The sequence below is a fragment of the Grampus griseus genome, assembly GCF_964374135.1.
Source record: "Grampus griseus genome assembly, chromosome: X".
NCBI classification, from domain to species: domain Eukaryota; kingdom Metazoa; phylum Chordata; class Mammalia; order Artiodactyla; family Delphinidae; genus Grampus; species Grampus griseus.
In genome coordinates this window covers 26,183,839-26,328,017 of record NC_138999.1, presented here as the reverse complement: position 1 = coordinate 26,328,017, position 144,179 = coordinate 26,183,839, and the positions used below count along the sequence as shown (strand labels likewise).

Here is a 144,179-nt window from a genome sequence, read left to right as displayed (position 1 = left end):
TCCAACATTGTACTAAGCACTCAAGAAATAAGTGAGCACTTGTTTGAGTCACTGCCAAGTTCAACTGTCACTCTTTTTTTATTCTCCATTTCAGTGAAGTATAGTTGATTTTTATTGAAGTATAGTTGATTTACAATATTAGTTTCAGCTGTACAATATAGTGATTCAGTATTTTTATAGATTATACTCCATTTAAAGTTATTACAAATGTCATTCTTAATATCATCATCTATGTCAATGGTGGCCTTAGAGTTGTATAGTACACGAATACACAGCCATGCATCATGGACCTGTTGGGTAGTACGGACAGAGCAATGAACAAATACAGACATGATCCCTGTTCTTATAGAATTTACTATTATTGTCTAGTTTGGATAAATTAAACAAAAGTTACAGACAGTGATGAGTCATAAATCTAACAAAACAGAATATACATTATAGAGCAGCATGGATCAGGGGATGTGGCATTACAGATAGTAGGATCAGGAAAGATCACTCTAAGGAAAGTGTTTTTGAACACTTAATACGTAGGATCCAGCCATATGAAGATCTATATGAAGAACAAACCAGACAGGAGAAATAGCAACTGTAAAGGTACTGAGGTGAGAATGAGGTTGGTTGGAATATTCAAGTTCTAAGAATTGACAGAAAATTAATGGGGCTAGGATGGAGTAAATAACAGGAAAGTAGTACAAACTGAGAATAGAATTAGACTGAATGAGTGTATCCCCCCAAAATTCATATGTTGATATCCAATATGATGGTATTAGGAGGTGGGGCCTTTGGGAGGTGATTAGGTCATGACCATGGAGTCTTCATGAATGGGAACAGTACACTTATAAAAGAGACCTCAAAGAGCTCTCTCTCCCCTTCCACCATGTGAGCGATAAGATGGCTGTCTATGAACAAGAATGTGGGCTCTCCACTCTCACCACTATTATTCAACATAGGTTTGGAAGTTTTTGCCACAGCAATCAGAGAAGAAAAAGAAATAAAAGGAATCCAAATCGGAAAAGAAGAAGTAAAGCTGTCACTGTTTGCAGATGACATGATACTATATATAGAGAATCGTAAAGACTCTACCAGAAAACTATTGGAGCTAATCAATGAATTCGGTAAAGCAGTAGGATAAAAAATTGAAGCACAGAAATCTCTTGCATTCCTATACACTAATGATGAAAAATCTGAAAGAGAAATTAAGGAAACACTCCCATTTACCACTGCAACAAAAAGAATAAAATACCTAGGAATAAACCTACCAGAGGAGACAAAAGACCTGTAAGCAGAAAACTATAGGAAGTTGATGAAAGAAATTAATGATACAAACAGATGGAGAGATATATCATGTTCTTGAATTGGAAGAATCAACATTGTGTAAATGACTATACTGCCCAAAGCAATCTACAGATTCAGTGCAATCCCTATCAAACTACCAATGGCATTTTTCACAGAACTAGAACCAAAAAATTCACAATTTGTATGGAAACGCAAAAGATTCCGAATAGCCAAAGAAATCTTGAAAAAGAAAAACAGACCTGGAGGAATCAGGCTCCCTGACTTCAGACTATATTACAAAGCTACAATAATCAAGAGTATGGTACTGGCAAAAAACCAGAAAGATAGATCAATGGAACAGGATAGAAAGCCCAGAGATGAGCCCATGCACATATGGTCACCTTATCTTTGATAAAGGATGCAAGAATGTACAATGGAGAAAAGACAGCCTCTTCAATAAGTGGTGCTGGGAAAACTGAACAGCTACATGTAAAACAATGAAATTAGAACACTGCCTAACACCATACACAAAAATAAAGTCAAAATGGATTAAAGATCTAAATGTAAGGCCAGACACTGTCAAACTCTTAGAGGAAAACATAGGCAGAACACTCTATGACATAAATCACTGCAAGATCCTTTTTGACCCACCTCCTACAGAAATGGAAATAAAAACAAAAATAAACAAATGGGACTTAATGAAACTTCAAAGCTTTTGCACAGCAAAGGAAACCACAAACAAGGCGAAAAGACAACCCTCAGAATAGGAGAATATATTTGCAAATGAAGCAACTGACAAAGGATTAATCTCCAAAATTTACATGCAGCACATGCCGCTCAAACTCAAAAAAACAAACAACCCAATCCAAAAATGGGCAGAAGATCTAAATAGACATTTCTCCAAAGAAGATATACAGATTGCCAACAAACACATGAAAGGATGCTCAACATCACTAATCATTAGAGAAATGCAAATCAAAACTACAATGAGGTATCACCTCACACCAGTCAGAATGGCCATCATCAAAAAATCTACAAACAATAAATGCTGGAGAGGGTGTGGAGAAAAGGGAACCCTCTTGCACTGTTGGTGGGTATGTAAATTGATACAGCCACTATGGAGAACAGTATACAGATTCCTTAAAACACTACAAATAGAACTACCATATGACCCAGCAATCCCACTACTGGGCATATACCCTGAGAAAACCATAATTCAAAAAGTCATGTACCACAATGTTCATTGCAGCTCTGTTTACAATAGCCGGGACATGGAAGCAACCTAAGTGTCCATCAACAGATGAATGGATAAAGAAGATGTGGCACATATATACAATGGAATATTACTTAGCCATAAAAAGAAATGAAACTGAGTTATTTCTAGTGAGGTGGATGGACCTAGAGTCTGTCCTACAGAGTGAAGTAACTCAAAAAGAGAAAAACAAATACCATATGCTAACACACATATATGGAATCTAAAAAACAACAACAAAAATCATAGTTATGAAGAACCTAGGGGCAGGACAGGAATTACGCTTAGTGAAATAAGTCAGACAGAGAAAGACAAATACTGTATGTTATCATTTATATGTGGAATCTAAAAAATAAAATGAATGAATATAAGAAAACTGAAATAGACTCACAGTTATAGAGAACAGACTAGTGGTTACCAGTGGGGAAAGAGAAGGAGGAAGGGTCAAGATAGGGGTAGGGGATAAAGAGGTATAAAATGTGTAAAATAAATTAGCTACAAAGATATATTTACAGTTCAGGAAATATGGCCAATATTTTATAATAACTTTAAATGGAGTATAATCTATAAAAATATTGAATCACTATGTTCTACATCTGAAAGTAATATAATATTGTAAATCAACTACACTTCAATTTAAAAAATGAAATAAACTCTTAAAAGCAATACTAAAAAGGCAAATAACCCAATAGAAAAATAGGCAAAAAATTCAATAGACCCTTCAAAAAACAGCAAATCCCAAAAGCCAATAACTATATTTAAAATTGTAAAATATTTATATTTTCACTAGTAATCATGAAAACTAAAATTCACACCATAATGAGGTACCACTACACACAGATTAGACAGGAAATATTAAAATAAATAACAACTAATGTCAAGGAATTTAAACATGAATCACCACCACTATTGGAAGTGTAAGTTGATTTGACCACTTGTCATTATCTTGTGGTTTAAGGACGTATTTTCTCTGTGACTCAGCATCTCATTCCTGAAACTTCCCTGTAACCCAGTATTTCACTCCCTAGAGAAATGTGTTCTCCTGTGTACTAGGATACATATATAAAAATGTATGTTGTTCAGCATTGTTCATGACAGCCATAAATAGAAAACAACACAAATATCTGTCAACAGTATTATAGGAATGTGCACATAAGTAATAAATCTACAAAGAAAAACAATGAATGGATTAACATAAAAGTTAGGTAAGTGGTTATTGTTTGTGCTATAGGAGGGTTTTGTGATGATGCAAGGCATGGAGGGGATTCTTGGTTGTTGCCAATGTTCCATTTCTTGACCTGTGTGATTGTAACAATTGTTATTGCTTCATAATTTTCATTAAATGTACATAGAGTCTATACATTTTCCATCTAAACTCACAAAGAAAAACAGCTATTGTCCTTACTACCTAGGGAGTTAAGTACACAGGAATGATGCTACAGATGAATACTTATGTCTCCACAGCGATGCTTGCTGGCCACAAAAGCTAAGCACCAGGATAACTGCCTTTCCTTATTTTCAAATTCCAAGTCTCACAGAAATGCACTGAGTTTGTGGAATTTCTTTTACATAAAGATCCCAAGCTGAAACAGGGTCTGGGATTTTTTTTCTTAACTTCTAACCTCTGCCTTAGGAAGGTATACTAGAAAATGCAGTAGACCCCTTATCCTCGGGGTATACATTCCAAGACCCCAGTGGTTGCATGAAACAGCAGATAGCACCGAATCTTATACATACTGTGTTTTTTTCCTATACTTACATACCTATGATAAAGTTTATAAGATAGGCACAGTAAGAGGTTAACAACAACTAATAATAAAATGTAAAAATTATAGCACTATACTATAATAAAAGTTATGTGAATGTGGTCCCTTCCTCTCTCAAAATATCTTATTGTGCTAATTTAATGCCTTTTCCATCTTAACTAAGCACTTATCATGCACTGTGGCCATAACTTTTGCAATTTGAGGTGTGACTGGAAAACTAGCATGAATTTATTTTTCCTTCTTCACAATTTCACATACAGAAGATTCATTCTTACCATAGATCTTAGCAACCTCAGCATATGACTTTTTCTTTCCTTATTAAACCAAGAACTTTCACCTTTTCACCTAAAGAAAGTACTTTACAGCTTCTCTTTGGCATATCCAAATTGCCAGCATCACTTCTCTTTTGCTTTGGGGCCATTATTAAGTAAAATAAGGGTGACTTGGACACAAGCACTGTGATACCGAGACAGTCAGTTCTATAACCAAGATGGCTACTAAGTGACTAAGGGGTGAGATACGCCAGACAAAGGGATGGTCCATACCCTGGTGGGTGGATGGATGATACAAGATTTCATCACACTACTCAGAAATTTATGAATTGTTTATTTCTGGAAGTTTCTACTTAATATTTTTGGACTTCGGTTGACTGTGGGTAACTCAAACAGCAGAAAATGAAACCTCGAATAAAGGGAAATGACTATAGATCAAATAGATGCTGAATGCCAATCCACTTATTTCACTCTAGGAGTAATCTTGGATGAATCAATTATAATACCATCTGAACTCTCCAAATATCTTTAGTTCTTTAAGATTGGTAAGAAGTGGTCTTGTTAATGAGGTAATTCTTTTTTCCCTTGTCAATAAACAGCATGGTGCACATATTCACTGAAGTGTGTCAAAACTCACACCTGTTAAATGACATTTTCAAATTAACTTCCTTAAGGTGATCTTGCCCTTAGAGAAGTAACTTTTCTTGCTTTTTCAGAGTACTTAACTCCAAGAATCAAGTTTATTATTTAACTATACCTACACTTCCAAATACTCTAACCAATAGCCACTGTCCCCAAAGAGTTTAGACTCTAGTGTTGCCCTGAAGCATTTTTTCAAAGGAAAAAAAAAACTCACTAGAAAAAAGTATTTATATTCTCTTTAGGTTTAGTCTTCCTATGGGTATCAAATAATATTCACTCCTTCCTTAAATCTAACACAGACAAAAAAATTCCTGAATCTATACCATGCCAACTTCTGAATTCTGAATTTGGGATATAGTAAATTAATGATTAATAGTTTCTTCTTCAACGTCCTTTAGTACAAACACACACACATCCTAATTTTCTTAGTCTTTTAAAATACCATCACAATTGAATAAGATTACTAACTTCGATACTAAGATATCATAATATAGGATTTCCTACTATGGTACCATAAAACATTGATCTCTGATGGCTCAATCACACTGAAAAGCTCTACAAACTCTAGGGTTCTACAGCTGTAGTTCTCCTTTTGCACTGCTTATTGAGAGGAAAAATTTGTATTCATACCTTATAACTTCTCTTTAAACTTGCCTTCCATTCTTAGGTTACTTAAGATTTTGTATATTCAAATCTGTCCATAAATTGGAGTCAAATCTTACTCTGACATTTTATTTGGTGCTAAAATCAGTGGAAAATATTTTTTAAGGGGTTAAAGTCAAAATTACCCTTGAAAATCTCTTAAATCAATCATAATATACACTGTCCACTAAATAATTTATATCAGTTTCTCTAAAGCTTATTTAATCAATTTCCCTTACCCATCCTCTCAATTAATTATTCAATGAATTATTTGAGAATGGCAGAGAATCATGAATTCCTAAATAATGCATTCTTCTTCTCACGTACCTACTGGCTGTCTTTTCACTAGTTTCAAGCCCTGTTTCAAATGTAGCTGGAGCCAAATACTGTATCAACTGCACTGCCCCCATCAATATTGCCATATCATTCAGGGACTTTTCCTCCGTCTTCATAAACAATCTAATTTCCCTTCTATCATCTATTTTGGATGATGCAGATACACAAACGACCTTCCCCAGACTTCTTCCCTCTCTTCATAGCCTGATAACAGCTTGTGAAATTTTCCTATGGAAAACTAATAAACTCACAAGAAAGCATTAACCTAGGCATTCATATTAAACCATGCATTCTCAAACTTGACACTCGGCCAATGCTTCCAGGCCAAGATTACTACTTTTCTCAAGTTACTCCCCGGCTGAAAGAGTATTCATTACATCAATTTACAAAAGCTGTGAGCACTCCCCTTCCTCAGCAACAATCTGGTAGTTTAGATAAACGGTGGAGTATTTCTTGGCTAATTTCTATGGTAGTCTTAGATGGAGGCACAGCCGTATGTTACGTCACAGTACAATAATCTCAGACAAGACCACAAGTATATAAATCCTTATTTATGTAGACTTGAATATCTGGAAGAGCATGAAAGTGTGTCTGTTACTAGAAGAAAAGCCTACTTTACGATACAAAACACATAGAGAACAGTGGATAGCACGGATAGTGTTTTCCTCTTTTCCATTTAAAGTCTATACAGGTTTCAGCTTAAAGCTGCATCTCTGTAGGTTCTACCTAACTTTTCTCCTCTTCACCATGACGTTGGGTTTTTTAGCTTTCTTCTTACTCTCCAAGGCTTGATTAGCAGTCAATAGGCTCCTTTCATCTTCTCAGCAAGATAGGCTGTGGGAGAGGTCAGGTACCTTGAAGGTCCTAGAGAAATGTTTTAATCTTTCAGTTAAACATCTACAATCAAAATTTCTCTTGCAAATGTTGATAGCCTTTATTTGATGTTGTGATAATAGAAACTTTCTTTTCTCATCTAAGCTAAGGCTCTCTTCTGGGGGGGGGAATGACCAAAAAAAGGGAGGGGGGGACTTGGAGAAAACAAATCTTGTCTTACTGCATAACACTGAAGAGACAGAACAGAATTATATGGCACTTTTTCTTGAGGAGATGATGACATTGCACTGTGGTATTCTTTTTTTTCTTTAATTAATTTATTTATTTATTTATTTTTGGCTGCATTGGGTCTTCATTGCCGCGCGTGGGCTTTCTCTAGTTGCGGCGAGTGGGGGTTACTCTTCATTGCGGTGTGTGGGTTTCTCATTGCGGTGTCTTCTCTTGTTGCAGAGCATGGGCTCTAGGCACGTGGGCTTCAGTAGTTGTGCCATGCAGGCTCAGTAGTTACAGCACACGGGCTTAGTTGCTCTGGGCATGTGGGATCTTCCTGGACCAGGGCTCGAACCCATGTCCCCTGCCTTGGCAGGCGGATTCTTAACCACTGCGCCACCAGGGAAGTTCTGCACTGTGGTATTCTAATGAGAGAAGTGGAATTTTTTTAATTGTTTTGCATAGAGGGAATTTACCACCATAGTGGTGATATCTGATTTCTCTTGTGTCTTAACTTCTGAGACCTAAAGCCATTCAGCAGTGTTTTCTTGGTAGCTCTTGAAATACCAGACTGTAGTAGAAGAAATTACAGACCTTTCTCCAATGTCTAAAGCCAGTTTATTAACCAGAAGCACAATTTAAGGACTCTGTACTTCAAATAAATCAAATCCTGATAGTCTCTAATTTATACATAATCTTTCAGTTCCATTATTTTTCATTTCCAAAGATAATTTTTTTTAAATCCACTAGGCTATATTTTCTACCTAAACTATATGTTCCATTAAAATAAAAGTATGGGGGTTGCTAAATGGGCCAAGATCCTCGCATGTTCTATCATGTATGTCATTAAAAATAATTTAGAAAACAATGCCATGTTTATTATCAGATTATGTGTCTGTTATAAAAGATACATTGGAAAACCAGGTTAATCATATGTGGCTTGATTGAGAAATTCAATCTTGATGAAGTAAAAAAATTAAAATGTTTAATTTTTTTTTCAGTAACTGCTACAAGGGAAATTTAATGCTTTTGCAGTCTAGACCAAAAATTACATCTAATTTTAAAGAATTCATTTAAGTAAATATATGGACATTTCATGTACTGCTATTATTATGTTATTATTTTTATTGGGGGGATATTTGTTCAAAGCAACAACTCCAAATAGCCAAAAAGCTTCCCACATGCTCTTCTCTACATTTGTTTTGTTTAATTATAACGCTGAGTTTAGAATTAAAAAGAAAAAGGGGAAAAGAGGGAGACCCTCCTCTGACTACAAGCACAATTAGCTGCCCATTAGCAGTTATGATCCTGGTCTTCTGCCTCTGATATCAGTGGCCTCTAATAACATGGGATGGGTTCACTCTGTGGCTTCAGCATGGGAAGAGTTTATGGTTCATCCTCATTCTTGCCTCTTTTACAACGGAAGACACCCCCAAAGTGGAAGCCATGTCTTACTTTTGTCACTTCCAGCAATAACCCCCTCCAACTTATTCTCTGAGCTACTACTGTTCGACCACACTGAGTTCTCTTTTAAGCTCTCTGAGAGTGACAGTGAACTAACTGGAGGATTGGTATTTTTATCATCTCTTACCCAGAAACACTGTTTCTTCTACCAGGTCTAACTGGTAGAACAAATTTTCAAACAACAAATTTTCAAACACACAAAACCTATCAAATGATTTGTTTGTTGCTTTGTTTTAATCTCAATAACTGTAGCTTTCATCTCTAGAAGTTAAATTTGGTTCTTTTACATATCTTCTATATTTCTATATAACTTTTTAAAACATGTGTGGTACAATTATAAAAGCTATTTTGACTTCCTTATCTTCTAATTCTAACATCTGTGCCAGTTTTGGGTCACTTTCAAGTGATTATTCTTATTATAGTTCATCTTTTCCTGTCCCTTTGTATGCCTGGTAATCTTTGGTTGGATGCCATAACTTATTAATTTTGCCTTGTAGTAGTGATGAATATTTTTGTATTTCTATAAATATTATTGAGTTTTGCTCTGGAACATAGTCAAGTTACTTGGAAAGGTTTTCACCTTTTTGTGTCTTCCCTTTAAGATTTGTTCTGCTCTCTAAAACTTCATAAGTTAAATGTTTTATATCTATTGTCTAGATGATGAAAATGAAATTCCTAGAGAAAATGTAAAATCCATGTACCTAGCTGTGGTAGGATCTCAAAAATTATCATTGAATAATTTGAATTCATATCCCTCTGATTCTAAAAACACCATGGTGCCACTCTTCACAACGTTCCGGTTTTTAATTAACTTACTTATTAGCTAGATGAAAAGTCCCTCAAAAGTTTCTTAAATATAAAATTTAAATACTGTGCTAAACAAAACAATATAATAATTTTCTTACCACTGGCTGTAACAATTTACTCATCTAATTCAGGCTTTTCACTTAACAGTAATTATATATGGTTATAATATGTGAAAATATGCAACTAGAACTTACGTTGGAAAAATATCTGTTGTTACATTTTATATTATAAAAATGTTTTCACTGTACAGGAAAAGCCAGACATATTCTAAAATATTTATTTGCATTAATGTCTTGGATATATATTTTCCTTTAATAATGAATAAAACTAATTACTGACAATAGCATTGATTGAGAAGGAGTATAATTTTGAGGTTTCTGCCTCAGAGATGATGTTAATCTTCATGTTCACATTTCATGTAGTTTAGTTCAGAAAAAAGTTTTCATTTTCCTCTTTGTAACTAAAAGAATCCCCATTCTGCATTCAGAACAGTAACAGTAAAAAACAAAGGCCTACTTTATATAAAGTCAGAATTTATAAACACACACCCATATATACATATATACATATATGTATGTGTGTGTGTGTGTGTATATACATATATATATATAAAACTTACTTATTCTTGTTTCCAAAATATTATTGTAAAGAAAATTATGATTTATGTGGTATTTATTCATGAATAAACTCTAATGGAGAGTTCTACTCCTTGTTTTTGTCCAGTGTATGAACCCATATATAAGTTATGGAAATCCCCATCTTATGAGGAAGAATCTGTCTCTCATTACAGAGATTGAAAATGCCAGCTACTTAATCTCTGAGTATCCTTTAAAGCCACAGGCTAGCATATGACCTTAGCTCCGACAATCAGTTATATCCATTCTGGAGACTGGACTAGAAGCTACTGACAAGAAGAAAAGACTGCTTAGAATATATTCTGGAAGTGGGAAGCACAAACTGTTTTCAGTATCCAGAACAAATGTATCAGTGATTCATATTACTGTATTTAGCATCCCCTATCATTGATATTTGTAGTTCCAGCTGAAGTGTCTCTGTCCAATGACTCTTGCACTAGGTTGTTCCCTGGACCAATTCTACAGCATGATTCCTAGGCATAAGTTTAAACTTCCAAACACCAATCCTGGTTCTTGAATCTTTTATTTAGAGATTCCATAAACTGTCCAATATCTTTTTAATAGTTTATTTTCTACTTAATTAACCCAGAGTAAGTCACCGATTGCTCTAACATAAAAATTGATACCAAGAGAGATCAGAGACAACAGATCATTGAGGATATAGGGGAAATTGCCATCACTTATCTAGCCTGGTTGGCACTAAAGGCAGTAAATCTCTAGTTGGCAATAAGAAACAAATTGAGAAAAAATTATCCTTAGAGTCTCCTGGAACTTAAAGCCTACTAGTGACCTAACTAGGGAAAATCAAGTAGTAACTCATATGTAAAAATATGAAGGTCCTGGGACTTCCCTGGTGGCACAGTGGTTAGGAATCCACCTGACAGTGCAAGGGACACGGGTTCAAGCCCTGGTCCGGGAAGCAACTAAGCCCACGAACCACAACTACTGAGCCCGTGTGCCACAACTACTGAAGCCTATGAGCCTAGAGCCTGTGCTCCGCAACAAGAGAAGCCACCGCAATGAGAAGCCCGTACACTGCAATGAAGAGTAGCCCTCACTCGCCACAACTAGAGAAAGCCCATGCTCAGCAACAAAGACCCAATGCAGCCAAAAATAAATAAATTAATTTGTCTTTTAAAAAAGTATGAAGGCCCTGAGTGTTCCAAATCTATAGGGTGTCATGGTTACTTCTAAGGGCACTGGGAGAGCATCCTTTCCCAATTGTGTATTCTCAGCTCCCTTGTCAAAGATCAGTTGACTGTATATGCATATGTTTATTTCTAGTCTTGTATTCTGTTCCATTAGTCTGTCTTTTTGTCAGTACCATGCTGTTTTGAGTACTGTTGATTTGTAATATATTTTTTGAAATCAGAAACTGTTATGCCTCCAGCTTTGTTCTTTCTCAGAACTGACAAATGGTATTGGTGAAATTGGATATCCACATGCAAAAGAATGAAATTGGACTCTTGTATAATACACAAAAATCAACTCTAAATGGATTAAAGACTTAAACATAAGATCTGAAACTGTAAAACTCCTAGAAGAAAACATAGGGGAAAAGATCCTTGACACTAATTTTGGCAATGATGTCCTATCTATATGACACCAAAAGCACAGGCAACAAAGCAAAAACGGGCAAGTAGAACTACATCAAACTAAAAACCTTCTGAACAGCAAAGGAAACAATCAACAAAATGAAAAGGCAGCCTATGGACTAGAAGAAAATATTTGCAAACCCTGTATCAGATAAGGGGTTAATATCCAAAATTTATAAGAAACTCCTATGACTTAATAGCAAAAAAAAAAAAAAAACAAATAACCCAATTTAAAAATGGGCAATGGGCTTGAACAGACATTTTTCCAAAGAAGATATATAAATGGTCAACAGATATATGAAAAGGTGCTCGACATCACTAATCATCAGGAAAATGTAAATCAAAACCACAATGAGGGAATTCCCTGGTGGTCCAGTGGTTAAGACTATGTGCTTTCACTGCTGAGGGTGCAGGTTCAATCCCTGGTCAGGGAACTAAGATCCCACATGCCACACAGCGCAGACCAAAAAAACCCCCCCAAAAACAACAACAAAAAAAACACACAATGAGATATCATCCCGAACCTGTTAGGATGGCTATTATAAAAATAAATAAAATAAAGTATTGGTAAGGATGTGGAGAAATTGGAAGTACTGTGTACTGTTGGTAAGAATGTAAACTGGTACAGTTGCTATGGAAAATAGTATGGAGGGTCTTCAAAAACTTAAAAATAGAATTATCCCATGACCCAGCAATGCCACTTCTGTGTATATAGTCTAAAGATTTGAAATCAAGATCTAGAAGAGATTTCTGCACTACCATGTTCACTGCAGCATTATTCATGATAGCCAAGATATGGACAAAACCTAAATTTCCATTGATGGATGAATACATTTTTAAAATGTGATATATACATACAATAGAATATTTTCCAGCCTTAAAAAAGAAGGAAATAGGGACTTCCGTGGTGGTGCAGTGGTTGAGAGTCTGCCTGCCGATGCAGGGGACACGGGTTCGTGCCCCAGTCCGGGAAGATCCCAGATGCCGCGGAGCGGCTGGGCCCGTGAGCCATGGCCGCTGAGCCTGCGCATCCGGAGCCTGTGCTCCACAACGGGAGAGGCCACAACAGTGAGAGGCCCGCGTACCGCAAAAAAAAAAAAAAAAAAAAAAGAAGGAAAATCTGCCATGTGCAGTAACATAGATATACCTGAAGATGCTATGCTAAGTGAAATATGCCAGTCATAGAAGAACAAATTCTGCATGATTCCACTTATATGAGATATCTAAAACAGTCAAACTCGTAGAAACAAAGAATAGAATGATAGTTGCCAGGGGCTGTATTATACACTTAAAAATTTGAGAGTAGATCGCACATTGTTTTCTTACCACAATAAAATTTCTTTTCATAAATTAATGAAATGAATTAAAAATAAAGACAACAGGATACACCAATGTAATAAGAATGTAATATTCCAGTCTTAAATTCCCAGCTCAAGGTAATGCCAAAATATCATTAACTTTCTGTGAATGTGGTAAAAGTCTTACTTCTTGCATCCACAGGTTGAGATAGAATAACACTAAACATTTAATTCTGATGACTGCTTTATTATGAGAGTTTAAATTGGCATCTTGGAATGGGGCATTGACTGAAAAAGAACTGGACTTCTTTGTAGTGGGATGAGGATATAATGGTACATTCCAATAAAGAAAGGACTCTCCAACCCTCACTTGCCATCTTTCTAAGGAGAAGTCAATTTTACAATATATATTAACATTTTTTTCACCATGATTGGAGACATGTAATGACTTAGCCAAAAAGAGTTACCTAGAAAATGGAAGTCAATTTTTCCCATCCCAACCTCTTTAGCCTTCACTGTATTGACTCTTGGTACCTTCAATACCACTATTCTCCACTAGTCAGGGTGGAGACATGAAGATGAAATGATAAATGGCAGTTTGACTTAAGTCTGCCTCCCAGTAGGACTAGTAGGATGCCCAAAAATTCCATAAATATTTCATTAGTTTCTTAGTATGTCATTAAAGTAGTACACTCAGCCACAAGCAGAATCACCATCTTGGCTGCATGTCTCAGGGAATAATATTTTTATTAGGAAGAGCCCACTAAAAGTCCCAAGAGCTTCCTCTATTTACTATAATAATATGTCAAAAGCATGATTAAATCCCTAAGAGAATCACAGTGATTAGTTTCACTACTAAAGATTTTACAAATTCAGGGTTGGTGATTTCTATCATATTCCCTTTTAAAATTTCAATTTGTCTAGTGTAGAAGTCAGAGTATTCAAGAGTAAAACAGAAGATTGTTATAAATTTGATCAGCTAGAGACAGCAAATTGAGGCCGTTGTTCTATATGTGGTCTCTTCACTAGAACAAGTCAATAAGGTTCTAAGGAACCTGCTTTGCTTTCTAAGTAATCGATAGCTATTGATTAGGCACATGCTTTTATTTCTTTACTCTAAAAAGCTGAGAACATCAGAACAATTTGCTTGCAAATCACAAGGCAGCAGTATTAATTTCACTGTATTGTCTCAGCTTTTTCATTCTATATCACAGCTTAGCTCATAGGGACCTTGACCTTCTGACATCATACTTATCCTCTATTTTGATGACATCATGCTCAGAGAACCTACAGATCAGTAAATAGACTATCCAAAGTGTCTTGGCAAGACCCATGTCTGCCTGAAAGTCATAGATAAATTGCATGAACCTTGTCCATTCCCTATGTCTTAGGAATCTCCCACTTTATGAGGAAAATCCACCTTTCACCATAGAAGCTAAAGATCTCAAGTACTTGTTTTCTCAGCCTCCTTTGAAACTAGGGCATTAGCACAAAAACGGAATTCTATCAGTTGGATGCATATGCCCCAGATTTGCAATTAAAAGCTGCCAGTGAGTGAGTGAAAAACAGAAATTGTAGAATCTATTCTGGTCACACAAAAGAACAGTAGTGGAAGCAATATCCTCTTTCCAGCAGCATCTAACGTTCTGTGTTTGTGAGCTCAGCATTACAATCTGCAGAGTAATCAAGTAATCCAGCAGTAGTGGCAATCTCATCTTCACCAGATCAGACCATGAAATAAGTTTAGCCATTTCTCCTGGCTGATAGTTTAGACCCACGGTTCTCTGACTCTCCAAACCATTCTGTGAGCTACTCTATATCACTGTAATAAATTCATTTTCTTAAAGTTATCTAAGTCATATCATGTTGCTTAAAACCAAGAGTTCTGCCGATACACCCAATTAGCATTTAGTAAGCATCTTCAGTTGGCCTTATCAGACCCTAAAGGAAACTAGATAAATAGGATAAAAACTCTGTTAGTGCATATGCTTGTGGGGGAAACTGTGATGGTGTTAGAGTACACATATATATAATAAACCATGGGAGTATAGCTAAAATTTTGCTTTTCTTATGCTAATTGTGATTTCTTCTTTGTGGATTATTTAAGTAAAATGCTTAATTCCTGAACATTTGGATATATTTTAAAATAATTTTGGTTACTGATTTCTAATTCAACATCTCAATGGTCAGAAAGCATATTTTATTGTGTTTCAGTCTTTGAAATATGTTGAGACTTGCTTTATGTACAACCATATAATTAATTTTGTAATGTAGTCTATATATAATTGTTAAAAGTGTGATTTCCATCATTGTTGAGTAGAGTGTTTTATATATTTCAAATTGATCAAGTTTGATATTTGTGTTAAAAATCTTCCATGGACTTTTGGCTGGTTGTTCTACCTACTACTGAGAGAGTTGTGTTAAAATATTCCACTATGATTGTGGATTTACATATTTATTCTTCGTTTCCTGTCAATTTTTGCTGTATGAATTTTTAAAAACATTATTGTTTGTATGAAATCTTAGATTTATTACACTGTTTTAGAGAATTGCTCTTTTAATCATTATGGTATTTGAAACAAATTCTACAGGTAAGCCATTTGAATAAGATAATTTAACAAGGTTGCTGAATCCAAGGTCAGTATTTTTAAAAATCAATTGTATTTGTACAGACCAACAGCAAATAGGATATTCAGAAAACGATGCTCTTGATGGTAATATCTAAAAAGTGAAACACATAAAAATAAATCTAATGAGAGGTATGAAGATTTCTATATGCAAAATTATGAAACACTACTGAGAAAAATTAAAGAATACCTAAATAAAGGGATATACCATGTTCATGGACTGAGGGACTCAACTTATTAGAGAAATCAATACTCCACATATTAATCTCAGTTTCAACATAGTCAGATCCCATTAATTTGGGTTTTTTTATTTTTGTTTTTGTGTTTGGCTGTTATATTTGTTGCATATTTGTTTGTTTGTTTGGTTTTTGTTTCTTTGTGGGGACTAACAATGGTTTTAAAATCACTGGGAAGTCTGTCCTCCTACAATTTAAAACTGCTACTCTCTTCCTCATTGATGCTTAAAATTTCATATTTAGATATACATTCTATAACTTTACCTTTCTTTGCCCCTCTTAAATCTCATTCCTCACACTTCCCTGGGAGAGGCAGCACCTTAAGGCTTATAAGCCATTTACATTTGAGTACAAGTTTGATATAAGTTTCCTAGAAGAAGTTTTGGTAGGAGAAGGAGAGAACAGAGATAAGAGGCACCTAAAAGGGCAAAGAAAAAAGAAAATGAGTTCAATAGAGACAACACAGATTGGAGAAAGACCAACCTTTTTCTATTTATCAATCCTTCTTAGAACAGTTCTGTTTATTGAGATTCAGAAAAACAGATGACTGCAGTATTTCTGCTTATTGATTTACTTTATATTCCAGTATAAGCCACTACCAATCAAGCAGTCATCATTTGCTTAATCCAAAGTTTTACTTTAAAATTGTTTTTTATGTTGCTTTTTAAGTTGATATGTCATCTGGATTCTAAAACAAGACATTCTGTTCTCTTTTGGATACAGGAAAAAATATTTTGATGTTTGAGACTGTATGATTAATTTTCCAAATGGTGGAAAGAGTACTGGATTGAGAACAGATATTTTAATACTTCTTAATATTTAATATGCAATCATTTATCTTTGGTAAATTGCTTAGCTAAGCAGGCTCATATTTTTCTCATTTGTAAAATGAAGGGACTAAAATATCTCATGAACGTGTTCTCAACCCCTTTAAGAGTACATGACTCTTAGTCAGATGTTCATTGGATCACTCAGGAAATTCTTTCTAAGAATAAGACAGTATAATTTTAGATGACACCTTTCTTTTAATAACATCAATTAATTTTTTCTCAAAAATTTCCAGTTAAGCAGTAGAGATAAATATCTTTTAGATATGGGGATATCAGTAAAGTCTGAAGTTTTACTAAGCTTACAGAGTTGAAGGTAAAAGGATAAGTATTGTTAATATCAATATTATCATTTAGAAAATGCTTTTTACATCTTATAGGTTTAGTTCAGAAATGAATAATGTTTTAAGTCAACTACATATGCTTAAAGGGCAAATAATCTATTCTATATATGACAATTATAATAACACAATACTTTGATTCCTTAAATATGATTTCTACTTCAAACTTACCCCTCATTTATTATAAAAAAAGTTTATTCCTTTGATCTAAATTAATTTACTAAAATAGATATAAATTGTCTGTGCTAGATAATATTTTTCAAATGTAACTTCCTTGTCTTACAATACCCTCATTTGAGACAGGCAATATAATAGATGCATTATTAAAATGCCTGCTCTTTGTACAATCTAATGGTTTTCAACATGACTTAGTCAATCAGTAAATACTTATATCAAAAGTTACTGAGACCAGGGACTTCCTTGGTGGCCCAGTGGGTAAGACTCTGTGCTCCCAATGCAAGGGGCCCGGGTTTGATCCCTGGCAGGGAACTAGATCCTGCATGCATGCTGCAACTAAGAGTCCACATGCTGCAGCTAAGATTCCGCATGCCACAACTAAGAAGTCCGCATGCCGCAACTAAGGCCCAGTGCAGCCAGATAAATAAATATTAAAAAAAAAAAAAAAAAAGTTACTGAGACCAGTGGGGTTTTTTTGTTTTGGGTTTTTTTTTTTGCGATACGCGGGCCTCTCACTGTTGTGGCCTCTCCCGTTGCGGAGCACAGGCTCCGCATGCGCAGGCTCAGCGGCCATGGCTCATGGGCCCAGCCGCTCCACAGCATGTGGGATCTTCCCGGACCGGGGCACGAACCCGTGTCCCCTGCATCAGCAGGCGGACTCTCAACCACTGCACCACCAGGGAAGCCCACGAGACCAGTGGTTTTTAAATTGTACTTCTCAGAGTTTGGGGATTTTGTCAAGGACACTTACGAGTTTATGAAAGAGCGGAGGGTACAAATAATCAAAGCCACACTTATTTTGTATTTTATAAATTTATTGGGATTACATGTAAAATTTTGTTTGAAAGGTGAGATATGTTGTATTAAACATTTGGATGTCACTGACTGTACAGACGCTTTTCAAATGTAGAGGTTAATAATAATAATGCATATTGAGCATTCATTAAATACCAGGCACTGAATGAGTGCTTAAGAGGCACTAACTTATTTCATCCTAACATCAATCCAATGATCATTATCTCAATTTTACAGATGTAGAAATCAAGGCACAGAAAAATTAAATATCTGTCCCAGTTAGTAAATGAAAGAACAATAATCAAACTCAGGCTGTTTAACTCCAGTATGTTCACTCTTACCCACAACATTAATTCACTTTCTTAGGACCTCCTTAGAATAGAAAAATGGGCAATCTTAAAATTCAGAAAAAAAGAGACAAAATAGACTAAATGAAGTTTCTGATCAGAAAAGCAGCAATACAAAAGTGGTATTAAAAAATATTCATCTGGTAATTAATGTAAAATAAATAATAGGAGAACCTAACTTTGGGTATTTGGGCTCATTCATTTATTAATGAATATTAATTGAGCTAGTTATCATCCTTTGTGATTAGGCTATATTAATGAACAAAGCATAAAGAAAATTCTGCCCCCTTGGACTTTCTAATGGATCCAGAGACTAGTTACCTTGGCCTAAAGACCTGGCCTAGGAGGATAGCAAGGAGCCTACAGAGTGTTAGTTGAAAAAACATTCAAGTTTTTTTGTATCTAAAGGCTATGGCAGAGATAGAAGAATGAGAAAATCAGAAAGGGGAACTAGGTTTGGAGAGAAAAATGATTTTGAATAGCTATCTTTCAAGGAATAGCAAGATATCCATTTATGAATATTTACAAGGCAATTAGCAATATAAAGTTGGGGCTTTAGTGAGAGTACATTACATGGATACCATAGCCATTTCCCACTGAGGTAACAGCCAATCCAATGGCAGGTTTTAGCTGGAAATATAAAATTGAATAAATAATCTGATAGAGGAGAACCAGCACACAAAATACAGAAGTATGGTGAATTCCCAAAATAATGGAATGGGAAAAATCAAAAAGAAGCACTCAAAGTAACAAACTGACCTGCTAAATATGTAAAAAGAGTAACAGGTAGTACATAGTAAACACAATTACAGCAAAAAGACAAGAGTCATCTGTGAGGAGCAAAAAATCAAAAGCAATTGAGATTTTAAAGTAAATGAAACAGAAGAAAAACCTTTGAATTTGGAAATTATAAAGCCATTACTGATGTTGAAAATAAAATCTTGGTGCAATGTGGAATGAAAGCAGGGTGAAAAGAGAACATAAAGAGTTCAGATATGTCATTTGTTTTGCACATATAGTACAAGGAAGGGGAGGAGTAGACCATTAGGGAGAAGGGCATGCTTCATTTTGGTGGTAACTGCATCAAGAACACTACAGGATTTTGAAACCACAAATTAGCTGATGATTAGAGAAAACTTTACTTAGCTTTGAAAAACCTGTGCTTCAAATAGCTTACTGATAGCCCAACTAATTCCTTAGTCTTTCCACTACTATATGCTACTTCCAATAGAGTAATACAAACCTGTCACTTGTTTTTAATAATGCTTGCTCATTTCCCCAGCAGTTTTCTCGTAATCTACTATCTTTGACTTTCTTGCCTTAGCTTACAATAACATTTTAATACAGGGACTATAACAATAATGTTGCACTCATTTATAATTCCATCTCTTCAAACACATTTTCCCACATGAAATGTTGTTAGGATTAATTAAAAAGAAAGTGAAGTGACAAATAAGAAAATCCTCTTTTAAAAAGATTTTTTAAAAAACCTTTGCTCTGAAACGCAGATATGAATCACTGACAGCACACATTTGGGTATTAGCTAGGTGTATTTTGTTTAATAAAGTTCTCACACTCTTTCACTAAAGCTTTGTTTCAGTCTAACTGTGCCCTCTACAGTCTTATCAAGTGAATGAAGGTGACTTTAGCTTGAAAGAAATCTGATAAGTCTCTGATACTCAGTCCACACTTTATAGACAGGAAAGCAATATTTGATTCTTTATAAAAATTTCTGACCTATTTAATTTGGGGGAACTCTCTAAGATAAAAGGTAATTAAATTTAACAAGTGGATACATTTGCTTGGCTGTGTAATGAGCACTGGAAAAGAACATAAAGTTTTATATAATCTAATTGTGTCCTTCAATACTGAAAACTATTATTAGTGACAATGTTGAATTTTACCTGAGCCCTCTAATCCTGGAAAACAGCAAAAGTTATCTCTCTGCCCTTAGTGTTGTGGAAAACAGCTTATTCCTAAGAACCACCCTTCCACAGATGCCTCCTCTTGTTTATCTATGGCAATGTCAGACAAAGATATTCCAAATTGCCATTTTTTTGTCTCATAAATTATCATCTGAAGTGTTTATTCCTACTAATCAATTGGAACAAACTGCTTATTAATCAAACTGTAAAGTTTCACTCCTTCCTCCAGGCTCCAGAACTCTGACTCACTGTCAGACTGAGTCAACATATAATCTCTCCTAAGAACAGGTTGACCTCAGGGTAAAATATTCTCTGATCTACCATCCACTCAAGCTACTCTTTTATCCCATTTTCCCACACCCTACCCTTAATACCCTTGTTACTTCCTCTTAAGAGAAGAAAAACCCCTTTTGATTAACCACTGAGAGGCTTGCAGATCTTAGGGTCACAGCATTCTCCCTAATGCAATAGTTCTCCTCCCCCAATTGCAATAGACCCCTCCTCACACTTAACCTTTTGAGTAAAGTTTCTCCTTACTATGCTGGTATTGTTTGGTTTTTTTTTTAGTTGACATTGGCAACTGATAGAAGAAGTAAATATTGCTGCATCTGGATAAATGTGATAATGGGGGATTGAAAATGCTAAATTTTTTAATTAATTTTTATTGGAGTATAGTTCTTTTACAATGTTGTGTTAGTTTCTTGCTGTACAGCAAAGTGAATCAGTCATACATATACATATATCGGCTCTTTTTTAGATTTCCTTCCCATTTAGGTCACCACAGAGCATTGAGTAGAGTTCCCTGTGATATACAGTAGGTTCTCATTAGTTACCTATTTTATACATAGTAGTTATATATGTCAGCCCCAATCTCCCAATTCATCCCACCCACCCCTTCCCCCCTTGGTAACCATAAGGTTGTTCTCTACATCTGTGACTCTATTTCTGCTTTGCAAATAAGTTCATCTCTACCATTTTTCTAGATTCCACACATAAATGATACTATACAATATTTGTTTTTCTCTGTCTGACTTACTTCACTCTGTATGACAATCTCTAGCTACAACCACATCTCTGCAAATGGCACTATTTCATTCCTTTTTATGGCTGAGTAATATTCCATTGTATATATGTACCACATCTTCTTTATCCATTCTTCTGTTGATGGACATTTAGGTTCCTTCCACGTGCTGGCTATTATAAATAGTGCTGCAGTGAATATTGGGGTGCATTCATCCTTTCGAATTATGGTTTTCTCTGGATATATGCCTAGGAGTGGGATTGCTGGGTCATATGGTAGCTCTATCTTTAGTTTTTTAAGGAACCTCCATACTGTTCTCCATAGTGGTTGTACCAATTTACAGTTCCACCAACAGTGTAGGAGGGTTCCCTTTTTTCCACACCCTCTCCAGCATTTATTGTTTGTAGATTTTTTGATGATGGCCATTCTGACTGGTATGAGGTGATACCTCATGGTGATTTTGATTTGCATTTCTCTAATGATTAGTGATGTTGAGCATCTTTTCATGTGTTTGTTGGCCACCTGTATGTCTTCTCTGGAGAAATGTCTATTTAGGTCTTCCACCCATTTTTTGATTGGGTTGTTTGTCTTTTTGATATTGAGCTGCATGAGCTGTTTGTATATTTTGGAGATTAATCCCTTGTCAGTTGCTTTGTTTGCAAATATTTTCTCCCATTCTGAGGGTTGTCTTTTCATTTTGTTTAAGGTTTCCTTTGCTGTGCAAAAGCTTTTAAGTTTCATTAGGTCCCATTTATTTATTTTTGTTTTTATTTTCATTACTCTAGGTGGTGGGTTGAAAAAGATCTTGCTGTGGAAAACTGTAAATATTAAATGATTTGGTTCATTCAGTGAATTATGAGAGTTAATGAATACATTAAACAGTCCACAAAGAGAGAGTCCTTTAAGCATCTGCTGTGTGCTAGGCTTTCCTCTACTAGGCCACAATTAGAAAAATCTGTTTGCTCAAAAAGCACATAGGTCAGTACAGAAGACTAACATAAAACCATCATGAGATGCATTGATAGAAATGTATACAAAGTGCTATGTTTACATTTGATAAAGTCATTTACTATGAGTGCCTAGGGCCTATGGCAGGAAAATGATGTGACAAGAAAAGTTTTATAGTAAAGGTGATATCTGAGAAGAGCATCAAAGAATAAACACGACTTTGCCAGATGAACAAACTGTGAAGAATCTGTATTTGGCATTGGGAACAAAGTGATCACAAAAAGCCCAAGTAATACCGTGGTTCCTCTGGAGAGCAAAAGTAGTTGGAACTGACCAACTGTAGTTCACATATGTAAGACAACTGAAGGGGAGCTGGAAAGACGAGCAGATACAAAGCAGCACAGCCTTTTACAACTATGAAAGTTGGGCACTGCACAACTCCAGTGGGTACCATTCATAATAATGTCAATGTGAATGACACATGCTGGAGTTGTGTACAACCCTGATCAAGACCTCTGAGCAGGTACCAAATTAGTAGAGTATTTTTATGCCAAGTGTATAAATTAGGATGCTTTTGGTAGCAAAAAATGGAAACCAAATCTGTCTGTCCTCAACTTTAAGAGGATTTTGGAAAGAACATCAGGGCTCATGTAACAGAGGAGGACCCTATGGGGCCTTCCTAGGATAGACCCCTCCCCCATATCCTCTACTTTAGCTCTTCTCTGAAGTACATAGATAACAGTATTTGATGCACAATTCCTGCTTTACAGATGCTAAAACCCCCACCAAATGGAAGGTTAACTACTTCATGACAATGAGCACATAGCCCCCAGGCCTACTGGAGCCAAAGAATTGATGACATTAACCTCTGTGACACCATCCTGTAACCTCACCATCAACCAAACAGAGAACTGTGCACAAGCTGATCACATACCCTGGGACTCCTCTCCCTCACCTTGCCTTTAAAAGCACTTTGCTGAAACCCATCAGGAAAATGAGGCTTTTTGAGTACTAGCTGTCTCGAACTCTTTGTATGGCGCCTTACAATAAAACACTGCACTTTCTTTCACCACAATCCAGTGTCAGTAGATTGGGTTTATTGCACGTGGATAAGTGGACCCAAGTTTGCTTCAGTGACACTCACAGTACTGCTATGGGGCTTTTGCACAGCAACGGAAACCATAAACAAGACGAAAAGACAACCCTCAGAATGGGAGAAAATATTTGCATATGAGGCAACTGACAAAGGATTAATCTCCAAAATTTACAAGCAGCTCACGCAGCTCAATATCAAAAAAACAAACAACCTAATCAAAAAATGGGCAGAAGACCTAAATAGACATTTCTCCAAAGAAGACATACAGATTGCCAACAAACACATGAAAGGATGCTCAGCATCACTAATCATTAGAGAAATGCAAATCAAAACTACAATGAGGTATCACCTCACACCAGTCAGAATGGCCATCATCAAAAAATCTACAGACAATAAATGCTGGAAAGGGTGTGGAGAAAAGGGAACCCTCCTACACTGTTGGTGGGACTGTAAATTGGTACAGCCACTATGGAGAACACTATGGAGGTTCCTTAGAAAACTAAAAAATAGAACTACCATACTACCCAACAATCCCACTACTGGGCATATACCCTGAGAAAACCATAATTCAAAAAGAGACATGGACCACAATGTTCATTGCAGCACTATTTAAAATAGCCAGGACATGGAAGCAACTTAAGTGTCCATCAACAGATGAATGGATAAAGAAGATGTGGCACATATATACAATGGAATATTACTCAGCCATAAAAAGAAATGAAATTTAGTTTTTGTAGTGAGGTGGATGGATCTAGAGTGTGTCATACAGAGTGAAGTAAGTCAGAAAGAGAAAAACAAATACTGTATGCTAACACATATATATGGAATCTAAAAAAAAAAAAAAAAAAGGTTCTGATGAACCTAGGAGCAGGACAGGAATAAACACACAGACGTAGAGAATGGACTTGAGGACCCAAGGAAGGGGGAAGGTTAGGCTGGGACGATGTGAGAGAGTAGCATGGACATATGTACACTACCAAATATAAAATAATAGATAGCTAGTGGGAAGCAGCCGCATAGCACAGGGAGATCAGCTCCATGCTTTGAGACCACCTAGAGGAGTGGAATAGGGAGGGTGGGAGGGAGACGCAAGAGGGAGGGGATATGGGGATATATGTATACATATAGCTGATTCACTTTGTTATACAGCAGAAACTAACACACCATTGTAAAGCAATTATACTCCAATAAAGATGTTTAAAAAAAAGAAAAAGAAAATAATGGAGAGTTTGTAAAGAAAAGGGAAAAGCCAAAAAGTGCTGGATATAATTCAGGATTTCTGCATTAGAAATTCTGCAGCACTGTGAAGTACAAGAAAATTGAGTAGGGGGATGAAGATTTAAGAATGTTCAACTTTTTATGAATTTAATTCCTTACAACTTTTTTTTTATGAGTAATGGTTAAAATTTGAATTCCTTTATAAATTACTTTTGGGTGATTAACTGTGCTTTTTAAAATGCATCTCCATGCAAAGACTCTGTCTCAAATTTATTATGGTGGTCTAAATAAATTAATACATCTTGAAGGTCTTAGTGGTAAATCACCATGTTTAATTCCAAGAGAATTTAAAAGGTAAAGAAAAATTAGTTTCAAAAATATTTTCAACAAGTTGACATTTATGAAAAATTTTGAAAGATGAGCAGCTATGGGCATACCACCTTATTTTAGCTGGTGAACTAATGAATATAGACTTCACACATTTTCAAAGTATTGAACTGCCTTTTCTTCTATAGCAATCCTCAACATATACCAGGTTAAAAAAAACTAATAAACTTAAATCATGATTTCTTCCCTAAAATCCCCTTTCTACTCATTTATAAATCCTCCTTAACATTCATTTTTTCCTATCGTATTTCTTAGCCTTGATTATTTCAGGTATTTGATGTACAAATGTATTGAACACTTACAGTATGTACAAGATACTTTTTTTAAAAAGCTACACGTTAGTTGACTCTTGTGCTGGAAGATACACTGTTGGAAGATTCAGCCCCTGCACTCAATTTTCTCACAGGTTAAAGAAGATTCAGACAAGTAAATCCACAATTCAACACTTTGCTATAAAAGGTATGAGAAAGGGTTGCCCAGGGGGTTTTGATTGTAAAGAGCAGGAGAAACTATCTTTTCCTGGGTATGGGAGGATTCCTAGAGGAGATGTTACCTGAGAAAAGGAAGATGAAAAGAAATTGCCAGGTGAATAAGGGATATTTTTTAGCTTTTATTTCTATTCAATTCTCACAAAAAAAGAAAAACTCAAAAAAATAAATGAAGGTATATGACTCTCAGAGCTCCTTAGGCTCTTTGGTATCTATATTTGTAGCTGGAGATACATGTGCCACAATTATGTTCTAAGTTAAGGGAGTCTGCGTGTGTCATGCATCAAGCATGTAGCGCAAGCTCATGTTAATAAAAATAGCCATTCAGGCATAATCAAGGTAGAAAAGCAACAACTCACCACATATTCACCGATACCTTTCCTCTAGTCTCTCCTGTGTTCCTTTCACCCACCCAAATGTTTTGGTGTGTAAGCTTTCCTTTCAAGACAATGGAGTCCCCAGCATGGCCATCACAAGTTTGAGTGTTAAACAATAGGTGAGATTCCCTAGTGAATAAGTATGCCCAGTTGGAGAAGACTAAACAGTGCTTGGAGCCAGGTGAGAGAAATAGCATTTGGCTTATCTGCTCTGAATCTGAAAGATTCAATCCATAAAGTTTCCATATGGTTGAAAGCAAGTTGAAGAGTGAACCCTGGGTCTTAACTGTGTGTGTGTGTGTGTGTGTGTGTGTGTGTGTGTGTGTGTGTGTGTGTTTTGATTCATCGAATGTTAGGGAGAAACATTTTATGATAGAAAGAGCATTGGCCCCAGAGGCATGGGTTTAAAGTTCTATATCTGTCACTTGCCAGGAGGCTTTTTTAAAAGCTCATTTAATGACTCAGTTAATGTTTTTTACATTTGAAAAAGAATGAGGCTTTTTCCAACTTTAAAGTTTGATGATTTTATGGTCACTTTTAGTTTCAGCTTTTTAAGACTCCCCATCTAAATAAATTTTTAGGCTCCATGAAGTGTGCCCAACCTAGACATGCCGAAGGGGCTTTGAAATCCTGCCCTGCTTTCAGTCAACTTAATGCATTTATATCAGCTGATTTGTTACTTGATAAAAATGTTCAGGATAATGCAGTCACTTTTTTAAATGCTGTAGAAAGGACCACTTCAGAAACAGATTAGAACAGCCATGATAATGGACCAGAGTCCTGAGGTATTGAGCTGAGAATACCATCTCCCCCTGCATGAGAGAGGCAGGTCGTTACCCTCTACAGCATCTGAAGTTGGGGATTTGCTCCCTACCCCCCTAACTCTGGCTAACAGCTTCCCATCAGCCTACCATCTGTGAATGAATCTGAACCTGCAGATTTATAGTCTCAGTTGGTACCGTGTCTTAGGATGTGGAGGACAGCTTGCTTTATTTTTCCCTAATGCTGCTTCTTCTCAATCTTAAGAGCTAACTCAAGATTTAGTGAATAATCTATACACATGTTACATGAGCTACTCAGATTCCCTCCCACATCGTGTCTTCTAGACTGAGGAGTTCTTCCAACCGCCTATTCTCAAACGGAAGTTCCTCCTCCCCCTCGATGGTTTTTGCTTCCCTCTTGTATTTTAAGGTGTACCTATCAAAACTTCATAAGAACTTCTAGGTTCAAACAAATTTCTGTTTTGTCCAAGGGTAAGACAATACCTTTCACTTTGTTTCCAATATCCTTTGTGATAATGTCCAACAAATTTTGTCAGTGTTGGTTTCCTGGTCGTGATCTTAGACTGAACCTTCAGGCAACGGAGTCCTTAGGCTTTCTTCCGCAGTGATAATCAGTTCTCAGACTCTTCCGTCTCATAGAAGAGTTTGAATTATTTTACCTGAACTGTTTCTCCCTGCTCTCATTAGAGCTCCTCTGCTCATTTCAGCTCCTGTTCATCCTACCTTGATGATATTTTTATTACCTGGAAGAACTTAGTTCTGTGCACAAATTTGGAAATTCTCCCATGGTACTTCTTATCTTGATCCCTTGAAAAAAATGTTAAATAAGGCCAGTTCAACATGCCTTCTCAGGGGTTCCTATTATAAACCCTTTTCCTTCCAGAGAAAATGATCATTTATCCCAACTCTTCATTTACTTTCTAAGATAATTCTCTCTCCATCTCAAAACATTGTCTCTAATCCTAAGAAAACTCAATTATTTAGCTTTAGTGAGGTATAATTGATATATAATAAACTGTACACATTTAAAGTAAAATAAATAAATAAACTCTCAACTATTTCTAAACTTCCAAGTATATATAGATAGCTGATTACTTGTGACCTCTCACCGATCGGCCTATTCCACTCAAATAAAGCCAACTATGCCGCAGAAATGCACTCAGTCTGTGTGGAATACCGATCTAAATGTCTACCCACTCATGGTGTAATAATATATACTTAATAAAATGCTCTGTAATATTGATGACTGTGGTCTTTAGTGTCCCATGAACCTAAACATGTTGATTAAAGGAGTAAAATGTAGATTCCACTACGTGTTATTTACATGAGCTTTATTTTTATTACGGTCATTGCTAGAGAAATATGTTTCTGCTAATAGTATTTATACTTATACATCAAAAGTTAAAGTTATTATTTTGGCAAGATCAGACTCCTGATACTCACTTATTTAGTACTGCTCAGTAAATTTTCAATATTAGAATTCTTTATGGATGAAGAATAAAGAATTCATGATACTTTTATTATTCACCTTTTACATTTGTATCCACTAAGAAGCATTTTCACAATACAGGCATATGAATATTTGTGGATTATTTTAATGTATCTTTCACAATGTTAAAATCTCTTTCAAGACCCATTTGCTGTTAAGAGGTCTTATCTCTTTAATAATAGATGATAGATGATTTATTGTCATATTTGCAAATGAAAAGAAAAACCATGGCCAGAATTTGTTGTCACTCTATGTAGACACATATGCATGGAAATAACCTTTAGGTGTTATACACACACATATATAGTCATATATATATAAGTATATATTTTTATATGTATGTATTGTGCATACATATGTATGTATATGTATATGTGTGTGTATGTACTCACTTATCTTTCCACCCACCCATACATGCATCCATTGATCTATCTAGCTATCTTCCAACACACAGTACCCCTACAATGATAAAATAGGATCAGAGTTTCACAGAAATATAGAGCCCAAAAGATCCTTAGAGATAGTTTAAAAACAAAGAATGTTATTCTTAGAGGTATAACTCTCCAAGACAGAACCAGTAGAAAGAACTCAGCTGGAATCTAATCCCCATGTTCCAATTACAAGTTCAGTTTTCATTCCACCATACCACACTATCTTTCGCATAGATATTTGTTATACAGATGGATAGATACTGATCCTTAGAAGACAGTGTCAGTGCTGAAACTATTTTCTGTACTGAACACCCTGCTGTCAACTAAATTCTCGTTTGAGTTTTGAAGTTTACTGATGGTTTCTGTCAGTCCCAAGCCCTCCTAGGCATTTTTACACATAATCAACACAAGGAGAACTTCCTGTCTGGCATCAATCAGTTCTTTAAACCACAATTATCTATTAAAATATTGTTCTTAAGTCAGGAAAAATGGATGTTAGTGTCAAACACAGCTTTGCTCACTCACACACACACTCACACAAATTACAAATAGTATTCGACTGCTCTATATTTGAGGCTATTCAATAACTAGATAAATGAAATATACTTTCTGTCTACATAATTTTTTTTACTATACCAAGGCATACACGCTAGTTGTTCCCTGCAGTACCTGCCGAATGCAACTAAATTTGCAACAATCACTGGCACAGCTGGATATTTTAAGAGATTTCTCCTCTAGTAGGAAATTCATCTTTTTTCCAAGCAAAGGGCATTTACCTACTCCTTCATCTCCAACTGAAGTAGTTCCGTGATTTACTTCCTTTCTCTGATTTCTACTCTCCAATTCCCAAAGACAAGCTCATCTCTGATGACCTTTCAGTCTATGAGTATTTGGGGTAGGAGTGGGGGTAGTCCACAGTTAAAGTAAAGTTTGTATACAATCACTTTCTATGTTGTTATGAAATTATTCTAAGCTTCCCTAATAATAAACTTACAAAGAAACCATGCAAATGGTTCAGATGTGCATATGGAGATAACTATTATCTAGAAAGCATCCAGATTTCTTAAAAAACCAAAAATAGAGACTGACTCACTCAGGATATATGGAAATATAAGTGAGGTAGGTGGGCTACAGTGTATGTCATTATCAATAAAGCCCTAGGAGAAAACCATAACTTGAAAAGATACATGCACCCCAATGTTCACTGTAGCACTATTTACAATAGCCAAGACATGGAAGCAACCTAAATGCCCACCAACAGATGAATGGATAAAGAAGATGTGTTTTATATATATATATATATATATATATATATACACACACACACACACACACACACACACACACACATATACATACAATGGAATATTACTCAGCCATAAAAAAGAATGAAATAATGCCATTTGCAGCAGCATGTATGGACCTATCATACTAAGTGAAGTAAGCCAGACACAGAAAGACAAATATAATATGATATTGCTTATATGTGGAATCTAAAAAAAATTATACAAATGAACTTATATATGAAACAGAAATAGACCCACAGACATAGAAAACAAACTTATGGTTAGCAAAGGGGAAGGGGGTGAAGGATAAATTAGGAGTTTGGGATTAACATATACACACGACTACATATAAAAGCGATAACCAACAAGGACTTCCTGTATAGCATAGGGAACTATACTCAATATTTTGTAATAACCTATAAGGGAAAAGAATCTGAAAAAGAATATATATATATATATATATATATATATATATATATAAAAGTGAATCACTTTGCTGTATACCAGAAACTAATACAATACTGTAAATCAACTATACTTCAAGAAAAAAATTAAGTTAAATTAAAACTAAAAAATAAAATAACCCCCTAGATATATTTTTGCATAATTGAATTAAATTCTTAAAAAATAAAGCCCCAAAAATGAATGTTTTAACTGAATTTGAGAAATGAAGACTAAATTAAATCTTGGGTTTAGAATTAATTTGATTCATAATGGAACGAAGTTAGAAAATAACATTTATTAAGAACAACACTGTTTAGCAATCCTATATGAAGATATAACACAAAATATCTCCTGTTACTTCCCTGTTAGAAGAGCTCTTTGCTTTAATACTTACACTACAGAGAATTTAATTAGTTCTCAATCAAATGCTCTTCAGCCAGTGATTATACAGCAATAAAACATATTTGCATCTGCAAACTCAAGGTAACTTTTATAATAAAACAGTGGTTGGAGAAAATCTTGAGTTACATTCCAAATAAATTGGGTAAAACTTCAGACTCCTATGTAGACATTTTGAAAAGCCTGCAAAGTGTCACAGAAGAGGATGTGCAACTCTGATGTTACTGGGGTTAAGAGAGGCCATGTTACTGCAAAGCAATGTTTGTTAACACCATATTAATTATTAGGTGATTAGGATATGATGATTTTAAATATCTATATTAAAACAATATTTTGTTTCTTTTGTTTCATTGTATTTCAGGAAATTTGTTGGGGTTGTTGGGCTAACATATAAAACATATTAAAGGTTTCCATTAAAATAATAGGAAATCGTTTCCTGGTTACATTTTAACAAAAACTGCTTGATTTTTACAAATGGATTCCTGACCTTAAGCAGGAGACACCTTTACATATAGTATCACATTTACTTTATTTTACATAGAATGTCATCTAAAGTTTACCACAACCCATTTAGTTATCATTGCCTTTTACAAATAATGAAACTAAAACTGAGAGATTAAATAAGTTACCCAATGTCAGACAGCTCATGAGCGGGGGAGATCAGAATCCAATTCAATAGCCTTTGAATTTTTCACTATATAGTAGGACCATAGTTCAACTAATCAGGTATTTATTGGGTTTCTAACTGTGCATAACATTTGGTGTTAGGCATTAAAGGGGCACATAATGATGCCTAGTTCTTGCATCACTACAGTTTACAATCTAGTAGAAGGCAAGTGCACACATTGTTCTATTTAAGAGTCTAAGAGGAAATAGGAAGGTGAAAAATGGCAAATATTTATGCAAACAGGAGTTTTACAGGCCACCTTGAAGGGCAGTGTATTTAATACAGGACTAGAAGGGTACAGATATTGCAGAGAGGTTTGATATGAACTAGGGCATAAAGGGTAGGGCATCGCAAGCACAGATTACAATGTGAACAAAGGCATGGAAAAAGTGACAGCATATGCAGAGAGATGTAGGTGAGGAAAGCTTTGGAAGGTATTGAAGAAAACAAGTATACATGATACTTTTAAAGATAGTAAGGATAAGTCAGGGAGACTACTACAAAGGGGCTGTGTAGTAGGAGAGGGAGATTGGGCTCAACTCCTAACATAATAAGAACAAGTAGAGATTTAAAGGCAAGGAGCAGGGTGGGGGTCAGTGGATAGAAAATTACTAAGAGGAAACATCAGGGGTAAGGAGAATTCTGGCTAAACCAATTTGACAGAACTTTTTCTGTAGTCAGGCTAGGGTGATAAGACATGAAGGGTGAGGGATAAAGAGTTTGATCATATATCAAGGGTAGAGGATTTTTGCTAAACTGACCCACCAGAATTCATGCTAATACTAGTCTAAATGGGCCAAGGACAGAGCCTAAGGTCAGGGACTAGTTAGAAAGAGGACTCAGAGAAGCCTGACTCATGTTTGGTCAAAGAAGAGTGCTATGGTCTGAATATTTATGTTCCCTCAAAATTTGTATGTTGAAATCCTAACCCCCCAAATTGATGGTAATAGGAGGTGGAGCCTTTGGAAGGCGATTAGGTCATGAGGGTGGCACCCTCATGAATGGGATTAATGCCTTTTTTTTCAGATTTTTTGTGACTATTATTATTATTTTAATTAAAATATAGTTGGTATACAATATAAGCTACAGCTGTACAATATAGTGATTTGCGATTTTTAAAGGTTATACTCCATTTATAGTTATCATAAAATATTAGCTATAGTCCCTGTGCTGTACAGTATATCCTTGTAGCTTATTTTATACATAATGGTTTGTACCTCTTAATCCCCTACCCTCTCCCCTTCCCTCTCCCCACTGGTAACCACCAGTTTGTTCACCACATCTGTAAGTCTGTTTCTTTCTCGTTATATTCACTTCTTGGTTGTATTTTTTAGATTCCACAAATTCCTTCATGAATGGGATGAATGCCTTTTAAAAGAGGCTCCAGAGAGCTCACTAGCCCTCTTCCACCATGTGAGGACACAGCAAGAAGGTTCTGGCTATGAATCAGGAAAAGGGCTTTCACCAGAATGAGACCATGCTGCTATCTTGATCTTGGACTTCTGGCCTCCAGAACATTACAACATAAATTTCTGTTGTTTATAAGCTACCCAGTCTGTGGTATTTTGTTACAGCAGCCAGAATGAAAAAAGACAGAGAGAGAATCTTTGCCAGAGGTCCTTCCTTCCTCCCTTCCTCCCTCTGGCCTTTCTTCCTTCACTTATTTCACTCTCCAACACATATCCATTTAGTACCTACTTTAAGGAACTGAATAGATGGAAAACAAAGGTTGAGCTATAAAGATCACTATTCTTATAGTATACAGTTTATTAGAAGAAGAGATAAGGGTCTGTGACAGAGCATGACATGCACAATTCTATTTTAGATAAACTGGTCAGGAAGACCTTTCCATGGAAGTGACATTTAAACTGAAGTTTGAAAGATGAAAATGTAGTAATGTTGGGAAATCTAGAGTGATTTTTGTAAGGACTTACTACACATTTTACTTTATTCTATATGCAATAAGTTGTCAAATGTGTTTGAAGATAGAGGTGGCATTCTAATAGTGTGGATAAGAGCTTGCATTTAGCCTGAATATTAAAGAGGCCCCAGGAAATCTGCCCATAAGGAAACCCAAACTCTGCTCCCAATACAAATGCTACTTTTTAAAAAAACTTTCACCCTTTGGTCAACCTACTGTCCACTAAATTTGTTGAGGATTGTGGATATTAAGACTTAAGCAAGAGATGCAACTTGATTATAGTACAGTAGTTTGAATTTAAACAAAATGGTATGCCTGAAATGTAGGGGCCTTTTTGTAATGTAATTTGAAAATGTGGTGAGTTTCTTTGAATAGACTACCCAGACTGACCATTCAGTGACTCTCCATAAGAGCGACTACAACACCCAATTAGCGCCATAAAAGGGAGAGTCCACATGACAGAGATGTGAGGTGACCATTTTTACCCACACCACATGCTGCCATTGTGGTTACACCTACTGGTGTAAATACTTGGTGAAAGGCAGTGCACCTCCCTGTGACTGCAGGCTACTGAACAAAATCACCAACCTCCCTTCAATATGAGCATATAAAATTCTAGGCCTGGAGAAGAACAAGTAATAAAGTAACTATTTACTCTCCCCTGAGTTCATTATCCTCTTCTGTTCTCCCTACTGGCTCGAAGGAAGGCAGAAGATAGCATTAAAGCTCATTTTCAGGGTCTGCATGTTCAGTTGTACAGGTGGTGCACTGCATATTTATAGGAGTGTCATTCACTTTCTTCTTTACATGAATGGTGCCCCCCGGGAATTTTATAGTGCACAACCTGTGAATCTGTATATGGCAGCCTGCTTAATTTGGTTTTGCTCATATATTGTGAACTTCTGTGTTGCTTATTCATTTTGTGTTCTCTGTGTTCATTTGTTTTGAGAAACAAACCTTATATCAGTTTCATCCTTGGAACCGTAACATTCATCTTTAAATATATCTATATAGGCAACAAACAATATTATTTATGTATATGTAATTTTATTTATTACAATAATCTAGGAGGTAAGACTTTACAAATAAACAAATGTGCAGAAATATGAACTAACTTGCTTGTGAATAACAGATCTGGACCATGTCTCAGAGAAAGTGTGTAAAATGGCTCAAAACTAGAGAAAGCATAGAAGCAAATTATCCACTGACACAGCACTAATAGAAAAGCTATCAAAGTCTAAATCTGAGCAGAACCGGGAAGAAAGGAAATCATAAGAGGGATGAGACCTTGCTAAATAAATACATTTTTATTTCCATAATTAGATGTAAGCATAAGGAAGAGATGAAAATAATTCCTAGTGTCAAGCCTATGTAAGTGGAAAGGTTGTGATTTTGATTAACAAGAATTTCGTGTTTAGATTCAAAACAAGTATTTGTGTCAAAGAACCAATTCCAGTAGATTCCATGAGACATGCATATTTATATTCATTTTTCTGCATCAATGCTTTCAAGCTTTTAACCCATCCTTCTGGTGGGAAAGAAAAAAACATAAAAATATGAAATATCTTATCAAGCTTTAATTATGTTTACTTCTTGATTTTAAATTACTCTTTATTAAGTTAAAACGAAGATATTCTAGACTAACTGCAAAGCAGAATTGAAATGGCACACGAAAATGATCAAACATGATTCAAGCATCTCATTTAACTGAGATTTTACTACGTTTGTGTAATGATGTCTAAAATTGTGTTTTCATTAAACATAGCAGAGTATAGCGAAACAGTGAGAGTTATCCTATAGACCTTGTTTGAATCTAAACATATTATCTATTACTGTAACTTTGAGAAAATCACTTAATTTGCCTCAGCCTCAATGCCTTTATCTCTGAGAATAGTAATACCTATCTTGCATGGGGCTTGAGGTCAAATAAGTTAAAACACAAGCAGAGTGTCTAGCAATTACAGTTGCTCAGTAAATAGCTCTTAATATTACCAATGGTCTCTGATGTGGGAAAACTATTACATAATAAAAAGATCCTTAATCGGGTATCTTGAAAATCAGGCTGAATGCAAAGAACTTCAGATTTTATGTCCTCCCTTTTTTATTTTTACCCAGAGAATAATGCAATTCAGAAAACAGAGGGAGAGATTAATTTCCACTTAAACTGAAAAGTCATCATTATAAGATTTTTTTCATCATGTGCTATGGTACATTAAATATAACCATAAAATCTTTGTTACCTCTCTCATTGAAAGGTAGAATGTGGTGTCCCTCTTCTTGAATATGGGCTGATCCAGTGGCTTATTCAATCAACAGAATGCAAGAGAAAAGGTGTTCTTGCACTTGTGAGGTTAAGTCATAGGAAGCCTTACAGATTCCAGCCAAGTCTCTTGAAATGTTTACTTTGGGTGAAGCCACTTACTATGTAAGAATTCAACTACTTTGAGATATCCAGGTTGCTAAGACTCCAAAACTACACGGAGAAATTTCATGGAGAAAGACAGAGACAGAGAGAAAACCAGCCCCAGATTTTTCAGCCTGTGCAGCCCAACTCAAGCCCCAGATTTGTGAATGAAGATGCCATCTTGGTTGGACATTTCAGCACCGAAAGATGTGACTCAAAGAAAACTTAGCCAGAACCAAGGCCCCAGACATATGACACCAGTCAGGTTGTCTAATCTATCTCCAATCATTCAAGCCACCACAGCTATAGATGCAGCTATAGAGGTATCTACTCTGATGCAGCTATAGAGGTATCTACTCTTCCAGAAGTACCAAAACTACTGCCCCTTTCTCCTTGGAATACACTGTGCCAAAAAGACCTAAGTAAACCACTTAAAACTGCTCAAATTGGTCTCATTAGGATCTACGCACACTCCTGGAATTTGACTGCATCTGAGCTAGCCTTTCATATGTGAAAATTAGAAGAGCCATCTGAATCTCAATGTTCCATTCCTGTTTTCTTACCTGTTTTCATCACATCTTTAAGCTTTACTGCCTTATGAGAAAAATCCTTACACATAGGAACCAGGATATAATTTAATATGATTTCTCCATCCCAGCAATCTCCATTCTGATCCCAAGAAATCATAAGTGCTTTGGAATTAGTACAATGTACATGTTAACCCATATCTGCTCCTATCGTTATAATAATAAGTTCTGTGTCTACACAAATAAACAATAATATTGTTCAAATGTCTGCATACGATTTTATGATTAATAAAATAACTGTATCTGATGTGTTTCACTTTGCCCATAGCAGGGGGAAAAAAAGCACATAATCATTTAAATTCTCACTTAACAGCTCACATCCCATATCATTGCAAGAACATCTTTCTTTTTCCCCTAAACACCACAATAAAGCCAAAAACTTTCCACAGAGCTTCGATTCTTATCAAATGGTAAATATTGGTGGCTGTCTCCCATTACGGGAGGAGAAACTCATATGTGACAGGAACATTCTGTGACTACCACTGGCAGTTGGTAGCCCAGAGTGAAGACGTATTCCAGTGAACATCCAGGAGAGCCAAAGAGGCCCTTTGCCTTATGGTTGTTTTCCCTATCACCACAGACTGGGCCTTCCAAGGTTTTTCAAGTCTAGCCTCACTGAGAGTGTACTCACCCATGGGGTATTCCACACCAAAAGTGACCTAGTGATCCAAAAAGTCAGCTCTTTAAATGAATTCACACAACCCTTTTACCAAAGTGCAATCCTCCCTCCTAGGAGATCTAGGATGGAATACTTTCATCACTTCACTAAACTGTAATTCCCATTCTTCCCATATTACCACCAAAATCACACCAAATAAAACCTTTATCCTCTGGTAGACACCAGCCAGCTGTTTACCAAGTCCAACTGCTTTCTTCTTGTGTGCACAGTGAGATTACATTTCCCTGTTTCCTGTCAATGTAGGTTTGGTCATATAACTTACTTTTGGTCAATGAGTATCAGAAGACAGGATGTATGCTACTTGTTCTATGTGGTCCTACACCTTCTCTTTCCCTTTCTGCTATCTAGATATTGATTCCCAAGGTTAACCAGGCATTCACATTTTAAAGATAAGGAAGCTGTGTGATTGAAGGGAGCTAAATCCTGAATCACCAGTTATAGGAAACTATCTGATCAGAACTAGCCACACCTCTTATTATGTGAATGAAGAACAGATTTCATTGTTTCAAACTGCTGAGATTTTAGTATTTATCTGTTACACATCTATTACTATTTTAATTAATATGCAAACTTGAAGAGATTTTACTTTAAGGATCTTGGGTAAGAATAGTCACGCTCACTATAACAAGTTTTCTTAACTTTGAATCCTGTGGAAAAGAAGAATTTGGGATCTCAAATCTTTCTCTCCAAGAAGTTTCTTAATCATCTTAAAGGAATTTATCATACCCTCTCCAGAATCCTTCAAGTTCTTCCAACCAATAGTTTGTCTTGGGGAAAAAAATAGTAAATTCCTATCAGTTACCCTAATACATGCAAATTTATTGAACATTTTTACTGAAATGATTGTATTGTTTCAATGAATGAATGAATGCTAAAAATTTAATCTCTTGTAGAGGAAGCCATTTTAAAATTTAAGGCCTTGAAAAAGGGTCCTTGTACTCAAAATGTGAGAATCACTGAAACCCATAGATTTTTAGAATATACTTTATGCCAATATAATCACATTATTTTATTTTAAAACTTTAATTTTGTATAGTCATATTCTTACAGCACCTTTTTTTTCTCCTCTGGTCAATGGAGCCCCTGAAAGAGCTCTAAGGGGCCATTTGGCTCACCTGAGTATAGTTTTAAATGATAACAATGATAGTAGTTAACGCAACCATTATTAGGCACTAGACACAAGCCCGAGTACCTAACATATCTTAACATAATTAATCTCTTCCAAAACTTCATGAGGAAAGTACTATTACTATCTTCATTTTATAGATGTGAAAACAGAAGGTCAAGGACACACCCAGCAAATGTCAGGGATGAGATTCAAATCTAGACCCTCTGTTGGGAGATTGGGATTGACATATATACACTAATATGTATAAAATGGATAACTAATAAGAACCTGCTGTATAAAAAAATAAAATTAAATTTAAAAAAAAATCTAGGCCCCCTGACTCCGGGGTCTGTGTCATTGCCCATTTAGAGGATGTTACTTCTTCAGTTTCAAAGTCACTTATCTAATGGAAACACATTATATCTAAAAGAAAAACAAGGACAAGAGAGGTTTAATGACTTTTCCAAAGTCACAGTGCAATATGGTAGCAGAATTAGACCTAAAATCCAATTTGGGAACTCAAAGTACAATATTGGGTTATATGAGCCACTCTGCAATTGAAATGTGGGCACTGGCAGTTTTTACTTTCTTTATCTTTATTATTTCTTGTTTTATTAAGTGAAAGGCATTTATTTTCTCATCTTCAACTTATTTTTGAGAGTTTTTTCTTTCACATGTTTTGACTTACTACCCCATCCTTCTCATTTACCCTTCCAAATAAATATCACTTTCCAAATTACCCTTTAAAAATGTGCACACATCTCAATTTATCTAATAATGTACATTTATGTCAAATCATTTATTGAAGGAGGAAGGGCATAAATAAATCAAAGAATAGAACTGAAAATTAAAAATAAATATGTAATGAATGAACAAATGGCATAACTGCTCAATATAATGTCATTGTTTAAGTGCCAGAAAATGATTCCAATCCTAAGAGAAAAGCTACTCTGCCACTTAGGGAAAAAATGAAGTATATTTTGGTGCCTAGAGTGTGCTCATAAATGTTATCTATTGGACACTTTAAAGACAAGTGTCATGATAGTATGGCCCCTCCCATGTACACAAATAGCCATTAATAGCTCTTTTGCTGGCTTTCCTATGTGCATGTGCATATGTGTACATGTTTTCCCACAATAGTCATGACGGCACCAAGACACATACACACTACTTTGTATAGTATTCAATTTGTATATAACAGAAGTAAAAGAAATACACATATGTGCAATACATATATCTTGAATGTTTGATTACACACTTGAAATAAAAACATAAACATCGTTTTTGTAGGGGAGCAAAATTTGCAACCCCAAAGTGTGTCTCCTTGGCAAGCTACTCTAAGTGGGATTTTGCAGAGTATAGCAAAGCATAAGTGGCAGTCTTAACTGAAAGTACAATACAACACTTGAAGTCTTGCATGTATGCAAAACAAACAACTGAGGCCTAGGAATGAATCAGCTTGTTTAAGAGACCAAAAAAACAAATATAAGTAGATACAGATGTGGGCTCAACTAATAGGTTGACCAAATTTGAGGCTCAAAAACCACACATGTGTTTGACATTAAATAGTTTATCTAGAGTTGTCATCCAGAAGACAACACTGAAAACTGGCCATGATTTCTAAATAATCTCACCCTATTTTTATTTCAATTAATAAATCTTCTGAGGACAAAATAGATTATACAAAATAGCTGTGTGTGGCAAATGATTGAAGAAAGTTTTTTCACCCACATTTCAACAGAAGAGGGCAATTGTACTCTCTGATAGACTACCAAGGGGGTGCAAAAGGCCTAGACACTTGAAAAAGAGGAAACTGCTATCAGGGTGGCAGCTGTGGCTATATGCTGTGTAACAGAACAGAGAACAGTCCTAAGAGAAGCACAAGCGGTGTCTTCTGCCCCTTGTGATGACAGCGATAAGGTCACTTAACCAGAAAATCAAGGACGGGTGTAGCCTCCAGGTATGAGGAAAGGGGAATTGACAACCATGTTAATTCTTGTTATTTGCAAAAGTACAAACTTCCTGACATGAACAATTTGGAGCAGAGCCTCTTCCTTCATAAAGTTATTAAATGACTTGCATTTGAAATATTAATTAAAAGGTCTAATGTTGACAAAGTCCTTAGGAACCTACTGAACTATATAACTGGCAAGAAAGTCAAAGACTTGAGCCATCCTCAAACTTTGGTACACATTAGAATCACCCAAAGAGCTTTAAAAATCCAGATTATCAGGCCATACTTCAATTAAATTGAAATTTCTTACAGTGAGTGAGACTCAGGCATTAGTATGTTTTAGGGTTTCTCAGGTGATTCCAATGTACAGCTGAGTCTGAGAACTAGTGCTTTAGTACAGTAACTAGGGATTCTTTTAGTGACGGTTTGGTACAGGTTAAAGAACAAGATTGAGTTTTAGAAACGAACAAAATGAGTTAGGCATCGTAAGCATTTTTCCCAAGTCCTACAAATTTCTTTCTTTATCTTTTAAGCAAGGATGGTGATACATACTCCATAGGTATTTGTGAGGCTTAAATTACACTTAAGGTATTTGAAACAGAAATAAGAGATGTGGTTATTTTTCTCCTCTCCATATATTTATACTGCCACTCATGACACTGGATCCCTTAAACTTGTACGTAATTTGTTTTCTTTTCTTTTCTTTTTCCCTTGTTCTGCCTCTACCTCACTTAAGCCCCCCTCCCACTTAAGTTTTACTTATTTTTTTTAACCTTCTTCCTCATTTTACCTTTTTTTCATCTCTCTTTCATAAAGTTCTGCCTCACTGACGCAACTTAAGAATGTAGAATTTGAGAGCTTGTTTTCACACCATTGTAAAGCAATTATACTCCAATAAAGATGTTAAAAAAAAAAAGAAAAGAAAACAATGATCCAGATTAGTTCATAACCACCTAAATTTAGGAAACAGTGGCCCAGTCTATTCCCCTCTTTGCATAAGTGAGATGACTGCACTTCTCTGCCTGAAGGTAAGTACCATGTCCAGAGATCATATGGGTAGCTAGACGCAGGGTCAAAACCATAGCTAAGGTAATGTGCTCTTTCCATGGCATACCTATCCTATCCAGGATTATGAGCCTTAGAGAGAGAAACTGGGTTTTTTTCTTCCCATCCCCACCCATGATATTTGGCATAATAACTTGCGCATAACCACTTGAGAAATGCATGGTGAGTTAATTTTAGGGCTGCAGACTTCAGATTCTATGTCGATAACTTCCAAAGAGGTTACTAAAAATCATATTACTTGAGGTAAGTATTTTATAACTGAAAACACCAGATTTAAAAAGAAACAGAAAGAAATGAATAAATTTACATTTTATTTTAAATAAATACCAGCATTTTACTCCAGAGAATTCCTTCTCAGTGCTCTCCTGCCACTTTCCAGGGACTATAAAATATTTTAATTTCAACTTGATTACTGGGAAATTCATGCAGTGAAGTTCCCTCTGCTGCAAAATCTACGGACCTGATGAGGAGATATAGCACAGGCTGATGAGAAAAGGCTAGTTCCTCTATAAACACAGGAGGGAGCTATGAGATTTGAAAAGATTTGACAAGCAAACAAAAAAATAAAGGAAAAAAAAAAGTATTCCGGCTGTCAAGGTATGTTGTTTTAGGAAATAATGAACACTCTTCTAATCTCACATCCTGTGACATAGGATTATTTCATTCACAATTAAGCCTCTAGGTTTTTGTACTGCTGTTCTTTTTTAAAAAAAAAAAAAAAAAGCCCAAATTGTACCTTCTTGGCATCAGCATTTTTTTCACCTTTTCTATGTCCCGGTACTTGTTTTGATCTGACAAGCTTAATGTCATTTGATAGGATGAAAGCAAACCATTTTCTGAGAGCTGAATGCTTGAAGGACACTCATCCATTTTGTGAGGAATTTCTATCCTTTCTAGCACTTCTATCATCTTTGCTGTAGATAACAGAATAAAAATGAATACATTATAAAGTCTGAAATTCTGTCAGAAGGAAAAAAAAATAACTCTTCATACTATCTAGCATCCTAAGATGTATACAGAAAGCTATACTAAACATAAGAAGACCTTTTACTTAAAAATAAAAGCAACTACCATTTAAAAAGAACTAACCATGTACTTGTCACAATAAGAACATACATCTACGCTTCAAGTATTTCATTTAGTGCTAACAATATTAATAGGATTTTTTGACTGTATTTGCTTTTTATTTTTTAACACCTTTATTGGACTATAATTGCTTTACAATGGTGTGTTAGTTTCTGCTTTATAACAAAGTGAATCAGCTATACATATACATATATCCCCATATCGCCTCCCTCTTGCGTCTCCCTCCCACCCTCCCTATTCCACCCCTCTAGGTGGTCACAAACCACCGAGCTGACCTCCCTGTGCTATGCGGCTGCTTCCCACTACCTATCTATTTTACATTTGGTAGTGTATATATGTCCATGCCACTCGCTCACTTCGTCCCAACTTACCCTTCCCCCTCCCTGTGTCCTCAAGTCCATTCTCTATGCCTTCGTCTTTATTCCTGTCCTGCTCCTAGGTTCTTCAGAACCTTTTTTTTTTATTAGATTCCATATATATGTGTTAGCATATGGTATTTGTTTTTCTCTTTCTGACTTACTTCACTCTGTGTGACAGACTCTAGGTCCATCCACCTTATGACAAATAACTCAATTTCATTTCTTTTTATGGCTGAGTAATATTCCATTGTATAATACTTGTATTTGTCTTAAAATTTAGTTAGAATATGAAACTTCTGGGAATATATGACTAGTGTGCCTCCATTAATTCTCATCATAAACTATTCAGAGAGTTCTTATTCACATTACCCTCTATGACTTATTATCTACAGAAACTGATAAAGAGGAGTTCTTGCCTTCCAGGAACTTAGAGTTGCAGTTGACTATCTGCCTTAGAGTACAAAACAAATTCTTCAATTAAAAAAAAAAAAGAATGGGTAAATTAAGATTGCCTCATTCTTCTTTTCTCCCCTTCCCCATTCCTCACCAATCCCTCTCCCTCCTATGTCTTACTCCCTTTGAATACTGAAATTGTTCTACTGCTTCCTTGGGAAAGTAGACTCCAAGATCCTCCAATATTGCTTAATCTCTCATTCATTCCACCGGGGAGTGATTGAGAAAAGGAAAGCCCATGGAGTTTCAGAACCTCATATAATAAGAAAGGGCTACCCGTCCTAGCCCTTTCACTATAACTAATATGCTACTCTCCATCCCCATGGGGGAGCTTGGTTCTAATAATAAACTCTCCAAGAATATGATGAAATAAATTGAAATTTTTTGAAAGAATGAATAGATTCTAGGGAGACAAGCCCCAAAGCCCTTAGGAAGTTTCTTAATGGAAATGAGGAGCTGAAGAAAGCAAAAGTAAATTTAAAATCACCTTCCACACTAAATTCTCTGAGGGTATATTATGGTCAGTTTCAAATGCCCATGTCTGGCTGTGATTTATGTTTGTTTTTGAGGCACAAAAAATTCGTAATGACCAGATAAGATACTTTCAATGAGAGATGTTTACTGAAAGAAATATTATTTTTTCAAAAATTTTAATGCAGTCTTAAATAGTTTCAAGTAATCAGGAAAATGGAAAAAACAGGAAAATGGAAACGATATAATGAGCTAGGGATTTTTTTTCTTTCATATCAAGTTATTTTAAAACGAAAGAATCCAACTGCTTTCTTTAGGGTCCCTCATCTATTGTTCTCCATTCTCTTCCCTTTCTTGTTGCCATTTTTTGCTGACTGCACTACTTCATCTGCTTTCAAGATATTTTGATGCCAAGTGGCACAAAGAGTTTCCTTTCATAATTTTTGAACTCTTGGTAGGTAGTTACACCATCATTTACAATAAGGGTATCAGTCAAACTTAAGATGTTGTGAACATCACGGTCACTGCAATGAAGTGTTCGTGCTTAGTTGAAGGGTAATAAATTGGTTCTACTGACCTAGGAGCACAAACAAGTTTTAAGAAACTACTTTTCAGTCCAGGAAAAGGAAACAACACAAGTTCAATGTTTTCTATTGCTCAGTATGTTTTATTTATTTATTTATTTTTTCAAATTAGGTAGGAGAAGAGTGTTTGAACAGAATGAGTCCACAAACTTTTATATGGAAATAAAAATTATAATGCAATGCCACTTTCTTTTTTCATTGTTCAAATTATAGGGTACTGACTGGAAGAAAAAGCCTTCAGTAACTTTCAATTCACTTCCTGATTAAGAATATTAGGAGCTGAATGCAATATAAAATATAAAGCACTTCAGTTCTCATATTTTATTGATATGGCATCTGAGATATAGAGAAGTAAAATACGTCTTCCATAATCACACTGACTGTTGAATCAGGCCTATGAATGCAGATGTCAGCTCCACGCTAATTTGATCACACTATGAACTGAATTATGACTGAAGTTTTTGCTTTATATCTAGTTTCTCACAAAAAGAGGATTAGAATAACATAAGGAACATCAAATCCAACCCATGCAACCCATTTTTCTGCCTTAGTATATTTCTTTCCAGTAAAGCTCTCGATGGATGATGACAGAGTAAGTCATAAATTACAGTTCAAAATTAAGGTACATAAGACCAAAATCAAATATGGTCATGGAGCTGACCCTGATAAATTAACAAATTCATCTTATTGACCTATAGGAGTCAGTAAAGCAAAGCCTAAGCTTCATTTCAACATGAGGATTAACTTAGAAAGTACAAACATGAACAGAATCAGAAGGATTCAGAAAGGACTGAGAAGGACCCTCAAGATAGCATTAATATAATGCCACTTATCAGATTTAATCTGAAAATTTTCTTCAGTCAATAACTCTTTAAAATAAAACCACCAACACAGTTGACTTAGAAGGTAGACAGCCAATTCAATAAAAACTTGGGACTTCAAGGAGGGAAAATAAAGTAAAAAACAAGAACAAAAGTATCCTGAAAAGTCCCTTTTGCAAAATGAAGCACTTAATTTATCAAGCAGGGATCACAAAGAGTTACTTATGGCCTCTTATAGTGGATACTTTAATGTAAAATAGATAAGTGCCGGAATCAAGGTATTCATGATCCTAGGAAGGCAAGACAAACACACAGCATATGCTAGTCATTCTCTGTTTGTTCACATATTCTGCTTCATTTTCTGCTCTCCTCTAATTGTTCTGTGCCTTGGAAGTTTGTACCATTCAAACTCCATATCCCAGGCTGTCTTAGCTTCATTTTGAGTTCAGCCAGAGGAACATTAACTGGATGTAAGTTAGGAGAAAAAGGGTTGGCGGATATCTCCTCCATTCCTTCCATGCTCCAGAGCCATGTCTCGGGCAATTTCTGAATCCCTGGATAACTAGCTCTCCCACTGGGCAGGCCCACTTCCAAAGTGCTAGTTCTCACAAATTTTGGTAATACCTTTTCCAACTCTTGCCCCTCAGCTCTAGAGGTGGTAAAAGCTTCATGCTGTTGCTCCTTTCTGAATACCAACCATTCTTTGTTGCTGTTTTCAAAACAGCTTTATTGAGGTATAATTATACGTATTTAATGTACATAATTTATATTTAATATATATTTATATATAGTTGCACATATTTAATGTATACATTTAAATCACATATACCTAATTATGCAATATAATACATATTTAATATATTTAGTTTATATATATTTAATGCATACAAATTTGATGAGTTTGGACATATGAATAAACCTGTGAAACCATCACCACAATCAAGGTGATAGACATGTCCATCACCTCCCAAAGTTTCCTTGCATCTCTCTGGGTATTTTCTGTTTCGTTTCATTTTGTTTTGTGATAAGGAAACTTAAAATGGGATCTACCGACTTAATGTACTTCTAAGTGCACAATACAGTACTGTTAACTATAGGTGCTATGTTGTACAGCAGATCTCTAGAACTTATTCATCTTGCATAACTGAAAATTCATACCTGTTGAACACCCTTTTTCTCCCTTCCCGCAGTCCCTAGCAACCACCATTCTATTCTCTGTTTCTATGAGTTTGACTATTTTACATAGGTCATATAAGTGGAATGTAGTATTTTTACCTCTGAGACTGCCTTACTTCAGTTAATATAATATCCTCCAGGTTCATCCATGTTTTCACAAATGGTGTCTCTTTTTAAAGGATGAAAATATTCCATTGTAAGGCATACATTTTTTTCAGGACTGAAGGGCCTAGACTTAAGCAAATCACAGCCCTACCTTAAGATAATTAATATCTTCCACCCAGTTTATACCAAGTGTTGCAGTTTGAGGATAGCAACAAGACAATAAAATAAGGAAGCTCTGACTGGGAAGGCTGTCCAGTCTTTCACACAGAACTAGGAAGTGAAAAGACCCTGACTGGGTTACCATATTCCAGAATTATATATTGGGTTTTAGGCTATGTTCCTTATAAGTTAATAAACTCAGAAGCTATTAGTTTTATAATTCTAGTTAACAACTCTAAAATCATAAGAAATTTGGAAAATTTGGGAATGAAACTGAAAAATGAATTTATTAAGTTATATTTGTAAATACTGCTTTAAAATCGATTTTAATTACTTGTACATATTGATCAGCACACTCTCCCAGGAGGCAACTCTACTTGGGATGCCACCCACAATATATGGTTCATCATTCTTCTAGTGGCTCAGGTTTCCTATCCTTTCTATCAAGTAAAGAGGTTTGGAACAACCGGAGAATATATTTAACCAATTCACTTTAATTCTTTCATGTAGTAGATAAATAAAACGAGAAATGTATAGCATCTAGAACAGGTACGTACACATAGTAGTAAGTTTACAAATATTTGTGGATGATAAAGAAATAGGAATATTGAGCAAGGAGAATAAACTCCATGAAGAGAAGTTTCCATTAGACTTCTAATTATTTCAGTTGCAAGGACAAAGTTGATGCCAAACTGAGAAATTCTCAAATCACCTCATGAAACACATGACCCTGTTTATTACAACAGGTGTTAAAATGTGTTAAGAATTATTGCCCCAAATCAGACAATGTAAGGCAGACAGTAAAACAGGTACATGTGTTTCCTGGCTTTCAAATCAGGTATAAGTCTCTTAGATAACAAAACTCTGAAGTTTCTGAAATTATTCTTTACTTGATCCAAAACATATAGTGATTATCATTTTAAATGAGTAAAGCATTGCCAGAGAATTGAATCCAACACAGTCTCTAAACTAACATTTGGAAAAGGACTTTTAGCATTTTAATTGTAATATTAGTTTCAATAAATTTGTTTAAATTTTTGTCAAAGTTATGAAAATGAACATTTCAACAATTTTACGTAAGTGATATTTTACAGCTTGGATAGAACACAAAGATCAACTGGTTTAACTCCCTCATTTAAGAAAGGTTAAAACCTGAGCCCAGGAGTTGACTGTCTCAAGTACTGTGGCTTATTTATAGCGGAGCCAGGACAGGAATCTAAGTCCCCAAAAGCTGGTTCAGCACTTTCTCCTCTCCAACATAAATCAAACCCAATTCTCATGAAGAATATACGTCTTGTTCTGATAAAACTAATTTATGTAAAGACATACAGTCCTTTAAATGGATAGAAGTCCATACAATTTTTAACACTTCTGACATGTACACTGTTATTTTTGTTAACTGGGACAAAATACCCATCAATTCACCTTTACCTGGGAATGGTTTCTCTTAAGGTAACTGATGTAATTAAGAACTAAAATCCTTTTCATTGAGAAAGTAATAAAGGAGCTTGAACAACCAAAACAATGCATATTATGTGTCCCTTAGTAGGCCATGATATAATTCTGTTAAAATTTGAAAGAACTGAAAGAAAGTCAATGAGTACATGGAGAACTAGACCCTAAGTTATCTACTGCAAAACAAAAAATTAGCAAAACCATCACCTGGAGGGTTTTGGAAAATAGCAAGTATACCTAACAAACTCATAAATCTGACTAAGGAGATGTCTAGAAAGAGTAAAAAAAAAAACAATTAACCTCTTTAAATGCCTCTAATAATATACGAGAAGAAAGAGATAAACTAAGAAAGCAATTATTCAGTTTTAGAAAAGAATGTAGACAAAACATAGAGTGCCCAGGATAGCCTTTCCAGCTAAGAAGAGTCAAAGTTAAACAATGACCTCAGAGCAAAAAACAGAACTTGGACAGTAAAATGCAGTCTCAGGGTAAAGAAGTAAAAGCTATAGCTACAGATCCTTGTTTAAGAGCTCAGAAAGATTTTAGGTGGCCCAAGGTAGATAAGGACTTGTCTTAGAAGGAAATGTGGGTGTAGATTTTGTTTAATGGATTGAACACCCAAAAAGAATCATAAGCAACCCAACAGGTGGTGGGGGCGGGGAGAGGGAGAGAGGCAAAGAGAGAGAGCAAGATGGAGAATTTGTGCTATTAGAAGCACCATGAGCTTAGACTAAAAGGGACAGACACAGTTCAGAATGAGAAGAATTCTTGGTACCCTCAAAGTTTTGCATACAGGAAGAACACTAAGAAAGCTACTCAGCTACAAACACGGACCATTTAATGAAGATAGGATGACTCAGAAGGCTGAACTAAGATATTACAGGACCAATTGGTGACCCAGGAAATGGGCCTGGGCCCTAAACCAAGAAACTGGAATCATGAAGTCAGTAGAATTTTGGAATTACTGTGAACTATTCCTTCTCTTGAACAGAACTGTCAACTAATGCTATCCTATGCCTATCTCAATATTGTATATATAGATGTGAGGAGGGCAGATAACGTGTCTTTTTATTTCCCAGGTATTCTCTTTAAGGAGTAAAACTCGAGGAGATGCACCTGAAGAGTCTCTTCGATTTCTAGACCTAATTAAGATGACAAAGTCCTGGACGTTCATACATTATCATAAGGAAATAAGAGTTTAGTGGCCTTGAAAGGGGGTGAATGTACTTTTTCATGTGAGAAAAATGTAAATATTATCTGCCCAGGGGATTGACTGTGGTAGATTAAAGATGGCTGCAAATCCTTCACACTTCTTTCACTGAGAGATTCTTTTTTCCTTTCTTTTGAACCTGTTCTGGGCTATGGTTGCTTTAACCAATGGAATATCATAGAAGTGATGCAGAGCTGATACTGTATACTGGCCTGGGCCTAGCCTTTAAGAGGACTGATGCTTCTACTATGGTCTCTTATAAACCTGACCATTTTGTAAGAAATCTAAATACAGTAGAAATCTGCCAGACTAGGGATTTATCCCAGGGATGCAAGGATTCTTAAATATATGCAAATCAATCAAGGTGATACACCATATTAACAAATTGAAGAAGAAAAACCATATGATCATCTCAACAGATGTAGAAAAAGCTTTTGACAAAATTCAACACCCATTTATGATAAAAACTCTCCAGAAACGGGGCATAGAGGGAACCTACCTCAACATAATGAAGGCCATAAACGACAAACCCACAGCAAACATAACTCTCAATGGTGAAAAACTGAAAGCATTTCCTCTAAGATCAGGAACAAGACAAGGATGTCCACTCTCACCACTATTATTCAGCACAGTTTTGGAAGTCCTAGCCATGGCAATCAGAGAAGAAAAAGAAATAAAAGGAATACAAATTGGAAAAGAAGAAGTAAAACTGTCACTGTTTGCAGATGACATGATACTATACATAGAGAAGCCTAAAGATGTCACCAGAAAACTACTGGAGCTAATCAATGAATTTGGTAAAGTTGCAGGATACAAAATTAATGCATAGAAATCTCTTGCATTTCTATACACTAACAACAAAAGTTCAGAAGAGAAATTAAGGAAACAATCCCATTCACCATTGCAACAAAAAAAATAAAATACCTAGGAATAAACCTACCTAAGGAGGTAAAAGACCTGTAATCAGAAAACTATAAGACACTGATGAAAGAAATCAAAGGTGACAGAGATGGAGAGATATACCATGTTATTGGATTGGAAGAATCAATACTGTGAAAATGACTATATGACCAAAAGCAATCTACAGATTCAGTGCAATCCCTATCAAATTACCAATGGCATTTTTTACAGAACTAGAACAAAAAAATCTTAAAATTTGTATGGAGACACAAAAGACCCTGAATAGCCAAAGCAATCTTGAGAAAGAAAAACGGAGCTGGAGGAATCAGGCTCCCCGACTTCAGACTATACTACAAAGCTACAGTAATCAACACAATATGGTACTGGCACAAAAACAGAAATATAGATCAATGGAACAGCATAGAAAGCCCAGAGATAAACCCACACACCTATGGTCAACTAATCTATGACAAAGGAGACAAGGATATACAATGGAGAAAAGACAGTCTCCTCAATAAGTGGTGCTGGGAAAACTGGACAGCTACATGTAAAAGAATGAAATTAGAACACTCCCTAACACCATACACAAAAGTAAACTCAAAATGGATTAGAAATCTAAATGTAAGACTGGACACTATAAAACACTTAGAGGAAAACATAGGAAGAACACTCTTTGACATAAATCACAGCAAGATCTTTTCTGATCCACCTCCTAGAGTAATGGAAATAAAAACAAACAAAGGGGACCTAATGAAACTTAAAATCTTTTGCAAAGCAAAGGAAACTACAAACAAGAAGAAAAGACAACCCTCAGAATGGGAGAAAATATTTGCAAATGAATCAACGGACAAAGGATTAATCTCCAAAATATATAAACAGCTCATGCAGATCAATATTAAGAAAACAAACAACCCAATCCAAAAATGGGCAGAAGACCTAAATAGACATTTCTCCAAAGAAGATATACAGATGGCCAAGAAGCACATGAAAAGCTGCTCAACATCACTAATTATTAGAGAAATGCAAATCAAAACTACAATGAGGTATCACCTCACACCAGTTAGAATGGGCATCATCAGAAAATCTACAAACAACGAATGCCGGAGAGGGTGTGGAGAAAAGGGAAGCCTCTTGCACTGTTGGTGGGAATGTAAATTGATATAGCCACTATGGAGAACAGTATGGAGGTTCCTTAAAAAACTAAAAATAGAATTACCATATGATCCAGCAATCCCACTACTGGGCATATACCCAGAGAAAACCATAATTCAAAAAGACACATGCACCCCAATGTTCATTGCAGCACTATTTACAATAGCCAGGTCATGGAAGCAACCTAAATGCCCATCAACAGATGAATGGATAAACAAGATGTGGTACATATATACAACGGAATATTACTCTGCCATAAAAAGGAATGAAATTGGGTCATTTGTAGATACGTGGATGGATCTAGAGACTGTCATACAGAGTGAAGTAAGTCAAAAAGAGAAAAACAAATATCATATATTAACGCATATATATGGAACCTAGAAAAATGGTACAGATGAACCAGTTTGCAGGGCAGAAATAGAGACAAAGATGTAGAGAACAAATGTATGGACACCAAGGGGGGAAAGTGGTGGCGGGGGGTGTTGGGGGGATGAATTGGGAGATTGGGATTGACATGTATACACTGATGTGTATAAAATGGATGACTAATAAGAACCTGCTGTATAAAAAATAAATAAAATTCTAAAATAATATTTTTTTTTCTAGTTCTCTGACCAGAGATTGAACCCCATCTGCCTGAATTGGGAGTGCAGAGTCTTATCCACTGCTCCACCAGGGAAGTCTCTGGAAAGACATTTTCAAAGGTGTGGATCAATTGCAAGCGAGGGCTGAAAAAAAAAAAAATCTACCAGACTGCATGGACTGGCTCTGGAAAGCGGGGTGGGGGGGTGGGAGATAGGAACCAGCCAACACCCAGTAGTTCCAAAAGAGCCGTCCCAGACTCCTTAGCTAATTCAGCTAATAAAATGAAGAAAGAAGCCCTAAGAAATTAAGAATCTTAAGAAAGAAGCTTAAGAAATTAAGCCCTGTCATCTTAATCCAAGCCCTGCCTGGATTCCAGTGTCTTAGAATTATGAGATAAAATAATGATAAATTTGTTTCAGCCACTAAATTTTGATGTAGGTTGTTATGCAGTAGTGGATAACCAGAGCACATACATAGGAATTAATAACGTGCAGAAGATGCTGTGCCATCATCAAAAAATCTAGAAACAATTAATGCCGGAGAGGGTGTGGAGAAAAGGCAACACTCTTGCACTGCTGGTGGGAATGTGAATTGATACAGCCACTGTGGAGAACAGTATGGAGGTTCCTTAAGAAACTAAAAATAGAACTACCACATGACCCAGCAATCCCACTACTGGGCATATACCCTGAGAAAACCATAATTCAAAAAGAGTCATGTACCAAAATGTTCATTGCAGCTCTATTTACAATAGCCCGGAGATGGAAACAACCTAAGTGTCCATCATCAGCTGAATGGATAAAGAAGATGTGGCACATATATACAATGGAATATTACTCAGCCATAAAAAGAAACGAAATTGAGCTCTTTGTAATGAGGTGGATAGACCTAGAGTCTGTCATACAGAGTGAAGTAAGTCAGCAAGAGAGAGACAAATACCGTATGCTAATACATATATATGGAATTTAAGGAAAAAAATGTCATGAAAAACCTAGGGGTAAAACAGGAATAAAGACACAGACCTACTAGAGAATATGGGGAGGGGGAAGGGTAAGCTGTGACAAAGCGAGAGAGAGGCATGGACATATATATACTACCAAACGTAAGGTAGATAGCTAGTGGGAAGCAGCCGCATAGCACAGGGAGATCAGCTGGGTGCTTTGTGACCGCCTGGAGGGGTGGGATAGGGAGGGTGGGAGGGAGGGAGATGCAAGCGGGAAGAGATATGGGAACATATGTATATATATAACTGATTCATTTTGTTGTGAAGCTGAAACTAACATACCATTGTAAAGCAATTATACTCTAATAAAGATGTTAAAATGAAAAAAAAAAAAAAAAAGATGCTGTGGCTTTTGTGGGGGCCCAACAATGCCAATCAATGGCATATTGATTATTTTAAATTAAAGTTACTTAAGAAACAGCCAGTACAAAAGGGACACAAGATAATTCTTCTCTGTCCCTCTGAAAGCAGGAGATAAATCTCTCATGTGAAAGGTGCTCTCCCTGCATCTGGAGGTAGAAGGACAACCTTATCACCAGAGACAGGGAATTCAGGCAGAGAAGCCTGTATAAACAAACCTTATTACTTCTTTAACTGACTACCCCTACTACCTGTTTAGATTTTTCACTAATTCAGCACCAAAAGCCTAAGTTTCTTTGTCCTGTCAACTCCTCACAAATTTATAGTTTATCTAAAAAGTATGAAAGCTTCCTGCTTTGGCTACTCCTTAGGTCCCATTTCTATGAGACTTCTGTGCACAAGAATTAAAACGTGTTTCTTTTTCTCCTGTTGATCTGCCTTGTGCCAATTTTCTTATTAGTCCAGCCACAAGAACTCAAGAGGGGTAGAGAGGGAAATTTCCCCCTCCCTGCCACTTGTAAAGAGCACACAATGTTCATTGCAGGTGAGAAATACTTAATGGAATACTATTTTCTACCCCTATCATTGTCAAGCTCATTTCTTAGAGTCCCATGGACATGATACATAAGAAAAGATGCCTTGTCAACAATTTGCTGAAATATTAATTCTAAAAATTTTTTAAATGAAAGTCACATCAAATGAACTTACTCCATCAGAAAGTATATCTGGTTAATTAATGAGAAAATTTAATTTTAGTAATCTGAGTTATATTCAATTATATAATTTGGAATCACAGATCATGACAACTTTGACTCTTTTATTTTTTTCACGCAGAATAAGGGACCCATATTGAGTTTCTGATTACAGTTCTCGGCGTCGATCTCCCTTCAGCCATGCGAAGTCTCCATCCTGCTCTGATGATAGATCTCCATCAACCTCTAGATCCAGATTTACTCGAAGTTCCAAGTCCAAGTCCTCCTCTGGGTCCAGATCTTCCTCAGCAACCATGTCCAGGTCTAGATCAATAAGCCTTACACCAGAAAAAAGCCCAAGTCCTGATCACAATTGAAAAATCCCTCCAAGTTTCCTAAAGAGGAAGGAGTGGCGCCCCATTAGGATAATGAGTCATTAGCAAACAACCTGAGGACTTGTGGGGAGGGGAGGGGAGCAACATTCTCAGGTGATCAAAGAGTCCTTGAAATAAGCCACTAGCTGTTGAAAAGGTTATTCTTTAGCATGTTGTATAAGTTTTTACTTGTTTTAAGTTTTGCCTCAAGTGGTAAACCTCATTTTGTATGGTATTTTTTTGCTGTTATTCAACTATCTTCTAAGTTAGTGAGGTGAACAACTTCAAGTTATTATTGGTTTGAATATTTGAGGTAAAACTTCATTTCTCTTTACTGCATTTTGTTTGAAAGTAAACAGATTGTTATCTAATTTGTGGCCCTCCTGATTTAAGAAAATGTGTGCAGCCTTTTCTTTCTGAGTAGTCAAAAACTGTCTAGTGATTGACTCATCATTGCCATCATTCTTTTAAAAATAAAGACCTCCTTGAAGTTATTATACATTTATTTACATGTGCTATTTACCTTTGGGTTTAACTGGTAATCTGGACCTGCACTGGTATAGAGACATTTAAGGTGAAAAGAATTTTGTTAAAGGATTATTTATCAAACATAGTTCTAATTGCCTATGTATTTTTGTGCACTAGACACAGCTGTACAGCAGTTGAGTAATGCTGGTTAGCTGTTAAAGGTGGTATTCTGTAGTGCAGAATGCTTGCCTATTTTACCTTTTCTCCTGATTGCTCCTATGTAAAGGTAATGTGCTGCGCAGAAACAAATGGTTATCCAGTTTATGAAAAAGCCTGACAATTGCACTTCCAGTCACCCTGGCCTTGCATATATAACAGAGCATACAATGAGCACATCTAGCAGGTGAATTTAAAAGTAAATATGCCTTTATTTTTTCCTTTCACTCCCAAAGTGGTCAATCTGACCATCTTCAGTTACGAACTTAAATACGAAAAATGTTAAGAAGTAAATTGTAACTTTCTAAGTACTAAACAACATGCTGTATCTTTTTGTTTATGCATAGAACAAATATTAAAAACAAGACTTTAAAGTAGACAATAACTATAGTGTTATAGGAATTCAAAGTTCTAGATAAAGTATGTTCACACTGTAGAGGAACTTTCAAAACTTCAGTGAAATAGACCTATTACTAGTATCCAGAAACCACACTTAAGCCAATGGTTATTAACCTAACCAAACATCTGTTAAAACTTCTTAAATACACCACACATATACATGCAAGAACACACATAAGTACACACTTACACTAAGACTTTGCTAAATTTAGGCATCCTAAAAATCCCACCAGGGAGCTAACTGGTCACATAACATTATCTCACTCATTAGTAAGGTATCGGTGAAAGACATTTTAGTTCCCACCAGGACCATTCTGTTTCTTAATATAAGCCAAATGTTCAGTGGTACTTTAACTCAGGATATTTTCTCTTCATATGAGAATTAAATGAGTATTACTGGGCCAAGGTATCAGAATACATTGTATAATAAATGAGACACATACAAAAATAGGGACATTCTGAAAGGACCTCATGGTACAAAGAAGTAGGAAATTTATTCACAATATTAACATTATATGTCATAACAACATTTCATTCATAATCAAATGAAAATATTCATTTCCTTCAACTTTACAGAATTTCAAAGCCTAATAAATACTTATTAAACAAATAAATGACAGAAAAATTCTGTTTGCTTATTTTTTCATAAAAATTAAATCCAATTAAACTTAAATTGTATAAACATGTTAACTTTATAGAATGGACAAAAGCAAGTAAGTTTTACATGGCAATTTTATTATAAATTACTTGTTTTTTTCTTCCAGTTTTATGGAGATATACTTGACATTTAGCATTAAGTTTAAGGCATACAGTAAGTCCCCTACACACGAACCTTTAAGTTGTGAAAGGTCAAATATGCGAACGTGGGGTCACATATCCAATCATGTAAGTTAGTTCACGTGTCTGATGTACATTGTCATGTGTGTGCATCCTCTACAGGTGGTTGTGCTTTTGTGTACTTTACAGTACTGTATAGAATACAGTAGTACAGTATCTTTATTTCAAGCCCAGGATGTCCCGAAGCAAGCATAAAAGCAGCGATGATGTAGCTGGTACTGCTAAGAAGCAGTGATAACGATGGAAACAAAACTGAAAATAATTGAGAGAGTGGAGCGAGGTGAGAAGATGGAATTGGCAGCCCAGAGAAAGGATGAAGAGAGACAAGAGGAAGAAGAAATAACTGAGGAACCGAAGAGATTCACCATGCGGGAAATGGCAAGGGGATTTTCTTTATTTGAGGAGGCACTGTTAGTTTTTGAGGCATAGGATCCAAACAAAGAACAGTACACAAAGGTTGCAGCAGCCATTCAGAATGCAATCCAGTGGTACCATGTCATCTATGACGAGAAAAGAGGCTAGATAGAACTGAATCCAGCAAGGAACCAGAACATGTGCATCAATGTCAGGCATGAGCGAAACTGCAGCTTGCCCTCCATCTCCTGTTGCTGACGATCCCTCAACTCCACCATCTCCCACCTCCTCTCCCTCCTCCAGTCAGTAACTCTTCTTGCCTGTTCACTCGATGCCAGCCCCTGTATGCCAGCTGTTGTACTGTACTAATGTACTTTTCAAAGTACTGTACTGTAAGATTAAAAATGTTTTATTTTTTGTTTTTTATGTATTATTTGTGTGAAAAGTATTATAAACCTATTGCAGTACAGTACTATATAGCCGACTGTGTTAATTGGGTACCTAGGCTAACTCTGTTGGACTTACAAACAAATTGGACTTACGAACGCATTCTCGGAATGGAATTCGTTCCTTTGTAGGGGACTTACTGTACAGCATAATGATTTGACTTATGTTGGACAATAAGAAATTTTCCTTTACACTTCTAGATTCTTCTGGTGGTATAAGAATTAAACTAACAAAGTTTAATAACATGTACATGTTATTAAATCAAACAAAGTTTAATAACATGTACATATGAGAGAGTCCCAGGAAAACTGAATGACCAATATGGCTGAAACCCTCACCTTAAATATGATCTTCAGCTAAAAACAAAAGAGGATGCTGTGGGTAGTGTTTGAGACTTCAAATGGGAGCAAGGTGATTTATATGAAGATGGAAAAGCAAATGTTTGGTAGATGGGCCGTGTAGAGAGACAATGGACACAGAGTGGACTCTGATCTCTAGGCCCTGCTGAGTTTCTCCTACCACTACTAGCCCATATTCTTTGTAGATATCTCTGGTGATAGCTCTATTGGGGAATAATTGGCCCTCTATCTAAATTATTTTAGGCAGTTAGGAGCAAGGTCAAAGTTTCTTCCTGAGACTTTTGGGCCTAGATTTTTTTTCAGCTTGAAATAATCTGCATACCAAAGAAGCATTTTGTGGTGGAAAGTTTTGTTCCCCTACACTTACATACATCATGAAATGATTACCACAATAAGTTTAGCAAACATCCATGACCTCATATAGATACAAAATAAAAGAAAAAGAAAAAAATATTTTTTCCTTGTAATGAGAACTCTTAGGATTTACTCTTAACAACTTTCATATGCAACATACAGCAGTCTTAATTATACTAATCATGTTATACATTACATCCCTATACTTATTTATCTTGTAACTAGAAGTTTGTACCTTTTGACCACCTTCATCCAACCTCCCCACCCACCTCTGGTAACCACAAATCTGATCTCTTTTTCTATTAGTTTGTTTGTTTGTCTTTTGAAGTATACTTGGCCTACAACACTATGTTAGTCACTGGTGCACAACACAGTGATTAGATATTTCTGTACATTATAAAGTGATCACAAGTCTAGTTACCATCTGTCACCATATAAAGATATTACATTACTATTGACTATATTCTCCACAGTGTACATTTCATTCCCTTGACTCCTTTATTTTGTAATTGGAGGTTTGTACCACTTAATCTCCCACACATGTTTCACTCATTCCGTGACCCCATCCCCTGTATCAAATTACTTTTTGACATCTGATTACATCACCAATCATATGGCTCTCCTGTTACAACTATTAGGAGCCTTCCAATGATAAGTGGCAGGAATCTTTCAAAGCTTACATTTTAAAAACGAAATACGTTGTTTTACAGATCTAAAAATCTTAAGGCACATCTAGCTTCAGGTATTTCTCAATTTTTTTCTCAGGTATCTTGCTCTTTCTCCATTATTGTTTTCCTCTGTCTCTTTATGTCAATGTTCCTCATTCTTGGGACATAACATAGCCACAAACATCTTCAGGTTTATATCCTACCAGCTTAGCAACCGCAGTGGAAAATGATTTCTCATTTTCAGTAGTTCTAGCTAACATCTCAGATTTAACTCTTAAATATACTTTTGGTCACATGCCCATGCTTAAACCAATTACCATAACCAATTTGAGATATACTGATTGGACATGGCTGCATCATGTGTCCTTTCCTCTAGCCATGGCAGTGAATTCAGCTAAACCTAAACCAAGTGGACTAAGATTGTAGAATGGGTTTTTCCCCCATGAAAATCAGGATGCTATTAGCATAAGTATGTTAAGGGGACACTAAGCAGACAAAATTAAAATCTACTGCTTGTTCTCAAAAAAATACCAAAACATCTTAATCAGTGTCCTATTTCTTACATGAAAAAAATCAAAACTCAACTTATAGTTTGTGTCAATTATTCTTTCTGAGATTAACTCCACATTTCCACCCAACCCCAAAATTGTGGCCACAGTTGCCCAAACAAGCCAAGGTCTTTCAAGTCTACTTCTTCCATCTGACATAGTCTTTCTCTAGCAACACATAACTGCCACTTTCCATCTACAGAAAATATAATTATATTTAAAGATTCAGATTTAAATATAATACCTCTGTGAAACATTTCCCAACTCCCATTAAATAATTGCTACACAGTTCTCTGTACTTACACAATACTGCATATATAAATCTATTATAAAATATACTGTATTTTGATAGTTTCTATGTGGTGTTTCCCTCACCTGGTGTGTGAATTACTTGGGAGTACAAACTGCTTCAACAATTGACATATCTCTAGCCTCTAAGGCAATAACTGACCCAGTTTATGTTGGATGGATTAATTATTAAATAAGTCAAATTGAATAAAGTCTCAAATTCAGCAGCCAAATCTTGTCTTTACATGAATAAGTTGAACGAAGAGCTCCTAAACAAGTGTTAAGTGGGGCTGGTAATATTAATGAGTCCAGAAGCTCTTAGAGGTCTCCTTCAGATAGCATTGCAAATGAGCATTATTTTATTTTCACCAAGCCTTTCAGGTGATACATGCAACAAAATCAGCAAAGTCAGTACTCATTGTGGCACACAAAGTAACTATTATGTATCTGTCTTAAAAGTTCCTGTGATGTTCTGGCTAGTTTTAAGTAATATTTATAATATTTATGAGAAAGGAGGACAAAAATGAACCTGATGCTTTTGTGGAGAAGGAATTCCCTGGCTGAGGAGAAAAGCCTGCCAAAGTTTTGGTGTTTCTTGTTTGTTTGTTTGAAACAAGATTGAAGGACTGTATAATGCAAGATGAAGCCATTAACAGTTAAAAGGGAGAGGACACACTAAAGAGACTCAGCTAGGGCCCTGGTAAATTATCAAAAATTGTGGGCTTTCTTAGTGAGAGTCTATGATTTGAGAAATTCATGAAGAGAAAAGGCGGAGGTCCCTGAGCACCTGAAAATGAGAATTGCTGCATTTAACTAGGCTGACTTTGGCATGGCATTTTGAAGAAGGCAGTCATATGTAATGTAACGAATAAATAGAGCATATCAGAGCCTGAAAACGCCTCCTGAAAACCTGAGAATAGGCTCATGTGGGTGAAACGAGGTGAAGGATGGTGCTTGGCACACTATAAACCCTCAGTAACATTGGCTGGTTTTGAATGAAATGAAATCTAACCTGAATCCAGTCGCTACTCGGTAACAGTGGGGAAGATAATGGGTGCCTAGGCAACGTCCAGCAATTTCCGGAATAGAGGCAGCTCCCAACTGTTCCGTCACCAGGGGCTACAGAACTGAGTCAGGCCGAGAGAAGGGAGGAATCTATGCGGAGCGTCATCCGACTGCGTCGGAACCGGACACTCTGGCCGGAAGTAGAAAGCAAAGAAAACTAAATGACCGTTGGTGAATTTCAACACTATGTCGTGAATTTCAGATAATTTTCCACTTGTTTATTATTAAGATGGAAAACTCGGATTCCAATGATGAAGGAGATGGAGTTTCGGCCCAACGCATAAGTCAAACGGACCGATTGGTTTGGGAAGAAGATTTCTCCAGGTTTGTAAATAATCTGAGTGAAGAAGATTACAAACTTATGAGAGACAACAATCTTCTAGGCATTCCAGGTGAAAGTACAGAAGAAGAGTTGCTGAGAAGACTTCAGCTAATTAAAGAAAACCCACCACAAGACTCAGATGAAAATACAGGTATATTTTGCTTTTGGAGGGAATAGGATGGGATGAATAAGGAACTTCATAATAGTAAATAGTAACTTCATAATAGTAAATAGTAAATTATACAGAAGTAACATAAATTAATTTGGTAAGTAACTTCTCATAAAAAGAACTGGCATTTACTTGATTTTTGGTGAGAATGTCAAGGTATGTTTGTTTTCCTGATTCACATTTGGGTTGTTTTAATTAGGAAACAGTGTGAAGTAGCCTATTTGTATTTTTCTTGGTTTTCTACCTCAATTGAAAGTCCCTCCTACTTCCTGAATTATTTTTTCTACATAGACATGTAAAAAAAGCAAACAAATATTTTATATGCTAATCAAGTGGTTCTCAACTGGGGACAATTTTGCTCTCTCCAACACCTGGGGACATTTGACAATGGCTAGAGATATTTTTGGTTGTCACAGGGGAGGCATGGGTGTTACTAGCATCTAGTGGGCAGAGGCCAGGGATGCTGCCAAATATCCCACAATGCACAGGATAGCTCCCCAAAACAAAGAATTGTCCGGCACCAAAATGTCAATAGTGCTAAGGCTGAGAAACCCTGCTCGAACCTCAGGTCTGGTGCCTTCTCTCCCAGTGTGAAGTAGAGGATTTTACTGTCTAATGAAGAGGATACTATAATACTTTGGTTCTTGAATATGGTCTTATATGTACCATGCTAGGTTCAGTCTATTCATTTGATCTGTCCTTCAATTTAATGTCAATTAAAAATCTTGGTAACATTAAGAAGTATTCAAAATTCAAACTCTTTTAAACCTGTAAAACTTGTTTATGTTTGGGCAATAATCTTATATTTTAAAACAGCTTATATATTATCAAAAGCACATAAATGAAGAGCCTAGAAATAGTAATGTTGGAGACTAATGAAAATTAGACAATAATGTAAATTGAACTAAAATATTAGCATTGTACCTTAACTGGTGTTTACCTTGTTTAATTGTATTAGTGTTTTGACAGTGGACTGAAAAAAAAGTCTCTTGACATTCCTCCTACAGTGGTACACAGGGCTGTGTATATGATGAAATACTGAAAAATAGACTTCCTCCAGATTCCCTTTTTAAAAAATTCTCTAAGTTTATCTAGGATTAGCTCACTCTTTTCAGATGGAATTGAAACTTTTCTACCTTTACTTATAAATCTAGACAGTGTAGTTTATAAAATATTAACTCTATAAATGTGAAATCAGTTTAAAACACCTGAGTATTTAAGTTCTCATTTTTTATTTGTTTTTGAAACAAAGTTTCAGAGTGCTATTTTATGATGGTTCTAATTTTGGTAGTTCTTTTATGCACCCTCCCCATTTTTTTTGTTAACAGATAGAGGAGACTCTTCAGATGATGTGTCTAGTGGTGACTGTACAATAGACTGGCTTAACTGTTCTGGACAAACTGAAAATATGACAAGTGGACAAAGAGAAAACCAATTTTGGAGAGAAGAGAGCCAAATTAATCCTAAAAGTGATCAGTTCAGATTCAGTTTAGAAATAAATTTTAACCTTGATAATGGGAGTCCAAATCCAGAGAATCAATATGTAGCATCTGCAAGACTTCCCAGAAGAGAAAATATGGAAGACAGCCAAAGGCAAGTGGACAATCCACAATCTGAATCAATATTTACAAGACCATCTATGTCTGAACAAGATACAACTGAAACATTAATGGAATTCCCACCTACCAGAAGTCAGAGAAGAGCAAGAAGTAGGAGCCCAGAGTATCGGAGAACCAGAGCAAGAATTGAAAGTTGGTCGCCTCCACGTTCACTTAGGGAAACTGTACAAAGACTTAATCATAGTATACCATCTCAGACTTTTGAGCAGCCTCTGGTAAGTGAGAATGCGAGATTTTCTAGTACTGAGCACCAAGAAATATTGAGACAGCAAATGACTGGATTTGAGTTGCAAAACAGTGGTCTTATTGAAACTTCTAGAACAAGGAATGCCGTTCATGGAGAAAATTCTCCAGATACAACTGGCAGTGGTGAATCTTGGGGAATGAGGAAAATATATCCAACCATACCCTTCAATCTTGAAGTAGGACAAGTTCATTCTGGAGCATATTCTCAGAGAGACAGCAGAGCTAGTAGAACTCAGTTAACATCTGAGACACCAAACAACACTGTCACTTCTGAAAGTGAATGAGGACTGAGGCGTATGTATTCACATTCTGAGCAGGCAGATGTGAGAGCTTATGTCAATACCATCAGAAATCCCGTTTGTAAAATTTTAAATACTAGCTTAAATGATACAACATCTGTTCCAATTCAGAGCATGTTAAGGCAGACAATGACAGAATTTAGTAACTCAAGTAACCTTATGGACATTAACGGTAATTTAGAGCACAGTGTCTCACCTCCAAGTCAAAACATGGAATGGCCAGAGTCACCAAATAGAAGAGATGGTCCTAATGGTAGTAGTAGTGGTAGATTTTGTTGTGATTCAAATCCTAGCTATGATACCCATTCAAGTTCCACACTGATTTGTCATTCAAGACCCAATTGTACGTTTAGTTCCAGTTCTAGTCCTATTTCCAGTTTCAGTCCTATTTCCAGTTCCAGTCCTATTTCCAGTTCCAGTCCTATTTCCAGTTCCAGCTCAAGTGATGAAAATTCAGGAATTAGCTCACTGATGTTTGAAGGCAGTGAAGAAAGAAACTTATCATCAGACGTATCATCAGAGACCACGCAAGGGAGTAGACGAATGACCCCAGTAATATTTAATGAAAGTGACTCTGGGCCCTCCTATAATCTGCAACAGTTTTTCCTCTTAAGTGGAGATAATCTATACCCAACTACAGGACTCACCAAAGCACAGATTGACAACTTGGCTGTAAGATCTTTTGGTGAAAATGATGCATTAAAAGCCTGTAGCATTTGCATTACAGAGTACACAGAAAACAGCAAGCTTCGCATCCTACCTTGCTCCCATGAATATCACATTCACTGCATTGACCGCTGGCTGTCTGAGAACTCTACCTGTCCTATTTGTCGTGAGCAAGTAGTGGATTCCAATGAGAGTGAAAATTCTAATTGAGATCTGAATTCTCAGCAATATAAGTGTTATAGGGCTTCCCTGGTGGTGCAGTGGTTGAGAGTATGCCTGCCGATGCAGGGCACACGGGTTCGTGCCCTGGTCCAAGAAGATCCCACATGCCATGGAGCGGCTGGGCCTGTGAGCCATGGCCGCTGAGCTTGCACGTCCAGAGCCTGTGCTCCGCAATGGGAGAGGCCACAACAGTGAGAGGCCCACGAACCACACACACACACAAAAAAAAGAAGCAATTTAAGACTATATTAGAGTCATTCACATAAAGAAGTCATGTTACATTCATAGAATGCCATAAAAAGCTTTGAAACCCTTCTCTTCCTATCTCTCTCCACAGCAGTTTATCCCACCTCCCTAACACTACCTTAAAGTTTCTCCTATTCCCCACTACCAATGTATCAGTCAGTTCTAGCTTAAAACTGATGGGACACTTTAAAAGAGTGATGGAATAGCATTTAATGAAGAGACTAAAGTGTGTAAAGAATGAAGGGAAACCAAGAGATGATGAAGTACCCTGAGGCTAGCAACTGTGAGAAGCCAGTATTATAACCACTAGGTTTGAAGGGGCATAGAGAGATAGCAGTTCCTGCAACCCAGAATGTCTTAGAGTTGTAGTAGAAGTCCACCCAACAAGAGATGTAACCTTAGAAAATCGCATCCACTGCCAACCTAAAGTTTGGAAGGGGGCAGATCATGGAAATAAATACCCTTACCTTCTTTCCTCCTGACTTCTAATCTCTTGTCAGTAGTTCATATTAGCCAAACCCAACCTGAAGACACAGAGAGACTGGTCGATGAAGCTGATAAAGGTCAGCCTCCTGGAATCACGGAGCAGGGTTAGGAAGGATGGCGAGTAGATCCGGTAAGCAAATCAGAGACCATCTACCACAACCAGTATTCCCAACTCTCTTCAAACCCAGTCTGTGTATGCTTTCTTGCCTCTTCCACTTGTTCTCTATTCCACTCTATGACTCAGCTGTTTAACAACCCTCTCTATTTTCCTTTCATCTACTCAGATCTTGTATTTTTAAAAGTGATAAGATGACAAAGCCTTAGAACTTAATTACCTTTCTCTTAAACACATCACACTTTGATTTGCTGTGATTGTAAACAACTAAGGAAAAAGGGCAGTTATAGGTATGTCTTTAATTTTTGCTTCTTAAATATATTCAAGCTTCAATTTCTTTCTATATATGTTTAGTTCATACAATTAATTTTTAAAACAGATTCTGATTTCTTATAAAGGGTTTTATGGTTTATATATGACTCTTAATCCTTGTGTGAATGACCCAAAGTACCCAATTGCTGCTTGGAGCCTCACAAGCTGCAATATGAAAGCCTTAAAGGTAAAACTTGGCTTCAAAAAAACATGTCTACATAGTTCAATTCTAATTGTCCCCAGTAAAACCATCACCCAAAACCCTGAGTATTTGAAATCAAAATTTAGGTCATGCTTCCTTCAAACCTAAACATAGTGAAGGATTTTTCTCCTAATTCAGCCTGGAAACTATTTTTGGGGGGTTGTATTGGCCAGTCCAGAAAATTTTACTTAAAATTTTCAATCCTGGTATAGGTGAGAGTACATTGTATTATAACCTAAAGCAATAATCAGAAATTTTGTGCAACGTGCAACCTATACAAATGTAGGCAGTGTTAAGTATAAACCTCTAAAAAGTTAAAGTCAGAAACATCACTGACCTTTATTTTCTATTTGAATTGCTGGCAGCCACAGTATTTGCACATAACTACAAAATATAAATGGGGAGTGGTGGTGAAGTTTTTTAAAACATCTTTGAGGTAGCATATTTTTCACACAGAAGATATCTGCATGGCCAGAAATGAAGGCTTGGATCAAACCTCTGAAATTTACATTAACTTCTGAAAGTTGTTTGAATATTCTGATTTTTGTGAAGTATTTTTTATATCAGATATACTTCATTTAAAGTGAGTAAAATAATTATAACAGTAGTTGGCTTTCATACTATCCTAACAGATTAAAACCTTCCAAAGGATGATAATTGCTTAATTAATGCTTCAGTACATTCACATGTACCTTCTGTGGTCGACAGAATTCTAAGATGATGCCCAATGATCCTTCCCTTGATCCCAATGATCCTAGCCCCTCCCCTTGAGTATGAGACTTGTGAATGTGATGGAATATCATTCCCATTATTAGATTATGATATATAGCACAGTTGATTGGGAGATTATCCAGAGTCAGCCTGACCTAATCAGGTGAGCATTAAAAGGCACAGAGAAGACTTCTAATCCAGATAAGATGGTTTATACTTCCCTCTTCCTGTTCCCCCTTTATACGCACAACTATATATCCTGGAAATAATATGAGACAACCAAAGGAGATCTCTGAAAGGTCTAAAGAAGGTGAATTGCCTAGGGACCCTTAGAATGGATGAACAACCTCATGGCAGGGCACCTTATGACCCTCTACCAACAAAAAAATGTGATCCAGGCCCAGCATTTCCTAATCCCAATTTAGTAACAGGAAGTGGCTCAAAAAGGCTCTTCCTCCATCACATCAAATGGGAATCCCCCAAACACCAGGTGAGCCTTGCAGAACCTGCAAGGAGGAACAATTGGAAGCCCTGATGACAATAAATGACCAGGGAAAGTGCTTTCCTTCCCCACTGGGCCTGAGATCCCCCTTCACCACCCAGACACATCAGTGGCTAAGGGTACCAGCAAAAGTGATCCTACCACAAAAAGCTCCCACCTGGAAAATGTTCTCCTCAGATGGGCCTGAGACTCCTCTCCCCTACCCAGAAACATCAGGCAACTTGCTGGTACCAGCAATGGAGATCCCTCCACAGAAACCTCTCAACCTGGTAAGCACCCTCCATTCCTTACAGTCCAGGGAGACCCTGTCACAAGTGCCTGGCCCAGGAAGGACTCTTCATCAAGTGTTCCAGAGATTCCCTTCCCTCACCAGAAGCACCAAGTGCCGTATCCTGGGGAAGCTACTTCAGACCCCATAAGCAGCATGAGAAGGGACCAGAGGTAACCCCACCTGCACAAGATAAACAGACCAACAGAGTACCACAAAGGTTCTGAAAATTAGGTTATCATGGAACCACAGTCCATAAAAGTACAGGAATTGTGTGCCAAACCTATAAAGAGTGAATGCCTGCTAAAAATTAAAAAAAAAACAAACACTTTAAATAGGGACCAAAGTATCCTAACATAATAGCCAAAATGTCCAAAAGACAATAAAATATCACTACTTATACCAAGAATCAGATACATGACAGCTTGAATAAGATGTGACAGATGATGCCAACCCAAGATGAATTAGATGTTAGAATTATCTGACAAGGGTTTAAAAATGCTGATTTCAGACCTTTAAGACCTTGAACACAGAACCTAGTCACTCCATGCCAGTATCCCAACCTATAGAACTGTGAGCTAATAAAGGGATGCTGTTTTAAGCCATTACATTTGTACTAATTTCTTATGCAGCAACAGAAAACTAATACAACTTCTCATCTGGGATCCATCCTGTACCTAGAAAATGATTATAATGAGTCCTAGACAAGTAAATGGCTTAATGTCTTGGTTCTAGGCCCACTATGACATTATATTCTACCATTTTTCCCAAGAATGGAATCCCTAATTCCTGCTACTGAAGCTCCTAGAAGACAGTATCCTTCCTGTTTGAACAACCACCAATATCTTATCGCTCTAACTTTACTTCACATCACCTTATCTCATTCTACAGTGTATGCTGCTTATATCATAAACCCAATTTAACACTCTGACTTTGAAACTATATAGCCACTTATTTTTGTCTCAAAGCGATTGCTGAGTATTATATTGCTCTTCCAAATCATATTCCTCTCTATCTGCCCTGACAAATCAGAAATTGAGAACGTTTGTACCTGAATCTTCTGAGCTCAACCTGATACTTTTTTACATTACAGTATATCAGTTTAAATACACAGCATCACTGTGATTGTGAGCATAAATATTTCCATCTTAAGAATTTTCTCTGTATTTTCTTTGTAGTTTTTAAAATATTTGTTTATTTTGGCCTAGTTCCAAAAAAAAACCCTTATCTGAATAACAAATTCTTTTTGAAAGTAGTTATAGCCTGTGGATAAGTTTTTGATAGCAATATAAAGTCTATCTTTTTTGGCTAACCATGAAAATAAGTTGTGCTCTCAATATTCCATGAAGAATTAAGTATAAAGATTCTTTTGTAAGTGCAAACAAGCCTGAGCATTTAACAACATGAACATCAAAACAATGCCTGTACTGGAAAGTTCACAAAGAAATGTGATGTTTCTGTTAAGTAATATTACATGTTATCAATATACAATACTTTGAGATCTTCAGTATCTTCTTTACTACAATTAACCAAACATTTCATGTCTTTTCATTATTTGAGAGGTGAATGTATGCTCCCTTCAATGAGAAGTTTCCTGGTATGAGAATTTCGAATGGAAATGTGAACTGTATTTCTTTTCTGTGACTTCATTTAAGATTTGAAAATTCTTTACCATCCTAACTCAGGCTTCTTCACTATGAAATAAGAGGTTCTCCTTTGTGTGATATTCAAAACTCTCCATTTTTAATCATCAAGCCAGCATCTTTAACATCACTGCAAAAATGTGGGGATTTGGAAAAGCATTTTGGGGAAATTCCTTTTTCTCTCATCCACCATTCGTAGAGGACAGACACTAATTATAAGCCAACTCTGGGTTCTGGGTTATCCATTCTGACATCACTAGTCACAACACAGTTATCTACCACCCCTGGCCTTGTCATCTTCTATTCTGGCAGTGTATTTTTTTTTCTTTAGTAGCACTTGTGACTATCTAAAACATTTTTTATTTATCTTGTGCTTGTTTTCTTCCCCATTCCTATCCCAAAATAGAAGCTCCAAAAGATCTTTCTTTTTTTTTTTAAATTACTACTACATTTCTAAGAACTAGAACAGTTACTGGCATATACACACACACACACACACACCTTCAGAATTTTTGGCCACTGTGAGCATCCCAGACTTATTTTTCACCCTTTATTCTCCAAAGAAAACCTATTTTGATACTGTTACCTACCATCCTGGATTTGATCTATTTCAACCTAGATCTCTCTCACTTACTTAACATATTTGTATAGGGTTTCTTGCCTATTAAGTTATAATATCTGCCAACGCTTTTCTAAATCACTATTTCAGGCATTCAACACTGACCAAGAATGTGCCATGCCCAATGCTGGGTGCTGGGGTTATAGTTAAGAAGTACAGCACTTATCATTAAGAAATGTATTAAATTTTAAAGAAGGCAGATGAATAAACATACAGTAACACTCTGTGTGAGGGATGCCCTGACACAGATTCAGATATGGGATATAATGGAATGATCTAGGAGGAGAAATCTACACTAATAATTCAAAACTCCTTAAAGCTGGGTTATATCTGAGTTGTATCTTACAGGACTACTAGCAATTAGCCAATGAAATGAATTCATTAATTTTATTCTAAGCAAAATAAACACTGCATGCAACAGTAAAGATGCATTGAAAATTTAGGGCTCAGTAAACAGTAAGTATGAATCATCATACTCTGGGGTAGAAGAGGAAGAGATGTAAGTACATTAGCAAAAAATGAAGAGATGAGGCCAAAGAGGTAACAAGTGGTATTGTGTATCAGGCTAAAGAGTTGAACTTGATCTTCTAAGCAATGCACAGTCAACATGATTTTTCTAATAGGAATAAAATTTTTCAATTTTTAGAGTGGTCATACTAGCAGGGATATGAACAGATTGTCAAAATTTAGATTGTCCCACTTATGGAGTTATGGCATTAACTGGAAGAAAAAAGTATAAAGTCCTGAAATAATGGTGAGACAGTTGAGATATGGATGCACATAGATTCAAATAGTATTAAAGAAGCACAATAAAATTTGATGGCTGCTTGGATAATTTAAAGATGACCTTAAGTTTCTGGTTTAGGTGACTGAGTAGATGGTGAGAAGTTCCACTGATATAGGAAATGCAATGTAACTTGTTTGTCATAGTAGAGGAATAGGTGACAATTCAGCTGGAATCTCTGAGATTTGAGATGTCAGAGTGATATTTTAGTGGCAATGTTCATCTAGCTATCACGGAATATCAAGTATGCTTCTAAAATTAGGATAAAGATGCCAGGCTGAAGTCAAAGAAGTATGAGGTATTGCCTGCGAAAGTATGTTCCATGGTAGTAGTGGAGGGAGATGGATGGAATCCTTTGGAACACGAGCAATTATAAAGTAGACAGACATAAAGAAGATAGCAAAGATAATCAAGACAGAAAAATGAGAGGTGTAAAGATAATCATAAACACAGAGCTCACGGTCTTCATTCGTAAATATGAAGAGAAAACAAAATATCTCTAGATGTTAAGAAGAATGTAAACTCCTAGGAAAGCAAACGTTTTGTAATTTTCACTACAATAGTCATAGCACCCAAAATACTGCCTTGCCTAAAGAAGATATTCCATAAATATTTGTTGAGATATTTGACATAGGCATGACATAAGAGAGAATAAGATAAATATTAAAAATAGAAAAATAAATCCTGGGAGAAATAGGAATAATTCATGGACTAGGAAAGAACCTGAAAGGCTTAGTTTTACCACGAACAGATGGAGACCTGCCACTATTCTAAAAACCTACAAATGTTGAAAGAATAAGTCTTTGGCAGGAACTGTAACAAACATACTGGCCATTATAGATCACCTGGAAACAGTCTTTACATACCTTTTTTAAAAGGCTCCTTTTTAAAAGAAAGAATTGGTAAGAGGGTGGTTAAATGCCTTTCTGTTAGGCTTTTTGCTTGGGAGAAAAAGGTGTAGGTGAAGTAACTCTGCCCCACATAGATTTTCAGTCTACTTCTCCCTCTTGCCGTCCTGAGTTACTCAGGAGTTCTGCTGGGCACATATATACCTCAGAAGCTGAAGCCCCCTCCTTGCATATTATAGTAGTGGGCTTCCCTTTATTTCAGATTTCACCATTATTATGATAGGTTCTTGAGAGGCAAAGGTAATGGCTACATACGCTTACATTCACAAACATCTTGAACCAGAGCCTATTTTCTTTTGTATTTTGAAATCCAATATAAAGAATTTAAAAATTCAGCAACAGGGGCTTCCCTGGTGGCTCAGTGGTTAAGAATCCACCTGCCAATGCAGGGCACATGGGTTCGAGCCCTGGTTCGGGAAGATCCCACATGCTGTGGGGCAACTAAGCCTGTGCGCCACAACTACTGAACCTGCGCTCTAGAGCCTGCGAGCCACAACTACTGAAGCCCGCATGCCTAGAGCCTGTGCTCCGCCACAAGAGAAGCCACCGCAATGAGAACCCGCGCACTACAACAAAGAGTATCCCCAACTCACCACAACTAGAGAAAGCCCGCATGCAGCAACAAAGACCCAATGTGGCCAAAAATAAATAAAATAAAATAAATAAATTTATTTTAAAAATTCTGTTTTTATTCCTGTTACTCTGTATTTTATTATAGGAGGATTAAAGGGGAACACATTTTTCTACCCCAAAATATGTCTCTTTGGCATAAGGATTATTTTGAGCGAAAGATAATCAAAATACATCAGATTCAGGAAAAGCCCTTTACCTCCCCCTCAACAGCTTAAATTTACATTGGAAAGGGAGCCTGTACCAGGAAAAAAGCTACTACCAGAGATAACTTTTTACCTAAGAGACTTATTTGCATAACAGGGCAAACTTTGTTTTCAAAACATCTCTTCCTTCCTGTGAATGGCCTTCTTTCCCTTTGTACCCCAGACCCCTACCTCTTTCCTTAGCTCAGGATGTTATATAAGCTTCAATTACCTGGCTGCCTTTTGGGTCTCTTATTTTTATGGGACTCCCATACATATAAAATTAAATTTGTTTTTCTCCTGTTAATGTCTTAGGTCAATTTGATTATTAGACCAGCCAAAGAACGTAGAAGGGTAGTAGGAAAATTTTTCCACTTGAGTTGGCAACCATGAAGAGACCTTCACTGGCTGGACACTACTCACTCTGTGGCTGCTGCAGCTGAGAGAACCTGGGACCTCTGACAAAAGCCAAAAGAAGAAATCTCATGTCAGTCTCCCAGATCTCTGCCTGCAGGGTCTGATGGAAGTGAAGGTGGTGAGAGTCCTTTTCTTTTTCTAGATTTAGATTAGCAGGAGAAAATATTTGGGTGAATTCGTTACTTAGGAATACCTACTCTGGTAAAAATTTGATGAGTACTCTTGTTTTCTATTGATTCTTTTCCTATTGTTTCTTTTCTTTGTTTATGTCTTTTGTGTCATTTGCCATAATGATGAAAACCACAGTGTATAACAGAGGCAAAAGTCCTATAAGCCTGTCATTTGAGCCTGCCTCACAGACTGGTGAGTTCACAGTTCTCACCAAACCGGCACTGTGAGTTAATGTGCACATGAGGTAAAGGCTATTTACTAATGAGAATTTCAGAAGCAAGCCACAAAATTGGTGGGCACAGTCGAGCACTTAAAAGCTGTTAGAGCACTCGCAACCTAACTCAAAGACCCCCAGGTTAGGATAAGTTGGTAATGAATGGGTTAAATTGACTAGGTCACCACCAACCTCAAGAAAATTTCATGCCATGAGGTACATGGTAAAATACCACAATCCCCAATCCAGTGGTACATCCCTCTTAGGTATCAGTTTGGCTCCAAGAGACCCAAGGCTTAGCTGAAGCCATTAATGTGTACATGAAAAAAAAAAAAGAAGTGGAGGAGGTTTTCCTTTTGTGTTGTTCTATGCTTAAGAGCTTAGCTTTATGACCAGTGAGAATATCACCTCTAGTCCCCACCACCTGGAAGGCAGCTACACTTGTGTGCATTTCCAGTTGAAAAGACTGGGATTCCAAGTGCGGTAGCCAGTTGATCAGAATCACTGGTAACAATCTGGGCTTGCAACTGGCATCTCTTTGTCTGACTATGCCAGCTCTCAGGGGAGTCTGTCACAAGGGGCCCTGATCCACAAGGGGCTTTTGTAATCTCAACCTTCATTGTCTCATTCTCGATATTGTTAGGGCTGCATCTTTGCAGTCTCCTTTGGGACATCTCTTGCATCCATGGTTAAGCCATAAAAAGTCTTATTGGTTTGTTGTGATATTGAGATTAATATAAGATTCTACCTGTTAATTGCCAGATAATGGGAGCTTCAAATTGGCTATATTTAAGTGTAATGGCTATTGATAGGGACTCCCTTAATAAGATGAGAGAACAGAAATTAGACTCAGAACAAAAATAATATCTACACCTGACATAAATTCCCCTTTTTCATCCTCTTATACATTCCTTTACCCCCAACTCCCTGTCCCAGACCCTACAGATCTTTTGGCTCTCTGGGCCTCTGGTCTAAACCCTACCTCTCAAAATCCAACTCCATCACTTCTGTGAATTCCCTTAGGTCCCCAGATTCCTCCAACTTCCCCCCAAATCCCTTAAACATCAAGTTGCCTGTTTTGACTTCCCTTTCTTTACAAGATTTACAGAGAGCACTCTGGCCTAACCTCTAGGCCTGGGGTATACAGATTACGCATTAAAATACTAAAAGCAAGGAATTGAATTCAGCAGAAGTACCAGAGACAGATGGTAGGGATCATTTTTCCATCCCTTATGATCCCTTCCACTTTCCAGGGCTCTGTAAACAGGCTCTGCCAGCTTTAGGCCTTCCTATGCAATGCCTCTGTAGTTGTATCCAGGACGCACACCACAAAAAATTCATGTCCCCCAGACAGCAGCAGATCTTCTAAGTTGTAAAGCCTTTTACCTCAACTTTCAGAACATCTTATGAAATTTAGAGAGGAATGGAAAGCTTAGTGGCCATTCACAACCACACTCACAGCAACCTAGATTGGCTGTTAAGGGATGTTCTTCTCACCCTTGATTATACTATAGCTATCACACAAGCCAGGCAGTCCCCTGAGGAACACCTCCCCGCTGCAGAAGAAACAGATGGGCAGAAGTTCTCCCAGGCTCTCCTACAACTGATCAGGAAATGGATCACCTGGAGGCCAATGTTTACGGGCCAGTAGAAGCAATAGTACAGGTTTTCCCCCTAAGGTGAATTGGTCTGAGGTTGAATTTTGTACTCAGAAAGGTCTTTGTTAAAAGCTTTAGACAGACTTTTTGAAGGCGTACTGCATTAAACCCTCAAGCTCTAGAAATCTTTTGATTTTCATCTTAGCTGGAAATCTCCCTGATATAAAGAAGCAAGTTTAGTTGGATGGGCACATCAGTCCCTTGATAGTCAGGCTGTTATCCAGGTCTTTGGGGAATTGGAAACAATAATCTTTGTCTTACAAATCTCTAAAAAAACAGAAATGTGGCTCTAGAAGCAAATCAAATTCCACCAAATATTTTACCAATCTCCAAACCTCCCCTATTCATCTCAAAATGCTTGTAGATATTGTTAAAAACCAGGACATTGGAGACAGAACTTAAGAAAAAGAAAATTTTAAATAGTAATTACCCTGGACCTCTGAAAACAGGCAAATATGCCTGAAAAACTCCATCTTGGAGAAAACTTGGATACTTTCTCTATGATGTAGATTTTCTACCTCCATCTCCTCTATTGACTTAAGAGCCATTCCTTAAAATGCAAACTGTAGGGAGATGTTTTTCATCAGAAAAAAGGGGGGGGATGGTAATTGGAAATTGGGCAAATAATCTTAAATGTCCTCTCAACAAATATTAATAAAAAGCTTTAGCCATCTGAGCAGGTGAACTTCACTTATTCCAACTGCCAAAACAAAATTTGGATCCACCTGTTCATTTATAAACTAGTGAGTTTTATATTACTGTACCTTAATCATAGCTAAAATTTTAAAACTACAGTTATAAGGTCTCTGATTGCATCTGTCTGTATGTTTATGTGTGTCTATATATGTACATTGTATATGTGTGGTATTTTTCTACCTTAGGATGGTATTGCCAAAATTAATTTGTAAAAGAGTTCTATTTAGTTGGGTTGAAGGTCAAGTGCATGAAAAAATTGGGTCTTCTAAAACTCTCAGAAATATAGAAACTAACCCAAGTGTTAATCGGGGATAATCTTCAGTAAATAAAACCTAGTTTAAGTTTGTTAGCTTAATTAAAATATGTGTGTTGGTTTAATTAAAATAATGAATGTAAACAAATTTTATTCTACCTGAGTTTACTAGTAAAATTCATACTATCTCTGTGGCAAAATTTGTCAGCAAGAAACATAGCTTGGAGGAGTTCAGGAAGATGGCGGAAGAGTAACACGCGGAGATCACCTTCCTCCCCACAGATACATCAGAAATACATCTACCGGTGGAACTGCTCCTATAGAACACCCACTGATCGCTGGCAGAAGACCTCAGACCGCCCAAAAGGCAAGAAACTCCCCACGTACCCGGGTAGGGCCAAAAAAAAAAAAGAAAAAACAGAGACAAAAGAATAGGGACAGAACCTGCACCAGTGGGAGGGAGCTGTGAATGAGGAAAGGTTTCCACACACTAGGAAGCCCCTTCGCGGGCGGAGACTGAGGGTGGCGGAGGGGGGAAGCTTCGGAGCCACGGAGGAGAGCACAGCAACAGGGGTGCTGAGCGCAAAGCGGAGAGATTCCCGCACAGAGGACCGGTACCCACCACCATTCACCAGCCCAAGAGGCTTGTCTGCTCACCCGCCGTGGCGGGCGGGGCTGGGAGCTGAGGCTCGGGGCTTCGGTCAGATCCCGAGGAGAGGACTGGGGTTGGTGGTGTGAACACAGCCTGAAGGAGTTAGTGCACCACGGCTAGCCGGGAGGGAGTCCGGGGAAAAGTCTGGAGCTGCCGAAGACGCAAGAGACTTTTTCTTCCCTCTTTGTTTCCTGGTGCACGAGGAGAGGGGATTAAGAGCACTGCTTAAAGGAGCTCCAGAGACGGGCGTGAGCCGCGGCTAACAGCGCGGACCCCAGAAACGGGCATGAGACACTAAGGCTGCTGCTGCAGCCACCAAGAAGCCTGTGTGCAAGCACAGCTCACTATCCACACCTCCCCTCCCGGGAGCCTGTGCAGCCCACCACTGCCAGGGTCCCGTGATCCAGGGACAACTTCCCCGGGAGAACGCACAGGGTGCATCAGGCTGCTGCAATGTCATGCCGGCCTCTGCCGCAGGAGGCTCGCCCCACATCCGTACCTCTCCCTCCCCCTCGGCCTGAGTGAGCCAGAGCCCCCGAATCAGCTGCTCCTTTAACCCCGTCCTGTCTAAGTGAGGAACAGACGCCCTCAGGCGACCTACACGCAGAGGCGGGGCCAAATCCAAAGCTGAACCCCGGGAACTGTGCGAACAAAGAAGAGAAAGGGAAATGTCTCCCAGCAGCCTCAGGAGCAGCGGATTAAATCTCCACAATCAACTTGATGTACCCTGCATCTGTGGAATACCTGAATAGACAACAAATCATCCCAAAATTGAGGCGGTGGACTTTGGGAGCAAGATATTTTATTTTTTCCCCTTTTCCTGAGTGAGTATGTGTATTCTTCTGTGTGAGATTTTCTCTGTAAAGCTTTGCTTTCACCATTTGTCCTTGGGTTCTGTCCGTCCTATTTTGTTGTTGTTTTTTTACTTTTTAAAGAAATTTGTTTCCTTAATAATTATTTTTTATTTTAATAACTTTATTTCATTTTATCTTACTTTATTTTATCCTCTTTCTTTCTTTCTTTCTACTTTTTCTCCCTTTTATGATAAGCCATGTGGATGAAAGGCTCTTGGTGCTCCAGCCAGGCGTCAGGGCTGTGCCTCTGAGGTGGGAGAGCCAACTTCAGGACACTAGTCCACAAGAGACCTCCCAGCTCCACATAATATCAAACGGCAAAAATCTCCCAGAGATCTCTATCTCAACACCAAGACCCAGCTTCATTCAACGACCAGCAAGCTACAGTGCTGGACACGCTATGCCAAACAACTAGCAAGACAGGAACACAGCCCCACCCGTTATCAGAGAGGTTGCCTAAAATCATAATAAGGCCACAGACACCCCAAAACACCACACCAGACGTGGACCTGCCCACCAGAAAGACAAGATCTAGCCTCATCCACCAGAACACAGGCACTAGTCCCCTCCACCAGGAAGCCTACAAAACCCACTGAACCAACTTTAGCCACTGGGGGCAGACACCAAAAACAATGGGAACTATGAACCTGCAGCCTGCAAAAAGGAGACCCCAAACACAGCAAGATAAGCAAAATGAGAAGACAGAAAAACACACAGCAGATGAAGGAGCAAGATAAAAACCCACTAGACCTAACAAATGAAGAGGAAATAGGCAGTCTACCTGAAAAAGAATTCAGAATAATGATAGAAAAGATGATCCAAAGTCTTGGAAATAAAATAGAGAAAATGCAAGAAACATTTAACAGGACCTAGAAGAACTAAAGAGGAAACAAGCAACGATGAACAACACAATAAGTGAAATTAAAAATACTCTAGAACGGATCAATAGGCAGTATAACTTAGGCAGGAGAACGGATAAGTGACCTGGAAGATAAACTAGTGGAAATAACTATTGCAGAGGAGAATAATGAAAAAAGAATGAAGAGAACTGAGGACAGTCTCAGAGACCTCTGGGACAACGTTAAATGCACCAACATTCGAATTATAGGGGTTCTAGAAGAAGAAGAGAAAAAGAAAGGGACTGAGAAAATATTTGAAGAGATTATAGTTGAAAACTTCCCTAATATGGGAAACGAAATAGTTAATCAAGTCCGGGAAGCACAGAGAGTCCCATACAGGATAAATCCAAGGAGAAACATGCCAAAACACATATTAATCAAACTATCAAAAATTAAACACAAAGAAAACATATTAAAAGCAGCAAGGGAAAAATAACACACAAGGGAATCCCCATAAGGTTAACAGCTGATCTTTCAGCAGAAACTGCAAACCAGAAGGGACTGGCAGGACATATTTAAAGTGATGAAGGAGAAAAACCTACAACCAAGATTACTCTACCCAGCAAGGATCTCATTCAGATTTGATGGAGAAATTAAAACCTTTACAGACAAGCAAAAGCTGAGAGAGTTCAGCACCACCAAACCAGCTTTACAACAAATGCTAAAGGAACTTCTCTAGGCAAGAAACACAAGAGAGGGCTTCCCTGGTGGCGCAGTGGTTGAGAGTCCGCCTGCCGATGCAGGGGACGTGGGTTTGTGCCCCGGTCCGGGAAGATCCCACATGCCGAGGAGCGGCTGGGCCCGTGAGCCATGGCCGCTGAGCCTGTGCGTCCGGAGCCTGTGCTCCGCAACGGGAGAGGCCACAGCAGTGAGAGGCCCGCGTACCGAAAAAAAAAAAAAAAAAAAGAAACACAAGAGAAGGAAATGACCTACAATAACAAACCCAAAACAATTAAGAAAATGGGAATAGGAACATACATATCGATAATTACCTTAAATGTAAATGGATTAAATGCTCCCACCAAAAGACACAGACTGGCTGAATGGATACAAAAACAAGACCCATATATATACTGTCTACAAGAGACCCACTTCAGAACTAAGGACACATACAACGAGATACCACTTCACACACCCTGACATGGTTATCATCAAAAAGACATAACAACAAGTGTTATGGTGAGGATGTGAAGAAATTAGAACCTTCATATACTGCTATTGGGAATGTAAAATGGTAAAGCTGCTTTGAAATAATCTCACAGTTCCTCTAAAAGTTAAACATAGAGTTACCACCACATGACCCAGAAATTCCATTCCTGGTTATATACCCAAGAGAACTGAAAATGTATGTCACATAAAAAAAGTATATGCAAATGTTTATAGCAGCCTTATTCACAGTAGAAAAAATAAAATATTGTATATCTATGCAATGGAATACTATTTAGCAATAAAAAGAAATGAAGTATTGATATATGCTACAACATGGATGAGCCTTGAAAACATCATGCTAAGTGAAATAAACCAGCCACAAAAGACCATATATTCTATGTAATCATTTATATGACATGTCCAGAATGGCAAATCTATGGACAAAAAGTAGATTTGTGGTTGCCAAGGGCTGAGGGAGATGGGGGTAAAAGGTAGTGGCTACTAATAGATATAGTATTTCTTCTGGGGATGATGACAATATTCTAAAATTGATTGTTGTGATAGCTGCACAACTGAGTGAACATACTAAAGGCCATTGAATTGTTCACTTTAAATGTGTTAATTGTATGGCACATGAATCATAATCAAAATAAAGCTGTTATTTATAAAAAAGAAGAGTATATTCTACCATCAGTGTAGAAAGTGGACGGTACAAGCCTGACGTAAGAGAGACCATGAGAATAATACATTTTTTTGTGGTGAGACACACTGAAAATCTGATCCAGGAAAATGAAGGAAAACTAACATGTATCAGACTTATATTTCTGAAAAGATAAAAGGTGTTTCCTCTTTAAGAAATCAGAAATGAGTCTGTACTTTGGTATTTTTCCCTATATAAAGCACATTATTACAGGAAAGAATCTGTGCCTCTCATGATAGTTGAATGCTGAACTTCATCTTTTAACACTTTAATTTCTAAAATTCACAAAGTTTTGGTCTGTGATTATTCACATTATGCTTTCAATGCTATAATGGCTGATACTTTTCTCCTATATAGTTGAACTTTACACAACACAGCTTCTTGGTTGTGTTTCCTTTTGCTAGGTCAGAAATGAATCTAAAATTTCATAGTCATGTTCTTTTCATTTGATTATTCAAGTAATAAAATATGAACTTTCTTGATATTTCAGGAAGAACAAACTTTGCGTGCTTCCATAGTGAAAATTAAGGGCAAAATTAGATGAAATTGAAGTTCAGAGAAGATGAACATAATGATGCATGCCTGGAATGATTTATAAAGAAATATTAAACAAGGGAGACTAAATGTGGAAAACTTGGAAAAGCAGATGACTAAGTGGAAACATAATTATATACAAATATTTGATAATATCAAAAGAGAGAGAAGTGACACATAGAAGCCAAGCATATAGAGAATTAACAATGTCATGTTGATAAAAAAAAGGAAAATCAAAATGAAAACTAAAAGAGGAAGCTAGTAGAATAATCTGATATTGAAAAGGTTTACTAGACAACAAGGTGTCAAAAATGTTTTTATTGTGTGTTGGTATAAAAAACCAAAATTATGGTAACGATTATCTTTAAGATACAACATTAACATGCTCCCTAATAGTTCAAGAAGCAAAACATGGGGCAATTGAGCAAACAGATGGGATCCTACATCGATAATCACTTTTCAGAAATATGGCTTTGAGAGATGTTAAACAACCTCAGCAGACTCCTTTTCAATAGCCTTATCTCCTGATATTGACTTCCATGGCCAGAGTAGGACAGATAATTGGAAGATTTTGATTTTCATACAGTAATGTGATCTTTTTCATTTGAGTGAAGTGGGCTCTGAAAACATTACTTGGAACACATGATGCTGATTCATTACATTTCACTTGATAATTGTAATAATGGGTGTAATTTTAATTGTACATCTCTCATCATATGGAAAAAGTATATGCCATATCACAAAGTGGGGAGATAGTGAACTTTCAAAGGTATCTGAATATCAGATGTTTTCCTAACTGGCCATTAACTGTAGGCAATTTGCTAATCATCTTTTCTTCTTTAAATGAAAATGTCACGTTGTCCTTGACCTTAAGTGGAGATTTTCTGCCTGTTATTCATACTGCAGGGAATAATAATAATAATAATAATAACAGGTACACGCAATGGTCACTAGACTAAACCAAGTTCCCATTGAATGACGGTCACCTAAATTTTTTTTTTTTTTTTTTTTTTGCGGTACGCGGGCCTCTCACTGCTGTGGCCTCTCCCGCTGCGGAGCACAGGCTCCAGACGCGCAGGCTCAGCGGCCGTGGCTCACGGGTCCAGCCGCTCCGCGGCATGTGGGATCTTCCGGGACCGGGGCACGAACCCGCGTCCCCTGCATCAGCAGGCGGACTCTCAACCACTGCGCCACCAGGGAAGTCCTCACCTAAATTTTTATTCCTTTGCTTCATACTTTAGCTTCTGACACACCAATCTTAGGTCATCCTGGTTGTACTGACACACTTAATCCTATTTCACTGATTTGCAATCTTTACCTGCCCCACTCAAAACTTACTCAGAAAGAATGTACTTCAAGGATGAAGTTTGAACAAAATCTTTGAAATAATTCATATGACAAAATTTATTTCATCTGGCAAAGAACTGGTAGAAATTTTATTATAGGAAAACATAATGTTTGTATCTTTAATTGCAATAGTTTGAGGATACAGCATACTGTGACACAAAATGGGAACTTAACAAACGTGTTGAGCAAACAGATGAATAAAAAATGGATTTTAAGAAAAGATACGAGTTGCAGCCATGGTTGAAGAATTACATCTAATATGTAATTTGTGTATTGGAGTATTATTGGCTATGGCAAAAGAAGAGCTATGCTGCATCAAACCTGTAAAACACCTAATGTTGTATGCTAAGGAGTTTGGTATTTATTTCGTGGATTTTAAAGTAGATAAATATCATGAGTATTGGGGGAAAAGAAAAATAGAATGGTATGGATGTTAAGCGAGAACTTTGTTTCAATGATGTAAGTGTGAGCTATAATTTCTAATGATGGAGATCAGTAAGAATGTAATAAGGTACAGATCTTCCTCAACTTATGATGGGGTAATATCCTGATAAATCCATTGTAACTTGAAAATATCATATATTGAAAATGCATTTCATAGACCTAACCTACTGAACCGCATAGCTTGTTAGCCTAGCCTATCTTAAACGGGCTTGGAACACTTACACTAACCTACATTTGGGCAAAATAATCTAACAAAAAGCCTATTTTTAATAAAGAGTTAAATATCTCATGTAATTTCTTGAATACTGCACTGAAAGTGAAAAACAGAATAGTTAATGGGTACAGAATGGCTTTAAGTGTACCAGTTGTTCACATTCATGATAGCGTGGCTGACTCGGAGCTGCAGCTCACTCCTGCTGCCCAGCATCACGAAAGAGTATCATACCACATATCACTAGCCTGGGAAAAGATAAAATTCAAAATCTGAAGTATGGTTTCTACTGAATGTGTATTACTTCCACACCATCACAAAGTCGAACCATGGTAAGTCAGGGACTGACGATATTTGATGATTTGGAAGTCATTGGTGACTTTTGAGACGGTAGATTGACAAATTGGTGGAGACAAAGCAAGAAAAAGTAAATTACATTTTCTGTTCTGGCCAAACTAGAGTAACAGGGATCAGAGTTACCCTCTGGAACACCTAAAAAAAAGGGTAGGGAAATAAGACAACAGTTTGCAAGACACTGGACGTCAAGGAGCAGAGACGCATTCCTGAGAGACAGGAAATAAATGATGTGAGCCTTATGATTGCTTCACATTACCTGAGTTTCCAGGCCACAGCTCAGGGAGGGGGATCCCAGGCAGAGACCAGCAGTCTCACTAAATAAAGGAGAAAGGGCTGAGAGACTCTAGAGAACAAGGTGGGTAGAGTTGTCAAGACAGAGTACCAGAGAGGAGAACGATTCACAGAGAGGGAACAGAATCTTGCACCTCCACACTAACTGTTCAGCTGATTACTGATCAGCTTATGTATGTGACTACATTACTAGAGGCCAGGAAAGGAACCACTTAAATGGACTATAGAAAACAGTGCCTAATACTCATATAGGGCCTGAAATACTGACTTTTCCTATCAGCCAGACTGTAAAACCTCAAGATTAAAGGGCAATGGACAATATACATGGAAAGGTCTTGCCTTAATGGTGGGGAATATTTAACCATATATTATAAAAGAACAATACAGCAACATTATTTAGCCATATAATGTAACAGGAGACTGCTATATTTCTTTCTACCAAATCTTTAAAAGGACCTAAAAGGATCAAACCATTTCCAAGCAACTTAACAGTATCCCAGAAAAAAAGGTAAAAAATATTTGTAAAAATACAAAATTATCCAGCACCCAAAAAGGTAAAATTTACAATGGTTGGCATCCAATAATAAATTATCAAGGAAGCAAAGAGGCAGTAATCACCCTTGTAACGAAGAAATGAAGCAATCAAAGCCAACTCATAATCGACACAGATGTTAGAATTAGCAGAAATGACCATAGAACAATTCTTATTACTATACTCAAAAAGTTCAAAACGTTAAGTTAGAGACATGGAATATATTTTTTAAAGTCCTAAATCAAACTTCTAGAAATGAAAAATTCAAAGTGTAAGATAATAAAAAAACACACATTGAACGGCATCCATGACATATTAGACACTGCAGATTAGTGAACTTGAAGACTAAGCAAGAAATATTATCCAAAATAAAACACAAACAAAAAGAAAAATTTTTTCAAAATGAGCAGAGCATCAGTAAACTGTTTGAAGAAAACTTCAAACAATCTAATGTATATATATATAAAATTGGAGTCTCCAAAGAAGAGAGAGAAGGCAAAACAGAAAACATGTTTGAAGAAATAATGGCAACTTTTCCCCAAATTTAATGGAAACTATAAGTCCCCAAATCCAAGAACTTCAACAAACTTCAAGCACAAGAAACATTAAAAAAAAAGGACAAGTCATATCGTAAACAAATTGTTCAAAAACCGTGATAAACAGAAAAATTTTAAAGGAGCCAGAGGGAAAAAAGACACATTACATACAAAGAAACAAAAATCAGGATGAAATCAGACCTCTTATCTGAATAAAGCAACTGGGAAAAAGTAGACAGCCTCCTTAAAGAAAGAAAAAAAAATTGGTAAACTTAGAATTCTATGTACAGTGAAAACAACTCTTTAAACCAAGGCAAAATAGGGATTTTTTTCAGTCATACAAAAGTTGAACAAACTCATTACCAGCAGACATAAAGTACCCCCAAAAGAGTTGAATAACTTCATTTAGGCAGAAGGAAAATTATACCAGATGGAAATAAGTGTCTAAAGGAATAAAGAGTAGTGAAATTGATAACTACATGGGTAAATAAATAAGATTTCCTATATATTAAAATCATTGGTGATTCAGTATTTAAAGAAAGGCAATTTTTTTAAAGTAGTATGGAATTTATAAGATATATAAGAGCAAAATGGATGTCACGAGTAGAACAAAATTGGGAGGAGAACTCAATCAAATAGAAGACAGAAAAAAATAGAGATAAATCAATGAAGGTGAAAGCTGATTCTTTAAGACCAATAAAGTATATTAACCTCAAGCCAGTCTAATTAGTAAAAAAAAAAAGACTGCTAAAATGAGCAATGAAAGAGGTGACATCACTCTACAGACTCCACAGCTATCTAAAGGATAACAAGAAGTAACATGAATACTTTGACTATAATTTTGACAAGATAGATGAAATAGATATATTCCTTGAAATACACAAACTAATCAAGTTCATTCAAGAATAAACAGACAATGTGAATATACCTATATCTATTAAAGAAGTTGAATTTTGCTTCAGGTTCATCAATGTTTTATCAACTATGAGACCAACATTCATATATACTCCTGTCATATTTTTGTAGTTTTATGAACATTACACTGTTGTATCAATTACTGGCGAAAATGAAGCCATAAGTAAAAGGAGAATTACTCTTAAAAAAAAATGATCTAGTTGGGCTTCCCTGGTGGCGCAGTGGTTGAGAGTCCGCCTGCCGATGCAGGGGACGCGGGTTCATGCCCCAGTCCGGGAGGATCCCACATGCCGCGGAGCGGCTGGGCCCATGAGCCATGGCCGCTGAGCCTGCGCGTCCGGAGCCTGTGCTCCGCAACAGGAGAGACCACAACAGTGAGAGGCCTGCGTACCACAAAAAAAAAAAAAAAAAATGATCTAGTTAAGTCATTACAGCATGGGAGGAATCTCAAAATAATAGTGCTGAGTAAAAAGAGAATTGTATAGCTCCACTTATATTAAGATTGTAATGAAATAATTACAATTATTTTGTTAACCAAAAATTGAAATCTATGGTCAAAACAATGTTAACTCTCCTTAATAATGAAATTATTACCTCCCCTCTTACAATTCCATCAAGCCCCCCAAACCAGATTGAATACTACTTACTTAAATTGTAGGTAAAACTTGAGTTATGCCATTTTATCATATCTCCCAACTAAATATAATTTTAAAATTTTACAATATTCATAAAAATTCACCACAAAGGAATATTTCCATATCCTATATCACAGATACAGAACAGCAGGGTGCTTCAAGTCCCTGGCAAATGTAGTTTGCAAAATAGACATTTGTGATCAAAACTACATAGCAACATCAAATATCCTCACAAATCTATTCATATGCTTTGCATTTCATGAATAGCAATTTTAAATTCACTCATTAAATTAAGAAATCAAGCAACTCCTTTACATTTCCAAAATAACAGCTAAAACTGTCTGGGACAGGAAAATTTGTAGCTAGAAAAATTCATAGTGCAGACCTAAAGTGTACTTCTGTTTCCATTAATGAAGGAATTCATCTATAAATGGAAGTATATGTATATATTTCATCTTTATAGGAGTGGATATCTATTTATGTGCAAATATTCTATTTCAAATGAAGTTTGCCTGTGAGCATCGTGTGCCTGAAGAACCAGGTCTTTTCTATGTAGTTTTGTAAGCCAATGCCTAGAATTGCCCTCTAATCTAAAATTTCTCACCACAACCTTAAGTCCATTTCACTGCTGTATCTTATTTACGCAATGATTTCCAAATTAGTCTCTCTTCTTAAGTATATTTTTATAAAATGCAAATCTGGTCAAATTCATACGCTTGTTAATTCTCCAGGCTCATCTAAACTTACCTATACGCATAAACACATCTCTCTCACACACACACAGCCACACAAACACACTCTTACATTCCAGATTCCAGTCAACATGTCCTTTTCATACCTCTATGTCTTTGTACATGAGCTTCCCTATTGTTAGGACTTCACTCAGGCCACTGTGATCTTGTTTCAATGCTCTCTCCTTCAAGGCCAATTTTATGATTGGTTTTATTAAGATCTTACGTTTTTAGACAAGGACCCTCATTTGCCAGTTGCCTTCTACTAAAGAATTCATTCTAATACTCCAGACAAATGAGTAACTAATGCCTTCAAAATCTAGGAAATTGGGGCTTCCCTGGTGGCGCAGTGGTTGAGAGTCCGCCTGCCAATGCAGGGGACACGAGTTCGTGCCCCGGTCCGGGAAGATCCCACATGCTGCGGAGCGGCTGAGCCTGCGCATCCGAAGCCTGTGCTCCGCAACGGGAGAAGCCACAACAGTGAGAGGCCCACGTACCGCAAAAAAAAAAAAAATCTAGGAAATTGCCAAACTTATTTATTCACACATCAAAGAGGCCAATATTATGCCCTCTGGCTCAGCATTATCTGGTTTCTGTGGCTCTCCATTCAAGCCTTTGACTTTATGAAGCAGCTTTCACCCTTACACTATTCCATCCCATAAAATCTGCTTTTCCACATTTTGGTTACAGGAACTTGCATTTCACAGAACACGTTTCCTCAACTATAAAGTGGAAACCATATCATCAAACTCAAACTTTGGTGAGAATTAAATGATCACTTTACATAAGTCCCTAATATTACAAGCATCACAGAATGATACTCAGCTAATATTTGTAGAAGAGTAGGAGGGAGAGAGGAAGGAAGGAGAGTTCCAAAAAGGTACAAAGAACCCAAGAAAAAAAAAAGCTTTAATGGTGTTTATCTTGTGTGATAGCCTTCAGTTAAAGCTCAGTCAATCTTATCTATTAAGATGAAAAAAATGTATTTGAAAAATGAGAGTCACTAGAAAAGCTTCCTATTGCTTATTGGTGATGGCTACTTCCAGTGAAATAAACTTTCCTTGGAGAAATTATGTGGTTTTTTTCCATTGCTGTAATTACCTGTATTGGTATAAGTTGTCATACAGAAATAAACAGGAGCAATGTTTGATCTTTTTGGATTTTTTTTTAGCATCAATGAGACTTTAAGAAATAACCTGCCCTCAAATCTGTAGTTTTTAGGAGAGAGAAATCAGGAGAGCCTTATATATCTGTGTTAGTGTAGCCTCCTAAAGTTTTCAAAGCTCATTCACAATCTTTGGTTTTTTTGAGGTTAACGATATAGAGAAACCAGAAAGTATTATTGTCTTCATTTTAATAACTGAGAAAACTCCAGATAACTTGAGTTACCTAAAGTGTGAGATCTGAGTCAGTGTCTTCTAATTGTGTGCATTATTTCCACACTGACATTCAGCAATATTATGAAAAATGAAATATACATCTTGAAACCTTGGACCCCAACTATTGAAACTAGGGCAATAACATATGTACCGGAGCCTCTAATAAAGAAAACATAAAGATACACTTTCATTTTCTGGAATGAGTTGTACCCTGCTTTTCCATCTTGCCTGTTGTTGGTCAGTTATGTGGCAGGAGGGGGGATAAATTCCTTTCTGAATGTAAAAGCCACAGACAAGGTGGAAATGGACTGCATGGCCACTGATACTCGTATCATGCTCTCCTGATCTTTCACCATTTAAAAAAAAAAGTTAAGGATATTGTTCTCTTTTCAATCTATCATTAGAGTAAATAAGGAACTTTTATTGTGCATAATAAAGACAATGCCTTTAAGTAAGCAAATATTTATGGCATAATTTATTCAACAGATATTTGTATCATGAGGAAGAAACTGATAGTACATGGAAGAATTGAAAGGTAATGAATAGCCACTCCTGTTACTTAATATCTTACAAAATGGAAACCTGTGATTTCTTAATTATCGCCCTTTCACTGCTTCTTCTTTGCCCAAGTGCACAGCACATAACGTTTTACATCAAATTGTATCCTACTAAAAAAGGGAAAATATTATACCTCATCCTATTTTTTGAAACATATATTTTCTATTTGCTACAACCCTAGTGAAAACAAACACTGTGTAATTATTAAACATTGCTAACCAGGTTAATTATGCTCATATTAAAATTGTTTAAAATAAAGATTTGCTTAGGTTAGGAAAATAGGATACAGTAGGCTGTAGCAAACTTTCTCCCTGTTAAAATTTCCTTTGGTGATACGTATGTCCATGTTAGACTCCACTTTAAGCCAGCCACGTGCCAAAAGTTGATGGTATATTATAATAATCAATTGTATTACAATGTCACATAAGGGGTAAAAAAACCTTTGGAGAATTTCGTTCTAGGAATATGTAGTTTAATAAAGAAAAAGGAAGTTGTTTTTCATTTCTGACAGTCTGCATGAAAGAGCATGAAAAGCCCAGCCTTTTGAGTCAGGCAGAAATGAGTTCATAGTCCAGCACTGTCATGTTGTTATCCTGTGGCTTTAGGCAAGTTGCTTTGCAGAATATGTTATCTCATATACATACATATATACATACGTATATATATATACACACATACATATATACCTAAATATAAAAGAATATTATTCAACCATAAAAAAGAAGGATCTCCTACCATCTGTGACAGGGGCTGGACCTTGAGGACATCATGCCAAGTGAAATAAGTCCGACAGAGAAAGACAAACACTCTATGATCTCACTTATATGATGAATCTAAAACAAAAAACTCACAGAAGCAGCAGAATGGTGGTTGTTAGGTACTGGAGGGTGAGGGAAATGGGTAGATGTTGGTCAAAGTGTACAAACTTGCAGTTATAAGGTGAGTAAGTTCTGGGGACCTAATATAGAACATGGTGACTATGGTTAACAGTGCCATATTATATACTTGAAAGTTGCTAAGACAGATCTTAAATGTTCTCACCACATACACACAAACATTTAATTATGTGAGGCAATGGATAAACTAACCTTACTGTAGTAATCATTTCATAAAACATACATGCATCAAATCATCACATTATATACCTGAAACTTATACAATGTTATTTCTCAGTTATATCTCAATAAAGTTGGAAAAACTTTTTAATTAAAAAAATAAAAATTGGGCTTTCCTGGTGGCACAGTGGTTAAGAATCTGCATGCCAAACTTGCACAAGCCTCTTAGATAGCCTCATTCACCAGAGGGCAGACAGCAGAAGCAAGAAGAACTACAATCCTGCAGCCTGTGGAACAAAAACCACATTCACAGAAAGATAGACAAGATGAAAAGGCAGAGGGCTATGTACCAGATGAAGAAACAAGAGAAAACCCCAGAAAAACAACTAAATGAAGTGGAGATAGGCAAACTTCCAGAAAAAGAATTCAGAATAATGATAGTGAAGATTATGATGCAGGACCTCAGAAAAAGAATGGAGGCAAAGACTGAGAAGATGCAAGAAATGTTTAACAAAGACCTAGAAGAATTAAAGAACAAACAAACAGAGATGAACAATACAATAACTGAAGTGAAAACTACACTAGAGGAATCAATAGCAGAATAACTGAGGCAGAGGAACGGATAAGTGACCTGAAAGACAGAATGGTGGAAATCACTGCTGTGGAACTGAATAAAGAAAAAAGAATGAAAAGAAATGAAGACAGCCTAAGAGACCTCTGGGACGACATTAAACGCAACAACACTCGCATTATAGGGGTCCCAGAAGGAGAAGAGAGAGAGAAAGGACCTGAGAAAATACGTGAAGAGATTATAGTCGAAAACTTCCCTAACATGGGAAAGGAAATAACCACCCAAGTCCAGGAAGCGCAGTGAGTCCCATGCAGGATAAACTCAAGGAGAAAAACGCCAAGACACATAGTAATCAAATTGGCAAAAATTAAAGACAAAGAAAAATTACTGAAAGCAGCAAGGGAAAAACGACAAATAACATATAAGGGAACTCCCATAAGGTTAACAGCCGATTTCTCAGCAAAAACTCTACAAGCCATAAGGAAGTGGCATGATACACTTAAAGTGATGAAAGGGAAGAACCTACAGCCAAGATTACTCTACCCAGCAAGGATCTCATTCAGATTCGATGGAGAAATCAAAAGCTTTACAGACAAGCAAAAGCTAAGAGAATTCAGCACCATCAAATCAGCTCTACAAAAAATGCTAAAGGAACTTCTCTAAGTGGGAAACACAACAGAAGAAAAGGACCTACAAAAACAAACCCAAAACAATTAAGAAAATGGTCATAGGAACGTACATATCGATAATTACCTTAAATGTGAATGCATTAAATGCTCCAATCAAAAGACACAGGCTTGCTGAATGGATACAAAAACAAGACCCATATATATGCTGTCTAAAAGAGACTCACTTCAGACCTAGGGACACATACAGACTGAAAGTGAGGGGATGGAAAAAGATATTCCATGCAAACGGAAATCAAAAGAAAGCTGGAGTAGCAATACTCAGATAAAATAGACTTTAAAATAAAGAATGTTACAAGAGACAAGGAAGGACACTACATAATGATCAAGGGATCAATCCAAGAAGAAGATATAACAATTATAAATGTATATGCACCCAACACAGGAGCACCTCAATACATAAGGCAACTGCTAACACCTACAAAAGAGGAAATTGACAGTAACACAATAATAGTGGGGGACTTTAACACCTCACTTACACCAATGGACAGATCATCCAAAATGAAAATAAATAAGGAAACACAAGCTTTAAATGACACAATAGACCAGATAGATTTAATTGATATTTATAGGACAGTCCATCCAAAAACAGCAGATTACACTTTCTTCTCAAGTGCACACGGAACATTCTCCAAGATAGATCACATCTTGGGTCACAAATCAAGCCTCAGTAAATTTAAGAAAATTGAAATCATATCAAGCGTCTTTTCTGACCACAATGCTATGAGATTAGAAATGAATTACAGGAGAAAAAACATAAAAAACATAAACACATGGAGGCTAAAGAATACGTTACTAAATAACCAAGAGATCATGGAAGAAATCAAAGAGGAAATCAAAAAATACCTAGAGACAAATGACAATGAAAACGAGACAATCCAAAACCTATGGGATGCAGCAAAAGCAGTTCTAAGAGGGAACTTTATGGCTATACAAGCCTACCTCAAGAAGCAAAAAAAATCTCAAATAAACAATCTAACCTTACACCTAAAGGAACTAGAGAAAGAAGAACAAACAAAACCCAAAGTTAGCAGAAGGAAAGAAATCATAAAGATCAGAGCAGAAATAAATGAAATAGAAACAAAGAAAACAATAGCAAAGATCAATAAAACGAAAAGCTGGTTCTTTGAGAAGATAAAATTGATAAACCATTAGCCAGCCTCATCAAGAAAACGAGGGAGAGGACTCAAATCAATAAAATTAGAAATGAAAAAGGAGAAGTTACAACAGACATCGCAGAAATACAAAGCATCCTAAGAGACTACTACAAGCAACTCTATGCCAATAAAATGGATAACCTGGAAGAAATGGACCATTTCTTAGAAAGGTATAACCTTCCAAGACTGAACCAAGAAGAAATAGAAAATATGAACAGACCAATCACAAGTAATGAAATTGAAACTGTGATTAAAAATCTTCCAACAAGCAAAAGTCCAGGACCAGATGGCTTCACAGGTGAATTCTATCAAACATTTACAGAAGAGCTAACGCCCATCCTTCTCAAACTCCTCCAAAAAATTGCAGAGGTAGGAACATTCCCAAACTCATTCTATGAGGCCACCATCACCCTGGTACCAAAACCAGACAAAGATATTACAAAAAAAGGAAAATTACAGACCACTAACACTGATGAACATAGATGCAAAAATCCTCAACAAAATACTAGCAAACAGTATCCAACAACACATTAAAAGGATCATACGCCATGATCAAGTGGGATTTATTCCAGGGATGAAAGGATTCTTCAATATATGCAAATCAATCAATGTGATACACCATATTAACAAATTGAGGAAGAAAAATCATAAGATCATCTCAATAGATGCAGAAAAAGCTTTTGACAAAAATCAACACCCATTTACGATAAAAACTCTCCAGAAAGTGGGTATAGAGGGAACCTACCTCAACATAATAAAGGCCATATATGACAAACCCACAGCAAACATCATTCTCAATGGTGGAAAACTGAAAGCATTTCCTCTAAGATCAGGAACAAGACAAGGATGTCCACTCTCACCACTATTATTCAGCACAGTTTTGGAAGTCCTAGCCACGGCAATCAGAGAAGAAAAAGAAATAAAAGGAATACAAATTGGAAAAGAAGAAGTAAAACTGTCACTGTTTGCAGATGACATTATATATACATAGAGAATCCTAATGATGCGACCAGAAAACTACTAGAGCTAATCAATGAACTTGGTAAAGTAGCAGGATACAAAATTAATGCACAGAAATCTCTTGCATTCCTATACACTAATGATGAAAAATCTGAAAGAGAAATTAAGGAAACACTCCCATTTATCACTGCAAAAAAAAGAATAAAATACCTAGGAATAAACCTACCTAGGGAGACAAAAGACCTGTATGCAGAAAACTGTAAGACACTAATGAAAGAAATTAAAGATGACACCAACAGATGGAGACATTTACCATGTCCTGGATTGGAAGAATCAATATTGTGAAAATGACTATACTACCCAAAGCAATCTACAGATTCAATGCAATCCCTATCAAATTACCAATGGCATTTTTTATGGAACTAGAACAAAGTATCTTAACATTTGTATGGAGACACAAAAGACCCCGAATAGCCAAAGCAGTCCTGAGGGAAAAAAACGGAGATGGAGGAATCAGGCTCCCTGACTTCAGACTATACTACAAAGCTACAGTAATCAACACAATATGGTACTGGCACAAAAACAGAAACATAGATCAATGGAACAAGATAGAAAGCCCAGAGATAAACCCACTAACCTATGGTCAAATAATCTATGACAAAGGAGGCAAGGATATACAATGGAGAAAAGACAGTCTCTTCAATAAGTGGTGCTGGGAAAATTGGGACAGCTACATGTAAAAGAACGAAATTAGAACACTCCCTAACACCATACACAAAAATAATCTCAAAATGGATTAGAGACCTAAATGTAAGACTGGACACTATTAAACTCTTAGAGGAAAACCTAGGAAGAACACTCTTTGACATAAATCACAGCAAGATCTTTTTTGATCCACCTCCTAGAGTAATGGAAATAAAACCAAAAATAAACAAATGGGACCTAACGAAACTTCAAAGCTTTTGCACAGCAAAGGACACCATAACCAAGATGAAAAGACAACCCTCACAGTGGGAGAAAATATTTGCAAATGAATCAACGGACAAAGGATTAATCTCCAAAATATATAAACAGCTCATGCAGCTCAATACTAAAACAACAAACAACCCAATCCAAAAATGGGCAGAAGACCTAAATAGACATTTCTCCAAAGAAGACATACAGATGGCCAAGAAGCACATGAAAAGCTGCTCAACATCACTAATTATTAGAGAAATGTAAATCAAAACTACAACGAGGTATCACCTCACACCAGTTAGAATGAACATCATCAGAAAATCTACAAACGACAAATGCTGGAGAGGGTGTGGAGAAAAGGAAACCCTCTTGCACCGTTGGTGGGAATGTAAATGGATACAGCCACTATGGAGAACAGTATGGAGGTTCCTTAAAAAAATAAAAATAAAATTACCATATGATCCAGCAATCCCACTACTGGGCATATAGCCAGAGAAAACCATAATTCAAAAAGACACATGCACCCCAATGTTCACTACAGCACTATTTACAGCAGCCAGGTCATGGAAGCAACCTAAATGCCCATCGACATACAAATGGATAAAGAAGATATGGTACGTATATACAATGGAATATTATTCAGCCATAAAAAGGAACGAAATTGGGTCATTTGTTGAGACGTGGATGGACCTAGAGACTGTCATACAGAGTGAAGTAAGTCAGAAAGAGCAAAACAAATATCATATATTAACGCGTGTATGTGGAACCTAGAAAAATGGTACAGATGAACTGGTTTGCAGGGCAGAAGTTGAGACACAGATGTAGAGAACAAATGTATGGACACCAAAGGGGGAAAGCTGCGTGGGGGTGGGGGTGTGATAAATTGGGCGATTGGGATTGACATGTATACACTGATGTGTATAAAACTGATGACTAATAAGAACCTGCTGTATAAAAAAATAAAATAAAATTCAAAAATTAAAAAAAAAAAAGAATCTGCCTGCCAATACAGGGGACACGGTTTCAAGCCCTGGTCCAGGAATATCCCACATAGCGTGGAGCAACTAAGCCCCTGCACCACAACTACTGAGCCTGCGCTCTAGAGCCCATGAGCCACAAGTACTGAGCCCACGTACCACAGCTACTGAAACCTGTGTGCCTAGAGTCCATGCTCTGTAACAAGAGAAACCACCGCAATAAGAAGCTCGCACTACACAACGAAGACTAGCCCCTGGGGCTTCCCTGGTGGCGCAGTGGTTGGGAGTCCGCCTGCCGATGCAGGGGACACGGGTTCGTGACCCAGTCCGGGAAGATCCCACATGCCATGGAGCGGCTGGGCCCATGAGCCATGGCCACTGAGCTTGCACGTCCAGAGCCTGTGCTCCGCAATGGGAGAGGCCACAACAGTGAGAGGCCCGCGTACGCAAAAAAGAAAAAAAAAAAGAGTAGCCCCTGCTCGCCACAACTAGAGAAAGCCCATGCGCAGCAACAAAGACCCAATGTGGCCAAAAATAAAATAAATAAATAAATTTATTTTAAAAAATAAATTTTTTAAAAATCACTGAAATCTACTATATATTGCATATTTGCGATCTTTCCTCCAATTTTTTTTTTTTTTTTGCGGTACGCGGGCCTCTCACTGTTGTGGCCTCTCCCGTTGCGGAGCACAGGCTCCGGCCGCGCAGGCTCAGCGGCCATAGCTCACAAGCCCAGCCGCTCCATGGCATGTGGGATCCTCCCGGACCAGGGCACGAACCCGTGTCCCCTGCATCAGCAGGTGGACTCTCAACCACTGCGCCACCAGGGAAGCCCCCTCCAATTTTTTTGAAAAGCAAATTCAGCATGATGAACCTTCAAAATTTTCACAGTACAGTACAGTGTATCAGTACCAATATTTAGTGGATCTGTATTCAGTGGACTAAAAAACTCCATAAGATCTACTACTTATTACACCATTATTATTGAGCCTCTGGGAGAGAAAAATTTGTAATGGAAACACAGACAATATCTAAGGTTCCTTTTCTGTTGTTGTTAGAGAGACAAGACAGTTACTCTTGAAATTAAATAAAAATTCAGGACAATAATATAAGAAATGTCTAAAGGCCGTATAAATGTAGCCCTTGATAAGCTACTTTCTGAAATTTAGTTCCTCTGTCTCAAACTAATCTTCAGGATTTATTGATTCCAAAAACTTTTCACATTCTGGAAATGTACTACCTACTAACACTTCTACAAGAAAAAATATAAATGAGATTTCAGTGACTAGCTGGAAAAGAAAAAAAAAGAAAAAAGGGAGGAAAGGTATTATGTTAGCCTTCCAAACTTATAACAGAAGAACCTAAAGTTTAAAAATGAACTTTAGTTTTTACATAATGAATAGACTACTTTAACAAGGTCAGTCTTTTAAAAATAATTGCTACCACATATTAATTGAAGCCAATGAGCTAAGTGTAATATTAGTATCATTTTAAATGAATCATCTAAGTTAATACTTATAATATATGGTATTATTCCCATTCTTCTGATGAGTAAATCACTATATGCAAGTTCACATAGCTTGGAACAAGCTTTCAACTGAGGACTTTTTGACACAGAAGCCCAAGTCTTTCATACCTGCGAAAGAAATAAAGAATGCTTATTGCATTCATTTTGTACCTATATATCTTAAATGAAGTAGCAGTACACTGAGAATATATATAGATCATGAATTATCTCAATTCCCAGGGCTGCTATTATATCATTAAGCTATTATTGTTAACTTTCTGCTAACTACCAGAATATTGAATATTATAACTAAAATTAAAAAGAGGACTTCAATTTACAGACAAGTGAAGTCTCACAGTATATGTGTGTGGTGACATCTCAAATTTGGGTATTGACTTTTACCTTTTCAGTATAACAGTCTATCAAATGACAGCATGGTGCTTAAAAGATTTTACTTATAGGCTGTTTTCAAGAGGCAAATGTCTTGGGAATTTTTCTCACTTAACTGTTCTTTAGCATAATATATCCCCTATGGCTCATTTTCCTAGTTAATGATCAACATGAGCAATATGTCTTTTTAATGTGAATATGAAATTTGCATTCTGCAAGATAATGATGACAGAAGATAGAAACAAGCTTTTCATTTATTTATTTTTGCTAGCCATTTTTAAAGTAAAGCCATCTTACCAATAGTTTACGAAATTTATTACTTAGAGCAAGAACCTTATTTATTTACTCCTGGATAAGAAAATGAAAAAATAAAGTTCATAAAACTCCATTACCTAATGAATTCTAGTTCAATAATGCACCACAGACTTACATACAAAGGGCCTTGCAAACACTTAACCATGAGTCAAATCAATCAAAATAAATACATTTGCAACCACAAAATTGACTGCATTGAAAATATTTATAGCATTTCTGAGAATGTTTTGTCCATCCTGCTGGGTAAAAAAGTCACTGCTGTAAACAACTGTGGTTTTTCCTGTAATTTGGCAACAAAACAGTCAATATACAATACAGCTCTTCTTAGTACAAATATATAGGCAGTCAATATGTATGTTGACTGATTGGTTTTACTTCTAAAAAGCTATTTCTGTGGCCCACTGTTAATCTGATTATAATAAATTTCATACCAGAAATAACCTTAACACAGTGTTTTTTTAGACCCTGTCAACAGTTAGTCTCCATAGACAGATCTTGATTGAATACTGTTTTCCTAATAGTGATAAGGAGGAAAGCTAAAATAAACTTAGTCAAGCCTTTCTGTAGTACTTTAATTCCCTTCATTTTATATAATTACAATCATCTAGAAAAAAGACAACCAAACTTTAACCTGTCACCAAAATAAAGATGTGAAAAATTAGTTTCAAAATCCTGGAGGAGGAAATGAAATGGGGCATGGAGGAATAAATGATATTCCCTTGTTCCTATTTTCATAAAGTACTTCTTAATTTATTTATTTACTACAAAGATATTAGAAATTTCTAATAATACACCACATTAAATTTAACAAAATTTGATTGTAAAAAATGTATTTCCAATGCTGTATATTCTAAAGTGGCATTGTTCCATTTCTTAAACTGCCCTGTGCCTTAATATGTTCTTTAATTTATAAATATTTTAGTAAAATAAATCTGAAAAATTCGCCCTATAAAATAGCTTCTTAGAGTTTCCCAGTGCCCGTGAGTTAATTAAATGCTATTTACAATAACTGATTCAAGAAATAAATTTAATATTTGTTAAACGCAGTGTTTCCTAAACTCATTTGACGTCAGAAAAGATTTTTTTTTCAAGTAATACCTATTAAACTCTCATATATCAAGTGGAACATCCTTTGGAAAAACATCAGATAAGAGAATATTATCTGTATTTACAATTCAGTTTAAGCAAGTTATAAAGATTATTATTTTGAAATTAACACATTACATTTATATATTATAAATAAATAATTAAAATACTATTTCTGGAATTTAAATCTTCAGTATATGAACTGAATAATGCAGTGAATCAGGCAAAAGGAAAATAAAATTGAGGAAATACTACAGAATGTTGAATAAAAGGTATAGTGATTAAATATGAGGGATAATTAAGAAATGTGGTGATTAAGTCTAACACAAAACTAGCAGAAGTTCTAAAATCAGTTAACATAAGAAACAGAGAAGAAATCATCAAAGAGACATTAATAAAATAATATCCCTTAGCTGAACAAATATCTGTTTCCGTAATTTCTCTTTCTGATATTTCATTGTTAGCATATAGAAATGCAACAGATTTCTGTATATTAATTTTGTACCCTGCAACTTTACCAAGTTCACTGATGAGCTCTAGTGGCTTTCTGGTGACACCTTTAGGATTTCCTATGTATAGTATCATGTCATCTGCAAACAGTGACAGTTTTTACTTCTTCCTTTCCAAATTGGATTCCTTTTTTTTTTTTTTCTTCTCTGATTGCCATGGCTAGGACTTCCAAAACTATGTTGAATGAAAGTGGCAAGCATGGGCATCCTTGTCTTGTTCCTGATCTTAGAGGGAATGCTTTCAGCTTTACACTGATGAGTATGATGTTATCTGTGGGCTTATTATATATGGCCCTTATTATGCTGAGGTAGGTTCCCTCTATACCCACTTTCTGGAGAGTTTTTATTATAAATGATGTGGAATTTTATCAAAAGCTTTTTCTGCATCTACTGAGATGATCATATGGCTTTTATTTTTCAATTTGTTAATGTGGTGTGTCAGACTGATTTGGGATACTGAAAAATCCCGGCATCCCTGAGATAAATCCCACTTGATCATGGTGTATCATCCTTTTAATGTATTGTTGGATTCAGTTTGCTAGTATTTTGTTGATACTTTTTGCATCTATGTTTATCAGTGATACTGGCTTGTAATTTTCATTTTTTGTAGTATCTTTGTCTGGTTTTGGTATCAGGGTGACGGTGGCCTCAAATAATGAGTTCGGAAGTGGTACTTCCTCTGCAATTTTTTGGATTAGTTTCAGAAGGATCAGTGTTAACTCTTCTCTAAATGTTTGGTAGAATTCACCTGTGAAGCCATCTGGTCCTAGACTTTTGTTTGTTGGAAGTTTTTAAATAACTGATTCAATTTCAGTACTGGTAATCAGTCTGTTCATATTTTCTATTTCTTCCAGGTTCAGTCTTCAGAGATTGTACCTTTCTAAGAATTCGTACATTTTTTTCTAGGTTGTCCATTTTATTGGCATAGAGTTGCTCACAGTACTCTCTTATGATCCTTTGTATTTCTGTGGTGTCAGTTGTTAAGTTCTTTTTCATTTCTGATTTTATTGATTTGGGCCCTCTCCCTTTTTTTCTTGATGAGTCTGGCTAAAGATTTATCTTTTGTTTATCTTTTCAAAGAACCAACTTTTAGTTTCATTGATTTTTTTGACTCTATTTCATTTATTTATGCTCTATTTTTTGGATTCCTCTCCTAAAATAAAGAAAATATAAGCAAAAATAAACAAATGGGACCTAATTAAACTTAAAAGCTTTTGCACAGCAGAGGAAACCATCAACAAAATGAAAAGACAACCTATTGAATGGGAGAAAATATTTGCAAATGATATGGCCAATATAGGATTCGTATCCAACATATATAAACAGCTCATAAAACTCAACATCAAAAACAAACAACTCAATTAAAAAATGGGCAGAACTGAATAGACATTTTTCCAAAGAAGAAATGCAGACAGCCAATAGGCATATGAAAAGATGTCTCACATCAGTAATCATCAGGGAAATGCAAATATTGGGTGGGCCAAAAAGTACCTTCAGTTATTAAGTAAAAATAAAAGACACATCTTTCATTTTCACCAAGAACTTTATTGAACAACATATTCACCCATTTGTTCCACTACCTTCTGCCATTTTTCAGGCAAATTCATGATTCCATCTTCCCATAACATTTTATCTTTTTGAGCAAAGAACTGTTCCAGGTGCCTTTTACAGTCTTCCGGGGAATTGAAATTTTTTCCATTAAGAGAATTTTGTAAAGACCAAAATAAACGGAAATCCAAAGGTGCAATGTCTGGTGAATATGGTAGATGAATCAGAACTTCCCAGCCAAACTGTAACAGTTTTTGCCTGGTCATCAAAGAAACATGTGGTCTTGTGTTATCCTGATGGAAGATTAATGCATTTTCTGTTGACTAATTCTGGATGCTTTTGTTGAGTGCCACTTTCAGTTGGTCTAATTTGGAGCACTACTTGTTGGAATTAATCCTTTGGTTTTCTGGAAGGAGCTCATAATAGAGGACTCCCTTCCAATTCCACCATATACACAACATCACCTTCTTTGGATGAAGACCAGCATTTGGTGTGGCTGGTGGTGGTTCATTTCGCTTGTCCCACGATCTCTTCCATTCCACATTGTTGTACAGTATCCACTTTTCAACACCCATCACAATTTGTTTTAAAAATGCAACATTTTCATTACGTTTCAGTAGAGAATCGTAGGTGGAAATATGGTCAAGAAGATTTTTTGCACTTAACTTATATAGAACCCAAACATCAAAGCGAGTCACATAACCAAGCTGGTGCAAATGATTTTCAGTGCTTGATTTGGATATTTTGAGTATGTTGGCTACCTCCCACGTGGTATAATGTTTATTGTTCTCAGTTACTGTTTTGATTTGATTGCTATCAACTTCAACTGATCTACCTGACCATGGAGCATCATCCAGCAAGAAATCTCCAGCACGAAACTTTGCAAACCACTCCTGACATGTTCAATCAGTCACTGCACCTTCTCCATACACTGCACAAATCTTTTTGTGCATTTCAGTTGCGTTTTTACCTTTCTTGAAATAATAAAGCATAATATGCCAAAAATGTTGCTTTTTTCTTCCATCTTCAATATAAAATGGCTACACAAAAATTTACCAATTTTGATGTCTTTCTTTATATGCATGCTGATATGACAGCTGTCACATACAATCTAACAAAATTGTTTTGAATAAAGTTAAAGACAACTAAGTGGTACTAGAGACATCTTACAGAAAAAACTGAACGAAACTTTTGGCCCATCCAACAAAAACCACAGTGAGATATCACTTCACACCTGTCAGAATGGCTATCATCAAAAAGTCAACAAATAACAAATGTTGGTGAGGATGTGGAGAAAAGAGAACCCTTGTACACTGTTGCTGAGAAAGTAAATCAGTGCAGCCACTGTGGAAAACACAGTGGAGGTTTCTCAAAAAACAAATGGCAGAGCTACCATGTGATCGCGGAATTCCACTCCTGGGTATATACCAAAAACAAACAAACACTAATTCAAAAAGATACATGAATCCCAATGTTCAAAGCAGTGTTATTTACAATGCCAAGGTATGGAAGCAACCTAAGTGTCCATCAACAGATAAATAGATGAAGAAGATGCAATATATATAATGGAATACTACTCAGCCATTAAAAAGAATGACATTTTGCCATTTCCAGCAACACAGATGGACTTGGAGGACATTATGCTAAGTGAAATAAATCAGACAGAAAGATAAATACTGTATGATATCGCTTATATGTATCATCTAAAAATACAGCAAACTAATTAACATAACACAAAAGAAGCAGACTCACATATATAGAAAACAAACTAGTGGTTACCAGTCATGAGGGGAAAGGGGAATACAGGGCTGGGGGAGTGGAAGGTACAAACTCTTGGGTGTAAGATAGGCTCAAGGATATATTGTACAACACGGGGAATATAGCCAATATTTTGTAATAACTGTAAATGGAAAGTAACCTTTAAAATTGTATAAAAATTTTAAGTACTTTAACAAAATAATTTTTAAATGAAAGAATAATATGAGAATTTTAAATAGTGGTGATACCATATGATCTGTAAGAAGAAAATAAATCTCCAAAGAAATAAAAATACATTATCGCTGCAACTAGAGAAAACCTGCGGGCAGCAACAAAGACCCGATGTAGCCAAAAATAAATTAATAAATAAATTTTTAAAAATAAATAAATTTAATAAATAAATAAATACATTAGACTTTGAAAACTGAGACATTTACCTCTTAAGCAGTAGGTGATTAACATCACAGATTTATATTTGTTACTCTATAGATCCAATTGCAATCCTTGATTTTTCCATGAACAATAAGTTAGATTTTTATCTCTTTTATGGTGCTTACAACAATGCCCGTGAAAAAGCTGTTTTCTAAAGATTTGAAATACAGACAAATTCATCTTGGATTATTCTTTTATCACAGTATTTTTCATGACAGAATTAATTGTTCCAAACATGTTTATTAACTTGTCAAGGGAATATTTATCATTTCCTTTGTTAGGTGTAGCTGAATGATGTTTTCTACCCTTACTAACAAGTATGCCTTAGTTTCTCCTTGTGAATGAGGAATGATAAATGCCTCTTTTGCCTCTGGCTCTTCCTCTGTAAACTGGACACAATATATATTCTTTCTAAATTTCGTACGGAATCAAACAAATGGGTTATTTGTAAACCAATATAATTTATGTAACATGGTTTTGCATGTTATCCGTCTCAGAATAAGCATCCAGTATAATACCGCTATTTCATATAGTATAATTATAATCAGAAAACATAAGTAAACTATATTCAATGCATAAAGGGGAAGCAAAAGTCATAGAGATCTTCTTATATCTCACAAATAATTTCATTTATTTATAGGAATATGCTTTAAAGTCTCAAGATATTTAGTAGATTTCATGATGTTTATTTATATAGTAAGAGAAGTTTCATAAGGGTATAATTCTAGCTTCCTTACTTAGAAATTCTGAGGAACTTGTATAAGAGCCAATGCTTCAACCATTCCCTTTAATAATACTGTAACTAGCAAGCTAGTGAGCATTCACTTATCTAAAATATCCTAAAGTTCAACTGGGCAGCTTCAAAATTTTTCATATGACTGTTGATTATAACTTTTATTTGTACCTTGTATCCATTTCATTTTTTTTACTTTCCAAAAGAATATATTGTATAAAGGACTCATATCTAGGATATATAAAGAACTCTTAAAACTCAACAATGAGAAAACAAGCAACCTAACTTTATATATGTGTGTATATATATACACACACACACACACACACACACACACACACACACACAATCTATAAGAACAAAAGAAAGTGGCCTCGTAGAATGAATTTGGGAGTCTTCCTCCCTCTGCAATATTTTGGAAGAGTTTGAGAAGGATAGGTGTTAGCTCTTCTCTAAATGTTTGACAGAATTCGCCTGTGAAGCCATCTGATCCTGGGCTTTTGTTTGTTGGAAGATTTTTAATCACAGTTTCAATTTCAGTGCTTGTGATTGGTCTGTTCATATTTTCTATTTCTTCCTGATTCAGTCTTGGCAGGTTGTGCATTTCTAAAAATGTGTCCATTTCTTCCAGGTTGTCCATTTTATTGGCATAGAGTTGCTTGTAGTAATCTCTCATGATGTTTTGTATTTCTGCAGTGTCAGTTGTTACTTCTCCTTTTTCATTTCTAATTCTATTGATTTGAGTCTTCTCCCTTTTTCCTGATGAGTCTGGCTAATGGTTTATCTATTTTGTTTATCTTCTCAAAGAACCAGCTTTTAGTTTTATTGATCTTTGCTATCGCTTCCTTCATTACTTTTTCATTTATTTCTGATCTGATTTTTATGATTTCTTTCCTTCTGCTAACTTTGCAGTTTTTTTGTTCTTCTTTCTCTACCTTGATACCAAAACCAGACAAGGATGTCACAAAGAAAGAAAACTACAGGCCAATATCACTGATGTACATAGATGCAAAAATCCTCAACAAAACACTAGCAAACAGAATCCAACAGCACATTAAAAGGATCATACACCATGATCAAGTGGGGTTTATTCCAGGAATGCAAGGATTCTTCAGTATACGCAAATCAATCAATGTGATAAACCATATTAACAAATTGAAGGATAAATACCATATGATCATCTCAATAGATGCAGAGAAAGCTTTTGACAAAATTCAACACCCATTTATGATAAAAACCCTGCAGAAAGTAGGCATAGAGGGAACTTTCTTCAACATAATAAAGGCCATATATGACAAACCCACAGCCAACATCATCCTCAATGGTAAAAAACTGAAAGCATTTCCACTAAGATCAGGAAGAAGACAAGGTTGCCCACTCTCACCACTCTTATTCAACATAGTTTTGGAAGTTTTAGCCACAGCAATCAGAGAAGAAAAGGAAATAAAAGGAATCCAAATCGGAAAAGAAGAAGTAAAGCTGTCACTGTTTGCGGATGACATGATACTATACATAGAGAATCCTAAAGATGCTACCAGAAAACTACTAGAGCTAATCAATGAATTTGGTAAAGTTGCAGCATACAAAATTAATGCACAGAAATCTCTTGCATTCCTATACACTAATGATGAAAAATCTGAAAGTGAAATCAAGAAAACACTCCCATTTACCATTGCAACAAAAAGAATAAAATATCTAGAAATAAACCTACTTAAGGAGACAAAAGACCTGTATGCAGAAAATTATAAGACACTGATGAAAGAAATTAAAGATGATACAAATAGATGGAGAGATATACCATGTTCTTGGATTGGAAAAATCAACATTGTGAAAATGACTCTACTACCCCAAGCAATCTACAGATTCAATGCAATCCCTATCAAACTACCACTGGCATTTTTCACAGAACTAGAACAAAAAATTTCACCATTTGTATGGAAACACAAAAGACCCCGAATAGCCAAAGCAATCTTGAGAGTGAAAAACGGAGCTGGAGGAATCAGGTTCCCTGACTTCAGACTATACTACAAAGCTACAGTAATCAGGACAGTATGGTACTGGCACAAAAACAGAAAGATAGATCAATGGAACAGGATAGAAAGCCCAGAGATAAACCACGCACATATGGTCACCTTATCTTTGATAAAGGAGGCAGGAACGTACAGTGGAGAAAGGACAGCCTCTTCAATAAGTGGTGCTGGGAAAACTGGACAGGTACATGTAAAACTATGAGATTAGATCACTCCCTAACACCATACACAAAAATAAGCTCCAAATGGGGCTTCCCTGGTGGCGCAGTGGTTGAGAGTCCGCCTGCCGATGCAGGGGACCCGGGTTCGTGCCCCGGTCCGGGAAGCTCCTACATGCCGCAGAGCGGCTGGGCTCATGAGCCATGGCCGCTGAGCCTGTGCGTCTGGAGCCTGTGCTCCGCAACGGGAGAGGCCACAACAGTGAGAGGCCCACGTACAGAAAAAAAAAAAAAAAAAAGCTCAAAATGGATTAAAGACCTAAATGTAAGGCCAGAAACTATCAAACTCATAGAGGAAAACATAGGCAGAACACTCTATGACATAAATCACAGCAAGATCCTTTTTGACCCATCTCCTAGAGAAACGGAAATAAAAACAAAAATAAACAAATGGGACCTAATGAAACTTCAAAGCTTTTGCACAGCAAAGGAAACCATAAACAAGACCAAAAGACAACCCTCAGAATGGGAGAAAATATTTGCAAATGAAGCAACGGACAAAGGATTAATTTCCAAAATTTACAAGCAGCTCGTGCAGCTCAATAACAAAAAAACAAACAACCCAATCCAAAAATGGGCAGAAGACCTAAATAGACATTTCTCCAAAGAAGATATACAGACTGCCAACAAACACATGAAAGAATTCTCAATATCATTAATCATTAGAGAAATGCAAATCAAAACTACAATGAGATATCATCTCACACTGGTCAGAATGGCCATCATCAAAAACTCTAGAAACAAAAAATGCTGGAGAGGGTGTGGAGAAAAGGGAACACTCTTGCACTGCTGGTGGGAATGTGAGTTGGTACAGCCACTATGGAGAACAGTATGGAGGTTCCTTAAAAAACTACAAATAGAACTACCATATGACCCAGCAATCCCACTACTGGGCATATACCCTGAGAAAACCATAATTCAAAAAGAGTCATGTACCAAAATGTTTATTGCAGCTCTATTTACAATAGTCCAGAGATGGAACAACCTAAGTGCCCATCATTGGATGAATGGATAAAGAAGGTGTGGCACATATATACAATGGAATATTACTCAGCCGTAAAAAGAAACGAAATTAAGCTATTTGTAATGAGGTGGATAGACCTAGAGTCTGTCATACAGAGTGAAGTAAGTCAGAACGGGAAAGGCAAATACCGTATGCTAACACACATATATGGAATTTAAGAAAAAAAAAACGTCATGACGAACCTAGGAGTAAGACAGGAATAAAAACACAGACCTACTAGAGAACGGACTTGAGGATATGGGGAGGGGGAAGGGTGAGCTGTGACAAAGCAAGAGAGAGGCATGGACATATATACACTACCAAACGTAAGGTAGATAGCTAGTGGGAAGCAGCCGCGTAGCACAGGGAGATCAGCTCGGTGCTTTGTGACCGCCTGGCGGGGTGGAATAGGGAGGGTGGGAGGGAGGGAGACGCAAGAGGGAAGAGATATGGGAACATATGTATATGTATAACTGATTCACTTTGTTATAAAGCAGAAACTAACACAGCATTGTAAAGCAATTATACCCCAATAAAGATGTAAAAAAAAAAGAACAAAAGAAAGAAAAATACATATATACATATTTTTACCAAAGAAGATATACAGATGGCATTTAAGTACATGAAAAGATGCTCAACATCATATGTCATTAGGGAGATACAAATAAAACCACAATGAGATATCACTACACACCTATTCGAATAGGTAAAATCCAATAACTGACAAAACCAAATGCTGACGAAGTGTAACAGGAACATACATTCATTGCTACTGAGCATATAAAATGATACAGTTATTTGGGAAGACAGTTTGACAGTTTCCTGCAGAGCTAAGCATAGTTTTACAATAGGATACAGCAATCATACTCCCCAGTTAATTGAAAACCTATGTTCACACAAAGGCCTATACCCAAATGTTTATAGCAGCTTTTTTTATAATTGTCCCAAACTGGAAATAATAATATCATATTATCCTTCAACAGGTGAATGGATAAACAAACTTGGTATTCGAGATGATGGATAGATACTTCAGGTGATAAAAGGGAAGAAACTATAGATTCACACAACAACATGGATGAATCCTAAATGCATGTTGCTAAGTCAAAGATGCCAAATTCAAAAGTCTACATATTGTATGATGCCGTTTATTCAACATTCTGGAAAACACAAATTATAGGGATGGAAGACAAATCAGCATTTGTCAGAGGTTGGGAGTGAATGACTACAAAGGCCACTCACAGAGACTATTTTACGTTGATGAAACTGTACTGTATGGTACTAGGCATAAGATACATGACTACGCATTTGTCAAAACACAGAATAGTACATCACAGGGTGAACTTTAATGTATGCAATTTTTAATCAGAGTATCCTGGATGTAATGCATACTGTGACAAATAAATTTAACTGTATTCCCAATATATGATAAAGCGGCACTGAAGGGTGTAGAGAAAAAGGAACTGACCTAAGTGACTTTAGAAAATGATGTTTTGATTGGTAAATATGACCAGGCGTAAAAATAACTGTACATAAACATAATTTTAGTTGGTAAGTTTGTTTCTCACAGGAATACAGTTGAGAAATCTGAAAACACATTTACACTAGTGTAGAACAAATAAGTAAATAAATGGTAAATAAGTTGAGTCAGGTTTCTCACTGTCAGTAAAAGAAGTTACAAATAAGCAAGGGGCAAAAGCTAGAATGAACCATGTGATACTGGATTAGAGTCTTAGACATTAGTATGAACTCACGTTTAGTTTAATAGGTATAGAGATAGACACCTATAGAAATGATTATAGATATGTGTGTATATATTGGTTAATATACATGCATATATTTCATAACTGCAGAGAGACTAGAAACAATGACACCAAGTAGCAACAAACACATCTAGCATCCAGGCCTTGTTTCTAAACATGGTTCTCCAAAATAACAAAAACCAGACATCCTTGGAGAAATGACTAATTCTAGGCCTGGGGCAATGAAAACACAAGATGAGCCTGGAGCATTATGTAGTGCCAGGTAATAAGGCAGCACTCAAAAATCAAAAGGATAGAAGCAGATCAAAGGGACACAAGAGCTCAACTGAAGGAGCACCTGATGGCCTAAGCTGGAACAATTTGAGTAATAAAATTAATTAAACTTTAAAGTTATATAGAGAAATATAAAATAAATATTCATGAGTCCATACTGATATAAATACTGAATACATAGATAAATGGGGAAGAAGGTACAAATCTTTCTTACAAAGAATTTCAAATAACATATGTAAATACTCTTCCCTCCAGGAGATGGGGCTTAAACTCCCTCTTAGGGGTATTGGCTGGATTCCAAAAGATAGATTATGGAAAGGGAACAATAGTAACTTCACGGTGAGAAATCTGGCAGACCTCACCTTAACCAAGTGATCAAGGTTAACATCACCAGTAATAAGTCATTACTGACACAAGGTGATGAGAAAGACATTTCACCTCTATGGTAATCTTCTCCCAAACCCAAAAAACCCTGGTCTGTCTAATCATGAGAAAGACACCAAACAAACCCAAATTCAGGGCCATTATACAAAAGCCTGGCCAGTACTTCTCAAAACTATAAAGGTCATGGGAAACAAGGAAAGGCTGGGAACCTGTCAGAGACCATAGAAGAGAGATTATAACTAAATTCAATGTGATATACTTGATTAGATCCTAGAACAGAAAAAAGACATAATTGTAAAAAAAAATCGATAAATCTGAATAAAGTCTGGAGTTTAGCTAAAAGTAATGCATCACTGTCTTTTTAGTTTTAACATATGTCCTATGTAAAATAGTAACATTAGAGTAAGACGGGTGAAGAGTACATGAGAACTCTCTGTACTATTTCTGCAACTGTTTGATAAACCTAATATTCTCAAAAAAAGGTTTAGGTTTTTTTTTAAGTGCATAGTTGCATTTCATTATGATGAATCAACACAGAATAGCTATTAAGCATAGTAGAAACTGTAGCTCCTGTAAAATGCAGATTTGCAGATCCCCCTCTCTCCATATAAATTGTATCAGAATTTTCTAGAAATGGAACCAAGAATCTGCATTTCGTATAGCTATAGGTGAATCTTATGCACACCAAAATCTGAGGATTCCATTTCTAGAGCCCTGCGTCTTTTATAGTCCCAAAAGACTTTTAAAGGCTTTAAAAACCAAAGTAGTAATGGTATTATCCAAGGTAACCAAATTTGAAGAAAGTCAAAATTCAGCATATGAAAGATAGGTAAGGAAAGATAATATGTATCTAACTGGTGGGCACACAGGATAACAGGGTCATGATAGTTTGGCAAGTGGATTCAAAGTATGGTAAGTATCCAAGTGGCAGTTGAAAGACTAAAAGTGGAAGCAACTTGCTTACTCAAACAACCCTTCCTGGGTTGAAGAAAAGTGATATTGCTATGGAGTGCAGAGAAATTACAACGGGCCTGTTCAATCAACAGGCAACAACTGCCTTAGTATGAAGTGATACTACTCCAAAAATGAATAGTGCAGTACTGACAACCAAAACCACCACCACCAAGCTAATAAACAAATGCTCAAGGAAGTTGAAAGGCTCTGACTGGAGTATTATATAATGAACAGATGAACAAGGGAATGAGAATAAACTATGAAAATCAACGTGATGAAACTGACTGGTTAAATGAAGCCTAATTGGTCTCAAGTATGACATCCTATGTGCCTCTGCCTACCCTCAGTTGCCTACCACATTTACTGTGGTAGACTTCATGTTGGCTCAGGGCACCATTTTTGAGCCCCAACAGATTCAAGTAGTCCACAACCTTGCTGCCTCCTCTACCCACACAGCATATGCCAGCCCTCCTCTGATACCCAATCACATTCCCTCTGAATGAACCCACTTCGGCATTCTTCTGCCTGCATCAGCCAGCCCTCACTCATGTTTACCATTTATGATGGTTAATTTTACATGTAAACTTAGGCTACGGTGCCTGGTTGTTTGGTCTAGAAGCTGCTGTGAAGGTATATTTTAGATGTGATTAACTTGTAAATCAGCAGACTTTGAGAAAAGCAGATGATCCCTCCATAGTGTGCTGGACATCATCCAATCAGTTGAAGGCCTTAAGAATAAAGACTGAAGTCCTCCCTTGAATAAAGAACTATGCCTCCAGACTAGAAATTCTAGAATTCTACAATTCTAGAATAGAAATTCTGTCTGAGTTTCTAGCTTTTGGACTCAAGACTGCAACATGAAAGTTTACCTTAATTTCTAACCTGCTGACCTACCCTGCAGATTTCTGACTTGCCAAGCCCCACAATCACATAAACCAAAGCCAATAGCCAATTCCTTAAAAGAAATCACCCCTCCCCACATATATACATTTGATCCTTGGACAACATGGGGGTTAGGGTGCAGTTAAAAACTGCGTAATCCGGTTCTGCATCCGCAGATTCAACCAACCATGAATCGTGTAGCACTGCAGTATTTACTGAAAAATATCCGTGTATAAGTGGACCCACACAGTTCAAACCCATATTGTTCAAGGGTCAACCGCAATAGGATATTTTACCCTATTATATAAAATACAATAACCTATTATATATCCAATCCAATCCAATATAATATAAATATCCTATTAGGTCTGTTTCTCTGGAGAACCCTAGCTAATACACTGTTCTGATCATTTTTCTACCAGTAACACTGTAACCATCTTCTCTTATAATGAAATACACTGCAGCTATTTTGCCATTGCTACACCCAATGATATTTTTTCTTAGTAAGGTATGATATTTAGGTAAGTTATAATCAATATATAGACTTAGAGATTCCCATTTTGTTCTTTGAACCAGTTAGCATAGAATCAACATTCCATATCCTGGCTGAGTATCAGAATCACTTGTGGCACTTCTTAAAAGTAGAGTTGATCCTTGAACCACAGGGACTTGAACTGGGTGGGTTCACTTAATCTACAGTACTACTCATTCTGGGGTTGACTGAATATGAAGATGTTCAACCATAGATACGGAAGGCCGATTGTAAAGTCATACCTGAACTTTCGACTGTGTGAGGGTCCACACCCCTAACCCCAAAGTTGTTCAAGGGTCAACTGTACATATGCCAGAGTTCAACCCCGAACTTGCTGAATCAGAATTTCCTCAACTGATTTTGATTCACAGCCAACGGCTGAAATCCCTGGACATAAAATCATTTGACCACAGTATCTGCAACAGGATCTAGTCCAAGGTCACTTTTTTTTTTTTTTGCAATACGCGGGCCTCTCACTGTTGTGGCCTCTCCCGTTGCAGAGCACAGGCCCCAGACGCGCAGGCTCAGTGGCCATGGCTCACGGGCCCAGCCGCTCCGCGGCATGTGGGATCTTCCCGGACCGGGGCATGAACCCGTGTCCCCTGCATCGGCAGGCAGACTCTCAACCACTGCGCCACCAGGGAAGTCCCAAGGTCACTTTTTTAAATAGAGCACTTGAGGTTAAGGGAGAATAAATTACTTATTCAAATTCCCAAAAAGGGTAAGAATGAACAGTATCAGGCTGCTATTTTTTTCATATTTCTATAAAGTACCTTTTATTTTCTTATATAGACATTTCCAGAAAAAAGATAACAAGTGGCATTCCAATCACTCAGTGCACACAGTTATGCATATCTTATCATCTGATCCCCAGCTCCAGTTCACTAATATAGATAGATTATAATATTTAGGAAATAAAAAGAGGCAGCTCTATTTTATAAGGTAGTTCATGCCATGTACACATGAAATTATCTGGTATATAGTTAGAAGACCTCGTAAATAGCTAAAATCTTGGTTATTAATTGTGTTGTAATAAAACTTTGAGGACATGTAAATGGTACTATGTTATGTCTGATGATTTAATCAAAGAAGGGTGACCTCACTTTCCTAGTGATGGAACTTCGGTAGATGCATTCAAAGAGCTAACATAAATCTTAGCTTATTTTCTAGTAGCTAGCAAGAAACTTCCAAAATCACTTCATATTGTGGATATGAAAACACAAAATAATCAATAACCTCAGTTTTCCACTAACGCTGACTTCTAATACTCCATGGTTTCTAATACAATATTTGTATTTTTTAAAGAATTAAAAATTGACAGAGTATATACATACATAATCAGCTAAAATGCATGTTTCCACTAATGTCTACTTTACCTAACTAACGTCTAATATTGGAAGGGTAGGCAAAAATATTCAATATTATTATTATTTTTAAATTATACTACTCTAACCCTAATTATAAAATACAGAATACTATTCTATATTAATAATCATATCTCTTTATAATAATTTACTACATATATATTCATACTACAATCCACATTAAGGTACAAATTTTAGCAAACATTAACATTAGTGATCAAAGCCCAATATGTACGTACAAATGTGTGCACTCCATACATACATATACACAACATGGTTTTCTAAGATGTCACTGAACGTATCAGAAAATGTGAATTGAGATGTTATTTTGTAGAGAGTTCTAATATTATATTATTACCTGTTTTCTCTTGTTCATTTGACCCAACAGCATTCTTTTGCAAGAAGATAGGCTGAGGGATGCTCTACATCATCCAGCTATGAAACAGAGTTTTATAAACCCAAGTGTCCCATAGAGACATTTACTCCAATGAATTGGTATAATTCAAAATGTAATCTAACCAAACATGCTTAATAGTCTGGCTAGGAGAAGCAATACCATGGTTTATAAAATAGTGTCTCTGGAAAGAGAAGGAAGTGGACTCTTGGTTGTGCATAAAATCTTGTTAATCCTATTTCCATTTCCCCCTCCTACATTTGTAACAACTGAATAAACTGATTACGTTTTTTTTATCTTGTAGCTGTAATCTCTGTAGACAGACTGATTAAATACTTACATTGATGTGATCAATATAGTTATCAATCAATAACGCTCCAGGAATTGATTTTTATAATTTGAGGAATTCTGCACCTTGATTCATTTATATGCTATTGTCTTTTTTCTAAAAATTAGGGATTGTTAATGTGGAAAATAAAAAAAAAGAATTAAGGGGGAAGGGCCATGTAAGGAAAATTGCAGTTCTCTACAGCATAATTGAGGAATACATGTGATTAAGGAAAAAGTGATGATTTAGGGGGGGATAAAAGCATGGATAATTGATACAGAACTCGTGAAATAAGGAAGCAATTGTAAATAGATTACTGTGGACATGGAACTGACATTTCCAGTTATTACTACTGTTGTCCTTGAAAGTTAAGATGTGAGGAATGTTCAGCAATGTTTCCATAGCTGCACGTATAAGAAAATAATATTCCTGCCAGCAGAAGCTGCTCTAGTACAGCTTTCCCCTTCTACTCCAGGCCACGGACTCTACCACACAGACACTCAAAGGCAAGAGTGTTATCCCTTAAAATCCTGTCAGTAGTTCTCTTCACCTCAATTCCCAGTTCCAACAGCCTCTTCCCTTTTTAATGGGCTGCCTTTGGCCTCACCTTCCTTCCCAAAGCCAGCAGTTACTCCACAACAGATCTGCATTGCACGTCCTGTAAAGGAATGCGAGGTTTTGTCTTGGCATTCAGTCTCTCTTCCAAGAGACACACACACACACACACACACACACACACACACACACACACACACACACACACACACACACACACACACACACACACACACACACAATGTATAAGTTCATATTACTGCCAATGGTTTCAAAGAATCAGCACTTTTCTGGCAGAAGAAAATCAAGGGATTACATTATTAATGGAGAATTGAGTCATACAGCTGACAGTATTTGGCAGATTATTAATGAGCCTTTAATCATGGGTTGTTTGTCATGTATGAAATCAGAACTTAAGAGCACCATCTACATTAGCAAAAGCAGGTTGATAATCTTTCTATTTAAAGAATATATGCTAATCTTTTAATTCACTTTATAATAAATGGGATTTAAAATCATTTGGGCAGAAAGTTACTAAATATCAGATATCTCCTAGAAATTTGAAACTCTAAATAGGTTTAACTGACCTTAGCTATTCAGATATATTTGGAAAATGGCAAAAGACTTCAAGAAAATAAGTCAAAAGGACATTGTTTATTTTTCATGTATGAACTGAAATATAAAAAGCTCAGAGGAAAAGTAATAAATGTGAATAATACACAGGAAACACTTTACAAAACATTTACTTTGGAAATTGTGCTTTTCGCTGAGTTTAACAGTGGTTGGTTGAGGTCATTATCATATTTTTATAAAAAAGGAAATCAGCAAATAAGTCATTGAGAATATGGTATAAAAGTTTAGAAAATTAAAATGTGAGAGCACATTACTCATGTCAAATTATGAAGAATAACGATTACATTCAATATAAGCTTATTAACACATTGGGTTAATAGTATAGTAAGGTATGGAATCATAAGGAACATTTTATAAGGATTTTGCATTTTTTTCCTAACTTGTTTGGAAAAACTTACATTTGATTTTAGTGAAACAAAGTATCTACACCTTCAACCAAGACATTCTGGATTTGTAGGTTGACTAACACCATTCCACCAAAAATATTTTCCTTAAACCTAATTGCTATGTAGGAAAAGGTATGAGAACATCTGTAGCAATTTCTGTATCTGTGACAATAGTTGTAAAGATTTCAAACAAAATATTATTGAATATATATGAATATTTCAATATATATATACATATTCTATTATCAACTCATTAGCATCTAATTTTACATTCATCACATATACATTCTGTCAGTGAACATAGTGAACTGAAACAGACTCTAGGGCCCATGAGATTAAAGTCAACGCCTGTTGCAATCATTCAGCATTTAGCACAAAGCTGGAATATATTAGGTCCTAAATAGTTATTGACTAGATATATGGTGTGTCCATGCCATTCGAACTCAGTGTTCTCTACCTGTATTTGTGAATTCCATGGATCTGTTCTTGTGTTTACATCCAAATGAAAAATTACTAGAAGCATTTTAAGAATTATCTTGATCTGTCTATAGCTCAATGCAGCAGCACAAACTCACTGTCCATGCCTGCGTGTGTGTTTTGAACCACACTGAGTGTGACTGCTGCTAGGCTGGCATGTTCTAGTGTAAAAAGGACAACTGTCGCATGTCCACCCTTACAGTCACATTTTACCAGCTGCAAACACTAAAATTTCCTTTTAAAGTGATGACTGGGAAGTGAAAAATAGTTTCATAGAATGAAACTCAAAGGGAAGAGTGTTATCCCTTAAAATTCTGTCAGTAGCTCTCTTGCCCCTCAATTCCCAGTTTGAACAGCCTCTTCAGTTATTGAAGTTACTGAGACTTTTAATGGTATTTCATGAAATCAACAAACTGCATCAGAATTACTTTTCACAAACTAATAAAAAAGAACATGGACAGACAATATTTGAATGATGACTTCCACTACCTGAAAGCAAAAGTACATTATGAATCATCATATGAGCTAAAGTATGTCATGTCTTCAGTAAAGAAGGGTGGTAGAGAACTGAGATGTTTCATGGATATCAGGGCACAGGCATGGCACATTCAAAAGGAAACTTGAATCTCGTCAACTAGTATGTTCTCAGTGAGAAGGGGCTTTGTTTAAGACAAAAAGCATAATCTGATGCATAATTGGAATTTCTTAATTTTAATAGTTTTATAGTTGTATTTGCATATATTTACAAATTGTTAGGTTTACAGTTATAAAAGCATACCAATTTCTATGCCTGGTTTTTTGTTTATGCATATTAAAGTAAAATTATAATAGTAATTTATCACCATTGGGTGTCTTTGATTTTGTTTCCTTCTAAAGGAAACAGTTTAAATATATATTCAACATCTACTCTCACTCATTTTTTTAATTTGGAGAAATAATGAGACTAAAGCTTTTAATAGGCCACTCAATATTTTAATTTATATTTCTGAGCCCCTACTATGTGAAATTTAGCATCACAAGTTGAACAGTCTTTGTTCTAAAGGAGCTCATGGTCCAACCAAACTTCCCAAACTACCTAGAGAGGAATCCAGTTCAGAGTGTCACTCTCTGCTATTTACAAGCTCTGTGTTTGATCATGTTACATACTTTAATTCACAATTTCTTTATCTGTAAAATATGGGTAATAATAATCAAATTTAATCCAGTATCTGTAATAATGAGGTAATGCAGAGTGAACAGCCCAGAGATATATAATATTGATGTATCACTTTTCACTACCTCTCATTAAATGATTTATTTATACATATGTATACACACACACACACACACACAACACAGAAAGTGAGATAAGCCACCAACTGCTGCTACTTATGGTCTACTTCCTTAAGATTATACCATTGATCCTACTTCATGTATTAATTTTCAAAGAAGGAATTATATGAAACACATACTAGCACTTAGCTACAAAAGAAATACAAATATGAGGAGCTTATAGAACAAGTTTTTATGTTACTACCTGTAAAATACCTGTCATATAATAGGTGCTCAATAGAAATACACTGAATGAATGAATGAGAGCTAATCATTGACATGGAGTCAGAACTTACTGTCTAATATCAGTTGTGTAACTGTTTAACATTTTTAAATTCATGAAGGGAACTGAAAGTCAAAACAGATTATAGCATGAGAATTTTTATTTGTTGACTCTGCATTTATCATGAATAATACTGTGATAGCTAATTTTTATATGTCAACTTGAAAGGGCCAGGGGGTACCCAGATATTTAGTCAAATATTACTGTTTGTGCCTGAAAGGGTGTTTTTCCATGAGATTAACATTTGAAATAGTAGACTAAGTAAAGCAGATTGCTTTCCTTAAAGTCGATGAGCCTCATACAATAATTTGAAGGCCTGAATAAAATTAAAATGCTGACCTGCCTCTGAGTAAGAGGGAACTCCTCTTGCCTGACTGCCTTGGAGCAGGGACATTGTTTTTTCCTGCCTTCAACTTGAATTTCCTGGGTCTTGAGCCTCGTGGCCTTTGGACTGGACCTACACCATGGACTCTCCTGGGTCTCAAGCATGGCAACTGCAGATTTTGAGACTTGTCAGCCTCCATAATCACGTGACCCAATTCCTTATTTTATATAATATACAAATATATCTTCTATTGGTTCTGTTTTTCTGGAAAATCCTAACATAATACCAACACTGACCACAAACATTTCAAAGAAACCTTCATCTTATAGTCCTATATTGATATTTTAAAAGACATTATCTTAGCACAGACCAAGTTATAAACTATAAAATTTGATTATCAAAATTTTTTAAATTGGGGGGCTTCCCTGGTGGCACAGTGGTTAAGAAACCGCCTGCCAATGCAGGGAACATGAGTTCGAGCCCTGGTCCGGGAAGATCCTACATGCCGCGGAGCAACTAAGCCCATGTGCCACAACTACTGAGCCTGCATGCCACAACTACTGAAGCCCGCGCACCTAGAGCCCGTGCTCCATAACAAGAGAGGCCACTGCAATGAGAAGCCCACACACTGCAACAAAGAGTAGCCCCCGCTCGCTGCAACTAGAGAAAGCCCGTGTCCAACAAAGACCCAATGCAGCCAAAAATTTAAAAATAAAATATATTTAAAAAATAAAATTTTTAATTTTTCTAAAAACATGATATGCTCTGAAGTTTTTTCATTCTGTGTTTGTATTTAGCTTTACATTCCTCATTAAAGAAAAACTGGATGCAATGTTTTTGTTTATACATATGTATATTTCCTTCATGGAAATTTGAGGTTCCAGTTCATGCTAGTTTATTGATGTCCCTTAAAAAAGTTAGATTTTAAACCTTAGGTTTCTCTTAGTTATAACATGTATTTTAACATTATCTTCTAACCTAGGAAGTAATGATGAGGGATAAAACATCTGAGAAACACCATTATCACCCCTTAGTACACATATAACCATTCAATAGTATTATTTTAATATTTGAAGAGTAAAGTTGTCTAGATAAATTAATTATTAAATAATTTTGGGACATAATGAGAAAATGTTCTACAAAATCAAGATTTCATCTATTTAAATAGATTCTTCCAGTGAAGTCTACAATGGACTCTTCCAAGGAAATTTTTGAAAGATTGCAATTATATTATTATTATATTAAGACTAAACACTGGTGTTAAGCAAACATAGAATACAATGAGAAACTGATCATGTAGTTCTTTTCCAACTGTAATGTATGATTCTATTATTAAAATCAACTTATCAAATAGACATTGTTATTATTCTATTTCTTTACAGACTCATTAAATGCCTCTAAAATTGCTAAGTTTACAATGTGACAGTTGATATTTGATCCTTTGCTTCCTTCATAAACAATAATTATAGCATAGCATGAGCTTTCAAAGAGAAATAAAGAGACCCCCCCAAAAAAAAGTACATTAGTCAAAGCCATGGTAATAAAACTTTAAGTGAAAACAGCTATTTTATCCAAAAACTTTAAAACCATTGAGAGCACTTAAAACAGTCCATCACTCTTTCCTGTACCTTGAGAACAGAGACCATGTTTGATTCTTCTGTGTATCTCCAGAGACAAACAATGACACATATTTGGAGTACTGTATATAAATGGCTGTTGAATTAATGTTGAATTAATTAATTATAAATACCTAGATTGGTCTTATGTCTTCCACTATAATATCCTTAACTTCTAAGAAAATATTGACTTTTTAATATCATATACATGTGTAATATTTTATACGTATTTACTTGAGACAATAAAGGGAGAAAAACAGCAGTTTTTTGTTTTGTTTTGTTTCGGTCTGCTTCTCCACTAGAATACAAACCTCACGGGAACAGACTTTGTCTCTCTTTGTTACTAATATATGCCCAAATCCCACACCAGTGCCTGGGCCATATTAAGTAATCAATAAATATTTATTGAATGATTGAATGAAAGATAATTTGAGATCAATGGTATTTCCTACCACTGTGGCTCATTCCATACAACATAATTGAGGGGTTAAAAAAAATGCTTGCTGAGTGGCAGTGAAAGAACAAATGAGGTTGGAAGGGATAAATACATCCACACAGTTAAGTTCTTTCTCTAAGAATGCATCTAAGCCTTTTGTTTTCTGACGAAGAAAAGAGAAGTCTGCACTTACCCAAGAGGAAGGAAATTGGTAAATCAGGTGAAAGGGGCTGTGTTTCTAGGACTGTGCTGGAAGATTAAGAGATGAGAGAAAACAAAGGGAGTGAAGACAAGGTTCAAAACGAGTGAAAGCTGGAGAGGTGGCAAGATTCACTGAGACTTTGGAGGTGGTGCTCTGTTGTCAGACAAGTGTGAACGTGACCAGAAACAGAAAAAGAAAAGTGGAGATCACTGGAGTTAATAAGGTCCAGGAACCCAGTGAAGAGGCTATCAGAAGTGTCATTAGTATGGGTGTTGAAGTCACTGAGGAGAGCTAACTTCAAATAGAGCTCTGTGATAGTAAATATAATCAATGATACCACAAAAGAACTGTTTAATGAAAGAATCACATTAAGGCATTATTCAAATAAGAATCACTTAAGTGATTAACTCAAAACGGTTGCGCTTACATTCGTGAATAACATTTAAAAAGATTAGGCCAGAAGCTCAGCGCAGTGGGCCTGCCTCACCCAGGCCTGGATGGAACCTGGGACACAGCGTTCGCGCCCCGCACTCCGTGCACATCCACCCTCCCAATCCCCCCCGTAACGGAACCGGAACCTCCTTTCCCCCCTCCCAAACCCGGGTAATGGACCCGCCTTCCGGTCCATCCCAGAGCGGCTGCCCTCTTCGACCACATGGGAGCGCTCTGAGGCAGTTACCGCGGGCCCCGCGGCTTCGCCTTCACCTTGGCTTTCACGCCCGCCACGCTGCCCGCGCCGCCCTCGCAGGTGCGCCAGAACTACCACCCCGACTGCGAGGCCGCCGTCAACAGCCATTTCACCCTAGAGCTCCACACCTCTTTCGTGTGCCTGGCCGCGGCCTTTTACCTTGACCGCGACGACGTGGCCTTGAAGCACTTCACCCGGTTCTTCCTGCGCCGCTCCCACGAGCACAGCGGGCGGGCCCAGGGCCTGATGCGCCTGCAGAACCAGCGCGGGGGCCGCCTCAACTTCCAAGACATCAGGAAGCCAGGCAGTAACGAGTGGAAGAGCGGCTTCAAGGACATGAAGTGCGCCTTGTTCCTGGAGAAGCTTGTGAACCACAGCCTGCCGCCACCTGCACCAGCTGGCCACCGACAAGACCGACCCCCACCTGCGCCACTTCCTGGCAATTCACTACCTCAGCCAGTAGGTGGCGTTCATCAGAGAGTTGGAGGGTCATGTCACCACCCTGAGCATGATGGGGGCCCCGGACGTCGACCTGGCAGGGTACCTCTTTGACAAGCTCACCCTGGGCGACAGTGACAAGAAGAACTGAGCCTGGACTGTAGTTCCCCAGAGCCACGGGGTGACCAGAGCCCTGGTCACCGTGCCTGCCATGCAGACGGCAATAGTGCCCTTGCAGAAGAAGTTGACTTAAGTTTTTTTTGTTTTTTGTTTTTTTGCAACAAGTGCAGGACTCTCTTTTCCTGGACTTTATCTCGTAAGTTTTTTTCTTCCAGTTTTTACGTTTCTTCCAATAAAGTTATTGGTTCATAAATAAATAAAGGTCTCTGGTTCATTCATGTGGGCAAATCTCTCATTTTTAAAGGTTTAAAACAGGTATCCAGGAGTTTCTGAACACAGCCATACCCCAACCATATGCAGCTCAGGATCTCCACAGTGGGAGGGAGAAGGTGTTCCATAGGGCCCTGGAAAACACAAAATCAGTCTTCCCCTCATAAATAATGTGGGTATATGGGGGTAGACTGGGGTGGGGTGGAGTGAGGTAGGGGTCCCTGGTGAATGTGGGTGCATGTGCATAGTAAAAGTATAGAACCATAGCCTGAAAATCATGATTGCAGTTGCCTCTGGGGAACAAGTGAAGGGAATGGGATTGCGCAGGGATTAAAATAAAGGGAGCCTTCAGTTTCACCTGAAATGTTTATGTTCATTAATCATGCAAATAATATTGGTTAAGTATGAGTAGCAAGATGGGGGTGGAGGGGTTTGGAAGTCTGAATGGTGGAGTATCTCTTTGACAAGTTCACTCTGGGCAACAGTGATAATGGAAAAATGAGTGTTAGGCTGTCTTGCTCAGAAACACGGGGGTGACTTCCCATGGTCACCAATGCCTGGCATGCATGTTGTAATAACAAAACATCCACTTATATGTTTTCTTTCCTTTGTATCATACGTATATATGCATGCGTGTGTGTGTGTATATATATGTGTGTGTGTGTATATATATATATATATATATATATATTTTTTTTTTTTTAATTCCAACCAGCAGCAGAGTTCAATTTGAATCTGTAGACTAGATTCTGAATGTTTGCTTAGGAAGACGCCCTTTCTTGAAAAGCAGTTCGGCGATCACATTACTGGAAATGATATAGCTGCTTCCTAGACCTTTCCTGAGCCTGGCTGTATTTCTGCCCTTGGGTTTCATATATCCAACTTTGATTTAGTTTTTGTTATTTGCTACCAAGAGAACCTAAGCTAATATGTCTTATTATCAACACACTTTTTACCAGCCTCCACTGTATTTACAGTAGAGTAAATAGCTCTTCTAGGGTAGTAAATGACATTTTTCTCTTTATCCCTACTACAGAGTCCACTGAAAGGAAAAAGGATCAAGGGTGGAAGGGATCAAATAAGAACAATTTCCCGAATAGAAATACAGAATACTGAAGCCTGCTACCGTATGCATCTCTTCTCACCTAAAAGTGTTTTCCTCATAATTTACAGAATTTTAATTCCTTAGATCAGCCTTCCCAAGACTGTGTTCAGTACCAGCCAGTGCCTCAAAACCATTCATAAGTGTTCAGTGAAAAACTTGTATTAATCAAATTAGCAGGATTTTTTGTTTTGTTTTTTCAGTTTTTGTTTACTCTAGGAATTTTATGTCTGATGTAAAAAATATACATTTTGAATGTATAACATGGGGATAAAATATTCAGTGTTTCCCAAACATTCTGATCATGGGATTCTTTTTCTACCAAATCTCACAGAACAGTATTCCAAAGAAAATAGCTTTGGAAACAACGTTAAAAGGTCCCACTGTGGGCTTCGCTGGTGGCGCAGCGGTTACGTATCCGTCTGCCAATGCAGGGGACACGGGTTCGATCCGTGGTCTGGGAAGATCCCACATGCCGTGGAGCAACTAAGCCCACGTGCCACACTACTGAGCCTGTGCTCTACAGCCCACAAGCCACAACTACTGAAGCCTGTGCACCTAGAGCCCGTGCCCCACAACAAGAGAAGCCACCGAAATGAAAAGCACCACAATGAAGAATAGCCCCCACTTGCCGCAGCTAGAGAAAGCCCACATGCAGCAACAAAGACCCAACACAGCCAAAAAACAAAATAAAAATAAAGTAAAAAAAAAAGGTCCCATCGTGTGTTGTTCCAGAAGCACATACCTGGTAGCTAAACCTCATTCACTTTCACTTAGAGGTCATTATGAGAAACTGGAACCTTTGCTGTGAAGGTTTCAGCACAGTAAGCTTTAGACAGTAAGTGTAATGCAGGGCCCTCACCATGAGAGTGGGTAGATATCACACACATCCATTTTGTATCCTGATAGGTAACTCCCAACACTGTATTTTTCCATCTATTCTAATTTCTATTTCTAAATGAATGGCTTCTGGGAATGATAACATTGATATTTCTCTAGCACTTAAAGTCAAGAGAAAGTTGAAGGCTGCTAAGTAGTTTATATTCTTCACCTCCCTCTACCTATGTATTCATCTCACCAGCAGCAGAATTCTTCATTTATTTTCCAGACTAGATTGCTGAATTTTGGTCAGTAATACAACTTTTGGTCAAAAACAGTCTGTACCTGCATCTTTTTGAAAATAAGAAAATGACTGTTCCTCTCACCAAAGCATGCTGAAATTTCTCAGAATTCAGACATTTAACTATAAGAAAAAAATAAGGCATACATACTACAAAACATTATATTAATAAAGTCCAAGATTGTTAAATAAATATATAATAAGTAATGTGTTTAATGTGTACCATGTTTTTCCTCCAGTAGAGATGATCAACATTATTCACATCATTATTTGATTTTTGAATGAGCATCTTATTGCAATGCATTCCTCTTTAGGTTCAATGCAGGACTTACCAAGTTTCTCTCCAGCCCTAAAATACATGATGCAATTCTATAAATTGAAACTGCATTATTCCCAAACAATAGTGGGCATGAGACAATATCAAAAATCTTGCATATTTTTAAAATTTAAATGTGTTCCCACAACAACTCTTAGGTATCAATTCTCATGACACCTCCACTGAATTTGATAAGGTGTCTATTTTTTTCCCAGGCAGATTCAGCATAATACAAAACTATTATTTTCTCAATATGAGAAATATTCTATCACTTTAATACATGATTATATAAGGCTGGAAAATAAGAAGGTGATTAAAGTAAGCTTCTCAACAAGAATAGTATTTCAGTCTGGCCCATCTTATTAACCACAACTTTCATTTGTCTACTGTTTGGCTGATTAATTTGATTCAACAAGCATTTATTCTTTTTTTTTTAAATAAAGTCCAATATTCTCGACTGTTTATTCTATTTTATTTTATTTTATTTATTTATTGGCTGCCTTGGGTCTTCATTGTTGCGCATGGGCTTTCTCTAGTGGCGGCGAGCGGGGGCTACTCTTTGTTGCAGTGTGCAGTGCAGTGTGTTGCACACTGCAGTGTGGTGCAGTGTGCAGGCTTCTCATTGCGGTGGCTTCTCGTTGCAGAGCAGGGGCTCTATGCATGCCGGCTTCAGTAGTTGCAGCACGTGGGCCCTAGAGAGCATGGGCTTCAGTAGTTGCGGCATGTGGGCTCAGTAGTTGTGGTGCATGGGCTCTAAGGTGTGTGAGCTTCAGTAATTGTGACTCAGGGGCTCTAGAGTACAGGCTCAGTAGTGTGGCGCCCAGGCTTAGTTGCTCCATGGCATGTGGGATCTTCCCAGACCAGGGCTCGAACCCGCGTCCCCTGCATCGGCAGGCGGACTCTCAACCACTGCGCCACCAGGGAAGCCCTGGCAGGTGGATTCTTAACCACAGCACCACCAGGGAAGTCCCAAGCATTTATTCTTAATAAATGAGTTTGTGCTGGGGAATCAAAGTTAAATAAGACATGTACTTGGTCCAGTTAAACTAAATATATTAGCACTTTGCCAATTTTCTAAGAGTAAAATACAAGTCCAATATGAGGTTATTTTAATAAACAATTAAATCAATAGTATAGCTAGGGAGTGTTTTCATTTATTACTCTCCATTTTATCTTTATAAAGAGGTATGCTACACAGTCGTTCAACAAACTCACAAATGGGAATGCAGCAACTTTTAATAAGTATGAGGAATAATGTAGGCCAGCTATTCTTCCTCTCTGAATGGTAGACTCTAAATGAATCTAAAGCATCATCAAAAAAAATAAAATCAAAAAATAAAAAATAAAGCACCATCATAATGACCATCATCTGGGTAAATTATGCTGTCAAAATAATATGTTAAGGAACTTCCTCTTCCTAATAATAAGGAATGTTACCTGATGGGGAGGGAGAATTTGGGGAAGAGCAATAATACAACATGATTAACAGATTAAATTTTAGCAGACAAGGAAACTCATTTGTTTACATATTTTACACTGCTGTTGCCTAGAGACAGAGGAGGCAACTGAAGGTATATTTTACTAGTGTGGGTCACATAGGAGTCTTCTAAGGAACTGGTTTAAAAACATTTTTCTGGGCTTCCCTGGTGGCGCAGTGGTTGAGAGTCCGCCTGCCGATGCAAGGGACACGGGTTCGTGCCCCGGTCTGGGAAGATCCCACATGCCGCGGAGCGGCTGGGCCCGTGAGCCATGGCCGCTGGGCCTGCGCGTCCGGAGCCTGTGCTCCGCGACGGGAGAGGCCACAACAGTGAGAGGCCCGCATACCACAAAAAAAAAAAAAAAAAAAGTTAAAAACATCTTTCCAAAAAACTAGTAAAAAAAAAAAAAGTTATTTCCACTGTAGATTTGAACCTGTAAGTAATCTATAGGTAAATGTAATCTAAAAAAAATTAGGGCAGCCTTAATGGCAGTTCTTTATATAAGAAAGAAATACATACTTGCTGAAAGCTTTTACAGCATCACTAGCTTGCATCCACTAACAAAAACAGCCTACACTTATTGAGAGCTCACCATGTATTAGGCAACAGGTTAAGATATTTACATGAATTACTTCATTTCTGTCTCACAATAACATGACATAGTTCTATTATTACCCGCATTTTATTTTTACAGATAATCACAGTGAACCCAGAGACATACATTAATTCCCTAATGTCCCACAGCTTCATAAGTGGCTGAACTTTAATGTAAACACAAGGAGTCTAACTTGAGGACCTGTGCATTTACCATTAGTCTATATGGTAATGAGTAAATGAGAAGTTTACAAGCCCTCTGAGTTATGATAATGTGACAAAGTCTGCTGTAAGAAGTTAGGAAGGGAGAGATCCTACAAGCCTGCTTTAACAGAAATCACATTTCAGTTGGACACACCTATAACAGGATCAATCAGTTAAGTACCAGTAATACAAACTGACATGGCCCATGGTCTGAAAAGTCAAAGAGATTTCTGTAATTATACTAAGAATGACAGTAAATATGAACTAAGAGCATTCTGCTTTGTATTAATGTGACTGCACAGGTCCAAAAAATGAACCATAGCTTGGCTGGGCAGACATCAGCTGCTGGGATTTTATGAAGAAATTCATTAGAGATATGAGATAAAAATAGAAAGATGGGGCTTCCCTGGTGGCACAGTGGTTGGGAGTCCGCCTGTCGATGCAGGGGACACGGGTTCGTGCCCCGGTCCGGGAGGATCCCACATGCCGCTGAGCGGCTGGGCCCGTGAGCCATGGCCGCTGGGCCTGCGTGTCCGGAGCCTGTGCTCCGCAATGGGAGAGGCCACAACAGTGAGAGACCCGCGTACCACAAAAAAAAAAAAAAAAAAAAAAAAGAGCTATAAAGATTTAGATAAAATAGGCATGTTCTTTAAAAATATCTCCTCATCTTACCACATATAAAATATATCTATCAGAAAAGGTATAGTAACATTTCTGTTTAATCTATTAAAACATGCCACCTATTTAAATGAGTCATTGTTACAAGCTTGTCATGTAGAAGATATCAATTTAAACACCACAAAAGAAAACGAGTGCCTCCATTAACATGACATTCAAATTAGTAGATGAACTACAGAGACAAAGAAAAACCAACAGAAATTCAGAGAAGAAAAATTATGACCTTGTGCTTGCTTCTTTTAACATCAACAGATTTTTTTTAAATGGATTTAAGTTGAACTTGATTCATGTATTCAACTTGTGCTTGAAAATATTTTATCTAGAATAATGAAGGCTTTTTTCCAACCTAATTCCCTTAATCTATGTCAGCTTCACTTATAATCTAACCCGACGAAGACGTGTTATTTCCCTAAATATACCTCATATTATCCTCTCAAAATTTATCCTTAACATCATTTGATATATATAATACATGGGAGGTAAATGCATAATAATGTGGTTCAGAAGCACATTTCCATTTCTGAAACAGTAATTTTTAGGATGACACGAGGAAAATAGTATCAAATAAAATATAAATCTTCAACAAAAGCCCCCCTTTTCTCCCCCCGCCAATTTCTAAGACTACACTCAAAATCAATGGTAACTCTTTTTGAGAGGCATTAGATCAATGATTTTAAGAATGTGAGTCAGACAAAAATGGGTAAAAAAAATTTGACTTTATGTTATATTTGCTATATGACCTTTGACAAGTCTTTTCTACATTTCATCATTTATCTACATAACTGTACTTTTAAAAATATTAAATGAGTTAATTTATATAAACTGCTTAGCAGTGTGCCTAGTATGCAGAAAATGTTTAATAAATAGTAGCTAGTAGTACTATCATCTTATTATCAATAATCACTGTATTCCTATAGTTCTTTAACTTTATTTTCATTTAACTTATAATATTCTGAGATGCCTTTGATTACACTCACTTATAACACTTTTATCACAGATTCTATGTGAGGGGGTTTTTAATATTTAATCAGGCTGTGGTATTTTGCTTTTTTTGAAAGGGTGTGTTGAGATATGTAGAAAAGACAAATGAGAACATTAAAAAGGTACATTTTAAGTAGTTTATTTCTTGACGATACATTCAGAGCACAGGAAAATCTATTCTTTCATATGCATTCTTTTGAAACCTCTTGCTCAGAGAGACTGCAGGATCATTCATCATTTCCTACTGTTTCTACATCCATCACATCTTTTTCCTCTGCTTTCCATATGACCTCCTTAGCTTTTCCGACTGTAGTAGCAAGCAGAACTAATCATGAATAAATTCAGATTTGGGACAAAGGAGAAGCACAGTGGTCAGATTTGACCTTAGTTCTCTACAGCCCATGGCCCTCAGGTTATTCTTACCTATCATGAGAAAGAGCTTATTACATCTCAGCTGTGTACAGGCTAGGATGGGCATTAGAGAGATCAAGTTAAATGGGCATGAACTGCTAGCTGACAGGCATCTTTAGGTGTTGATTATGTAGCATTTATCAAATGTCTCTTTTGTTGTCTCTGTCAAAACAAAATTATGGATTCAATTAAATTGTAAGTGGAGTTTTAGTGTCAAATTTAAAACACTGTTTATATAGGGTTGTTTTCTTTATATTTATCCTTAATTTTTTCTTTAAACTGAAGAATTATGAGATAATACTCAAGATTTGCAAATGCTATTTAAACCCCCCAAACAAAACAAAGTCAATTCCCTCATAAAATAATAAAGAAGGAAAGAGAAAAAAAAAGGACTTTTGCATAGATTAATGCACTGGGTCACAAAATTATAAAGGCAGTGATTTATTGATAATCTCTGGAAAATCCCCAAATTTAAGGATCAGACAGAGGAAGAGAATCCAGAACATAAGCCAGAGACGGAGTGATCATAATGGTCAGAGGAGAGACAGGAGTATGGAGGCCTAGGATATTAATTTTCTACTGCTTTCTTGAAAATATTTTTTTTTGTTGTAAGAGCACTTAATAGAAGATCTACTCTTTTGGCAAAACTTTAAGCATTCAAATGCTGTGTGACAAACTACCACAAATTTAGCAGCTTAAAACAACACCCATTTATTGCATCACCATTATGTTGGTCAGAAGTCCAGTCAGGCACACAATTTCACAGCCTAATATCAAAGTATCAGCCATGTTCGTCTATTATGTGGAGACTCTGGGGAAGAATCTGTGTACAAGCCTATTCAAGTTGTTGGCAGAATTCAGTTCTCTATAGCTGTAGGACTGAAGCCCACATTTTCTTGCTCACTGTTGGCCAGAGGCCTCTGTCATCAACTTTCCTTTCCTCTGTCATTCCTTTCACACATGCTCCTCTATTCTCCACTCCATCTTAACCAAGCTTTGGTGAGGTGATTCCTTCTCACACTTTGAATCTCTCTGACTTCCCCTTCTTCAACTATCTGGAGAAAACTCTATTTTAAAGGGCTCATTTGACTGAGTTAGGCCCACCTAGATAATCTCTATATTTTAAGGTCAACTGACTTGAGACTTCGATTACATCTGTGAGATCCCTTCACAACAATCCCTAGGTTGTTGTTTGATTGAATAGTCAAGTGGGAGGAATCTAGGGGTAGAGGCATCTTTAGAATTTTGCTGACCACAACCAATAACCAAAGAAAAAAGATTTTAAGAACAGATGGAGGCTTCCCTGGTGGTGCAGTGGTTAAAAATCCGCCTGCCAATGCAGGGGACCCAGGTTCAAGCCCTGGTCCGGGAAGATCCCACCTGCCGCAGAGCAACTAAGCCCATGTGCCACAACTACCAAGCCTGTACTCTAGAGCCCACGAGCCACAACTACTGAACCCATATGCCACAACTACTGAAGCCTGTGCGCCTAGAGCCCGTGCTCCACAATAAGAGAAGCCACTGTAATGAGAAGCCCACGCACCAAAGCCAAGTAAAGATTAAAATTTAAATAATTAATAAATATATACCAGGAAAACACTAATGAAATTACAGTTGAGCCACTTATACTAATATCAGAAAAAATAAACCTAAGCAGGATAGATTTAGTATATATTAAATATATATTTATATATAGAAAAGTGTCAATTCTCTAAGAACATATTAAAACACTAATTCCTGTACAGGGTAAAATACTCTTACAATATGTGAAGTAAAAGTGGCCAGAACTACAAGTTGAAATAGACAAACCCAACAACATATGAGATTTCAACATAACTATCTCAGTTTCTGGCAAGTCAAGCAGAGAAAATAGTAAGATATAGAAATTTGAATCACAAAATGTGAACACACTTTACTTAGTGGCCATAGGCAGAGCTCTGCAGCAAAAAATGGAGAGTAACTTAGGTATATACTATACATTTAGAAAAATGGACACCTGATCCATAAAGCAAGGCTCGAAAATATCAAAGAAGCAGTATCATACAGACTATTTTTGAATAACTCATTGATCAAAAGAGAAATAAGAGATTGTTTTTTAAAATATTCAGAACTAACCAATAATAAAATGCTGTATATAAAAAAATGACATACATCGTAGACCATGAGAATTTTTTAAAATATCCGATATCTAGGGCTTCCCTGGTGGCGCAGTGGTTAGGAGTCTGCCTGCCAATGCGGGGGACACGGGTTCGAGCCTGGTCCAGGAAGATCCCACATGCCACAGAGCAACTAGGCCCATGTGCCTCAACTACTGAGCCTGCGCCCCTAGCGCCCGCGAGCCACAACTACTGAGCCCGTGCACCTAGAGCCCGTGCTCTGCAACAAGAGAAGCCACCACAATGAGAGGCCCATGCACCGCAATGAAGAGTAGCCCATGCTCTCTGCAACTAGAGAAAAAAAAGGGCCCATGCGTAGCAACGAAGACCCAACGCAGCCAAAACTAAATAAATAAAACAAATAAATTTTTTTAAAAATCAGATATCTAAAGGCTACAATAAAATTGTATTAAAACAAAATATGGGTGAATTCCTTTATTATCTAGAAAAGGGTAAAAAAAAGTCTTACTGTGATCCAAAATCTAGAAGTAAAAAGGGAAATTCTTGATAAATTTGATTACATTAAAAATGTGCAGGCTTCCCTGGTGGCGCAGTGGTTGAGAGTCCACCTGCCGATGCAGGGGACAGGGGTTCGTGCCCCGGTCCGGGAAGATCCCACATGCCGCGGAGCGGCTAGGCCCGTGAGCCATGGCTACTGAGCCTGTGCGTCCGGAGCCTGTGCTCTACAGTGGGAGAGGCCACGACAGTGAGAGGCCCGCATACCGAAAAAAAAAAAAAAAAAAATTGCGCATCTTATATCACATATAGAGGGCAAATATTGCTATTATATAAAGAACTTCTAAAAAAGAAAAAGTCCCAATACTTTAAAGAAAAAAATAGGCAAATGATATGGAAAACAGTTCACGGAAAAAGAACCAGCAATGGCCCTTAATCATATGAAGTGATCAGATATATAATACACGTATAATAAGAGAAATACAAAATTGGAACTACACTGAGGTATCATTTCTAACCTTGGCAAAAACAGAACACTTTGACAACATACTCTGTTGTTAAGGTCATGAGAAACAATCACTTTCATACATTGCTAATGGAACAAAACCATACCAGCTCTAAGAATTTGATATTAGCAAATTATTAATTAGCAAAATTACACATGCATTTACTCTCTGAACCAGAAATCCCACTTCTAGGAACCTATTCCTAAGATACACTCACAGAAATATGCAATGACTTATGCAAAAAGCTACTTATTTTCCTACTAATTGCAAAAGCAAAACAGCTGTAAAAAAGAAAAAGAATGAAAGAAATACGTTACACCTTTTGGGGTACCTTTTCGGTAACAAAGGTGTGGGAATTCATACACTCATACACATGTACATACATATTTGCTAATATTTTCCAAAAACAATGGAAGGATAAACCAAAAATTAATTAAAAGAAATAGTAAACTTAGGGAAGAAGACAAAAGAGAGGTAGTGGGAAGAACAAAGATAAAAACTAGATATTTTCTAATATGCCTTGTTTTATAGTTTTGACCTTAGCACCTTCTTCATTTTTTTATATATGTGAAAAATAACATTAAATGAAATAAAAAAGTGAAGCAAAACCTAAAATAAAAACAAATTGAAACTCACTAATACTACTTTATATCAAATTTGTGGCATAATGGCAAAGATACTTATCTCAATGAATTTTAAAATAGAACGTTGACTTTATATACCTAAGTGGGACCAAAAATAAAAATCACAAAATCTTAAGTCGCAGCTAGTGGTCCTATTATTAAGTTTGATTTGGGGATAATTCTAAAACCCTTATAAAAATACACACATACTCCACCACACAGAGTAGATTAAACCATATATGTAATTATATTACTAGGAACCAAGATTTTCAGTATAAAAGACAAGATCAACATACAAATCAGACATGTGAAACATAATCCTATAATCTCCATTTAAATTTGGGAAATCGGTATTATGAAATTAGAATTTACTGATTTACTTACTTTTTTAGAAACTTCTTTTTCCGTCAACTTTGTATTGCCGTTTTTTTGTGGTACGCGGGCCTCTCACTGTCGTGGCGTCTCCCGTTGCGGAGCACAGGCTCCGGACGCGCAGGCTCCGCGGCCACGGCTCACGGGCCCAGCCGCTCTGCGGCATGTGGGATCTTCCCGGACCGGGGCACAAACCCGTGTCCCCTGCATCGGCAGGCGGACTCTCAACCACTGCGCCACCAGGGAAGCCCCGTATTGCCGTTTTCTGTTCAAAAGCCTGTGGAAGAACAGTTTAACACCACTCAGTTATCATCCTCACCAGGGAAATGCTGAATAGGCACAGAGGGCACCTGCGTGCCCTCAGACTAGGCTGCGACCTTGGGTTTAGTAGCAGTAAACTCAGGAACTGGAGAGGTCCATTCACCCTGAAATTCCTCCTCAGTCACAGCCTTTCCAGCAGCACCCTGCCCTTCCTTTTCAATCTCCTCAGGATCTCTGTGGAAGTAGAGATTACGCACGACCTCCCGTGAGTTCTCGCGAGAGGTGTGGCACGCATGCACAGAACCTCCGGGCCTAGCAGCCACCACAGCCGACCCACTGAGGGGGCCACCACAGCCGACCCACTGAGGGGGCTTACTTGTTGCTGCGTGGGGTGGCAATGTCCACATAGCACAGAGGAGAATCTGTGTTACGCAGAACGAGAGTAGACAAGTTAACTTAAGACGCCTCTGTGAGAGGCTGGCAGTCAGCCCTGGGATCAGTAACCAGCAAAAGTCGAGGCTCCCGGAACGCCGCCTGGATCTGATTGGTGAAGCTTCCAGGAGTGAAGTGGCCATCGATAGAACTGGCCCTAGTGACAGACAGCTACAACTTTCAGTGTAGCCCGCTGGCCAATACTCCTGAAGGATATGACGCCAATATCAGCCGGATTTTCACTGGCAACAATGGCAGGAGCTGACAGCAGCATCTTCTCCCAGGTTCTCTTATGATGTAGATGCCCCCACTTTTCTTTTTGTAGATATACTGTTCCATTTGGAAGTCAAGGTTGGTGCCACCTAAGTAGGTTCCTGCAGCAAGGAATTTAAGTACAGCCTCCTCCTTCATTTGCAGTATGTCAAGGGCTTCGAACATTCTGAAAGTTTGCCTTTCTGACAGGAACTGAAGACTATACCGTATGGACTCCTCTCCAGGTAGTGTGGAAAGGTAAAATTTATTTTTCTCCTTATAAAATAAATAAAATACAATGTGTTTTAGCTCTCTACTGAAATGCCCAAGAAGCTGTGATAACCCAGTAGAAATTGCAAACCTACCACCCAGATATAATCTCCAAATATTAGTTTCCACTTACAAGAATTACCAGGGCTCCTTAAAAATATATCTGTGACCAGCAGTATCCAAGGTGAGCCTGATCATCTTGTCATTTCTGAAATCCTGTGCCTAGACTCTATCACAGACTGTAAAAGGACACAGGAGGCAACTTGAAGGGAGTCCCATTAGCCAAAGATGGGACCATTTGAGCTTCAAAAAGAAGAACGAATACTGAAATGTATCAAATCTATTAAAATTGATAATTACACTTAATATCCTAATTATACTTAATCACCTATTCTTCATCATTGAGATCTTACTTAGGCAACCAGCTCATTATTCAGGAAATTCATACAAAATAATCAATAGGAATTGCACAGCCCTACTTATAAAATATTCTTGCCACAATAATATAAGATAAAATAAACTAAATCAATTGCACATCTAGATCTAACTAACAGTTACATGAAATTTTGACAAATAGGAAAAAAAAAACATGAGAATTTCAAAAACACAATATAGACAGAATAGTATATGAACAATAGAATAAACCAAATATAGAAGTAAGGAGTTAATAAACATAAGATTGGAAATTTATGAGATTCAAAACAAATACAAAATAAAGAGAATCAACAAGACAGAAATTGATTATTTTAAAAAGGTAACGCACAGATACTGGCAAAATTAATCAGGAAGAACAGCAGTACATATAAACAATATAAGGGGAAAAGGACATAAGCAGAGGTAAAACTCAGATTACAAAGAGAGAACAATGAAAAATTTTATGACAATAAGATTGAATATTTAGACAAAATAGTTTCCTAGAAACTAAGTTATAAAAATTGGCTCAAAAACATTGTCTTATAACAAATAAATTGAATCAGTATTTTAAAATGTAAAACAATAACAAACACCAGGCCTAAGGTTTTCAGGAAAATTCTACCAATTGCAAAGAGAAGATAAATATAATCTTAAAAACACATTTCCAAAGAAGAGAGGGGGGAAAAAAAGAAATAGATTACTCCACAATTCGTTTAATGATGAAAATATAACCTCAATAGCAAAACCTGACCATGGCAGACAGAAAAAGAAATTGGAGACAAAAGCACTTATTAACATAAATGCAAAGATCCTAGACAAAATATTAGCAAATTTAACCCAGCAGTGTATAAAAAACGTACTACATCATGACCAGTTGGGCTATTTAGAACTTTCCAAGATTGAGTTGTGTTTTCCTAATGGTACTCTTACCTGCCATATTGAGAAAAGACTGACATGGAGAAGAGGCAGAAGGTGGGAGAACAGTTAGGAGCAGTGTTGCCAGATGAAATTTTTATCAGCTAAATCTGGCAACTCTAGCTAAGAGTTTATTGCAATAATTGAAATCAGATGTGTTGTTGGCTTGTACCAGGATGGTGGCAAGGCAGATGGTGAGCAGTGATCAGATTCTGGAAACATGTTAATGTTAAATTCAATAGACTTTTTTGATGGTTTGGATATGGCTTATTTTCCATCTTTCTATCATCACTTGCCCCACACTGTTCTAGGACGTTATCCTCCCTTACTGCAGTTCTGAAACAGCCTCCTAATTGCTCTGTTGCCTCAAGGCCTGTCCTTCTACAGTTCCAATTTCCAGTCTAAGTAATATTTCGAAATATGCAAATCTGATTATTAACTACCTAAGTCCCTTCAATGACTTACTTTTCCTTTTGGATAATGTCTGACTCCTAGAAATCCGTGACGTTCACTCCACAAGGCTGTGACTTCCACTATGCAACCTCCACCTTCTGTCTGGCTAAGTCCTATCCATTCTCTAGTTCTTAACCTAAATGTGGCATTCTCAGGAAGACCATCACTAAGACAGGTTTTGTTCCATTGCCATAGGTTCCCATAAAATTCTAGTTTCTCCTACCCTATGGATGAATGTTATCATTCATCAAGCTACATTATAACCATTTATTTAACTGGATGTTTTCTCAACTGTTTTGTAACTTTGAGGAGGAGAGAATTTTAAGTATTTTATTTATTATCGTATCCCTAGACCTTGAAGAATGTTTGACACAGAGTACATAATCAATAAATATTTCAAATGAATGATTAATAAATTAGCTAATTATGAATTTGCATTTCATATTTGCACAAGGATTAGTAAGACCTCCAAAATAACAAATGGTGTGCTTCATAACAGCACACTAAGTGGTGTTCATTATTATATTTGCTAAAAATAACTCCATAGAATGAGTTTTTAACTTAAAGCATAAATTTATGTCATAAACATAATTATGACAGTGCATATTTTGACATTTTACTTTTAAAATAATTACTTCAATCTTGGATTAACTAGAACTTCGTTTGTAGAACGTGAAAGTTAAGTGAACTTTTCTTTCTACATATTTTATTTCACTACGTATCAATAAGATGACTGAAAACCATAGACACATTAGAGAACATTTCTTTCTCTTACTATAACCAATAGTGAAAGATAAGGAAGTGATACTAAACTGGAAGTCAGTGAGACACAAGAATTATTTTTTAAAGGGGGAAACATATTTAAAACTTTGGGGAAGGATTGATAGTCTAAGTGTGTATGTCCTTGGTAAAATAAACTTCACACCACAAAATAAAGAATTAATAACAAACTGGAAATGTGAACTCATGGCCCTTTTAAAAGTAATTTCTTTTCTAGTTTTAGCTAGAATTTGACCCAGCATTAATCTCATCCTATCTACCAGACTTACTCATGTGGAAAAATCTGACATGCAGCCCCCAACGCCCAGAATTTATATTTTTAGTGCCTTTTCTTCTGCCTTCGTAAAATGAACTAGCACTTCCTGGCTAATAGCTGATCCTGTGACCTGGAACATATGGCTGCCCAAAAGTGAGGAGGATTTCAAAGATGGCTTGGATAGTACAAGGACAAATTAGCTCAGTTAAAAAAGGATTCTCATTGTCTAAATTTTGACAATGTATGTGTAACAGAGAAAATACTACTGTAATTATTTGGAACAAGTTGAGTAAGTGAATGAAAGCATAAGTCTTTAGTTATAATCATAAAAGGAAAGTTTAGTATGAAGTTTAAAAACAAGAAAGTTATAATATAAGTGAAAGGTGATATTGTAATTTTTATTTAATTTATTGGTTAATTTTAATGATAAGGGAGAGTAATGTATATAACATTCTTTTTTCTGTTAACTAATTATCTTTTTAGGAAGAGTAAAGTTGTACCTTTCTCAATATTTGTTATGTTTAGGAAAATTAAGACCCTACAGAAACAAGTTGATTATAATTGGTAGTCTCCCACCATATACAGGAAGAAAGAAATTTCAGCTGGTTTTTGCAAGATGAAGAATGAACCAAATACCATATTCTTCATTGACCAAGACATGAAATCTCTGAATGAGGACACTAAATATAACTAGATGATGATAAGGCTTACTTACCTCCAGTAATGATAACAGACCAGATCAATATACAATATTTAATAGATAGCAAGGTATAGAGCATTGGAAAAGTGAGAGTGAAAGCAGATTATTCTGGGAAAGCTGACCCCATACAGGATACCAAAACTTAACAGCAAAGTCTTAAGTTTAGTATTACTTAAGCCTTATTATTAAAATAAAGGGATCAAGACCTACAATTTGAATTACATTAAGGGACACATCTATATCCCACACCCCATTCAAGAAATAATTAGTTGATATCCAGAACCTACAACTTTGACTGGTCTTCTTGACATTTGGATTGTTTCCAACCTAAATACCAAGATGACCATAGCTGTGAACTTCCCAAGTCTAGTTGGTGACACAGAATTACTCTGTTTTGTTAGAACAACTTCCTAAAATTAAAAATCTCCATCAAAAGTGTATAAAAATTTTAAATATTTGAATATAATTTGCCAAAATTTCACTCAGAAAGTCTGTACTAATATACACCATAAAAAGTAGTGTATGAGAATGATTTTCCCATGTGTATTTATAGCCAAGACAACTGCTTGTCTCCCCAATTTCTATTCCCTCCTTCTTTACTAACAGAAAGCACATTTCATTCTAGATTGCAATGTGCCCATCCCAAAACTAAATTTCCCAGTGCCCTTGTGCCCAAGATTGAACAACAAGATGAAGCATAAATTAGGTAAGTCTTCTGGATATTCTCCATCCTTCCTGGAATAAAGACATGAGGTTAGGGCTACAGCAGGAATCTTGAAACCAGAGAACCTGATCATCAAAATCACTTGCTAAGGAACTACCAAACTAGCCCTGTATTGCATATACATGTAACTTATTTTAGGTGAGAAAGAAAGAAACCTTTATCGTATTAAAGCCATTTATTATTTGTATTCTCATAAGGAATCCTGTTTTAAAAATATGTTTACAAAAATATTTATTCTTAATTTAATTTTAACTTCTTTGGGGGCTTAGTACCAGTTCCTCTTTACCAGGCTTATATATTTGTGAGCTCTTTTCTCTGTCTTAACTGGTTCAAAAGTTTTTAATAAATCACACATGTAATGACTCACAGACTTGTATCTCTGAGAACTCTCCTCAGAGATCCAGACCTAACTGCTTTCTTGAAATTTCAGATTTTATTTATATTTCAAAGGATACTCACATTTAAAAATTCCCCGTACTGTACATATAACCTCCCCAACGCTGACCCACCTCTTTTAACATATTTTATCTTAATGAAAAGCATTAATGTCCACTAAATTGCACACATAAAAGACCTAGTTTTCAGGCTGTTACATATTCAAGATGTCCACTTTTCCCATCTCCATTACCACCATTCTTATTCACTATCTCTGGAGGTCCACAAATAAAATAGTGCTATAGATAGTTTCCCTCTAACCAAATTGTCCAAATCATCCCCTTTTAATCTATTCAATCCTTTGACTAGTATGAACTTCCAAAAATGTGTCTGAAAATATCCCTCCTATACACACAAAACACTCTCTCTCTCTCTCTCTCTCTCTCTCTCTTTCTCTCTCTCTCTCTCTCTCTCTGTCTCTCTCACCTTAAATCAATCAATAGAGGCAGAGTCAAGATGGTGGTGTGGGAAGATGCAGAGTTAGCATCTCCCCACAACTAGGGTGCCTGCTGGCCTCTGGTGGGGAACTCTGATGCCCAAGGAGACGGGAGGAACCCCAGAGTGAACCAGTAGGATGTAGGGGGACTGAGTGGGGAGTGGGCACTAATCCCATTCATAAGGGTTCTACCTTCATGACCTAATTACATCCCAAAGGCCCCGTCACCAAATACCATCACATTGGTGATGGGGATTTCAACTTTTGAATTTTGGAGGGACACAAACTTTTAGTCCATAGCATTCCCTGTTTTGGTCATAAATAATTTCCAAATACTGATCAGAAAAAAATGTTGGCCTCATTATAGTTTAGACTGATTATTTTCACAGATCCAATAAGTGGTGTTAAATAACTATATAAGCTTCTTAGATCATATAGTATTTAACAGATACTGAGGCAAAACTATTAGCTTTTTTTAAAATTGAAGTATATTTGCTGTACAATATTATGTAAGTTACAGGTGTACAATAGAGTGATTCAGTTTTTAAAGGTTATACTCCATTTATAGTTACTATAAGATGTTGGCTATATTCTCCATGATATACAATACAATATATCCTTATAGCTTATTTTATACCTTGTAGTTTGTACCTCTTAATTCCCTACCTCTATATTGCCCCTCCCCCACCCCCTCCCCACTGGTAACCACTAGTTTATTCTCTATATCTGTGAGTCTGCTTAAAACTATTAGCTTTTGTTTGTAAATTTTATTAAAGAATCCAAGATTGGACCATTTAAAAGAATCTATAAAGTCTAGGCTAGGAAGTTAAGGCTAAGAAAATCTCTCCCCTAGATTTTACTGTAGTACCCATAGAATTAGTAAATTCTTCTCTTTTCAAGGTCCCCCAAATATGCTAAGGTTCCTAGCCTGCCAGAAAGTGACTTTGTCACTTGTGAGGCTGGAGCCCTATAAGCCAAGTACCAGACCAGTTTCCTGTGATGGTTTTGTAGGCACTGGTATCTTTGTTCTTTAACAGTGGGCTTGCTGTATCCAACTAAAAGTGATTCATTCTCAAATATAACACTGTAGTATGTTTTTGGTTGAACAATCAACTTTTTTCTAACTTGAGTTAAAATGGAGGCTGATTCTTATTGAAATAATGAAAATAACTATTGGCCTGAAATCAATAGATAGCCAAATACTTCTCCAGTAAAGATGGGTTTATTCAAGACCAGCAGGGAATTGCATTTTGGGATCTACAACCAAGTCCCCCTGCATGGCAAGGGGAGGAGAATGCTTTTATGGAGTGGAAAAGGAAGTTGGGAGGACTATAATAAACAAAGAGTCCAAGGCTTTTCAGTGGCTGAGTACTTGCCAGGGAAGAACAGGACTTTCTTCCTTCTGTTGGGCTCTGCTATCCTTGCAAGGTGTGAGAATTCCTCCTTCTGGTCTCCCAACTCTATTAATTGAGGTTTCTGTTTTTAAATTTTTTACATTTCCCCATTTTGATCAAGATCTTTCTCTGAAAGCATTCCTGATCAAGAGTCAGGTTTTCTAGTTTCAGTGGCTTTTTGCCCCGTAATTCCAGGAAAAATCTTTCCTGGCTGTAGTGTCTTACACTGGAGGGAAAGTGTACAGATTGGAAACCTATTAAGGTCACGTTTGAGTAATGAGGAGTGGGAGGGAGAACTCTCAGGCACTTTTTATGTAAAGTCCATATGTTACCAAGATCATAAACACTGGAGATCATCTGAGTGTTATGTCATCATCAAAGGTTTGGTAACAAACTTCTGACAGGCCTGGCCTGGATATCTTGAGAAAGCTGTTTCATCAGATGTCATCTGCTCCAATTCTGGGAAATCTTTACTTTCAGGTCACCAGATGATATGCAGGTCCAGTCAGGGTCCGGAACTTTTTTTAAGTGTGCCACACGAATCCAAGAGTCTGTTCCTTGGAGTTTTGCGGCACAAGGGTTGGTCAGCAGTACCTGATAGGGGCCTATCCATTGAGGTTAAAGGGAGTTCTTTTGGAAGTATCTTTTCCGATAGACAAAACCTCCAGGTTTCACAGTATGGTGCTTAAGGTGTTCATCTCCTGAGGGTGCACTGTGAAAAGATTACTCTACCAAAACATGGTTATTTTTAGTAGAAGCAATTAAATCATTGAAATATTGTAGTATCTCTCCTCTTATCAGCTGTGGGTCAAAAGCAGGAGCCAAGTGGGACTTCCCTGGCAGTCCAGTGGTTAAGAATCTGTGCTTCCATGCAGGGGGCATGGGTTTGATCCCTGGTTGGGGAACTAAGATTCCGCATGCCTGCCCAGTGCAGCAAAAAAAAAAAAAAAAAAAAAGCAGGAGCCAAGTGCATTGGGTATCCTGTGACTCTCTCAAAGAGTTTATGAGTTCCAAAAGGGGTGAATCTGGGATTTAGAAAGACTAATGGCAATGCTTTTGGCCAAGGTATTTGGAGGGCCTCTACAAATTTTGCCAAGTGAGTCTTAATAATGCTATTAGTGTATTCTATTACACCAGAGGATTGCGGGTGGTAAGCACAGTGAAAGTTTTGTAAAACTGGCCAAACAGCACAGACTTGTTGAAGCATCTGGCCAGTAAAATGGGTTCCCTGATTACTTTGAATTTCAAGAAGAATTCTTCCAGGTAGGGTTAATCCTTCCCAAAAGGACTTTAGCCATAGAAAAGGCAGTAGCCTATCTGCAAGGGAAGGCTTCGGTCCAGTCCTGAACATAGGGGTCATTTTTAATTTTATTTCCACTGGAAGTATGGAAGCCATGTTATTTCCACAATATTCCAAAATCATGAACTACTCTGAAAGCATATCTACTATGAGTATAACTATTGTCAGTTTCGTCCTTAGCTAAAGTACAAGACCCTGTAAGAGCATATAATTCAGCCTGTTGGGCCAAAGTGGCCATAGGTAAAGATGCTGCCTCAACAACCTCAAAAGGAGTTGCAGTAGCCTACACAGCACAATATTTGCCATTGTTACCTTTTAAATAAGACCATCAGTGAACCATGAGAAGTAAATGTTACCCAGTGGAATTTTCTGTAGGTCATTACAAGGAATCAGGAGGTGGTCTGTCAGCATTAAGCAGTCGTGAGGGATTTCATTGGTGTTGTAAGGTTATTGCAATGTACAAGAGTTACGGAGGGGCAGTTAACAAAAGGACTTCATAGGAGGTGAAGTGGCTGCCCGAGAAATGTTGAATGTGATGAGAATTCAGGAGAATTTCTACAGCATGAGATACAAAAATGGTTAAAGGAGATCCCAGAACAATTTTCTCAGTTGCCTTAATAAAAAGGAAAGTGGCAGTAATGTCTCTAAGGCAAGGGGCATATCCACAGGGTCCAGTGGCTGGCTATAATACCCTATGGGTCCCTGTGCTTTTTGGTGAGAACCCCAAGGAAAAGGGACTCTGATAATTGAGATGCCCAAGGGCAGGTTCATCAAACTCTCCTTTAATGCCTTAAAGACTATGTCATCTGGTTTGTCCCATAAAATTGGGTTTGAGTTGTTACTGTTGAGTAAAGCATATAGGCGTTTGGCCATAAGAGAGAAATTTGGAATCCAGTTTTGGCAATAACCAACTAGTCTGAATAAACCTTGCAGTTGGCACTTAGTTTCAGGTTTTGGGAAACTTAGGACATCATGAAGTCTATTTGGATCTTGGTGTAGCCCTTGTTTTGATATTAGATGCCCTAATTATCAAAGCAGAGTTTGGGCAAACTGCATTTTTTCTTTGATGACCTTATGTCCCTTTAAGGCTAAAAGCCTTAGCAAGTGGATGCTGTCTTCCTGTGAAGAGGCTTAAGAAGGAGAGCAAGGAAGCAAATCATCCATATATTGCAACAAAGTAGAGCCTCTAGGGAAGTTTATGTCATCCAGATCAGCCTTCAGGATTTGATGGAAATAAGGACTCTCAGTAAAACCCTGAGGCATTACTCTCCAGGTGAATTGTTTTTCTTCTTTTGAAGGCAAAAGGGTATTGGCTAGCTTCATCTACTGGGATACTAAAGAATGCATTGCTTAAGTCCATTACAGTAAAGAATTTACTTCTGGTGGGAATGGATGATAGTAACAACAGAGTTAGTAACAACAGGGTTAGAAACAAAATGTGGAGTGATAACAGTGTTTATTGCTTGGGGTTCCAGGACAAACCACACCCAATTATGGACATTAATACTCTAAATTGCCTTTGGTCAGGCGAGTTCATTTAGTTAGAAATGCACATGAGGAAGGGCCATGGTTTTTAAACATGAAATCAGCTAGAGTTGGGGGGAGGGTTTCAAGATATTTAGATAATTAGGAGTGCCTTCTCAGAGGTTTTTCCTCTAGAGTAAAGATCAATCTTCAAACAGCTCAAACGGCTCAATTCACACAACTTTCAAGCCAATCCCAGCCAGTTTTAAGGAGACAGCCCTGTCCTGGAGGACCTGGCCTTTTTTAGCCAGTCCCCAGAGGACAGCCCTTCCAAAGGAATAGGCCAAAGTCTGAAAAACTGGCATAGTTTTATTCAAAGCAGCCCCTTCCCAAAGGAACTAGGCCAAAGGCATTTTCAGCCAGCTTTGATTGAAACAGTCTGATCTCAAGATAAGAGCGAAGTATCAAACTTAAGTACTCGCATACAGAGCAAGGCCTTAACCAGAAACCTTTAAATAGATCCCAAATAAAGCCTGGAGAGCATCAAACGCAAAGAGAACATGAGCTCTGATCCAGGAGAAAGACATACCTTCAAACTCCAGGGTCAGCGAGAAAAGCAATGAGTGACAATGGGTTCAGTTGTGGGTACTGCACCTTGTGCTCACCAGGCCTGGAACCACTGGGAGTCTTCAATGGTCCCCACATGGGCCACCAAAACGTTGACCTGAAATCAATAGATTGCCACATATTTCTCCAGCAAATATAGAACTATTCAGGATCAGCAGAGAATTGCAATTCAGAGTCTACAACCATGGTGAGCCCCAGACAAGTTCCCCTGCAGGGTGAAGGAATAAAAACACTTTTACAGAGACGAAAAGGAAGTTGGGAGGGCTATAGTAAACAAAGAGTTCAGGGCTTTTCATTGGCTGAGTCCTTGCCAGGAAAGAAGAGGACTCTCTTCTTCCTGTTGGGCTGGGCTATCCTTGCTGGGCATGAGAGCTCCCCGTTCTGGTCTCCCAGTTCTATTTAATTAAGATTTCTCTTTATTAATTTTTTTTGTATAACTATTACCAGAAAAAAAAATAAGAAAACTCATTAAGAATATTTGTTTGCGAACTATAAGACTTCATTGGAAATTAGATTCCATTTTTAAATGCTTCATTTCCATTTATAAAAGCATAATCTAAATTGAGGGTAAGAGATCTGGAAGGAAGAAAAAGTGAGTTATTATATATTCATCAGTCAATAGAGCATTAAAACGACATAAAAAATATTCCAAACAAATAACTGCTATTAAAATTTTCCCATCAGTTTATTTAGTCCAATGTAATTAATTCTTGTTCCCCTGGATCTCAAATCAGCAGTCTGCTTTCCTGAAGTCATCTTGTTATGAAATAAAATAGCCCTGGAAAGCTTGACTCAGTCCTCTGGTATAGTTGGAAAGGTTTCTAAGTGATACCAGATTAACAATCTTCAGCCAAAAGTCTATTCTTTGATGTCTTCTTTGATGTACTAGTTAAGATATCTGGTAGAGTCCTTTTCTTGAGACACAGAGACTGACCTTCTTTGTTGAAAACATGAGTTCTAACTCATGTTTTAAGTAAGAATCAGAGAAAAGCAAAGTTCACCTGTATATGAGAGTAAATGGCTGTTGTTAATTTATTACAGTAATCAATAATATCAAAATGGAAAAGAGCCATTGGAGTGTACAACACAGAACTATTTCATAAGATTTTCATCCCTTTTCCCTTGAGGGTACGAACCAGATATTATGAATAATGAGCACATTGACAAATACCCTTAAATTTTAATATTAAAAGCATTTTACATGTATAAAATTAACCTAGGTAAGGATGAGCTCCTCTAATCTTTTTAATTATTATTCTCATTCATCTCTTATAATAGTATGGAGCTAATTAATAAATATGGAGCAGACCAAATGAACCTACCTAAGTATTTATAGTATCTTTTTTTCTTAATAAGGAGAAAGAAAAAATCTTTGTGATTTTCTAGGGCACACTGGGAAATCTCAAAGATATTTTCAGGTATAAAGATATCTTAATTTTTTTGAATTAAGGGTCTGATCTTGAGAAGACAAAATCAAAATAGTTATCAAAGGAGATTTAAGTACTTGATTAAGATGAAATGACAGGCACCTGAGAAACAATATTTGCTTATCTATTTAATCAAAGTGACAATATTTTTAAATAAATATAGAAAAAGGTTACATGGTTCTAAGAAATTTTAGCTCTTTCAAAAATGTTCTGTTATTTTTTTTTAAATCTATCACAGAAGTTAGCAAACCATGATCCATAGATCTAGTCGTGAGTTCATGGGTAGAGTTTATAAGCTAAGAATAGTTTTTACATTTTTTAATGTTGAAAAAAATTAAAATAGTAATAACATTTTGTGACATGTGAAAGTTATATGAAATTTCAATGCTCATAAATAAAGCTTTATTGAACATGTCCATACTTAATAATTTATAAATATATTTATGGCTACTTTCCCACTACAGTGACAAAGTAGTTGTGACAGATCTTACAGTCCTTATAATCTGAGAAGATTAAAATCTTTATCATCTGGCCCTTTACAGAAAAAAAATTGCTTACTCCTGTTATAAAGCTCAATAAATTCAACACAGAGCAGTGAAATTTTTCTGGTTGAAATACTGAATCTCTGCTTTCTGAGCAGATTACACAAAGAGTAACCTTTTTAATACTCCTTGTTAAGACTAAAAACTTCAAGATCAATTTTCATCTTAACAAAGAGAAAACCAAATAAGATTCATGAGCTCCTTTCTTTATAAATCATCTTGCGAGTAAGCCCATCAACATTGAGCAAAATTTGTCAAAATGTTAATACATTTCAGTGTTTCTTTTCAGCTCCATTATTTGCAGTTAT

At 36.7% G+C, this 144,179-nt stretch overlaps 1 protein-coding gene and 1 pseudogene across 2 annotated transcripts; both read left to right on the top strand.

The window, feature by feature from the left end:
* Positions 1–60,231: 60,231 nt before the first annotated feature.
* Positions 60,232–63,533, top strand: LOC309840000 (E3 ubiquitin-protein ligase RLIM-like; the record flags this gene model as incomplete). The annotated part of the gene is given in 3 exon segments (XM_082682016.1): positions 60,232–60,475; positions 61,822–62,639; positions 62,643–63,533. Coding segments are annotated over 3 exon segments (1,953 nt in total).
* An 858-nt stretch (positions 63,534–64,391) lies between these two features.
* Positions 64,392–119,553, top strand: LOC309839999 (ferritin heavy chain-like; annotated as a pseudogene). Its single transcript has 4 exons — positions 64,392–64,407; positions 66,413–66,560; positions 118,727–118,879; positions 118,952–119,553. The product of its transcript is annotated as a ferritin heavy chain-like (transcript).
* Positions 119,554–144,179: the final 24,626 nt, after the last annotated feature.